The sequence below is a fragment of the Rhipicephalus sanguineus genome, chromosome 2, assembly GCF_013339695.2.
Source record: "Rhipicephalus sanguineus isolate Rsan-2018 chromosome 2, BIME_Rsan_1.4, whole genome shotgun sequence".
NCBI classification, from domain to species: domain Eukaryota; kingdom Metazoa; phylum Arthropoda; class Arachnida; order Ixodida; family Ixodidae; genus Rhipicephalus; species Rhipicephalus sanguineus.
Window position 1 is genome coordinate 51,710,948 of NC_051177.1, and position 132,621 is coordinate 51,843,568.

General features: G+C 44.9%; 4 protein-coding genes across 15 annotated transcripts in view; 3 read left to right on the top strand and 1 right to left on the bottom strand.

Annotated features, from left to right (window-relative positions):
• The first annotated feature begins 22,681 nt into the window (after positions 1-22,681).
• LOC119382943 (glutaredoxin domain-containing cysteine-rich protein CG31559) lies at positions 22,682-49,671 on the top strand. Of its 3 annotated transcripts, none has more exons than XM_037650868.2 (4): positions 22,682-23,045; positions 35,590-35,826; positions 48,554-48,619; positions 49,102-49,671. In XM_037650868.2, the coding sequence occupies exons 1-4, from the start codon at positions 22,941-22,943 to the stop codon at positions 49,291-49,293; spliced, it is 600 nt and encodes a 199-aa protein (XP_037506796.1). In that variant the 5' UTR covers positions 22,682-22,940; the 3' UTR covers positions 49,294-49,671. The 3 variants fall into 3 exon arrangements, with proteins under 3 accessions (XP_037506796.1, XP_037506797.1, XP_037506798.1); XM_037650869.2 differs by lacking the exon at positions 22,682-23,045 and adding an exon at positions 23,949-24,098; XM_037650870.2 differs by lacking the exon at positions 22,682-23,045 and adding an exon at positions 27,339-27,465.
• Positions 49,672-58,242: 8,571 nt separating this feature from the next.
• LOC119382944 (arfaptin-2) lies at positions 58,243-80,318 on the top strand. Of its 8 annotated transcripts, none has more exons than XM_037650873.2 (9): positions 58,243-58,481; positions 61,909-61,941; positions 65,250-65,480; positions 67,071-67,127; positions 68,322-68,488; positions 69,287-69,403; positions 71,311-71,712; positions 75,121-75,228; positions 76,205-80,318. In XM_037650873.2, exons 1-9 carry the CDS (start codon positions 58,463-58,465, stop codon positions 76,223-76,225), a joined length of 1,155 nt encoding a protein of 384 aa, XP_037506801.1. In that variant the 5' UTR covers positions 58,243-58,462; the 3' UTR covers positions 76,226-80,318. The 8 variants fall into 8 exon arrangements, with proteins under 8 accessions (XP_037506801.1, XP_037506802.1, XP_037506799.1 ...); XM_037650874.2 differs by having other exon boundaries at positions 58,244-58,481; positions 77,749-80,318; XM_037650871.2 differs by lacking the exon at positions 76,205-80,318 and having other exon boundaries at positions 58,244-58,481; positions 75,121-76,198.
• Positions 80,319-82,541: 2,223 nt separating this feature from the next.
• On the top strand, positions 82,542-121,035 carry LOC119382946 (inositol polyphosphate-4-phosphatase type I A). Of its 2 annotated transcripts, XM_037650881.2 has the most exons (26): positions 82,542-82,731; positions 82,960-83,113; positions 83,343-83,407; positions 85,571-85,658; positions 87,540-87,758; positions 87,984-88,031; positions 88,980-89,098; positions 90,093-90,206; positions 91,729-91,808; positions 92,074-92,182; positions 92,833-93,032; positions 93,865-93,922; positions 94,487-94,697; positions 95,714-95,828; positions 96,518-96,695; positions 97,513-97,720; positions 98,499-98,671; positions 102,281-102,529; positions 103,068-103,136; positions 104,736-104,980; positions 106,031-106,165; positions 107,913-108,031; positions 111,071-111,136; positions 114,919-115,025; positions 117,020-117,174; positions 117,690-121,035. In XM_037650881.2, the coding sequence occupies exons 2-26, from the start codon at positions 82,996-82,998 to the stop codon at positions 117,820-117,822; spliced, it is 3,381 nt and encodes a 1,126-aa protein (XP_037506809.1). In that variant the 5' UTR covers positions 82,542-82,731; positions 82,960-82,995; the 3' UTR covers positions 117,823-121,035. The 2 variants fall into 2 exon arrangements, with proteins under 2 accessions (XP_037506809.1, XP_037506810.1); XM_037650882.2 differs by lacking the exon at positions 111,071-111,136.
• A 3,980-nt stretch (positions 121,036-125,015) lies between these two features.
• LOC119382947 (beta-galactosidase-like) overlaps positions 125,016-132,621 on the bottom strand; it is a 25,290-nt gene continuing 17,684 nt past the window's right edge. Inside the window, exons 11-14 of one of the 2 annotated variants that reach the window (XM_037650883.2) lie at positions 131,872-131,979; positions 129,671-129,802; positions 126,987-127,217; positions 125,016-125,244 (exon numbers count right to left, since the gene is read on the bottom strand). In XM_037650883.2, the coding sequence (XP_037506811.1) occupies positions 125,023-125,244; positions 126,987-127,217; positions 129,671-129,802; positions 131,872-131,979 (693 nt within the window). In that variant the 3' untranslated portion in view covers positions 125,016-125,022. The remainder of the gene's footprint in view (positions 125,245-126,986; positions 127,218-129,670; positions 129,803-131,871; positions 131,980-132,621) is intronic. The other variant, XM_037650884.2, reaches the window with a different exon arrangement.

A 132,621-nucleotide genomic window follows, 5' to 3' on the forward strand; every position in this document is an offset into this window, starting at 1 on the left:
GAAAGAAAAGTGGTCGGACCTGTACGTCTTCTTATGGTCGAAGTTGCGAGCAACGCGACACCCAGTATAGGCCCGGTGCATACGTTCCATTGGGAGCAGCCTTGGGGCGACATTCTTTGTCCTCAATCGTTATGGGAAATGCGATCACTTTGGCAATTTGCACATGTTAATATACGTACCTATCTGTCTCTTTTGTCACCGTCAGCGTATGCCTTTTTATATTTGCCTCTGTTTGAGGGGAGAGAAAAAGAGCGCACGTACCCCGCTAGATATGTTCTCCTTTTTGCAAGGACAAGCGAGAAAATACCAAGGCTGCGTGAAGCGAAACGTACGTGCTCGCAATAAAAGGTTGAGCGCTGACATATGGAGATTTCTCGCTACGGCGGTGCGATCTAATTGCATGCATTGTTTTCCTTAAGTCTTTTGTGTGTACTTCTTAATTCGTTGTGTTTCGCTTAACCACTGCGATCTAGGTTCCACAGTGATAGCGAATCGATAAGGCCGAGAGATCGTCCTTAAGGCGAGCTGCATGGTACTCTGCGCTGGAACAGAAGAGAAGGTACGCAAATGAGGTAATGAATGGCGAAGGCACGAAGCTACAGTAAGGTTTACACGCAGCTAATGATACGCCGAGTTTGAAGTTGAAAGGAATTCTTTTTTTCGTCTGCTTATTTCTGTACTTCAGAGGCACAGATTTTTCCTGTTAATTCTCGCAAGTTTTCTCACTCATACTCATGGAGAAGCGATTTAGAGAGAAAACAATGGTTGAGACAGTTCGCGGGCACTACTATAAAAAAAAAAAAGAACACGGCGGGTACTCCGAAGTGCCTTTAGCCTGCTCGGCCGTTTGCCTTTCACTTGGAGGTCCCGGGCACGTGTCCCTACGACTCATCTGCCCATAAAGTCACACCTGAGCGCCCCGTACTACAAAAAGTAGCGTACGCTAACTCGCGGCAGATACGTTTCACGTGAATGAGAGCGACTCACTGCAAAGTCATCACTCGCTTGTGCACGCGTGAACGCGCACATTTTCTCCGCGGCGAATCATTGCAATTAAAAGCAAACACACGTAAATATCCGTGGACTCTTATTAGCGACACTGTCTTGATATTCGCGTCTCGTACAAGGAGCAACGGCCGTCTATAATTATATTGAACAGTAAGCACAGGACACGCAGGTAGTGAGCGGGAATGTATAAACATTTCCCGCTTTCCCACAGTACCGCGTTGTTGTATTTTTTAATTATTATTTTTCTTCGTGCAGCGCCCATTGAGGATGTTTGAAGACTGAGCGGGCGCCAGTGAGAAAACGGGGCGGACAGTGTGTAGAGATATTAGTGGTTCTGAATGAGACGCTATTGTTCATATATATGCGGTAAAAACAAGCTGCGGCCTTACCGTCTATACGCTTTCGTTTTCCGCGTTCGCCGGTTCTTCCGCACTGCGTGATTGTAAACAAAGGCGTCGCGTATACGCAAAGACAAACGCCTGCCGGGAGCATGCGCGCCGTCTCTCGGACCTCGCCTGGCTTCCCCGATTCCACGTATCTCTCGCGGGTGCATATCCCTGAGCGAAAAATAATTACACGCACACGCATCTTATTATCCACGGCCCACTGATCCTGTGCTGCTGCTCCCGGGCAGAGCGCCACTCGCGCAGCCGCCTGTGAGTGAATGAATCTGACGTTGACCGCGTGCACATATAGACGGATGCCCTGGAAATAACGCGGTTTTCGTCGGTTTTTATCATTGTGTATAAAGCTGTTGCATACGTCCTACGGTTGCTGCTGTTGTCACCTCTGCTATTCACAGCACGCCGGGGGCGTAGCCAGAATTTTTTTTCCCGGAGGTCATTTACGTGTGTTTGTGGGTGCGTTTGTATGTGTGCGTGTGTATATACACGCGAAAATCGAAAATTGAATTTATTAATTTTTTTGGGGGGGGGGGGGTTGAGGCCTCCTGTGTACGCTAATTCAGCACGCTAAGCAATAGAGGTAATGGAGAGAGAGAATAAACTTTACTGAAAGAAAACAGTAGGTGGATTGGTTGAAGATGGGATCCGCTTTTGCAAGACCTTCAGAATTTCTTGATGAAAACGTTTTCAACTTACACAGAGAAGACCACAGGTTTTGCTTTCAGCTTCCATTCTGACTGGTATTCCTCGACCCAGCAAGTTTGTTTCCGATTCCATGTGGGATTCACTGAAGTAATGCTTCGGCAAGTATACGTACATTCATATGAACATTGTGGTTTTTTTAACCAAGGAATGCAGCAAGGTGATAAAATAATGGAGAAATAATCATGCTAGCATTAATAATAATAATAATAATAATAATAATAATAATAATAATAATAATAATAATAATAATAATAATAATAATAATAATAATAATAATAATAATTTATTTATTTAACGTGCCCAGAACAACCTTAAGGTCTTTGTGCAGGCGCACGCAAAAGAAAACAAAAACAAAAATAAACAATACAATACAGACAGTTTTCAGAAATAAGAAGAGCAAAAACACGTAGACAAAGAGAAATGAACACGAAAGGGGAGGAGTAATATAAGACAACACGAGAAATATTGACGGGGAATAAAAAATTAGATTGCATATATACAACTATGCGGAAAGACTGAGAAGGGAAGACTTTGTACATTATGTCACACTATGTCAAAACAGTGCAAAGCTCGGATAAAAACAATGATTGTGGACTATGAAAAACGTCAAGATCAAGAAAATTAACATTATAGAGACTTTGTATCCTGTGAACTGTAGAGTGTTGGAAGAAGCAGGCGGGTACATGAAACGGTCTGCTCTCTCTGGTTAACTTACGCGGAATTCGAAAATTAACACAATTGAGAAGTACAGGGCAGGATATGATACCGTGGACTAGCTTGTAAAGAAATAAGAGGTCAGAACGATTTCGTCGGCAGTGAAGTGATGGCAGTGATAATAATTCAGCAGTATTTGAACGAGATCCAGAGTCTTTTTTAGCAAAGCGATGGTTATATATGCTGAGGAATAATAATAATAATAATAATAATAATAATAATAATAATAATAATAATAATAATAATAATAATAATAATAATAATAATAATAATTAATAATAATAATAAATACAGATGGCAACATGACAAAAACGAGTTCGCTGCTGGTATCCTTCACGTATATGTTGTGCGGTTATCTCTCGAAAACGACATTACTGCTCTCGCCTGCTCTCGTTCCATTAACGCGATCGCGAGTTCCAAGTCTCGCGCACCTCCAGTTTCGTGTTCTTGAAGTGTCAGACATCCAGGGTTATAAAATTTCAGTCATCGCTCGAACACAATGATAGGGAGACCAGCCTCCCACCTCCAACGCTATAGCGTACGGGCGAAAGATGCACCTCGTTATAATTAAGCTGCCCTTGGGCACGCATCGACTAATTAATGCGCGCCGAGACACTGTAGTGCACTCACAACTCCGTTTCTCGATCTCGTACAGCGGTATGCGCCTGCTATAGAGCCATAGTAATAATATAGGCGCGAAACTCGTGGGAGAACAAAGCGCGCCGCGCGTTGTTTTGCATGCAAGCCGTCTCCTACGAAGGGTGATGCACGTGGCGCAATTAACGCTTCCCAGAGCACGCCGCCGCTCGACGCAGATGTATTCGCACATCCTTATTGTCCCACCAGGGGCGCTGGTCCCACGCGTGGAGTCATCTTCGAGAGTAGGCGGTGGCGATCTCCCACGTTGCTCGCTGAGGCGTCTTCAGCGGGACGAATGGCTTGTCTCCGTGGTACAGACTATAAATGAACGACATGTATACTGAAAATAGCGCGAGGAACATGGATCGACAAGTGAGCAGGCAGTACCTCAGCGCCATAACTGATAAAACTGAAGGTTTCATTCTGGACACGGTCAAAGTATACATTATTTAATGGACTGAAATAGAACACAAGATAAGATTAACAGAAAAATTTTACATGGCCTGTAACGGCGGGTGCATATAGGTCACTTCTCCTGCTTTGGTACGGTTTGTCTTTTTTTTAATTATTATTATTCTTGTAAACTTATTGTGCTTTTTTTTTTTCATACAATGTTTGTGTACTCACGGGGAAAGCTTAGATTAAGCTTTCTAACTGCGTGTTACGACAGACGGCTAAATGTGCGAAGCCGACCAGTCGTTTGCCTTTGACCTACGGTCTTTACTCGCAAAATACCAGCACTGTTAATTGTCAACTAATGTTCGTTACTTTTGACTGATTATGGCTAACTGTTCACTAATGGTGGCGACTGATGGCTGGAGTCGTGCAGTGTCAGCTAGTTTTGACTAATTTTGGTTAACATCTGCTAGTTTTGGCCAGCGAAGTACCCAATGTAACCGGATGTAAGTAAAGATAATGCTAACGCATTTCTGTGATTGTTCTTGTTACGACACATAGCGACATGTTTTTTTTTTAAAGCAGGATATACATATACAACGCGGCTTGAGCTTGGAGTTGCGGCACCTCCTCGGCCCGTGGCAAAGAAGTGCCTGTGCGATACGCAACACGAAAGACCTCTTGGTGTTTTTGAAGGACTACACACCTGAACGAAACATTATGAGTGACTCTTTTGTGCATATATATGTGTTTGTGACTGTATACGTGTTATACGAGTCATCCCCGGATAAGTTCTGGAGATATCTATCGCCAAAGAAGACCCACGTGTCTGATATTTGTGTTGATGGTATCATGTTGACTGACAAACTCAGAATTGCAAATGCACTGAACGAGTACTTCTGCTCCGTGTTCACGAGTGATGATGGCAAGATACCACGCATATCTGTTCTAGACGCTACTCCGCCCATAAGCTCCCTCGACATAAACGAAGCGGGAGTACTGTCCTTGCTTCTTGGCATTGACGTGAAAAAATCGCCAGGCGTCGATGAAATACCTAATGCTTTCCTCCGGAGATATGCGGAATGGTGCGCCAAATATCTGTGCATTATTTTCAACAAATCACTTTCACGTGCAGAAATACCACACGACTGGAAGCATGCAAAGATTATTCCCATCCCTAAATCAGAAGACCGCTCACTGCTGTCCTCCTACCGCCCTATCTCTCTTCTTTGTACCTCATCGAAACTGATGGGCACATTATATTTAAGCACATTTCAGTCTTTATTGAAAATAATGGCCTCTGCGACACACGACAACACGGCTTCCGTCGCGGAATGTCAACCGTAACGCAACTACTGGAAACCGTACATGAAATTGCGGCAGCACTGGACAGCCAAGGTCAAATTGACATAATATTTTTGGATTTTGAAAAGGCCTTCGACCGTGTATCCCATCAAAAGTTGCTATTAAAACTAAAACCCATTCTCAAAAACGACCAGCTACTTCAATGGATAGAGGCGTATCTGACAAACAGGCGACAAACAGTCGTTGTCGACGACGCAAAGTCGGACTCATCTGATGTGCGGTCTGGAATACCACAGGGATCAGTCTTGGGTCCCCTGTTTTTTCTACTGTTCATTAATGACATAGTGCAACACATACCAGTTAAATTCGGTTGTTTGCAGACGACTGCATACTCTACAATGAAATCCACAGCGAGGCAGATCAGGCTATCCTAAATTCATCTTTATCAGTTATAGCTACTTGGTGCTTAGAATGGCAAATGAGCATTAACCTCAGAAAAACAGTATCGATGACCATAACACGCAAACAGAAGTCGTTACCTTTTGTGTACAGCATTAATGGCCATAACTTATCGTCTGTCACGCAATATAAATACCTCGGTTTAGTGATCACGTCGGACCTTAGGTGGAGTAACCATGTAGCTCACATTAAAAAAAAGGCCATGAAGAAACTTGGATACCTGAGAAGAACCTTGGCTAAATCTACGAGCAATATAAAATTGTTGGCCTACAAGACATTCATAAGACCATTACTAGAATACGCTACTCCTGTCTGGGGCCCTTACACCCAATCAAACGTAAGCGAAATCGAAAACATACAGCGGAAAGCAGTCAGATTTATCTTTAATTCTTACCGTCGTCATACATCCGTCAGTGCTCTTTTACAGGACGCGAACCTCGAAACTCTAGAGGTACGACGCTATCGAGACAGGCTCAAGATGTTATACCTGATTTATCGACAACATGTCAAAATAGATAGGGAATTGTATATTAAACCGTGTAGTAGGCGCCCAACCCGTTCATCTCATTCGTTCAAGTTAATCGAATACTCGTGCCGAACCAACATGTTCAAAAAATCGTTCTTCCCTCGTACAATCCATGAATGGAACGCATTGCCTGAAAATGTATTACAGAGCCCAACCATGTCGTCGTTTATGCACGCTCTCGCTCATCTATGACCGAGATGTTTCCTGTGGCGTCTGTCGCTTTCCAGATGGCGTGCGACATTGAAACAAAAGCCATTACACCCTTCTTATCGTTGTCGAGCAGACTACTGCGTGAACATGCGCTCTTTTGCACATTCTTCTCTTTTTTTCCCCTTGTAGTTATTTTATTTGTCCTAAACTGAAACATTTTTTCACTCTGTGGTCCATGTATTTTCTTACCAGTATTTTCAACTGTATTATCGTGTGTGTTTTACTGGAACCTGTTGTTTCTTGTTTCACATACTGAAAAGATTGTTCAACACTGTTTTTAGTTTTATTTCACAGATTTGTTTGGAATCGTTCTCACAGATTGTTCAACATTTTCTTTTGTGTACAATCCACTCCTGCCTATGGCTTGTAAAACAAGTTGGCAGTATTAAATAAATAAAAATAAAATAAAATATGTGTGTATATGTGATCGTTTTATATACCATAGTTATCAGTCACCCGGCACCTATATACAGTAGCAAGCCAGGTGATAAACCAGGCTGACATCTCCGGGGATACCATTAAAAAATGCTGCCTATCTCTTGGACAAATCGCCACCGATTTTATTCTATTTCGAGCTTAGCTATAGCGTTAGCTGCAAGGCCACGTGTGGAATAAAATTCTGCTCGGGGCGTATAGGCGTCGGTCCGGCCGGCGCTGCTGTGTCACTCGTCGTGCAAGACTCGGCAGGACGTCCGGAGTGTCGTTGCTTGCCGCGCTGCACGGTCGATCCATAAAACATGGGCCGTCACCTCCGCGCGTTCCCCTGCAAAGAACGTAGCGAGAAAAAACGCGCACATATAAACGCGTGTGTAGAAGAAACGTCGCATCGATGGACGCGACCGTTGACGCCCCGCCGATAACCCGAAATCGGTCGCGGCCAGTAACCGCGGATGTAGTACGTGACTCAATGGCGGTGCGCCTCTCCGAGCTATACGGAGCAAGCTTGTACGACACGGAACGGAACCTTTGCCGACGAGAAGGTCGTCCTTCCTTCCTGTTTGGGTGATGACCACGCCGCGAAGCATGTTGTGTCCCGAGCATTGATTCGCCCCGTTTACGCACTATATCGCCTGGTATGTGTCGGGCTGCTTCAGGAAAGACTGCGAGTATGCACCACTGCGCATAGTTTATCAATAAAAGATGGCATTTTTCGGGTGATACGTCGTATGCGTAGGTGCGGCTGACGTCCACGTTTCATATGTGGCAATCTATGAGGCGCGATTTAATTAACATTACCTGGGTAAGTGTTCATCTATATGGCGGTTATGTTCTCATCCTGAAGCCGATCAGTGCCCGAATTCTCCCGCCCATCCCTAGTTTTCACGAAACTCAATATATTTGGAGCAGGGCATCGCTGCTCCAGTGAAAATCTCTCTTTTTTCTTTGAACAGTGCGTTGTCTTGAGCTGCGCAGAAGTGTATGCGTCTCTTCACACTTCACAGTTGCATAAGAGGGTTGAGAATCTTCGCATGCCCTGTTGTAGCAGGATGCCCTGTTGTTGATCAAAGCTAATATGGAGCGCCTGGCCTGTAGCTACTCTCATAACGGGATGGTGCCTTAGGCTATTATTCAATATAGTTTAACGCGCCAACCTACACGCACATACGACTACATACACAAACAGGGGCAACCTCAAAAAGCAAGAAAACACACACGGATATACAGACAGACAGGGGCACTCACAAACAACTCACGCACGTTTCGACTTCTGTCCTAGACCGGCAGCTTGCCGAGAGTAGTGTAATTGCGGTACGTGTTCTGTTTGTCAAGGGGTCAGCGAGCCAAGAAACATGGTCAGGGATATTCTGTTCCAGTTTCCTCCTGTACGAGTTTGACCTTGCCCTGCCCTTCCAAGTCGCCGCGGCTCAGACAGGAAGCCCGTCGACAGCTGTTTGTATGTGTGTGTGTATGCGTGTGTGTGTGTAGACGCGGTGTGCGATATCTCGGTGGGTGAGCAATGGTCTGGCCCTGTCGCGGCTGCCCGCTGTACTTCCTGGGCGACAGAGCAGGTTTCCGAGCGGTATAGTATACCACATCCGGCACATTCTGTGTTGATTAGACTGCACTCGATATTTTACTGGCTGTTTGAAAACGGTTGTTGCCGCTGTCTCCGAACCAGCATCCAAGACCGACACACGGAAACCAAACACCGAAGCTGGCACATCTATATACGTGCAGATCGTTGTTGTTGTTATTATTTTACAAAATAAGCTTTTGCTGAACTTGGGAGCGGGAATTGCAGTTCTGTAGCGTTGCTTGAAGATACACGCACTCAATGACGTAAGATACCATTGACATCGTACATCTTGTTTCAGGTAAACTTCCGCTATCATTCCTCACGAGAGACTTCTTTACGATGCAGGTCACCAATCGGTTCACCGCGTTTGGTTTTTCGCTGCGTTAACTTGAGTTGTGTTGCATAAACGTGGCACACTAGTTAGGTAAGCGTTTCCAACTGACCGGTCCCGCTTTTGGTATTCGCTATGAACCGTTTGTAAAACGAGTGAGCACGCATTTTTTTAAGCTCTACAGAGTTGGTGAACCAGCACCATGAGACATTGTGACAGTGGTTGTCTTTACTATCAATCGAACTGGACACGACGTCTGACCGTACTTAGCTTTATGACGTGCCTAGTCCAAAGCACTAAATGGATACGTAATTTTAATATACGCTTTAAGAAATAGGGTTTACAATAGCGCACACAGAACGCATGTTACATCTATTGGCACATCATGGAAACTTAATGTTGGAACTGTTTCGACACAGCTTTCGCCATCTAAATACTGTTACCATATAGTTGTTTTACTATTTAAACCATAGAGTTTCCTAAAATTAACTAGAGGGGACTCTGGCGCTGCGATCGTTCAGCTACCATGGGAATGATGGGTAGTACACAAATTTGCCTAGTCTTCGTGCTTGCGGCTTCAAACGCACTTGTGGCTTTGTTTGTTGCTGTGTTTTGGCGTTCGTTTCGGATAAAAGAATAGACCGTTGTGAACTTCATGACCAGGTTTGATTTGGTGAGCCTAAAAAAGTTAAAGTGGTGAAGTGGAACTGCAGACTTTTGCTGAACTTCGTTTTGCGACAAAGCGGATGCAGGCGACACGCAGCCAAACGGAGCCGAAAGAACGAAGTTGAGACAAATTTTTGTACTACCCATCATTCCCATGCTGGCTGAAGCGTCATGCGCTGCAGCTCCCATAGACACTAGCGCCAGAGTTCCCTCTAGTAAGTATTGTAGGAAACTCTATGATTTAATCTACTCGTTGATGCAGACATTGTATGTAAATTAGGTCGCCTATCAAGCTACTTTCTTGTCGCTTATCGCTCACTACGAAACTCGCAGTATACCCTAGAACGCAGAAAATTGAACGGCGCATGTCAGTGTAACGGTTCAGAAAAGTACGAAACATTATAGAGGAATATCATGCAGTCTGCCAAGAAAGAAAAGATAAAAAAGCGTTGATTTTCTCTTTTATTACTCATCAGGGGGCCAAATTCACAAAGGTGTTCTCTCGTAAGTGATTTTTGGTCTTTGGTCAGCCAGCAGCTCCATTGATGATATATAACGAATTGAATTGTACAGCGCAAAATACGAGACGGAAGTCGAAGAAGCACACAGGGACAGGGCTGACCCTCAACTGAAGGTTCATTGTCAGTTCTGTTATCACTAATGGTATGCTCAGCTTCGGGATTGGCTATCACCTCTTACGAACAATTACAGTGCACGGCGTCTTTGTGAACCACGTAGTTGTTTCCACAAGGGGGTGGGGGACTAAAACGATGGCGTCACGGCTGCGTAAAGCGCGCTTTGTATCTCCATGTTCTCAGGGGAAGTCTCAAATGCCGAAGATGGATCGGCCATCTTTCTTTTCGACCGGAGGCATTGCGGCAGCGTGACAAACGGACACTACGCGAACGGCTGCAATTAGTGCGTCACGCTTTGCCGGGGAAATCACGCAACTGTTGAATCTCGGCGCTCGCGACTCTCGCACGGCCACCGGTTTCTTTTCTCGCTTAAAAGAAAGAAAGAAAGAAAGAAAGAAAGAAAGAAAGAAAGAAAGAAAGAAAGAAAGAAAGAAAGAAAGAAAGAAAGAAAGAAAGAAAGAAAGAAAGAAAGAAAGAAAGAAAGAAAGAAAGAAAGAAAGAAAGAAAGAAAGAAAGAAAGAAAGAAAGGAAGAGTCGCAGTTTTTCCGACGCCGGCCGGAACCAGTGCTAGCGGGTGGATATGTGAGCGACGAGATCGTGACTGCGAGCTTCTCGCAGCCTCCGCCGTACAGCAAACTAACGGCAAGAAATTCTCGCGCTGATGAGAGGAATATGCGGCGCATGCGCTCGTTCGCCCCGTTAATGCTCTCCCCGCACGCAGTCCTCGTTCTCTCTCGCGGGCAATCGGTGGGAGTGCAAGTTGTACATTATGCGCATATACGAGGCCGAGCGTGGCCGCGCATAAACACACGGCGTGGCGCGACGCTTTCCGCCGTGTTATGTAGACCGCGGCCTGTGCTGCGGGAACCAAAAATATCGGGCTAAACGTGCGTGCGCATCGTCATCCAGCGTTCCCAGTTGTTGCGTGCACAGCGGTTGGAACTTGCAGCTACGACTCGCCTAATCTGGAGAGACAGGGAAAATCCTCCCATTTAAAGGGCCCTGCCTGAGGCTGCTGATAACTAAGCCTCCAGTGAAAAATCATCTGTTCAGTCGATCTGAAGCCAGCGGCTTGTGCACAACGGCGAATGGGAGGGGGACAGAAAGGGGCGCGGTGCACGTGAAGTGACGTTTGAGAATAAATAAATAAATAAATAAATAAATAAATAAATAAATAAATAAATAAATAAATAAATAAATAAATACCTTAGTTGGTACTGGCGGTCTAGTTGGTTGTACGCATCAGTGAAATATGACCCGCACACCAATAAACGACTCATTTGAAGTTCAGCGCCTGTGTTATGTGCATTTCTGTTTGTCTGTCCATGTTTCCTTAAATTTTGTGCTGCTGTTTTCAAGAAAAATAAATAGTATTGCGACGGTAGGATTTGAACTCGGCGCCTCTAGTACCGAAGCCCGTTTCTTTAACCACTACGGTCTAATGTGTTTATTATATGCTAGTTAACGCCACTGTGGATCTTCTTTAAGAAGAGCACGCTTATTCTAATCCAGTCCAGTCAGGACGCTTGGAGCCAATACGTCTTTGGTTCGTACGTCAAGAATTGTTGCAACTGTCATATGTTATTCCGTAGATTGTTGTTCATATGCGACAATTTTTTTATTCGCTGCTACGCAGACGGCTTTTCGCGAGTGAGCGAAAAGTGACCCTATTTATTTTTGGGCGCACTCGATGGTTTGAGCGATTCCGGATGGCCTTTGCAGGCGACGGCATATGCTCCAAACATGAACGCCGTATCATTCTTGATTTTTCGCAATGTAATTGCTTCTCCTCCAGTGTAGGGAGGAAAACCCGAGGCTATACTATTTTTTCTTCTTTCATTTATTCGCATTCGACGCGATCAGTTCTGCTTTTCTGTGCATGCGCAGGAAGCAGAAACTGCGTTAGAAATGCGCTCGTTAGAGCTGGCTTTCCCGCAACAAATGTGCTTATGGGGGAAAGCCCGCTTGTGTATTTTAGTCGCCTTCGCGTCGCAATCAGGTTTAATCAATTACGACACTTGTGGTCGCATATAAAAAAAGAACTCACGGAGCACATTACATGCCGAGTGGACATGCAAAATAAAGCGGAGGTGAATGAATTTTGTCAGCCACATATCAATTCGAACCTCTCGCATATCAAAAGCAATAATATGGTTGTAAGGAAAGTGAACCAAAGACAGCCGTGAGAGAGGAGGACGTTGAGGAAGGCACCGAGTAAGAACCCTAAGCTATGACTGGCGCTTTCCGTCTCAAAGACAGTAAAATCGCGCATCTGTTTACCTGTTTATGATTGCGTAACAAATACTTCGGCTACAGAAAAAAACACGTTTGTCAAGATGCTGCCGAAAGTGTGCACATTAATTGTCATCTCACTAACCTGCTAACTCATCACGACTTGCGCGAAAATCTGTAACCGTGATACGATATAACTAAACGTGATATAACTAACCATGATATATATAACCGTGTTATGATATATAATTCATGGGGCCGGTGGTGCCATTTGATATATTTTCAAATATCTGTGGCGCAAGCGACGCCAGGCAATGGTATGATGGAATCGTTGAATTACTTTTTCGTTCAGTTACCTGCATATTTGTTCTATGTATGTAAGGTCGCTATCACTTTTCTTAATCATTGCAATAGTACGCTCTTTTTTCGTATCTACTACGCATGTACTCATACTTGAGGTAATGATAAAAAAGTCACAGTTTCTCCGCAAGGGCGAAGCAATGAATGCATGCGATAGCAAGAAAAGCGGCCCGTGATGGACGCGCTGCTAGGCTGCAGATATATCTGTCCCCCGGCAGCAACTACCGTGCGAGCAGACAGCGGAAGGGTAAGGTTCTCCCTGCGCAAATATTAGAAGAAGCGAGCGAGCTGGCCGACGACTTTTAAATGCGCCCGTTGCGCTACTCGCGCCATTCGCTGGTAATGAAGAAACGCTTATAAGCGCCTGGCGTCTCTGAGTCCTGCCAGCGGTAAAGGGTGTGTATATAAAGCTCGCCGTTAGCTTCCTGAAGGATCTGCGTTTTGTGGCGTAGTGGTTAGCGCCACGCGCTGCGAAGTGAGAGGTCGCTGGTTCGATTTCGCGCTTTGGAAGCATTTTTCTTAATTATTTTTCTTTGGGACTTATATATATATATATATATATATATATATATATATATATATATATATATATGTATATATATATACTTATACATATACGGTGCATGACGGCGGCGGGAAAAACCAGCCAAGACTCCATATAATTGCTATCGCAATAATATACGTGTCGTATTGTACAATTTCCCTCTTGCAGTCATGGAGTCACTTTAGGACACCGAACTAAATTCTTCCTTTTCTTGTTATTATTATTATTATTATTATTATTATTATTATTATTATTATTATTATTATTATTATTATTATTATTATTATTATCTTCTCTGCTAATTTAGTTACTTGCATAGCATTTCCGGAGGGGGGGGAACCACCACCTGGTACCCGTTAATTTCGCATTTTGTTTGTGCATAGTTAAATACGCACGCACGAACATGCATAAATGAGTGTCACCCCCCCCCCCCCTACCCTTTAGCCCTTTATCTAAAATAAACTTCTGGCTACGTCCGTGCTCAAAGTCAAAGCCCATAAGCTCACCTAGAATGAAAGCACATCCTCTCAAGTTTGGATACCTCTGAATAATTTTAACCGCTATCAGCAGAACGAACACGGCGAGCATGATGAACCAGCCAACGCGTCATAAGCATAAAGCTACGAAGTGTGTTTTTATGAGAGAGTGTCGCAATGTAGTAACTGGCTGAAACGTCTTGACTATGCTTCTGGGTGTCGCCCACATTTTATTGATGAGGAAGAAAAGCGAGGACAATTGAATTACGACGCAGTCTCTCGGCACGCTTGCTTTCCTATACAAGGTTAGGTGCGCGTCGGTAATGTTTCGCAATAGAGATTTTTGTTTGCAAAAGGAAAGCAAACGATTTTTCTTTTTTAGTAGTTGGTGAAAGTTCTTCCCTTGAAACTGCTGTTTATACTCAGATTAGTCATTCCACAGATGCCCGTGGAAATTTACTCCGAACATGTACCGATAACGGAGCTACGTGTTCAAGGAAATAAAGAAGAAAAGGCCACGTGAGGGATGCATAGCTACGCGAAGAACCTTCGGAGAGGCGGCGTCCTTGGTGAAGAATTATTGCGAGCCACGAAAAGGTCACGTGGACGTTCAGCGCATCCCGGTTTTGCGACCGGTTATGAGAGAATCGTTTGGCCAACTCGCTCCTCGCGATCGTTGTTGTTGCTTCTTGCGGGCTCGCTCATGGAAGCGATGTTGACGAGTGTGCGGCCACGTCAGAAGGTCTTCTCGCCGTTAACGATCACAGCGTGGTTGCGTTAGGTCTAGTTACGTAGACGTTCATCGGCGGCGCGGCGCCAAAGTGTCCTTGAAGATTAGCGTTCGATCGCTGATGATAAGACGTGTCCGTAGGAACATCCCGTTGTCACCACACTTTACCTTCTCGCTAGATGGTTTCCATCGGGGAAGAACATCAGAAGCATGTTACTAATAAAAATAGCAATGATAATAATATCTCGGCTTTTACGTGCTACAACTACGCTATGATTATGAGGGACGTCGTTGTGGAGGGCTCCGGAAATTTAGACCACCTGGGGTTCTTTAACGTGCACCTCAATCTAAGTTCACGGGCCTCTAGCATTTTGCCTTTATCGAAATGCGGTCGCCGCGGCCGGGATTCGATCCCGCGACCTTCCGGTCAACAGTCGAGCCCCATAACCACTACACCACATTGGCGGGTGCATGGGAATGATGGGCATAATACATGCATTTGCCTATGCTTCGTTCTTTCGGCTCCGTGTGACTACGTGCGGCGAGCTGCAGCCGCTTTTTCGCAAGACGAAGTTCAGCAAAAGTTCAGCTGTCCCACTTCACAACCTTGACCGTTTTAAGCTGGCCAATACAAATCAGCTCGTGATATCCACAAAGAGTCATTCTCTTATCCGAAACAAAAGCCGAAACAACAATAAACAAGCAAAGTCACAAGAGCATTCGAAGCCGCAAGCACGAAAACTAGGCAAATCCACGTATTACCCATCATTGCCATGGTGGCTGAAGGATCGCAGCGCCCCAGTTCCCTCAAACAAATATCTTAGAGAACTCTACGGCCGTGGGGACATGACCTTGTCACCGTGTAGCCGCACTTACCTTCTCCCTAGCTGATATTTAACGCGGAAACATCAGAAACATGTTCTTGCTCGATCTCCGCTCTCTTTAGCGCGGCATTCAATCGTTTCATTTTTCCCCCAAACTAGAAAAAAGAAAAAAAAAGAATCATTTCCAGTATTTTAACTGCGCATCTACTCATGCTTTCTTAGCGTCAGACAGCAAGTACATCATAAGAATAAATGTGAGGAACTGGGGACAAAGGAAAGACTACACACAACCGAGCGCTCTGTGGTGTGTAGTCTTTCCTTTGTCCCTTGTTTTTGCGCCGCCCGTTTCGCACATGCATAAGTGAGGAACTGGGTCGTTCACTTAAAACGCTTCTTAGAATACGTCATTGTTCTGTTGCGCACGATCGCTCACGCTTAGGGACAAACCTGATTGATATTCATGCGTTCATAGAATTTTAAATTTGGTGTGAAGGCACGCGTACATTCTAACTCTATTTAACAGATATCTGCAGAGCTTCGCCATGCCCACATTTTAGATGAGAAAGCATCTTATGCTCGGGGAAGTGTCCGTTCTGCGGCGTCCGCACCCATACTGCGCATGCGAAAACTCTCCCCCTCTCCTCGCACGCGAGGAGGTGGGGTGGAGGAGGTGGCGTGAGCGCTGCCTCCGCTTCGTTTCTCCTCTCCCGTTTCTCTCTCTCCGCCACAGCTGTGCGCTCGTATGTAAGCGGCCCGCGCTCGCTCCGTTGCACTCTCCTTCGCAACGGCGCTATGGATGCTCGCAAGGCTCAGCGTAAACGGCAACGCCGGCTAGCGAATCTCGAAGCTGCGCGGCTGCGAAAGCGCGCGTTCGGTGTGCTTTCGTCATTCTCTGTCTGTGCAACGGTGTGCGAAACGCCATGAACAACATCAACGTCGGCGCTAGTTGCAGCGGCAGCGCCACCGCCGCCGAGCAGAGGAAGGTTCGGGAAGCCGAACGTAAACGTCAGCGTCGGCAAGCGGTAATTCAAATGCCTCGACAACCACCGTCTCATGAGTCACATAAGAGAAACGAAAACTTGATGCGCACTCCCCGCGATGCTTTCGCATCCCACCATGGTTGCCCATAGGGAGAGGTGATGTGTAATTTCCGTTAGTTCTTTTTTTAACATTGCACTAAGGATCGTCTAAGCTATATATTACTGAGCGCTATACTTTGGTTTCCGCATTCGTGGACAAAGCTGCACATACTTAAATACGTATGAATGTTTATTGACTGACAGCTGAACCGTTCTCGAATCACCACGAAGACAATATATACTGGGCATTAAGCGCGCATATATGTGTTGAAATGTATACAACAAACACCGCATTGCTGAACAAGAGCGTCAGAAAGCACATTAGACAGTTTTATAATAGTGTGCGCAAAGATAGCATTCATTGCAGTAGCCCGCTATTTCCGTCATCTGACGGGGGCCCTCAAGATGATAGCGTACGACGCATGCGCAGTGGCGACAAACGCTAACGCAAAGCTTTGCATACACGATTCTAAAACTCTCTATTGACGCAAGTAGCGTTTCGCGGGAGCCGCTTGACAAGGCAGTTGGGGACGCTGAGATATATTGATCACTCATGATAAGTGTTTTTAGCACAAGCAAAGTGAGACAAGAAAGGATACCGGACGAGGTGCCTGTCTCGCTTGCGCTAAGGAGGTTATCATTAACACGCACGCAGGCGTCAGTTATGGGGTGTGAGGGGAGGGGCAAATGTGTGCTTCGCTTTCCCTCGAACTTGTTTACGGAGGCACGAAGGGGAGAATGGAACCCCTTCCCTCGGTACGCACACACCCGGCAGAAAGCCTCGACATCCTCAATGACCATCTGAATTGGTTCTGAGCGTGTGTAGTACACTGCTGGACGCCACCTTGACTCAGTGAACTTCGAATTTTGATCATGATTATTTACTTTGCGTGCGTCCTCCACTACGCAACTACTCCGCTTTTTTCCGCTTATCTATACGCCACTTTCCCACCGGTAACGCCGCCTGGATCGCCCCCGTCACCCCCACCCCAGGGGAACACACGAAAGCCACGCCTCTGAATACGCTTCAACTAACCCGCCGTCGCATTCTGCCTCTATTTGATCACCACACTGCTTAACTTGCACCAATGTTCCTTGACAAGACGACCTGGTAAGGTTAGTATGCGTAACAGGGAAGTTACAGAATAAATATGGGTCTTACACAAGGGAAAAAAATGGGACTTACGACGTAACCACGATGTTACGTGTCCGGCTAACCAGTAAACGCGTGACCTAGAAAACAATATTTAGCCATGAAGCATAAAGAAATAGCAGGTCGCGCATTCGCCTACAACCCAAATAGCAAGATCGCAGCGTTCTAGACGGAGTTTTCTATGCATTAGCGTATTACGTGTAGTAGTACGTTTATTTCACCGTTTAATTAGGGGCGCTCGAGATGGCACGAAGCGAGCGTGAACCGACGGTCGCGGACGAGCAGAAAGCAATTGACACGGCGACCTTTTCCTTGGGATTGCGTACTTACAGTTAATCTCGGGCAGCCGTGCAGTCGCCTCTGCCTCTGGCAACGCATGCGCGCTGCGGGGACCAGATGCAAATTGCTTGCTGCTCGGCGACACTGCGGGACGCTCGGGGCGTCCTACTGAGGCCGCTGTTAGTGGGGTCCTCCTAACAGTTTGCCTATTCAGTGACGCAACTCGGCCAGAGGTGATCTCAGCTGAAGTCGATGAGCTCTGCACTGACCCCGATGTCGGCAGTCGAACCCTCAGGCGTAGTTTCTTCTCCCAAACAAATCTCATTCCTTCCTCCGGATCACCTCTACATTTTTATGTTCGACTACAAATTATGTTACAACGCTGCAGCAGAAACCTAGACAAGTAAGAATTTCAGGGGAACATGGAGGCTTGAGAAATCGTCCCACAAGGTATTCAAGCTGTAGCCAACTTTTCCACAAAACGACGTTTCCACAAGACGACAAGACGGATAATTTCGACCATCTGGGGTTCTTTAACGTGCACTGACATCGCACATTACCTTTAACTAGTAGCCAGTCTGGCCATAAATAAGTATTGTTTGTCGCACAGTGCATGGGCCTGTAGCCATTCGCCTCCGTCGAAATACGACCGCCGAGGCCGCTATATCGAACCCGCGTATTTCGGGTCAGATACCGAGCACCGTAACCACTAAGCCAGCGCTGTGGCTGAGATTACATTGTCATTGTGATAATGATCAAACATTTTCTGTGGCTCCATGATTTCTTTTAACAGTAACCAACACCTGCACTACTTGGTAAATTGTAGAGGCTAATCACCGGAATAATCACGACGTTGTATACATAGGATGGAAAGCGGCAGGTCATACGAATGTCTGAAGGAAAAAATTGTAGCGCAGAGCAACACACGGACAGACAGAGAGGGCGGGACTGGCGCCAGTCCCGTCTTCTCTGTCTGTCCGTGCGTTGCTCTGCGCTACACTTTTTTTCTTCAGAAGTCATGAACCAACTAGCCCAACAAAACGTATGGCTAAGCCATACGAATGTGCTCATCTCCTGCAGCCGTAGCGCGAGCAGTAGCGAAAGGGACACCAATACGGCGTCCGTGACGTCACATTTGGGACTTCCTGCGTAAGCACTGTTCGAATGCAGTTCTATGTTCTTCCCCACAACTTCCTGCCGACTTGGCACGAGCAGTAGCTTGAATACAGCGCCGCACCTATTCGACGAAAACTAATGTGTTCATGACTACAGGACACACCCTCCAACACTAGAGAGAAATCTGGCGCTGGTGTCTATAGGAGCTGCAGCGCATGGTGCTTCAGCCAGCACGGAAATGATGTGTAGTACATTGATTTGCCTAAGCTTCGTTCTTTCCGCTCCGCGTGGCTCCGTGTGGCCTGCAGCCGCTTTGACGTAAGGCGAAATTCAACAAAAGTTCAGCAGCCCCGCTTCACACTCTTGATCAGGGGCGTAGCCAAAAGAGGGGGGGGGGGCATTCAACCCCCCCCCCGAAATTTTTCAGTTTTGCTTGCGTATATATACACGCACACATACAAACGCACGCACGAACATACATAAGGTATGGCTGAACCCCCCCCCCCCCCCCCGAAAAAAATTTCTGGCTACGCCCCTGCTCTTGAACCTTTTAGGCTCACCAATTCAAATCAGCTCACAAGGCTCACAACGAGGTGCTCTTTTATCCGAAACAAAATGGCAAAACATAACAATAAACAAAGCCACAAGTGCGTTCGAAGCCGCAAGCACGAATGCTATACGCAAAGCCATGAATTACCCATCATTCCCATGGTGGCCGAACGATCGCAGCGCCAGAGTATAGATTGTAGGAAACTCTATGACTGGCTCTGTACATAGCAGGACTTGACGCTCGCGGACAGCGTATGAGTATAGCATCGTGCGCGTGCATGCAAAATGCAAACTTCTTGTTACAGAACATGCACAGCGGTCTGACGCGTCTCCTTAGCCGCCGCCGGCGCATCCTGCCAACGTGAGGCAATCGCCACGGCTGGTCTGACCACTCGCTCACTCGTTTGCCGATTTCTTTTTTTTCTCGACCAAAGACGACTTGCCGCTAACGCGCTCGCCGACACGCACGTAATTATAGTAGTTCCTCCCTGAAATGTAGCGGCGCGGCTCGCTAGCCAACGGAATCCTCTTGTATCTGCCAAGCTTCCCATTATTTATATCTTTTATTTTATTACAGGCAGTTCCGTAGTAAAGAAGATGAATGCGAGACGACGCTGGTTATTGAACAGAATTGCTTTTTTTTTTTTTTGCCCGTCTTGCTTTTCTCTAGGCTAATAGCGAGCGATGCAATTTCGCGTTCCTCAGATGGGCAGTAGGTTATAGAGGAGTCCACGGAGAACCTTTATATGCCTCATTCATCAGACAAAAAATTCGGTGTGAGCATGAAATGGTTAATACCCCAAACCTAAAACTGCCGGGTTCCAAGCGCGCGCGCTGCGTGTTCACTTCGTCTTTCGCGTGACTAAAAAAAATTTAAAAAGAAAGCTGCGTTCCTCTCAAGCGTAGCACCGGCGTGAGCCGATGATGACGGCGATTTCCTTCTCATATTGCTCGAACCCACACTGGAGGATTGGCCAGGAATTGTTCACGTGAAATTTTAAAGAATATTTGGGGTATTAAACAATGGTTAAACAGAAAATAAAGTGAAAGCAAACAAGAATGATTCATGTGAAGTTTTGAAGAATATTTGGAATATTAAATAAGGATTAGACATGGTGATGATGAATAAACGTTTATTTTCGAAACGGTACACCGGGGAAAGCCCCGGTATGCCACGGTATCACGAAAATTACCATATGCTATTAAAAAAAATCACTTTTCATTTTCCCTGCCTTTGTCTTAATGTTTCCGTTTACATTTAACCGCTGGCTTCTTGGCCAATCCCCCGTAGTGGATAGGAGCTAGTTATAAGGAACAAACAAGCAAGCAAGCAAGCAAGCAAAGCAAGCCCCAGTTCTGCCCTATGTGGGAGGTTTCCTCAATGCATGAACCCTCTGGCCCTCACTGCCTCCTTGGCCCTGGCGACGAGACGTCGTTGTTGTTCCAGGCCCTCGCAGGCAAGCTTGGCCCCCCACGTATCGTTGAGGCCTTCGCTTGCATGTCTGGCGTGACAGTCTTTCGCTGATTGCGTGTCGATATGCCATGGCCACTCGAGGATCAGCTGCGCCAAGGTATCCGGCACGCAGCACTTTGGACAGTGGTATCCGCGCAGCGTTGGATATGTTCGATGCATCGGGATTCCGTGGGTGTAAGTGTTGCTTCGTAGTCTTCTTAGTGTGCTGCTTTCTTCTTTGTTGAGATAGGGTGAGGGGGTGGGTACGCCCCGCGTTCCAACCTTTGATGTTGAAGAATCGCTGAAAATGTGAGAGGAACAGTCTCTGCCCCTGGAGACGCCGGCCGGGCGTCTCGAGGGTAGGAGCGAGTAGGATTAAACAGAAAATAAAATAAAGGAGAGAGTGTAATAATTGTGTATTTGCACAATCATACCAGAAAGCTCAAGGGTTTTTCCTAAGAAAAATTAGAATATCGGTGTTCGCATGGACTAAAATAAACAGAGCTGTGTTCCTCTCAAGCGTGGCTCGAGGCGCGCGAGCTGCGCGTTCAGTTCGTCTTGGAGCCGCTCGCTTAAAAAAAAAAAACAAAAAAAAAAACGCCGTCTTTAAAAGCTCATATACGTTCGCTTTCGCCTTCAAGTGACCCGGTATTTCTTTTATTCTGAATTGAGTGCACTGTTTGCGTCCTCCCACTACCGAAACGTGGTCGACGCTTCCCAGAATCGAACCCGTGACCTCCATAATACACAGCAGCGAACCGCCAAGAACGTATACACCAAGCCGCACGAAGGCTGAATCTTCCTTCGTTGCAGTTCGTTAAAACTATGATGTAAACCTAAAGAAGATATGAAAGATTAGAAAGAGCGTCAAATAATAATAAATAAGTTGAAAGCCTTAGATGCCTCGTCAGACGCGATAACTGACCGTCGGCGTCGCGAGGCGGCGGTGTCAACATGGGCGATGCAACAAAATCACGTGATGACCTCACCATATGATGTCACCAAGGTGTCACAAATCGCCAAAATCTGTGATGTCATCGTGACGTGACGTCACATGATGACGTCATCACGTGACGTCGCTTGGTCAAAGGTGGGCCGGTCACGGAGGCAGTGCAAAATCACGTTAGATGCAGATCAGCTTCCGTAGAGTGGCGAGGGAAGATCAATACATCGACTAAGAATAAGAAGACGGCTTTCGTCTTCGAGTCTTCCTTGGCGAATGCTTGAGGGACCCTGTAAGTTTCAGACGCTGAATGGCATTAAAAAAATGCAGCGAGGAAAATTCCACGTGTTGCGCGTGTCATCGTAACTGCGCAGGATACAAACTGCGGTCACTGATTTGAACACTGGTGTCATTTCTGTTTATACTTCCATTATATTCTTAATCGTTCGCATTGCGTATATATACTAAAGCTTGCTTTGGCCTACGGAAAAAAAAAGGAGAGAGCCGGCGGCTTACGTCACAAGCATGTTCTGAGCAAATCGCTTTGCGCATATACGGTGTGTACCTGCATGTATAGCGCAAACGTCATTTCCGAAGACGACGAAGGGAACTGTCCTTTTATTGTTGTTGTTTTTTTCGCCGCGATGCGCTGTTGTTTCGCATGCACTGTATAGGGACGCATCTCGACTCGCCCGTGGCACGTCGCTTGTGCGCACGCGCCAGCTGTTGCAGCCAGCAGCATCGCAAGGAATATAATAGGTGGAAGAAACATCTGCATTCTGCAGCCGAACGAAAGAAAAGGAAGAAAAAATAAAGAAAAGAGAAATAAAGGAAAAAAATATAAAGACAGCGACTAAGAAGGGGCGCGGGGTGGAGTCTTTTGTTCTTGGAGAGCCTGCGTTTCTTTTTCCCGTGAGTTCGTCACGATATGTGCGTAATACATGGCCTGCGTTATATAGGGTAGGCCGCGTATGCATCCGTAAAGGCAACGCGGCACCTGCGACGCACATGCGAGGCTGACCTTTACGTGACGCTCTTTTTCGTGCGCTTGATTCTGTATCTCACTCCCCGAAGTCAACACAGTCGCAGTGTCTCGAAGCAAGTCGCCACACCCGCGTTGTTGCTAACTCAGTCGCGTCGTGTGTACCGTTGTGTTGTTGTTTTTTTTTTTCCGCGGTGATCGTGAAATGGCGGCCATCGAGGATTCAGTGCGGATACTATCACCGCTGACTTCGTGGCTCCACGAGTACGTCCGTATCATACGAAAACACGGCATCGCGCGCGTTTCTAAGGTGCGTAGATTTTCGTTTATATCTCTTTTTTTTTATTTCTCAAGCACAGCTTGTTTGACCTATATCGCGATGCAGCGTCAGCTAGTTCTATCTGAAGTGAGCCCGGTGATTTCTTCGCCAGGGCTTAGAGTCTATAAGTAAAAAAAAAAATGTTGAAGATTACCGCATAATTGATGGGGTCTGCGCAGAGCTTAATGTGCATTTGTCTCATATCTTGCGTTTTAATGCCGGACAATCTCTCTCGTAAGGCGGTTTATTTCTATGTCCCCCCTCTTTTACGTCACTTCGTAAGCGACGCGCCGCGTAGCGGAGATTTCAATTTTATGTAATGCTTCTCGGAGTGCTCAGAACATGTTTTCCATTCTTAATAAAAGGTTTTACGGGACTATTACGATCTTTGCAGGTATAGTTGGACTTCGAGAAAACACCGCCTATAAACCAGACCTATATTCCTTGTGCTTCAGCAGACCGTGTCGCCCACAGTCCTTTTACATGTTTTGCATTTCTGTTTTATTCGCGACGTGTCAACGGCTGAAATGAACATGACTCATTTTATTCTATTCGTAATCCATCATTTTTAAGATTGTTAAAATGAGCACGGGTATTTTAGCTCAGTGTTCTTGTTTGCGTTTCATTATATTGGCTTGCGCTTTTGAATCTGTTTAGCTTTACAGTGCTTGGAACGTAAGAATCGGTGACGAACAGCTTGACCAAATGATCAATACTGTTCGTCGCTTGTCCTAAAGAAATGCGTCGTCACGCGGATTTTAACGCTTGTCAGTCGTATCGGGGGCGATACACGTGTCTTAACCGAAGCAACTAATCGAACTTGAATGACGCTCTTGGAACAGTAAAATTCGCCGCTATCCAGCGCGGGAATGCGCTGCCACTTGCGCAACTCCCCTGTAAACATCAGTGTAATCCGTAGTCGGCTTTCAAGAGTTTCACGCGCATACTGATCGATCGATCGCTGCGTTTGGGAGGCGCGTTACAGTACCGTCACCTTTGTTCCAACGAAAATGCTTGGTGCCCTATACGATGGAAACCGCAGAGGTGAGTTCGAAATGCATTTCCAACATAGATGAAGCCTGTCAGTGACCTTGAAATGCGAATGCGATTCCGCATCCCCCCCCCCCCAAAAAAAAAAAAAAAATCCCGGTGGTATTGCCTCAAGCACGTACGCGACAGTAAGGCAGAAAGGCCTCACTTTTGTATCCGCCTTGCCGTTGGCAGCCGAAGTGAAGCTTTTCACTCGTTCATCGGTGATTGCGTTCAGTGTCGGCCGCTTAACTTCGGATTGTGTTTTGCCTGCGAAGAAGGCTGCGAGGGTTGAAAGGAAGTACTGATGTTGGGTACAAAATTTATAACTTCGTAATTTGTGCTTCAAAAAAATTTTAATTCACACGCCGTATGATTGTAAGTCGCAGGTGTGACGGCGTTCCGCCTCGTTGGTACAATAATTACGGTGCTCGGCTGCTGACCCGAAGGTCGCGGGTTCGATCCCGGCCGCGGCGGTCGATGGAAGCGAAACGCTGGAGGCCCGTATACTGTGCGATGTTAAAGAACCCCTGATTTTCGAAATTTCCGGAGCCCTCCACTACGGCGCGCCTCATAATCATATCGTGGTTTTGGCACGTAAAACCCCAGGTATTATTATTAGGTGTAACAATGCGGCGGGACTGTCAGTCGTGGCTGAGCGGAAGTCACCTTTTAAGCTTCTTTCTTCAAAGGGCGGCTACATGATGAAACTTGAGAGACGATGTCCTGAACGCTCACGCTGATCGTCACATTTAGTCTGTGGCACTGAGACAATGCTGCGTTTCAACGAGGTTGGCATTTTATCATTAATCTGCTCTTATGGTAATGCTGAGGTGTTCGTTGATGCTCTCTAAAAGGCAGCCTCCGGGAAGGGCAGCCGAAAATAAGAAGGTAGGGAAGGCGCTTGTTTATGGAAGTGTGTCTATTTCGGTGTCTGGAAACTTGTCTTCCGTTTAAACAAGCGCACACTTCGAACAAGGACAAAGAGCTGTCTTTATGCGAAGCGTGGAATGAAAAAAAAAAATGTGGGTATGTTTTAAGTGCAACCCGTAATAGATCCCTCTAAGAGCTTGTTTTACAATATTTTTGGTGTGTTTTGCGTGCGTATTGTTTGCGTTTATATTTTTCTCGGTGTTTCTTCTTTACGTGCGCAACGGAGATAAAGCTGTGCTACAGATAAGGAAAACTCGCTATCTTTGGAGTGAACGTTTGTTTACGACGTCTCTTGGTTGTGCCACGTCTACGGAAAGACGAAGCCATTTTCGCATTTGATAATGTTAGAATTAAACGCTGTGCTATGCTGCCGGCAGTACAATTCCAAGACGAGAAAATGTCGTTTCCGGACTTAAAGAGGATAATGGCGAGTTGCTACCGGAAATGCATTATTAAAGAAACAGTGCTAAGAACAATGGCAACTAAGTAACAGAGGGCAACACAAATATATTCAATGACAGCTGCAAGCAGGCGGAAAAGTTTTTCGATGTGTATGTATAACTGCAGCGTCTGTGGGCTCACGTGAGACAAATTTCGCAGCAGGCCTTCAGATGACAGCCAGCTTCCACGTCATCCACTGTCTGTTCATCCGGGGGGTTGTTCAAGCAAAACAAGGGGGTCACAGGAAGGTAGTTTCAAAGCGATAAACAGCTGGCGAACAATGAAAGAATCAGCCTTCGCCACCGTTCTATAGAAAAAGGATTTCTCTTGACGAGGACAGGTCGAGCCTTCTTGTCGAAATGTCGGGTTTCGGCTGGGCTTTTTAGTTTTTCTGCCATGCTGCTGGTTAATTCTGTTAGAAGCGAAAGCGAGAGATGAAGGGCGAACACGAGAAAACCCGCAGGGTCCCTTATGCATTCCACTAAGACGACTCGACTTCTCAGTTGATGTATGTATCCACATAGAGTTTCCTACAATACTTACTAGAGGGAACTCTGGCGCTAGTGTCTATGGGAGCTGCAACGCATGACGCTTCAGCCAGCATGGGAATGATGGGTAGTACAAAAATCTGTCTAAACTTCGTTCTTTCGGCTCCGTTTGGCTGCGCGTCGCCTGCATCCGCTTTGTCGCAAAACGAAGTTCAGCAAAAGTCTGCAGTTCCACTTCACCACTTTAACTTTTTTTAGGCTCACCAAATCAAACCTGGTCACGAAGTTCACAACGATCCATTCTCTTATCCGAAACGAATGCCAAAACACAGCAATAAACAAAGCCACAAGTAAGTTTGAAGCCGCAAGCACGAAGACTAGGCAAATTTGTGTATTACCCATCGTTCCCATGGTAGCTGAAAGATCGCAGCGCCAGAGTCCGCTCTAGTTAACTTTAGGAAACTCTATGTGTATCCACCCACGCCCCCCCCCCCCACCCCCTCCGAAAGCTTTCTGCACCTGACGTGGATTCGCACTGCCTCCAGGATCGGAGGTATTGCAAGCTTTCTGTACCTCACCTGGTTTTGCACGGCCTCCGTGATCGGCCCACCTTGGCCAAGCGACGATGTCCTGTGGTGACGTCATCATGTGGCATAACGTTATATGGCGTCATAGTGACGTCAGGATAACTTAACAAATTTTGGTCATATGTGACGTCTGATGACGTCATATGGGGACGCCATCACGTGGTGATGAGTTTGTACGTCACTCGTGTTGACGCCGACACCGCGGGACGCTGCCGACGGTCAATTTTCGCGTTTGAGGAGGTATCTAAGGCTTTCGCCTTAATATGGATGCCTGCGGGGCACGAATTTGCATTGTTCGAATATTCGATGGCGCGCGGCCGAGGTCACGCCAGTTGCCTATGTTACCTGTTAAAGGAAATCATTCGCTAGACAACGTGGAGGCAGTACCGTTGCGGTAACGTGCATTGCGTGGGCCGATGACCGTGACTTGTTGCGTATGTAACCAGCTACAAGGCGCAGCCAAGCGGTTCGCCTTGCGTCTCCGGAGCCCACTGCGGAGAGCGGTGGGAGAAGTGAAGAATGGGAACATCCAACGCGGTACGCCGCCGCTGCCGGTCGATCCCATTGGCGCAGAGCGCGCGCGCACCGCCGCTGCTCCCACGTGGCTGGGCAGCGTTCCGCGCTATTGTCTCCTCTTTCTGGGACGTCCCGCGGCTGCAGCTCTCGCGATTACACTGCAGCTTCACTGCACCACCAGTCAGTAGCTGCGGGCACGCTGACGCCGAAGGAGCCATGTTTCTATAGGAGTGTGTCTAGTGAGTTGTGCGTCGCAGTGTAACACCGAAGTGCCGAAAAGAGGCATAACAGTTGGAACAGGTGTCGACTGCTTACCATCCGATCTCTTCAGCCGCAATTTCTGACATCTTCCCATTTACCATTGCATAACGCGTCAACCTTCAGGCTTGGCGTCATTGACTCGCCATGGGAGTGAGGGTGAGTGTTCATGTATTTACTGTCTCCTTTCATGGTTGACTCTTCATGGTTGACCGGGGGTCGCACGCGCACAACCACGGTCGTCGTACAAGTCTACTGGTAACCTTCCAGCAGCTCGAGCGGCTATCATTCTGATTTAACGAAGCGCCGTTGAGATGGTTGCTCTCGATCTGTTGGTACCTATAGATACCTGGCATCGGGTCAGAGGCGTAGCCAGAAATTTTTTTCGGGGAGGGGGGGGGGGGTCAACCATGGATGGATGGATGGATGGAAAAACTTTATTTCGTCAGAAAACAGTTGGGGACGATTCCGTGTTAGATGGCCATCAACCCAAGGTTGACGGCCAAGGATGTGCGTGTGTATATATGCGCAAGCAAAACTGAAAAATGTCGGGGGGGGGGGGGTTGAACCCCCCCCCCCTGGCTACACCCCCTGCATCGGGTATCTATAGGTACCTGGTTCCAGCGCTGACGGAAAGGGACTGACAAGAAAAGTGCCTGTCTTGTCGCCTTCATTCGCTGTCTGTTTTTCGTGCTATTCACTTTCGTCAAAACGAGTATCAACTTGCCCAAATTATCTATTTTACTGCAGTCGGGCTCAGTTCTCACGCGCGCGTATGTTCTCTCTCGGTGAACAGTTACGACACGTCTTACGACACAACCAGCTACAATAGAAAGCCGTGCGACCCAGCGTTTCTTTGAGAGAAAGAAGTCTCTCGTGATCGACCTTCCAGCCTATGTTCCGTCGCACGTCTGTTGGCATACGCACGCATAGTTCGCGTCTGTCCGAAAGAGCGTGTCTTTCAGCAGAGTGTCCTCCCGTAAAGGTGCCTCTCGCTTTTCTGCAGTCCGTGACGCCTTCCTGGTGAGGAGGTCTCCTTTCAAGCGCGCTAATGACGGCGCGGTGACAGTCTTTGCCTCCGAAGAGAGAGAGGACCGACGTCGTCCGCAGTGAACGCCCTAGCGTCGGTCGCGCTTTCGCCCGCGTTATATAGCAGCTGTGTGTGTGTGCACACACACGTTCGTGCTGGCTGGAGTCGTCGGGGCGGGGAGACGCAAAGAGCCGTCGCCTTCTCGGTCGTGACTGAGCGGTTGACTCGTCGTGACTGCTGTTAGTAAACAAATGGCTGTCCCCGCGCTTCCTTCTCGGTCTCGTGTCCCGCTGCGATGAATGTGCCTCACGGGCGGCGTCGTGCTGTGAAGCTGGCGTGCACTGTGAGACGCTGGCGCGTATGCAGCGCGGTCGTGCGACTCGCCTTCGTCATAGCGCAATCGCACGCGTCGTCATTATCATGTTTGTTTGTTTGTTTGTTTGTTTGTTTGTTTGTTTGTTTGTTTGTTTGTTTGTTTGTTTGTTTGTTTGTTTGTTTGTTTGTTTGTTTATTTGTTTGTTTGTTTGTTTGTTTGTTTGTTTGTTTGTTTGTTTGTTGATATGGCGGTGCTCGCTTGGTCGAGGGTTTTTGATGCCTATAGGCGATGTCGTGTGCCTGAGCTCATCCCCTTTCGCTGCAAGTTGAATACCACAGCCCGACAAGTTACGAAATGGCATAAATACGAATCCCGCATGGAGTGTTCCCGGCCATTGGTGTTTAGCAATTTGCTGCAGTGCATAAGTTTTTTTTGCATTTCATTGTCAGTTGGCTGGCGTTTGAGGGAGACAGTACCGGTATTAGTATCCTGAAAGAGCAAACACACGCAACTTAGCTGTCGAGTTTTTATTTATACGTAGCGCGTGAAGACCGCTATCACTACCACTATGATGTTTCTTTTTCCTTCTGACATTTCGTGTTATAGAGCTTTCATCAGATAAGTTTGTCATTTAATCTCCAGATTACGCTCCGTTATATGTGTTAGCCAAGTTGATATATCTCGATAGGACGTGTAGATAAGACAGGTGTTACGACGAACAAATTATACCCGTGTACTGCACCTTGACTTATCTTTACACCATCTTTCAAAAAGAGCAGCTTCAAAGCTGTACTAATTCAAGTGTATAACGGCAAGGCATGGACCCCCCTACCGCGACATGGCAGACCTATAACCACTTCAATTAACTACTTTCTCGAACGTTTCAGCTCGCATACAGCCGTGGCTACAAACTCGCAAAGAAGTCTTCTTTCCCTCATGATCGATGTGAAATACAGATTTGGCTACAGTGAAAGCGCATGTGAAAAGAAAAAAATTATTTCCCTCACTATCTGCCTGCCTAGCTTACATTCTTAATTTTTGCATGTCTTTCCTTTCCCTCTACCGCCCAAATGACACAGCAAGCTCGGATAAGAAAAAGCAGCCAAGTCTCATATCTGTGGTCACTGCTCGCCATCTACTTCCTCATACGTCAGAGACAGACATTTTTTTTTTAATTTAGACAAAGTGTGTAGTCCGTGGTTCCCTTATCTGGTAATCGCAGAATGAAATACCCCACTTCAAAGAAGGAAGCAAGAATAAGAAAACGACCATTTGCGGTTGATTGATAAAAATAAAAGAAAGGAACATTCATCGGGCAACTAATTCCGATTTCCCCTACGCTGGTTTACCGACCCAATGCCGGTTACCAGCTAACTCTCGATCATAGACGTTTGGTTCGGGCTCACACCGGAACCGCTGACCACCCTCTTCTCCTGGTTCCCTCGATAGTCTATGTCCACTATAGCGGAAGTGCAATTGAAGGGGCCTAACCGATTCCCCCCCCCCCCCCATTTCTTTCCGTCGATTGTGCTTAACCCTCTCCGCCACTTCTCTCCCGCTTATACGTTCCTCGATCGGCATTTGTTCGTTGCGTAAGTAGTTTTCTCGGACCACCGCGGATCGCAAGAATCGACCGTTTTGCTTCCCACCGTAATACCTTCGCGTCTGGCGGCTTGAAATGTTCATTCTTTTCTGCAGTCACTCCCTCACCACCTGATCCCTCCGCAATTCTTTTCTGAAACCCGTTATACGTTTCATACTTGACGCGTACGTGTGATTGAATAGCTCGCTTTGCCGGGGCCGCACGGTTTCTACGTGAGCTCTACTGAGCCACACCTATTACGCGCTATAGCGGACGTTTTTTGCTTCTTTTCACGGGACTCCTGCGAGAGTGTGTCCGTTGATACGTAACCGCGCGCCTTGCCCGCTTATAACACTTCGGCTCGTTTATCGAATGACGGCTCCTGTCAGAGCTCCATCGCCCCTCTGACGTTTCTCCTTATCGACGGCCTGTCTGCGTCGCTCGCTATATATAAACGCATTCTCCGCGTTGCCGGAATATTCGATGCGACTGTTACGTATTGCAAGGGGCTCTCTCCTACAGCACGTTCCGTGAAACGCTTCGCTCTGATGGACTATACAGCATACACAGTGCTTGCCGGCCAAACGGTGTGTCATTGTCTCGAGCAGTTTATATACCACCAGACAGCAGTTTTTATATATCTCAAAATGCCGGGCTATTGACTACGCATCTTCTATTCTTTGTGCACGTGCGGCGCCGCGTCTTTTGAATCGGAACGTCTCACGGCAGACCTATCAGAAGTTGGCATTTCGGGTGACTGAGTGTGTTTGGTAGCGCATTCGTTTGAGGTTTTTCATATTAGTCCATTTGTGATCAGGGCGAGTCATTGCAGGGACTGTTGAGGGACAACAATGATGGGAGGTTTGACTCCTAGACTAAGTGTTTCATTTATGCGGAAAGGCATTAACTTCTACTGCGACTTTGTGCGGTTTTTGTCACGTCTCTGACCTTCACTATATCGATTTTTTTTTGTGTGTGTGTATGTGAAGAAGAGTAGCCAGCGCCACTTAAAGGCACCAACCTATCCTTAACATCATGTGTTATAGCAATGAAGAAAGGAGCTGGCGCTTGACAGCGCGTGCGGAGTATGCAGCAAGGGAAAGGAAACACCCGAAGAATGTTCAAAAACAGTGCAAGACGCTTTGGCTACTTTAAACAAAGACGGTCGTTTCTCAGGGAGAAGCAAGTTAAGAGTTTTAACCAAAGCGTGTCCTGTCCAAGGGGACGTCGCTTATCAAGAGGGGTCTCGCTTGCGTTGCGCCGAAATGAGCTTATATACGCTTCGCGCAGCCATGGTGGACCTACTTCTGCCTATAGTAAGTTTCCCGTTCAGCATAGGGTCCCTCGCGTCCACTGAAGCGTTCACTTCATCATTCCATTACGTTTTTACATTACCTCCCTGCACTCGACTGCGATAGACTTTTTCCCTGATGTTCGGTGACCTGGTATAGAGTGAAGCGACGTTTGACGAAGACTGCGGAGCTTCGCCCAAACTTATGCGTGCGCGAGTACTTGTCTCCTTGGTGGGGGTCTCTTTTTTTTTTTTGCGAAAAATGTATAAAGCGAATGGAGGTCAGTCGCGGTCTCCTCCCCGCACTGAATTCGGCCAAGCGCGCAGTCGCCCCTGCTTAAGATTAGGTGCGTCCTCTCTCGCTTTGGTGAGCCGAGCCACAGATTCGTACTCTTATGATTCAGACGGACATCTCTTGAGCGTACATACACAAAACATCATATGCAGCGAAATGTCATATGCAGGAACTGCCTTCTGTCGAGTTACTATTCTGCACATTGCTAACGTAAGCCACGCTGCCAACTCTGATTGGCACAGAAAACTGTTACGGCCTTTTGATTGGCTCGGAAGTATGCCATTGCGAAATTTGTCAGCCCGGTGGCATTTGTCAGTGTCAAAAACAGCACACATTAGGTGCGCTATGCTGGACGCTGTTGAACCCGCCATGTTGTCACATCTGATTGGCTTACAGAATGGCAGCACCTTCTTTGACTGATTGCAAACGCGACGAAATTTGGCATGACGTGTATTTCACAATGTCTAGGGCAACGCTGCCACTACGAAAAATGCTCAATCCGGCATGTCAGTGTCGCCGTCTGAGGTTGCTGCTTAACATGTTCGCCGCTTACGTACGTTCGCGCACGCGCTTACGTATTTATTTATTTTATTTAGAAAATACTGCGGTCACTGAAGACCAGGCAGGCGGGGAACATTACAATAAACAAATATGCAAACATCGAGAAAATTTCAAAGGAATAATCAACTTTGCAAGAATACAAAAATGGATAATACAACAAATATAACAAAAATATAACGTAAAAATACGTACGTACATACATACATACATACATACATACATACATACATACATACATACATACATACATACATACATACATACATACATACATACATACATACATACATACATACATACATACATACATACATACATACATACATACATACATACATACATACATACATACATACATACATACATACATAGCTTGAGGTAAAACTGTAATGACGCAAAGAAGACGGGGACGAAGCGAAGACACGAACAGACAGACACGGGCGCCAACTGTTTATTATCAGAAACCGCGCCGATTTATATACGGTGCCGAACAAGGTAATCCCATAACATAAATTGGCAGACTTGGCAGACCACTGCAAGCGCTGTGGTTGTGCGCCACACTTCAGCCAAACCACGTTTCTTAGGAGAGCAAACAGCCGCACTGAAAGGGAGACAATTGAAGCGTTTCTAATAAAGAGGGCAGGTAGCCAGTGCGTTAGTGCCCCATCACTCGATCTAAGCGAGAAAGAAGCTCTTTTTGAAAGATAGCATTTAGACATGTAGAGTTTAGAATGTGCGATTTTTTTTTTTTTTTTTTTTGCCTTTCACTAGGGTTGGCACGTGTTCATAGGTGCTGGCATGTTTTCATAGTTCGATCGCGTTAGTGCAGTTCTGGCGCATGCCTTGTCTCTGTATTTATGGCACATGATGAATTGTTAGTTCTGCGATGGCTCAATTTATGTTATGGGATTACCTTGTTCGGCAGCGTATATAAATCGGCGCGGTTTCTGATAATAAACAGTTGGAAGTTGGCGCCCGTGTCTGTCTGTTCGTGTCTTCGCTTCGTCCCCGTCTTCTTTGCGTCATTACAGTTTTACCTCAAGTTATGAACCAACTAGCTCAGCAACAAGCCCTGTTGACATACATACATACATACATACATACATACATACATACATACATACATACATACATACATACATACATACATACATACATACATACATACATACATACATACATACATACATACATACATACATACATACATACATACATACATACATACATACCTTCTAACAGCTGTCGGAACGTTTCTGATACAGGAAGTCTTATTAAACCATACAACACTTTGAGTGTTTTCAGCAATAATGTGCTTGTCGAACTATACGGTTACCTTTCGCGATTATACTGAGTATACTATGCATATGGGAGGAGGAGGAGGAGGAGGAGAAGATGGAAGTACAGGGAGGTTAGCCAGTCCACAGATCGGCTGGCTACCCTGTGCTGGGGAAAGGGGTGGGGGGAAAATAACAGATGTTAAAAACTATAGGAGTTCGTATCAGGCCTACTTCCTTTACCTGTCGCATAACCAGGTGCAGAATAGTAGCTTGCACGTACTTCACCAAATGCGCGAGACCTATCAGCCGATCGGTGCTTCGTAGAGTCTAATCTATAACATTCGTTTTCTCGGAGCCTTACCTCGGCGACTTGGGATAACGTGCAGCTTATCGGCTTACCCACATGGCCGTATAACGACCGGTCGGGTGCGCTGATGGCCGCACCGTTTCCTCCTGCAAACTGCTCTCGAAGCACCGTTCTGCTCTGTTTGAGGCGGAAAAGGCCCGTCCGGCACGCCCCCTCTCTCCTTCTTCACCCACGGGCTCGCTTGCTTTGAGGTGCAGACCCTTTCCTGCCTTCGGCATTCTTTTCTGTTTCGCGTTCCTTTGGGAATTGCGACTATTTCGCCGGCCTGCGATGCGCGTACTATAGGACGGCGCAGCTCAACTGGCTACAGACTTGTTTGTATACACACACAGTGCGCGGGGCTAGCTGTGTGTGGGACTGCCCGCAGGCAAACAAGCCTCCCATAGTCACAGTGCGGCAGTGGCGAGCGCCGCCTTGAGAACGAGTTTACGGCGTCCGATTGTTTTTGTTTTGACGCGGTAATGGTGCGCCGGCACGGAATCACGCTTCGATGATGACACGTCCGTGTATGTGTGTAGCGTGCGTGTGTTTAAGAAAGGAGTGCGGATGGAGGTGGAGGGGGAGGGAGGGGGGGTTGGCGCGTTGATGCGCGAAAGATGCGACAGCTTATAATTGACACGCAGAAGAAAGTTCCTCTGTCTCACCTCCGTGAGCAAAAATGTACCCTGCCTGGAAACAGCACATCGATTGCTAAGATGGGTCGTCCATGTTCGCACCCCTCGGTTTGCTTGAACACTTTCACTATTACAGTGCCGAAACTTGCCTAAGAAACAACAACAACAAAAGAAGAAGAAAATCGTGGGCGTGAAAGCCCGGCATGGAACGCACGTAAAACAAAATTTAGTGTAAAATTAATCGAGTGCAACAATGACACGCACGCACACAACCACATATTCACGCAACCAAAACACGTACGGCGCTGTACGTGTCTTTGGTTACCTGAATGTGTGGGTGTGTGCATGAGTGAATGTGCCATTTATGCATTCGTTTACCTTTATACAAAAATTAACTGCCAACTAGCCAACAACAAGATCTTTTGGAAAACGAATGTGATGCCTGCTTCCGGAATGCAAATGGACGGCCGTTTTTCTTTTTCTTTTCTTTTTTCAGAAAACGGCCGCCCCTTTGTAGTGAAAAAGGAAGTAATTGAATTTGGCGCAACGTTCTTATTAGAACATCCTGCCACACGGGTTTCCTCTGCACTAAGCCAAATTAATTGCTGCTCTGTAATCATTAATTAGAACTAATTTTTCCCTTGTGCGTTGATTACGGAATTGGAATGCCATCTGTTTCTTTTCTGTTTGCTTGTACGGTATTGTTACTCTTGCTTTGTACTCTTCTCCATCCTACCTGATCCCACACGGATCTGCGGTAATTGCAAATCAATAAAATAAATATAGAGGCAAGGGAATTTTCTCGTCGTAAGAATGCCACCAAATAGTTTTTTTTTCTTTTTTTGACGTTTGCCCTGCAGACTTCAGCAGTGCCTGATGTCCTTTCTGTGAGCCTGCCTGCCGTGTATCGCTGAACTGACGGCGATTGTTCTTTTTGTTCCGTGCAGCGCAACTACGTCCGCGAAGAAGAGGGCCGCGTGGTTCTGTACACGACCTCGATGGGCGTCATCCGGCAGACGTGGGAGCAGTGCCGTCGCGTGCGCAATACTCTGCAGACGCTGCTGGTGCGCTTCGAGGAGCGCGACGTGTTCATGAACCGCACGCACCAGAAGGAGCTCATGGATCGCACGGGACTGCGGCACGTCGTCGTGCCACAGCTGTTCGTCGAGGGACACCACCTTGGTGTGAGTACTTATACTACAAACACACACCACCCTTAGTAAGCGAGCTTATGACCAGGTAACTGGCCAAGTGCAAAAGTGATATATATATATTTTTTTTTCAATATGATTCAAAGGGCATTTGGAAGGTTCTGACTCTTGAGTCAGTATTGGCTCAGTCTCACAAGAAACAGCTTGCAATTGGCTATAAGAGGCTCGATATTATATTGATTGCTACCATGTAGTATACGAATAAACAAACAATGAAGCTAGAGAAGGTACAGGAGAAACTATTGTTACGCGTCATGGAACTGTAGAAATAAGACAATAGCGAAATTAAAGTGGACGAAAAGATAAAGGGGGTAACAGCGCGAACACACACCCACAATAGAGACGACACGGACCCTTAATCTACAATGAACCAACTCGCCCAAAAAGAAGTGTTAACGAAAAGATAATTTGCTGCAGGAGGTCGGATTGGGGAAGGGGGGGGGGTAGCTGAGCCTAATTCTTTTAAGCTAAGAATCCAGTTCTTTAGCAAATAAGTTACGGGCGACGGCTATCCTGCCGTCCACATTTCTGGCTGTTTGAGTACGGTACGTGTTCAAGACCATAACGCTAGACATAGTAGTGTTAGCAAGAGTCCTTCACGGCCAAGGCCACGTAGTGGGACATGCTTTTAACCAATGACATCACCTAATAAGTGAGCTTAGGAGCAGGCAACTAGCCAAGTGCAAAAGTGATTTTTTTTTCACCATGATTCGAGGGCAGTTCGAAGGTTCCGACTTTCTAGTCATGACTAATACGACCAAGCACTACGCTTTCGCGATTGCCCTCTGCGCTGCGTACTGAAGCTTTGGCTGCAATCATAAAGCCAGCGCAGGTCAAATACTGAACTCTTCATCATGAACGTAAACAACTCTATCGACTCGACTCTCGAATAAGCGACACTAGCTAGCTTCCAGAATCTTACTGCACCGTTTTAACAAGTATGGATATAGATAGAAGGAAAAAAAATAATTTTCATGTAATGTACGCACCGTCGACGGCGCGCTACGTAACTTCGCAGTCACCGTGAACTCTTAATAAAAAGGAAAGAGTATGTGTTACTCTTTTCGGTGAGTCCTGTCTTTCGCCGTGTATGACTCTCATTAAAGCGACACGTGAAGTCTCTTTTGGGTCCCACGATTCACAGATGTGAGCATAAACTCCGCAGAGAGTAAATCTTCAAAGAGTGTTCACGTGTCTAAAGAGAATCATATACCTGGGAGGGGGAGCGAGGAGGGACTGCAGCTTTCTTTCTAAGTCGCCGTATAGTCGTCCGTTTTTGTCCTTCTCGAAATGATTTGCAGAGATTGAAATCCGCTCGGCTGGAACGAAACAACGCGAACGAGGAAAAGTACACATGTTTGTATAGGCAGGCTACCTTCACTATAAATTGACGTTCGTTGTATGCCTTCGGTGCTCATTCTCAAACCGATCCTCAAATGCATTGACGAAACACGGCAGCGCACGAGGAAGCTAGCCGCGAAAAGAAGTGCGAGCATTACGGGGGCCCCGTGAGACTATTTACAGCGCTATAAATCTCGGTCCCACGCGCCTTCGTGAGCGAGCTTTCTTACGCCTTTACATTATATATACGGAGGTGGCCGCAAAAACGAGCTCGCCGTCGACGGTGCCTACATTACATGCAATCATTTCTCTTCCATTTTTTTTCTTCTACCTATATCCATACTCGTTAAAACCATGCAGTAGGATTTCTGGAAGCTAGCCAGTGTCGCTTATTCGAGAGTCGAGTCGATAGAGTTGTTTACGCCCGTGTTGAAGGGATCGGTATTTGACCTATGACCGCTTCGTGATTACAACCGATGGTTCAGTACGCAACGCAGAGAGCAAATCGCGAAAGCGTAGTTCTTGGTCTTATTAGTCATGACCACGGTGTAAGTGGTCATGACTCAGGAGTCGGAACCTTTGAACTGCCCTCTGAATCATATTAAGAAAAATCACTTTTGCACTTGGCCAGTTGCCTGATCATAAGCTCACTTATTAAGTGATGCCGTCAGTTTAAGGCATGTCCCACTACGTGGCCCTGACCGTGAACGACTCCTGCTTAGCACTCCTATATAATGGTTATGATCTTGCGCACGTGCTCGAACAACCAGGAATGTGCACGGCAGGATGGCCGGCGCCCGTAACTTAATTGCTAAAGAACGGGATTCCTAGTACGGAAGTTTTGGGTAGAACTCCATTGCAGCAAATTATCTTTTCGTCCACTTTAGTTTCCCTATTGCCGTATCTCTAAATTTTAATTAAACGTAACAATAGTTTCTCCTGTACTCTCTCTTCATTGTTTGCTTTTTCATATATGTGGTTGTGACAGCCTAATATCGAGCCTCTTATAATATATTGCAAGCCGTTTCTTGTACGACTGACCCACTATTAAGCATGACACACGGGACACATTGTCCGTTGGCAACTCACTGTCGGTGGGCACTCTGTACGGCGTGACAAGAAATCGGAAGAGCAGAGCACCGCTGTATAAGTACTGCATGCGCCGCCTGTATAAACATTTTCCAGACGTTGCAGTTTAGACATCCTACGGATAAATCTCCCACTTTATAAGCAAACATCTTATAGACGTCTACAACACGTCTTGAGGCCATAGCTACGGTTTATTGATGTTTTTTTCTGGATATGCAGTTAAAGTTCGATCTAACGAAACCCGATTTTACGAATTTCCCGATCTAACGAAGAAATTTCCCCGGCAGGTACCCATAGGGCTAAATGTTGTCATCAACTCGAATTAACGAATTTTATCATGGCACTAAACCCGATTTAACCAAGTTTTTCTGAAAAATAAATGAGTAAAAATAGTGATTTCTTTCTAACTTTGACAAGGACGAGTTTTTCTTCGGACGTGCGTTGTAACCTTATCGCGCTAAAACATCCAGCCGCCTTAGATTATAGTTTTAATTTGACGAGGCTGCACGCCGAGCCCATGCAAAGAAAAATAGGCTCAACAGTCGGTAGCGCTTTTACACACCAAATGGCGCTATAGGAGCTGCGGTTGTTTGTTGTCCCTGCAAATGCTCCCACAGAAACACGGTGGCTGCTTTCGTTATTTAATGATTGTGCGACAGATGGCACTGATCATCTCGCAACTTTCTTAATCTGCCTGCTCGCATAATTACGGCATTCGTTCTCCCCCTCCTTTGCACATCGGCTGCTTGTCATAGCTTCACGTGTTAATCATATCGTACCTCGCCTGTATCACTCGTACGTGGGAGGCTCCATATGTGGGCTGCCCTCGCGGAATTTTCACACGCGCAGACGTGTGTCAGTAGTAATAAAATACCGCGGTAGCTTTCCGGTGTCGCTACGCTACAATTTTAGGTTTCGATAGATCGAAAATTGTCTTTCTCGATAATAAGAACTTCCCGATCTAGCGAAGTAATTCGATCACGGTCATCACTTCGTTAAATCGAGTTTCAACTGTATTATTGATGCATTTTAGTATCGATAGCACCGCGCAGTCCAAATATGACAGAGCTGCGTTTGACGACGAGGAGAAAAGTGGAGAGGGCAAGGATACTAACCAGAAATGTGTCTGGACTTCGCGAAGCGGCAAAGAGGCCACCGGATCGTAATTGTTACAGCGCCGGTTCAACGCGTGCTTGCCGGCCGTAAAACAACGGCGCGTCGTGGAAAACTTCGGCGCGATGGTCCGTTTTTACTCGCGCTTAATGATTCCTATCGTTTCTCTCCCTCGAAAGCCTCGGTGACGCGACACGATACACGCGAAAGCGTTCGCTGCGATGGCCGACAAAACCTCGGCCGTTGCCTGCAGCGCGGGCAAAGATTAGAATCGCGACAGACTCCACGCGAAGAAGGCTATCGACGTGGCGCTCATTGTCGCCCGAGGCGTGTCTTGTGTCACATCTGGGATGCGCTGGTTTCATTACAGCAGTGGCCTGCGGTGACGTCAGGAGCTGGCGTTTCCTTTTTCCGTTGCGTGCGGCGCTATATCCGGAAGCGATGCCATCGTTTTCCATTATCTAGCTGGCTTCGTGACGAATTCTTGTGTGCTGGTAACAAAAAAAAAGGGGGGGGGGGGGGCAACTACCTGTTTTCCAAAATCGGGAGTATGCAGGCAGGCAGGAAAATCGATAGCCAAAGAAGTCGGCTGTTTCAACTGATCTGCACTGTGCTGCGTGAGAACGATCCATCAATGGCGCCTACATTTTATATTTAAAAAAATCTGAAATCATGTTTGTACTTGTTGTCGTGATTGCGTTTAAGTGGCCAAGCGGTGCGATTGTCCAAGTAGACAGGCAGAGGTGCAAGGAAAAGAGGTTAACAGTATGTGAGCTGTGTGATTAGGCGTTTCAACGATGCGGCAGAATTACAGTGGCGAAAATGCTTATAACAGGCTTATGAGGAAGTGAAAGGATATGTATTCTTACAATGTTATCGTCTCGATTTCTATCTATCTATCTATCTATCTATCTATCTATCTATCTATCTATCTATCTATCTATCTATCTATCTATCTATCTATCTATCTATCTATCTATCTATCTATCTATCTATCTATCTATCTATCTATCTATCTATCTATCTATCTATCTATCTATCTATCTATCTATCTATCTATCTATCTATCTATCTATCTATCTATCTATCTATCTATCTATCTATCTATCTATCTATCTATCTATCTATCTATCTATCTATCTATCTATCTATCTATCTAATTGTATGTCATCTAAGACTTCACATCACGAAGTTGTGAAGTTTCACATCATGTTGCGTCTGTGGGACCATGACAGAGGCAGCGTATCACCAGTCTTCCCGAAGCACATAGCAGGTTGTCTACTTCGACAGCCCTCTGCTTGAAGCGACCCGCTCATGACGCTGTTTGTCCACCTCGCAATTCCGGCCGTATACAGTCGACAATTACGGAGAAGTGAGACTGCGTTTAACGGCTTCGCAGCCGTGCCTGCCATCCGAGGCTGCCCTCGCCATCACTACAGAATTCGGAGCTCGGGGAACAGTTCCGTTTTTAGTTCTTTCTTTTCTAACATACGCGCGAATGGCGATTCCGGCGGCCTGCAGCACCCATGCTATCGTCGTCCAGCGTGCTGGGTTACACACAGCCAAGCGTGAAGAGCCGCCGGCGCAAGGGTCATTCACGAGGCTCTCGTATATCGCTGACCATTTAGGCGCCCCCTGTAGGGAAGGGGGGGGGGGGCAGCTCCTCCCGCCAGGGAGCCCTGTAACGCACGGTTCAACGACCCCCGGCGGCAGTTGACCGGTCAACGGTGGTGGTGGCGTTGTTTTTGCCGGCGCCGAGGCCTCCTCCGTCATCTCCGGCACTGCGTGTGCGTGCTGCAACTTTCTCGTTCGGCTCGTGCCAAGGAGAAGCAGCGATGGCATGATCGCTGATTCTTGCACGGTCAGTTTGTTGTCTCGACTGGGGTTATCTTGTCGCGGCCGGAGAAAAATGTGCGGTAGGAAAATGAAAGTGGAACGAAAGGTGAAAAATTAATCTAAACACGAAAGACCATCCTTCTTTCTTGTAGGCCTGTTTTCTCAGCTGTGTTTCAGAACAATCATCAATCGATTCTCGTTAAAGCACCGGTTCAACTAAAATGTGTAATTGATAGGATGACCAGACACTTGAGGTCGATGGGAATATAAATACTGAATAATAAACAAGTACAGTAAAAAGAATATTGCGGAGGAAAAACAGTCCGACAGCGACAAACTTATGTGTCAGAATCAAGGAAGAAAAATTAGGGGACCCTTAAGCTTCGCCTTTAAGAGTTGAACGCAATAGCGAAATCCGGCCCCTGGTGCGCACTTCAACCACTAAGTGCATACTTATTAATGTGTATTGTTACACACACGCGCACGCGCGCGAGAATGGTACCTACAGGTTTTTGATCTAAAGCAAGAGTCGCATGGCCTCCAAGATATACGCCGCGCGCTTGCCATCTCGGAGGCCATGAAGAGTCTCACAATGCCTCACCGATGGCAGCACATTATCTAGCGTTTGCTGTTTGCTTGATCAACGCCTCCTCTGGAAAGGCGGCATTGGCTTGATATGTTTTCCGCTAGATGGACATAGTAGTCCATTTCCTTTCTCGATTTTTCGCTCACGGATGATTTTTCGCTCACAACCAACGGTCCCGACACCGACGCCGGAATTTCTGCGACACGAGCTCTCTAACGCTATCGCGTTAATAGTGTTCTTTTTCTGGTTTTCCCAGATCACCTTTAATGGTGACTGCTTCGTTAAGCCAAACATAACAAAGCAAACTCATGATCATGACATGAGATAGACGTCACAAAAACTGGATGAAGTCCTTGCCTCTATCGCAATAGAAGAGAGCAGGAAGTGGCGAGAGTGATTAGAGCATTACACCGACGTGCTACAATGAAAGTATAAAATCAAATTCTGGGGTTTTACGTGCCGAAACACGATACGGATATGAGATAGGGCACGTCATATTGGGGGGTTCCAGATAAACTTTGACCACGTGGGGTTCATCAGTGTACACCTAGATCTAAGTACACAGGTGTCCTTGCATTTCGCCCTCCTCGAAATGCGGCCGCCGTGGCCGGCAATCGAACCCGCGCCCTAGAACGTGGCGGCACGATACCTTAGCCACATGGCGGGTCCGAACGTTTTAAAGGCGCCCTTAAATAACCTCTGAAAATGCAAAAAACGATCGCGTTCCCTTTTCCTGGCGTTTCCCTACTTTTCGGCACAATTCGTGACGCCAGCTGTCTGTTCCCGTGACGTCATGAGGTAATAAGCTCTCGATTGGTCCATATACGAGAAATACCGATTGTAAATTGTCCCTTACCATGCTTTGTCATGCAGTCGCACGCCCGTTCTGACTTGTCTCGCATGTCTATCGTGCGCGATCGGCTGATTTCACTTCCTTTTTTTTTTTTTGCGTTTTCTACCGCGCAAGCGGAGATAAGAGCGTGCAGCCGAAAAGCGTGAAATCCTGATAGGCTCAACGCTTAGTGCAGACATTGTCGCTGTGTTTTATGAAGACATAACTGGCGAGGAGGATGTTGCTCCTGTAGGAAGGGTAGTGAAGGGTAGAAAGAAACCAGTCTCTCGTCTTTGAACTCGGAGGGCTTGAGCGGCCCTTTGAAGCATGTTGCACAGTAAGCACGAAATACGTTCAGAAACTCTTCAGAGCATAAGCATCTCTAAAGGTTAGCCACTTGTCCTTGCCGTCCCTTTTCCATTGGCAGCAAGGTAGACTGAGCGAGTCACTCATCCTCAAGACGATCGTATACGCGTGCAATTGCATGCGCACGACAAGACATATGTGCTCACAGCGCGTCTGTTTGTGGACACCGATATTGCGATGCGTGATCCTCTTCAAGCTCGCGTGACCTTTCTGGAATCTGGCGTTCCAGAAATAGCATCACTTTAGGCTGCATTTGCGTTTTACAGCGGTCCGAGAGTGCGCGCCGATTCTTCGTTCAGATCGGGGGCACAGGGCAACCCGATCCGCGCACGATATGATTAGAGCGAAAACGGGGATGGTGTTTAGATGTGTGCGTACCGCTTTTTCCCCGTTGCGAGTACCGTACCGAAACGTAGAGCCACACACAGACACAACAATAAGACATGCCTTCGAGCATGCAGCTCTGGGCATAGGCGTGCGCAGGGGTCTCCATTGCGGAGGTGGGGGGGGGGGGCTGAGAAATGTATGGGGCAGAATTGCCCCCCCCCCCCTCCCGTTTAGATGGTTCGAGGGGGTGGGGAGCCCTCTGCCCCCTTCGCGCACGCCTATGGCTGTGGCTCTCGGCCTTCTAATTCATAAGGCACCTGCGTCACGTTTATTGTTGTAGTTTTTTTTTCCTGTTGGTATCAGGGATAAGACGTCGTCAGAGAGCGATGACACGCCGGCTAGTGGGTTGAGATGATTTCGTATTCGCGAAATTTATCCGGGACAAGTTCTCGCGCATGTGCGTGTCTCGACGTCTCGCCTATGAGAGTGCGGCTCCACCCTTCGAGATATGGAGTGTATAAGAGCCCTTCCTTTTGGCCTACGTGCCTATTAGTGCCTTCCTGGTATGAAGTGCCCGTGTATTGATGGCCTCGCATCGAAGCCGTTAAATTCGGCGCGTCCGCATTCTGCGGGACAGAAGCGTGAGCTCTGTCCCGCAGTTCATTTTTTTATTTATAACACGATGCAGTTCATTTTCGTTTATATTGAATTATGTAGTCAGACGCCGTCAAAATCTACGGCATCACTGCAAATTGGTGCGAGAATTTCAAGGTGGCGTCGCGACTTGTATTTCCTTTTCGTGCGTTTTCCCGCTTGCCAAGTGTCTTCTCGCTACAAGAGTGGTGGTTTTCGTGTTGTGGAAGAGCAATTTCTTACTGTAATCTAAGTGATATATAGTTTTTTTTCCCGCTCTTTGGTGTTCTTTTAAACGTATCGTCTGGCCTGAGAATAAGCTTGAGGACATAACAATACACGACACAGAATAAATCTTCGAATAGAGCTACGTGCGTACATTCGCCAAACTTTGGCAATATATGTAAGCGCTGCTGACGCTAAAGTCCCGAAAAAGAAAGAAAAAAAAAGTATGAGTTTTTTCTTTATATTATCCCAAGTACAATGGCACATTACGTCAGACTCGACGTCATACGCGCTCTTGTTTCAAGTGTACGTCGACTCTTCGTGATTGCGCATTCATTCGGCCAACTGGTTCGTTTACGTAGCACTTGCATTTTTACCTATACGACCGCCTGCAAGGGCGCACTGAGCTAACGTCGATGCATCAATGACGTCGCATTGTTGGTGGCCAAGTCGTACATTACGTAAAATACTTTTATTAAAATCCTTGGTGCTTCATTTACTCCTCGAACAAATGCCTACGTATTGTACAAGGAAAATTCTCACCTTTTTAAGGCTAATATATATTCTCCGCACAGTACACCGTGTTTGGGAAGTGCTTATTTCATGGAGAATAAAAATCAAATAACGGTTCAATGCACTGCATATCGTTTACATGACCTGGAATACCCAAGCCCAGCGCGCTGGATCTGCACGACGACAAACTTAATATACACAGACTGACATGGTCAATGACATCAATGGAACATTTAGTCTTATCAAACGATAAACTAATTGAAAACGACGTCAGAGTACATGAATGGAAAGTTACAGTACACATAGGTGCGTACGACTGTGTAGGACCTTACGCTTCTCCGAAAAGATCAGTTGCGCCTGCAAACGTACGTAGGAAAGGAGAATTAGGTCCATTCTCCTACCATCCACGCCTTCCGTTCCGCCAAATCCTTATAAACGTTCCATTCACGTGCTTGCGAATCAACCACAAACTTTAGTATTTTATTACTTTTTTTTTCTCTTTCTCCCTCTCTCGATTCACAGAGGCGTACGCGTGTACCCATATTTTCCGGGTACACGTGTATTTTCGTTATTCTTACGTCCAGCACAAAACCTGTAACTTCGCGGAACTGTTCAGCAATATATCATAGAAAATAGAAAGAAGAAACGGAAAGACACGCTCAGCCCCTTTCCCAGCGCTATCTCTTTTATCCATTGAGAACAAGCTGGCTGCGTGTTGGTCGAACATCACGATTATATCCTCCGCCGTATAGTCAGTGCTGCTTGCCGCGCCATTTTAATTTCTCTTTCGAGCGCCCCATTTCGCGTCGCTCACTGTCGGCTTTTATGCGTTCTATTCTTAATGTACGGCCGCGGCCGAACGAGGCATGTACGAAACGACTTCACTGCTCTCCTGTATACCTGCCTTCCGTGCTGGCGATTTTCTCCTTCTTTCTTTTCCTCGCCTTGTTTGGGCATCTTTGTGTGGCCGCGGCTCATTTTTCTTCGCGCGTGCTCTTCTTTCTTCGCCATTTAAGCACAAAAGCTCCAGCGCGCGCCCTACACCGGGAAAGGGTCTGTAGGTGTGTACAGCATACAACGTGGGGGCGGAGCGTGTACATCGGTACCGCGCGCTTCCGAAAACCAGGAAGTTCGTCCCGGTGGCCGCTGCCTGCAAGCCGGCTCGTCGGTCGCGTCGGCATTGTGTTTGTGCGCGCATACTTAGGACAAAAAACTGGAGCTCGACTTCTTTTCTAAAGCGAGCGGAGCAAGAAGAAGACGTTGTCGAGAAAAAAGAAAGGGAGAGGGAGAAATGCTCAGAGAAAAGAACGTAAAGGAGAATGCCTCGAGGGATGAATTGTCCAGATGAGAGAGAGGGAACAGAGGAAGATGATAGCTCTCCTACAGTGGACGCGATGTAAGCGAGTTCCCGAGCAGCGTAGATTGAGACGTGAACAGAGATGATCCGAACAAAGGAAAAGGCTAGCGCAGTCTCCAGTTCCGGGGGCGCAGTGCAACACGGGTTTGTGTGTATATACGGAAAGCTTCGTGCAGAACGGAAAACGGCAGTATGCAATAACGTGCTCCGTGTGTACGCCTGTCGGCAGTGTAGTGACGTTTAAACAAATGAAACGGTAAAGGAATAGCCCGGGATCTGCTATCAAGGACCGCGGTGCCTTACACTCGGTCGCCTCGTCCTCCCTTTGTGTGGCTTTAGAGATGGAGGGCGCAGCGAGCGCTGCGTGCTCACGACTTTTGTGTCGTTCCTCGCGGGCTCGTTTCCGGACGCAGTATAATAAGTTTGCGTGGTCATCGGCTTAGACCGCGCAGTCACGAACACAGACGTCAAAGGAAGAGTGCACCTAAACCATCTCTGCAACCGAGTTTAAAGAAAAAATACGCCCCCAACGGTTACCCGAGCTGGAGCATCGTCCTGTAACTCGACGAGGATTTCTTTGCTCGCGGAGTCCGTGTATGCATACCGCCTCGGCAGTAAGTCCGGTCGCTGGCCCATGATACTCGTTAACGACAACGAATAGCTACCCTTCCATTTCCTTCATCTTCCCGCGGTTCACCCGGACCTATGGGTCCTAAGTAGTTGAAGATATTAAGTTACGCTGACCTGTCATGTCCGTGATAGCGGTCGTCGTCCTTTAGTTCACTCTTTGGTAAACGGCACGGAAACCTTCAGCAGTAGCTCTTCATCCACTTTCTCAGGTTCTTATCAGGAAGCTAATGAAAAAGAGTGAACCTTTTCTAAAGAGAAGTATTGTCACTTACGTAGATGCGTTATTTCTTATATTTTGAACAGCTATTGTTTTATGCCCTAACTAACAGGAGGTCATCTTGAACGAAAGAAGGGGAACTCATAGCGAGGGTCTCGCTCTGGCAGAATGGATGCCTTCAGATAGTATGCGAGGGATTATTCGTCAGCTGCCAGCTCTTAAAAAACATCACGTGCTTCATGACGCCAGCAGGCAGAAAAAGTATTCCACACTCTCAGTCATGGCTACTAGCGGCGCTGACTAACACTCCTAGGTTTAAATACACATATATACGAAGTAAAGTGTACGAGAGGATGACCGCCATCGTAGCTCGGCGGTAGAGCATCGGACGCGTTATTCACAGGTCGCAGGTTCGGTCCCTGTCAGCGGCAACTTATCTTTTCGTCCACTTTACTTTCTTGACATTTACTTCACAATCACTACAAATAACATCCCTTATACTTTCCTTGGCTTTCTTGTCCGTTAGTTCTAATTTATGGAGGCCATCTTGTAACTTTGCGCTCTAGGACTTCCTTCGGTATCTGTCTTTATGCGCTACACATCTTGTAACCAATAAACATCATTCTGGTTCTGATATCTAAAATTTTGTGGCTACTGGAGTGTGAAAAACGACTTTCATGTCTTGCTTTCGCTTGCGGCCCTGTAATGCAAAACAATTTAAAGTCAAACTTCTCGTCCTTTATTTGGTCGCTGAGACTTCGTCCCTTCGACCTGACCTACGTATACGACAACATTCGTGATAATAAAAAACGGAACAAAGCACGGCCAAGTTTTCTGTTGTCATATCTAACTTCATTGGTATATGAAGGTATATATATAGGTATATGAAGGTATGATTGGTATATATATAAACCCCATAAAGTGGACGGGGGGATGGCCGCCGCGGTAGCTCAGTTGGTAGAGCATCGGACGCGTTATTCGAAGGTCGCAGGTTCGGTCCCTGCCCGCGGCAAGTTATCTTTTCGTCCACTTTACTTTCTTCACATTTATATACCAATTATTACAAATAACGTCCCCTATACTTTCCTTGGCATTATTGTTTGTTAGTGCTCATTAATATTTTAGTGGTATATATGCCTTGTGAGGAAGGAATCTGAATGGTCAACGCTTGTGGTTTTGTGTAAATGCTCGATAATTTGCGCCAATTTTCCCTTATATTCTGTGTCAGCTTTAGTAAGCTGTTGAGCACCGTGCAAAAATACGCATAAATTAAATGACTGTAAAACTTTGATACGCGTGTGAGACTTTTCATCTCCTGGGCACAAGTTCACCCGAATAAAGAGTTTTGTCTTGAACAAGCCGACTGCTGCGTTCGTCAACGTCACGACCACGTGACAATATCGTCATCAGTATCAGTGCATTACAAAAATTGCAAAAAAAAAAAATGCCCGTAGGCACTTAACACCTATAGATTGTAGGCGAAACCTACAAATTTCGACAAATAAATAAGTAATAAGTAAATAAAATAAGTGAGCGTGTTGGCGTCAAATTTCATGTAGCTCCAAGTAGTAAATAATTCTTCTGGGAGCAAGTGAACGTTTTTCACACCTTTTGTTTGTTTTGTTTCGCCTGCAGGGAGCGGAAACAGTAGAGCGCCTGAATGAAACCGGTCAGCTCAGGCAAATGCTTAAACCATACAAGGTAAGCTGCATAGGATTCATTCACTGATATGTCGTTGTGTGCGCACTTCCTAACAAGTAAACTGTGTGATCCGTAAATATCATAAAAGCATCTCTTTACATAGTCTGTCTATAAGCTGCCTGAATGAACGTCTAGTGAGACATCTATCAGGTTGTTAGGCAAACGTTCATTTTACGACTGACTTAATATTGACGTAATGCTGACGTAACGCTGACTTAATGCTGAGTTAACGCTGACTTAATGCTGCAGCTTCACGTTGGCTTCGTGTTGGCTTCATGTTGGCTTCATGTTGGCTTCATGCTGGCTTCATGCTGACTTCAGACTGACTTAATACTGAGTGAATATCTGATTCACTATTTCACTTATGAATAACCACTTAAGCGTGGCTCGATAGATATTCCTTCACTTGGAATTATGTTCGTTGCTTGCCGGCATGTCAGTGACGATCCTAATCGGTGCGTTCCGTCGTGGTCGTTTCGCAGAAGAGCAGCGTGGGAGGCACGTGCGCCATGTGCGGAGGCTACCAGTACCTGCCTTGTCCCGTGTGTGGCGGCAGCAAGAAGTCGGCGCAGCACAGGCACCGCTTCTCCTCCTCCGTCATCTTCCTCAGGTGCCTCAACTGCGACGAAGGTGGCCTGGTGCGCTGCCAGCTCTGCATCAACGGCGACAGTTGAGCGGGCCGCCATTGCGCCCGCACGGCGGCATCGGCGCCAGGCCGAGATGCGCAGTCCCGGATGAAATAACCACGGAGGACAGCGGCAACTTCGAGCTCCGGTTCCACCCTCGCACCATTGAGAGACTTGGCCTGTGGTGTTGTGCGTTTCGTGAGCCACGAGCTTTTGCACGCTTCACGGACGTACAGCGGAAAGGAAAAAGGACAGGACAATCCGACTAGCAACCTTGAGCGCAACTCCGATGGGGGGGTCACTGTTATTGCTGAAACGCGGTCCCGGCTGCCCAGTGCGTGTGCGACCTCTATGCGGCTGTCGTTTGTTGCTCAGCTTGCCGGATGGCTGGAGACCCTGACGAACTTTCGACACCACGTCTCACGAGAGACACCGCGCTGCCGAGTGTTCCGTCGCCAGCAGCCTGCAAGTTCGCCGCTGTGGAGGAAATGAAGGATCGGGACAAACTCGTGAAAAACTGGCGGAGTTATTTTTTGTCGTGCTTCGATGATTCTTCCCCCTCTCTCTTATATATATATTTTTTTCATTTTTTGCCGATGATGACATTCGTTAGGTCGTGACGTGTGCGGTAGTGAATGCGCGTCGTGTCATTATCGGCAGAACACTTTAGTAAGACAGCTGATGTGTCTTGAGAACTGCGCGCAAGCCCTACTGTAAAGCGTGCTCATCAGTTGGCTTTGCCGTCGAAGACCTCGATGTGACGCCTTTATTGCTCAGCCTGACGGCGACAGTCTCCGTGTGACGTACGTTACACGTGGACACCTTGACCTTGAAAAGCAGTCTATTTTAAGTCGTACTGTGCCCGAGTGCTGCGTATGGCTTAAGCTATATAGAATGGGCTTCGCATACCTCAGATTACTTAACCAAGCGTATCCCACGTGCTTTTTCCTGCGCCGTCTGCTGGTGTTATTGCAGAGTCAAAGTTCTTTTTTCCAACTAAAGAAGCGTTTCACTGGCCTTTTCATCGGTGCTTATAAGGTGCCTGTAGAAGCTGCTGTAACTGTTCAAATGGTAGCTTTTACACGTAATCACAACGGAAGGAAAGAATCGATAATGTCGACGAAAACGCTTGTTTGCGTTTCCGTTCATTGTTCAGCTGCTCCAGAGAGTCGTCTTTGTTGGGATATCTCTCTTTTTAGAAATCGTGGGCACCGCGATACCAGGGCACTGAGCATACTTCCTGGTTATTACCGTATAACCCCCAATAACAGAAAAAGAAATCTGTGTGCTGCATTATCTCGTCTGATAACAAGGAACAATAAGCAAAGATAATTTGTGCTGAACAAGCCTGATAAAGTGTGTGCGCACCGAGTGAAGCGATAACGAATGCTCTAACGAGCTGCGCACAAACTGCGTGCTGTGAGTGCTATGCTTGTTTTTTATACAGATAGCGGTAACAAGAGAGATCTCAAACACAACCTCGGACCTTCTATCGGCTTATCTCTAGGTACTCCTTTTATCTACATGCTTTATCAGTCAGAGTTACTCGTATCTGAATAGAGATTTTGACTCGCGCTGTCAACTTTTACCATTGGATCCCTTTCTTGTGTGTGCGCTAGATATGAAGTGGCATCACTAACAAAGTGTGGAGCTCTGACATCAAAAACTAAATGTTTTTTTTTTTTTTCAATCGTATTTACCCGTAACTGTCACGCTGAGTTATTCGAACGATCACAGGATTTATAGTTTTGAGGCGCGACCTTGTAAGTTCTTACGATTTACCTTTTTGAGGAAAATGGGACACCTAGGAAAGAGAAGGCTTATCCATGCTTGAAGGTTTTGCACGTTCCACGTTGCATAGTATTAACTATCGCTGTTTCGGAATGCGGCGGGATATTGTTTATAGAAGCGTGGCTTATGTTTTTTGTCTTTCTTTTTTTTTTTTACTTCGTGAAGATAGTGCGACTGTGACCTAATTATTTTGCTCAACCTAAGTGACCGTGCGGTGGCGATGTTTCAGTTGAAAGTTCATCGTGCCTGTGAAAAAAAAAAAAATTGTCGGCATCGAAGCTCGGGAGTGTTGTTATACTTCCGTGCATTGCAGCCCGGCTTGTGTGACGTGTCTGAGTGTGCATAATGTTAAGTGCGTGAGTGTGTGTGCGCCGATCTTCGGTTCTTACAAACTAATCAGAGTGTGGGACTTGCGCCTTACGGAACGGACAACTGCGCCCCCATTGTGACTGTGGCGTAAAAAGACACGAAAGCCGCCTCAACTTCAACGCTCTTGGAAAGCTTGGATTTCGTTTAGAGTCATGTTAACTGTACCTTTATGGGCTGTGTCTTTTTTTTTTTTTCGCCTCTGTAGATTACTTAATCGAGTACAACGTTCGTGGAACAGCTCGCTTTTCATTCATATTTGCCGGCATAGTGCTCGCGCCTATGTCGTTTTCGCAGTTCTGATTAAAAAATTTCTTTCTTCCTTTTTATCTGCCTTACGTCATTTACACGTCGCCCGCGTATGGCGATTTCAACCTCCTCATGCGTCATCAGTTTGTTCTCGAAGTGCCTCTCACTTACCAGCGTGCCGTGATCACCGCTACAGCCTCGTGGATTGCATGGCTTACGTTAACGATTGCGCATGCGTCGAAGTGTAACGAATATTTCGAAAGCTATCGTGTCTGTCACACACTTCAGCGTTTGACGAACGCACCCTAGCCGTGTCAGACGTCAGAAATACCCCAAGAAGTCAGTGTCTTTAATGTATTTCGACGTGAATTTTGACGGATGATTGTGCATTTCGCGTACGTTCTCGGTGACGTCTGCTGTAGCGGAAAGCACTGCAAAGGTCTTCCTTCTCGGTTTTCGTAGCCTTCGCGATCATTCCGTACGCAGTGTATGTAACTTCGCGTGTCCTTTGCTGTACTGAGTACAAGATTCATCATTAAAGGCGCTGGCTGCGACACTTCCTGTGTTCTGTTGTCAGTTGTTGAATGAGTGCTGCGCATGACAGCCACTGCGTGGCCAGCAGCGCTATCAAGGTAGTGCCAGAGTGTGGTTGCAAACACGGTTAAATGCAAGAATGACACGATCGAGTGGTATCGAGATATAGAAACAATTTCAGTCCAAACAAAGCGGTGATAGCGCTGATCGCATTGCACGTAATTATTGCGTACAATACTCACAAATTGAAACGCAAAATGGTTTTTTTTAGTATAACGAGTGATATGAGCAATTGCTCTTGATAATCGCGCCATGTCGCTGCAAATGTGGCCGCTAACGGGAATGTTAGCTCTGACGTAAGTGTTGCAGTCAAAATTACGCCCGTATGACACGAACTTTAGACGCTGGAAACGAATGTACGTGCATTACTTAGCCCGAAATTTCCGCGTTTTATTCCGCGAGTACCGTACATCAGGTGTAGTGTGCATAAAGAATTCGGCGCATCCACTTTTAGGCGATTGACTCGAATCAATATATCTGATAGCTTGCACGTGGCGTCATGGACGCAGCTTCTGAATGTACTGGTACTCCACAATGGTGGTTTTGATGACAAACAAATTGCGTCAATGTGAAAATGACGTGCAAGGAGCGTCTCTGTGCATGTTTAAAGAAAGAACCTGCATATGTGGCGTTTTGATGGCATTAATGTGGCATTGCAAACGTCGCGTCTCCAGAGGCTGGTGCTCCAACATGGTGGTTTCAGTGACGTCAATGCAAGCCATCTATACACGGTTTATGAGAGACCAAAAGAGCATTAAATTCTGGGACTTCGCGCCATAACTCCAATCTGAACATGAGACATATCATATATACATATACTGGGAAACTCCGGATCTCACTGCCTGAAAGGGCTAAAGCTATTGCTACGACGGTGCTCAGCTAAATGGGGAGAGAGAGAGAGAGAGAGATAAACTTTATTTACAATAAAAAAAATTCTTTTGGGGGGAACCCTAGTCGAGGGCCCCACTGGCCTTGGCCGCCCGTTCAACCTGGTCGATCAGCGCTTGCTGATCGGCCAGGTCTGAGCTGGACAGTCGCGCCTCCCACTGCTCCAACGTGTGTGTTGGTATCGTGCCTGTGTGTGTCAGGTGTGGGGGGTGTTTAGAGCAGCCCCAGGTAGAATCACAAATTATGATAATTTTGCGGATCAATGGCCTAAACAGTTTACGTGTGGGCGTCTGCGTCGGCCAGCTAACTAGCATTCTCACAATAAGCGAGTGGGGCATCTCCTGGAGATGTAACCACAATAATGATAGGATCAAGGCTGATTTCAGGTCGAGGCTGTTGTACGGCAGTAAAGGCACGAGCGAGCGCAGAGCGAAGGTGTTGGCTAGCCAACTAGAAATGGCATTTCTATTTGGCTCGAGACCGGGCTAGTTATTATATCATTAAACGATCTTAAAGGACGAAGGTAAAAAAAAATAGCGGAGATGACCCTCCGTACGTTTTCCTTATTGTCTGTCCTTATGTCTCTTTTTACTGTCTCTATTTTCTCCTTCGAGCTTCGGTGCTTACGTGCAACAACAAGACAAGCCTGAATGAGACACATGATGCCCATGCATAAAAAAATTACGTTTCAGGACCGAGTATGGGCCAGAGTCAGAAATTGTTTTATTTAGTCGTTAAATGAATTACAAAATTTGTGTATACAGGAGTGAATGTAGAAAAATTAGCTGGAGTAGCAAACAGCAGTACAGGAAACGAACAATAAAATACTCTGTCGCAGGCAAAAAAAAAAGGAGTTCGACCTAAGAAAAAGAACAGCAGAAAGCGTAAAAAAAGGAAAAAGCCAAAATTAGACACGATAATAAATAAAGGTAATTCAACAATCCTAAATAGTTTTCATATGATGGGACGTCCAATCATCGAATAAAACGCTAAGATGAACATCAACAGGCATATTTCTTAGAAAAACAATGTACCAGACCCTAACATAATATACCAAGCTTAATGGAGCTTAACCAAGCTTAAGTCCTAATGGAGAAGCATAATACATCATTCGGCAGAATTACCTCTGAATTACGTTTTGCCGGCATTACGTTCTACGAGTACATTAAGGTATATATAAAACGGGCACGTAAGATCCATCGGCCTGACAGAACATCACCAAGCGGCTTTGGAATTGCGTTCGTTTCACTTTGAGCTGAATATGATTAGTAACAAAGCGGAGCACGTACACCAGTGATCTAAGAAACGCGGCCATCCTTGCTTTCAGACGGAGGCACGAAGCAAGACGGTTTACACGTAAGTGTCTGAAATGGTATAAAATGATAGCGTAAAATAATTAGCTGTTGCCGCCGTGATGAAGATATATGATCGTATAGGAATGCTGACCCCGTAGCAGACATTCCTTGCTCGACGACTTCCCATAAATGGCATGTGTAACCGTGGAAAAAATGTTAATGAGAACTAACAGAAAAAATGCTAACAAAGAACATTTTTGCAACATTTCTGGAGGTGTGTATGACAGAAAAATTGCAGTAATGTTACTGAGATTCAAACACCTTACACAAAAGCCGCTGCATTATCTGCAAAAAAAAAAAAAAAATTGGCATTAAAACGCGAAATGACACTCTCAGAATAAATTTTCTGACATACACCCCTCAGACGACATTCTGCGAAATTCGGGGAATTTCCTACGTGACCAAATTTTTTTTTGTTTTCCGGAATATTCGCGCGATTCATTGTTTTCAACGCAATAAGTTAGCACGATATTTTTCGAACGCATTTGAGATGGTCGCCAAAATGAACGGGATATTTGGCGTGGAACGACCCTAGTGTGATATGAGTAATCTGAGATAATAAATCTAACAGAACGGTTCTGAACAGACTCGCGAGCTTTAGTGAGATTAGATTGGTAAGTGCCAAAGATAGGAAAAGCGCATTCCACTTTAGGTCGCACGTGCGTTTTATGGACAATTAATTTTACGTGTGCATGGCTGTGTCATGAAAAAATTACAGGTGAAGAGAACCTAGAATTTTGTTAGCTGAATTGATAAGGTAGGTTACATGATTTGACCACGACAAATCTTTGGATAGGTGAAGGCCTAAGTACTCAAAGGAGTCGATGTTTGATATTGTAGAGTTACTAATCTTATAGGCCGGGTGAGCCATGTCGCACACCTGTCTTCCATAGGGAAGAGAGAGAAGTCAGCGAGGTTATTGACAGGGCGCTACAGGACACGATCATCTGCAAAAAAGCGAATGACCGAGATTACAGTAGATGGCGGGTCATAAAGGCAGGAAAAAATTAAGGCACCTTCGTACTAGTGGTGCCAAGCCTAAAGGAAGTGCAGAGCTGGGGGGAGGGGGGGGGGGGGGCTTCTTTGTTTCTCTTTATTTTCCTCTTTATTTTTGTCTCTTTTGTCTCTGCTTATTTCTATTTCTTACTTTTGCTCTGTATATATTTCTTTCTATTTCTCACTCCTTCTGTCTTTCTTTCTCTTTCTTCCCATTCTCTATTTTCTCGCTTCTCATTTCTTTCTATCTATATATTTCTATATCTTTATTTGAGTCTCTCTGTTTCTGTTTTTCTTCCTTTTTCTTTCTCTCTATTTCTCTCTTTTCCTTTCTTTCTGTGCTGTAACTTGCCATCTCCCCTTCTCCTCACCCTCACCTATCTCCTCCCGCACGCACTTCCCTTTCCCACACCCTTGCTATGTTATACTATAATACACAAGAACGTTTCTTTTTTATACACACAAGGCTATGTTACGTTCTGTGTGCCTGGATATATCCCAATGGTGACGACGCTCGCCTTCGGATCGTGGGTACGCGGGATCGAATCCCGCCTCAGCAAGAAATTTTTTCGCCACGAATTTCTCTCTTTCTCTTTCCTTCTCTCTCCTTTTCTTTCTATCTCTCTGTTCTCGTTCTCTCACACATCAGAGTTATTGCATCCCACGCCGGACAAATCGACTCACGTGTTCTTGGAGCGAAGCAGAAGATGAAGAAGAGGACGGAGATAGCGCGTGCGGTTCATTTTCCGTCGACGCGAAACGGCATAACGAAAATATTAACAACTCCGCTGTATAGAAATAGGAGTGTCCTGGGGTACACCAGAGAAAACGGGGGAAACCGAGGATCTGTATTTGTAAGCATATATACGAGCTGTTCGCGGTTCGATGAGCAACATTATCCAGTTACGAACAAGCGGATGAATGTTTACGCGAGAGAGTTTTAGTAAAAGACAAGAATCTGGAACTTTAGCGCTAAACTTAGCGTATGCACAAACCACCGGGAGTATAAAGAAGGGGACCATGAGGCAATGCGAAGCAGCGTTTCGGCATATCGAGCCCGCGTTTCAGAGGGGGAGTGGAGAGGAGGAAAGGGGAAGAGAGGAATGGAGAGGGGAATGGGAGAGAGTATAGGAGAGGGGGTGGTGAGGAGGTGTGCGGAGAGGGTTCGCGCATGCGCAGTAAGGGTGGTCATGCCGCACACCACCAGTTTGAACTCCGTCATAAGATGCTTCGCATCTAAAAAACCGCCTGTAGCAACGTCACCCCCACCACCACCACCCAACCCAGTTTACAATGGAACGCAAAAAGCTTGGTTGGATGCTCTGCGTATACGCAAAGGCCCATTGCGTTACCCAAAGACACAAAATTAAAAACTCTCTACTGTGCGCTCGTTAGCGTCAGTGTCAAAGCATCAGCGCGTTGTTTGAGGGTCCAGTGAATACTGGTATTCACTAAACTGCCATGTACTCGCATTTGCGGACACGGTAACATTCTCTACAAAAGCAATAAAACTTTTTTGGCCTAACATCGATTCCCTCCCTACTACTGTTGCCGTGATAAAGGATATATTCGCATTCAGTGGGAAACTAACTTTATTTTTGTTCCCATTTGAAAGGGGAGAGAAACGTCGCAAGTATTTCAAGATTTATTTCAAGAGGGACTGAAGCCCGAGAAGTTGATTGTGAACTAAGTGACTGATTCCGGAAGCAGTTGCCAAGCAACGGCCTTTCAACGTTACTCGCACAGTATTGTCCAATCTTTAGTGTCCGAACACTTATAAAGAAAAACAATGTGTCTCATATTAGTAAATTACTCTTTCACAATGGCGAAATCACCTCGCTTGTCGCGAGAAGACGCTTGGTAAGCGAGAAAACGCGCAAAGAGAAAATGCGTGTGGTGACGCCGCCTCGACCTTTCTACACCAAACACCGTAACGACATAGATTTTGACGGCGTCTACTAGGTCCTGCGTAGTTTCTAATAAGAAAAAAATTAGGTATAGATTGTCCTCTGAGGGGCCATATAACATACCAAGCTTCAGGAAATTTCATTGAGCTAATGTATCCAAAACACGAAAAGTAGACGCCAAATTTAAAAAAATGAAACATGGAGCTTTTTTTTCTCTTCTCTTAATTGACCTATGACGATGAAATTTACGACACCAGATATTTTCGGAGCACAGTTTATCGACTGCTGCCCCGCGGCCGCAGGTCGCGGGATTGAATCCCAGCCCCGGCGGCCGCATTTTCGATGGAAGTGCAAATGCTTCAGGCCTGTGTGCTTAGATTTAAGTGTACGTTAAAAGAGGCCCATGTGGTCGAAATTTCCGGAGCCCTCCATATACGGCGTCTCTCATAATCATATCGTGGTTTTGGGACCTTAAACCCCAACAATTATTATTATTATTATTATTACAATTTATTAATTTAAACCGATTCACTGTTTTACCTTAGTGTCCCTTCAAAGAAGGTAGGGGAAAGGGGAGTGCAGGGGTGAGGGGAAGGCTCATGGAATGAGGGAAATGCACGTGCTAGAGGAATGAGCGCTCGATGTGCGTTCGTTTGAAATGCGCGCGAGTGTTGCTTGATAGTTTTTTCCTGTGTTTTATAGCGCGACCCCGTGGCAGCAAGCGTACAGCTGTTCACCGTCGCGTTCGCGCAGGCGTGTGTTGAAATAACGTTCTCCCGAAGCCAGGGGCGCAGCAGCAAAATGTGCAGCGCAACACGATAGGCGTTGAAGCCCGTTCGAGACAAGTCGTAGGCGGTCGTTTTCGTTTCCACGGGCAGTGTGCTTTTGCGGCGTGTAATTTGGCCAGCGTGTAATACGTTTGCGCCCGCATGAATGGCGAAGGCTGCATTCCACCAACGTGGGAGCGAGTTTTGAGACCCGGGCGGCGGCGTCGTCGTCGTCTGCTGCCTCTACCTACTCGGCGCCAGCTGTATACGCTCGATCGGCGCACCTTAGCGGAGCGGAACGGCGATGAGCTTCAACATCGAGGGTGCGAAAGTGTTTGCCACCGCCATCTCTTATTTTTCCATCAACAGCTCAGGAGAGTAGCCAGAAATTTTTTCGAAGGGAGGGTCAACATGCTTTATGTACGTTCTTGCGAGCGTTTGTATATCTGCGTGTATATATACACACATGCAAAATTTAAAAAAAAAATTCGGGGGTTGGAGGCTTCAACCATCCAAACACACAATACTGGCTACGCCTGTGCTGTAGATGTGACGACCTCATTTAATTTTGCTTTTGTCATGCATCTATTTGTTCTTTAAATCTGTCAGACGGTTTCAAGCCTCGCGAAGGCCTATTCACGCGTCCTCAGTATGTCGCTAGCGCCATGTTTGCAAGAGGATACAATTATCATCGCGTTCATATTTATAAGTCTTGCATTTCATTAGCGGGCTGTACGGCTCACCTATCGTAAAAAAAAAAAATCGCTTGTGAAATTTCAGATAATGCCAAACTTGTTGCGGATACATGTTTGCTTCCCCAGTAAGACGACTGCTCGAGATGATAAACTATCGCACTTATATGTCGTATAGTTCTGTTTTGTCATCATAAAGATACTCGCCGCGAAAATTCTAAGCTCTTGCTCATGAGCTCAAATTATTTTACGACATATCACTTTCGATAGAGCATATATGTATACATGTGCTATTCATCCTGCTGCAGAGGAAGGCGAAAGGTTATCCTGGGTTATCCTGATCTCCTTTAGGCGAACGGCAAAAAACCTGTTTGCGCAGGACCCGCAGCTGTGACTCGGTGGTTTTCACGCTGTGCTGCTGAGCCCAGCGTTGAAAAGGTGAAAAAAAAAAAAAGAGAGATAAACGAAGAAAAAAAAAACCAACAGTCACACTACCGTGTTCCTGATAAGCTGCTGTACAGTTCCGGGATTTCGAGCCCCATAATATTTGTTCAGCGAGGAATACCCGTAATTATAGAGATGCAGTGTGCAATAGTATATGTAGGTCGTTTTCTCGTCGTTTTCGTCACACATAGGAGTCACTGCAGACGTAAATACAATTGCATACGCAAACAACCTAGCCGGTGCAGCGTGCGTCGAGTTCAGAATGCCGTCACGCTCAACAATGCCAAACGCGGCAGCGTTGCTATGTACGGGCGCCCCACAATTCCTAAGAAAAAATATCTTCTTCTTCGCGAGGCGGCGAAAAGGCAAGACCTCGACGTCCCCACGTGGGAGGCCTAAGCCAAGGAACTTAAATTGCTGGTTCTTAATAAAGTTTATTCCTCCTCCTCCTCTCCTGTGTACCTTTAGGCATTCCCAGGGGCGTAGCCAGAAATTTTTTTCGAGAGGGGGGGGGGGGGAGTTCAACCATACTTTATGTATGTTCATGCGGGCGTTTGTATGTGTGCGTGCATATTTACGCAGGCTAAACTGAAAATTTTCGGGGGGGGGGGGGGTGTTGAACTCCCCTCCCCCCCCAACCCCCCTTTCTTGGCTACGCTCCTGGGCATTCCTCATCCCCTCAATGTTCGCTGTGACGTCAACATGTCGTCTACGGTCTGCTCGTCATGTGCGACACCTGTTTGACCGCTCGCGCTTGCCGCTCTTCCTCCTAGCACGGCGAGGAGGAGCGCTCAGCCAGGAGGAGGGACGAGCCGACGAAGGCAGCATAGCGATGGAAAGAGTGAAACGAGCGAGGGCCTCATTTGTATCATCAAACGCGTGCACCGTTTCGAATAATTCTCACGGCTACGTATTCGTTGTAGACTCGCCGTGCACAACTGCAACACCACAACTACATTTCGACTTCTGGGTGGTTTAGGGGCCCTTTGAGTGTCTAAGCGCAGACTAAGAGATTAACACACCTGACTTGACCTGACACACTGCGTAGTCACGTAAAAGGAAGCGGGAGTTGAGCAAGTTGGAAAGGACAAAGAAAAGCTTGGAATCAAGCAAACGGCAGCTGAAAGGACAAAAATGAGAACGTTTTCGATTTCATTGTTCTGTCCTGTTATGTGGATCAGCCGGTGTTACGAGTTTGCCCACGGCGTACCGAAGAACTAAAGTCGTTTACAACCTATAAGGACAAATACAAGCTCCGCCCCCATAACTTTGGCGCGCCTGTCATTCATATGTGCAAAGGAGTCGTGATTGGTGCATGGTTTACGTTCTAAGCGTAGGTAACTTTTCGCTGCTAATGTAATTACTGTGCTTATTATGAATTAAAGGTTCGTCGTCCCTTGCTAAAATGTTACGCTTGTCCCCTGTCTGCTTGTCGTTCGTGTTCTCTACCATGCAGTTATATCGATCGTGAATCACCAACTGGCCCAATCGTCCACTTAAAACGTTACGTTAGGTTGAGCAGTGAATTCGGAATCTTTCCTGAAATTTGCCAGGAAGTTCATCGATCGAAAGCTATAGGGACACGAATTCATATGTGCCTGTATGGGAAAGTCACCTACCTGAAGTACGTGGGGGGTGTTTTACGCCACGTAAATAAGCAATTACAATTTGATGGCGCATCTATGCATATTCTCTTTTGGTTGGGACAGCGACGGCTGTGGGCGGAGCTTACATTTATTCTCAAGTTGCAGGCTCAGAACACGAACTCATCTTGAGCTCTTTGGTTTACACTGGCTACGCTAGTTGTAGAAAAGAAAGAAAGAAAGAGGGAAAGAAAGAAAGAAAGAAAGAAAGAAAGAAAGAAAGAAAGAAAGAAAGAAAGGGGAAGAGTGCTCGATTAGAAAACTCACAGAGAAAGCGGTAAATGATAAACCAATTTCACGTTTGTTTAGATATCGCTTGTTTTTCTTTTTTCCCGTCCGCTACGGTGGATCAGTGGCTGCGGTGTTCGGCTGCTGACCCGAGGGTCACGGGTTCGATCTCAGCCGCGGTGGAGGCGAAATGGCCCGTGTACTGTGCGCTGTCAGTGTCCTTGAAGAACGCCAGATGGTCGAAATTTCGGGAGCCCTGCACTACGGCATCTCTCATAATCATATCGTGGTCTTGGGACGTATTAACTTCTGTGTTTTTTTTTCCTTTTTCTTGTCGATTAATGTGACACGATTGTTGCATCTTGATTTGTAAACTTCGTTTTGTACTTCATACTACCCACTCCTGCTTACAGCCTCATCGAAGCTAGCAGTACTGTATAAATAAATAAATAAATAAATAAATAAATAAATAAATAGAATAAACAACACAGAAAACAGGACATGATAACGCGACAACGCGGACTACTGAGTAGTTCAGTCGTTTTCTCGTGTTCTGTTTTCTGCGCTGCATGTCCAACTTTCACCAACTTCTCCGTATCTTAGTTGTCTACCCTTTCCTTCCGCCACTCACACACATTAAAGTCCCTAGATTTCTCCCTCTTCTTTCTCATTGCCACAACCACTTTTTTTTTTCTTCACCGCATAACTTAGGTCACCATTCTTTCTTCGTCTTTTTTTGACAGAGTCATGGATCCTCGCTGGGTCGTGTTACGAAGGTAAGACGCAAGAGTGAAAATTTGTGAAAAAAAGGAAAGAAAGGAGGGGTACCTTGCAGGGGCGTAGCCAGAAATTTTTTCGGGGGGGGGGGGGTCAACCATACTTTATGTATGTTCGTGCGTGCCTTTGTATGTGTGCGTGTATATATACGCAAGCAAAACTGAAAAATTTCGGGGGGGGGGGTTGAACCCCCCAACCCCCCATTGGCTACGCCCCTGGTACCTTGATAAGTGATTAATTTAAGGGCCAGCAAGTAATTCAAAATTTGAACAATAATCGAATAGCCCTGGTTATTCGAATCGTATATTATGTCTGAAACTTTAGAATCTTGAATATTTGCCTATGTTTCTCAGTATGTTTTAGTAGATGTCTGCACTTGTGTAAATGGAATAGAATACCAACAGGGTGTTATTACATCAATTTAAGGGAAATAACATTGCGGGATCTTCACTATACAGTCGCAATTAATGAAGCAGTGTGGGATAAAGTTAATTCCCATAGAAGAAAAAAAAAACATTTATAGGAACTATCCACAGAAGGATACTCTGTTGGGCGAGTTGGTAATTCATTCTGGAAACAAATAGCGCGAAAAAAATGTGGGACTAGTAGAAGAAAGCAACAGGACAAGCGCATAATAACTGACCTTTATTAAAAAACGAATGTATTACCAAGCCACACGTTCACCACGCACAAAACCCAAACCTCAGATACCCTATCTCAACTTTGTTCAAAGCAAGAGAAGGTTTGGCCGCACAGTTATCACCTCCTTTCCCAATAAAGAAAGCCTCCATAAGCTCACGTGCCGTCTGGTCACGATGGCGTGCAAGCACTTGCACCAGTCAAGACCGGCGTACAGCCATACCCACGAAACACGAAACTTCTATAAAACGTTTTATAGAGGTTTATAGAGGTTTTAAACGTTTTAAAGACGTTTCATAGAGGTTTTGTGTTTCATGGGATAGTCACGGCAGCACGTGCAGCGACATGTTTTAGACGACGGCTGCCCTTTCAAAGATAACCGGTGGTCCTGCATGCAAGCGAGCATTCAGACAGCGGCCTGTCTGTCCAATATAATATTTACCGCAAGTGAAAGGCGCACACTGAAAAGCTGTCCCTGTGTATTACCTTGCACTCATGCCATTTATGCGCAGTCCCGTCACCTTCCTTTCCACAGCAGCAGCAGCGCTTGTCCTGTTGCTTTCGTCTACTAGTCACATTTTTTCGCGCTATTTGTTTCCAGAATGAACTGTCCACGTGATCTTTCTTACCTTCTTTTCGCTATACTCGGTTCAGTTTTCAAGAAAAACGTATTTAATTGGAAAATTTCTCTAGTATAACGCCGTTGAATTGTACATATCGAAGAAGGAACACCAATGAGAAATAGTCAAGCGAACAACCGGGGCCTAGCGAGGTGTTTATTTAACTGGGGTAGGGGGTCCAACCGCACTCCACGGTAAGTCTGCGAGTGTGTGCGTTTGTACATACACAAACTGTATAAATTGGGCAAGGGAAATGAACCCCTGTCTCCTTGCAAGGCTTGTGAACATTTGAGCAACCAATTTGGTCGGTGTGCTCACCTGGTGCAAACGAGGTATTTGTGGCGTAACAAGTCGTGACGCCTCGCCGGATAAACGCGACCTCTTTTTAACATCCACAACTAGGCACTATACCACAACGGTGTTTGGCAGGCTTTCACTCAATAGAAAAAGAACTGCGGCTTATAGAAAAAATTTTTCTTAACACTCTCGTGGCGCCGCTTGACGGTAACTTTAGAAAGCGTGCGTTGTCGGAAGTGACGTTCTTGACAGCGTTTCCTCTCAAACGGGCGGCCTTGTTTTTTTTTTAGTTTTTCTCAATAATTGGGTGTTCGTTTGCTTCACCTCGAATTTATTAGAGTTGATGGGCCCGTTGATTTCGCGAGGATAGCGTCACGGAGCGCATTAAGCTGGGCTAGTAGGTAAGCAAAATTTGGTTTCAATCCTGGCACACTGCCCAGCACACGATGCTTGCTTGTTATCAAGGGAGGATCCGGTACCGTTCCATGGAGGGTTTTCAGGACGCTTGGACTGCTTGGCATTGAAAAGTGGCACGCGTACTTTGTCTGCAGCTTTTCGTACACGTTATTCTTCGTCCCGACCGTGATCGAAACTCTCAGTCGTTAGGCGTGGTACCTAGGCACGTAAAACACTTGTATTGATCACAATGTGACCATTAGCTGATGAATGGCAGCCTTGAATGTAGCGTAGGATAGCGCGACTAGCCGGTTGTAACGGTCTCGTGTGTTTCTTGATCACTTCGTGTTCACTTTGGTTGGATAGAGCTCTTCGTACCCTTTGCAGCAGGTAACTGCGGCGTATCGCTATTCTTCGGGGGAGTGCTCGCGCGGCTGAAAGTCGTGACAGCACACGTCATCCATTCCATCTGCATAATTGCAGTGCGAACAGCACCTGCCTCAATTTTGCTTTCACCATGGTGGTAGGCGGTGGGGGCGACAGTTAAATATCCGATGGTCGTAACCCTCTCTAATGACAGATTAGGCAGGTTATGTCATGGGAGTTTATATCGTAGCTGTGCTGTGTAGTAGCGATTGCTTACAAGATGCACTATCCAGACTACCGAGAGCAATTAAGAGAGCAGCTGTGTTGAGCTGACCTGTCAGACAATACGCACAGATGCTGAACCGAATTTTAAAAGCCGAATGTTTTTGCAGGTTTTTAAGTTCTTAGGCAGATTTGAACCATTTGCCCACTGCGATGTTCCATTACCTCAGAAGGCGTAATAGTATGAAACCAAAACGCAACATCTGTTAACACTGCAGTGTAGCATGTTGCTGTCGAAATATGATTGCTTGCATCTGGTAAAAATGCTGGTGGGTGGGGTTTGTAATGTGGTGGGGCAACCATGTTCACATGTGCTGTACTTGAACATGACTATTATGATTGTATGATACCCAAGACAACCAAGGGCACCAGGCCCGTCGACTGCAGTAATATCCTGTCAACATTTAACTGACCAACAATTTTAGGGGCAGCGCATCTGGATTTCGTATGGTTTATATAAGTGTACAAGTGGCTACAGTACAGGCATGTCTAATGAGCCACAAAATAGCTCACCTTATCGTAGAAATGCTTTCCGAGAATGCAGATGTATAAATCTCTGAAGGCTGCCTAGTTTGGCAAAAGCTAATGATATTGTTGCACTGGACGGTAGATCCCAGAGGAGCTGCTTTGGACTCGCCCGTCAAATAGCTTGCTATTTTTGCTTGTGAAGTTTGTCATTCAAGCTTTGTGGATGCCACCACTCGCAGTGATGACCGAAGTGTCGTCACCCAGCCACAGTGCGGACTCTGGACGCGAGTTTGAAGAGGACCTGCGCAAGGCTTTGGACGAAGCACCTCCGCTAAACGAGAGTCGAGACGTGGTTCACTCTGGAGGTGCAATGCCTCATCCCGAAGGTCACCGGCCTGCCAGTCAACAGCAGCAGCGGAGTAATGCGCCGCCAAGTTCATTCAGCTCGCCGTGGGCTGCTCAGCCACCTGGTGAGTATCACTGGCACTTTGTTTCACTGTTTCAGCAGCTGTGGAGTTTTGACAAAGGCGTGAGCCCACCACCAGTTCCTACTGTGGCATGGTCGCCGAATTTTGAGTGGGGGTTTCGGGTATGCATGCATGCTGATATTTTAATGCATAATAAATAGTTACTAGGATAAGTCTTTGGCCTTATTCCTATAGATATCAACATCTCTCATGACTCGGCTGCACAGCAGAACTGCAGCACTCCCCAGTAGTCTTGACTTTTTACAAACATTTCTTTGTGATTCTACAAATAATGCACCTCTCCTTAGTTTCATTATGTGTTGGCCTCATATTTTTCTTCCTAACAAAAACAGATCCCTTGATTCTTTCCCCTTCTTTTATACTTTTCATTCGGGCACTTTCAGCATCTAATCTTTTAACTGCTGAATGCAGTAACTATATTACAAGCCAGTTCTCGTTCTTGGAATTCACAAGTGCATTATCAGATAGTGTCGACCACTTGAGATGAGGGGCCCTGCCCCTTGGAAGAGCAGGGGAAGTCACCGCCAAAAGCACATTTGTGGCTGTGGGGCAAGTTTACTGTAGTGCTTTCGTAGCCCAGGTGTAGCTTTGAAGCATCACTATGAAGTCATTTCTTCATTCCCTCTGCTTGCTCTCTTGAGCCCTTCAACACACCCTGCATGGATGAAAGACTGCCACAGGAATAGCACAATCACATTTATTGAAGACCTGTGACCACTTGCTTCCTTCATATTTACACTCTGTTGTGTCTAAAGGGATGGAGAGTTACTACTGTGGAAGCTTTGTGAACTGGAGATGGGAATAAGTGGAGCTGTACCTGGTTTTTATTGTCATCACTAAACGAGTGCGAGATTCCAAGATAGCGCCTCAAGAGCTGCCAAAGCATGTTGTCTTGTTCATGGAAGGGAAAGAAGTGTACGTGTGTTCCATATTGTGTGCTTCTGCGTTGTTTCCAGTAGAAGTAAATGGTTGGCTGTCCTTGGTAGTCGGTAAAAGTCTCTCAATAGAAATATAATACAAGTCTCTCGGTAGACATGTTTATTGGCTGGCAGATCCTGTTTGCAAAAATGTGGTAGTTTGTAAATATTACTTCAGTTTGTCTTTCGGTTTACTGCGTCAAAAAGCAAAGCCATTTGTGTGTTCTTTCATTTTAAATGCAAATCTACAAGTGAGGAGAGAAATGACAGTTTGGGGTATTTTACACAGTTTTCTAGAGGTTTCTGCGCTAGGAGAATTCTTTGAAACTCGAAGGACATAACACGCCAATGTGCTTATACGCCGTAGTGTTCTTCGTCACCATATGCCAACACCTTTTTGTGTGACAGATATTGTGTTTTTTCATCTTGTGCTTCCAAATGTCATGAAGGAGAGAAAAAGTTTTTTTGCCGTATGCATGATTGGCCACATTGACCTTGCACGTGGTCGGTTGGTGTTAGTGCTGGAAGTGCATTTTGTTGCAGAGGTTGGCACTTGAGTGAACTGTCAGAAGTGTTGGTTGGGACAACATGGTGAAGGGAAAATGGCTTCATTTTCGTGAAATTGAGCGGAGAACGTTTTCTTGTCTCTTCCAAGTGAAAAATGAGGCTTGTGGATTCCTGCTTGGGTGTGGACTCCCTGCAGTGAGACACGGTACATGCAGCGCTTTACTGCCACTCATAATTCATTGTTCACTGCTTGTTCTATTCGTCTATATTTTACATGCAGAAGCCTGCTCATGGCTCTTCGCATTGAGAGCCACAATTGGCCTTTTCACATCATAGCATATTAAGAAAGATGATGGACACCATGTTAGGCTGTCATAGCCATCTGTAAAGAGGCACTCAAAATAGTGCAGTGAGGCATGGGATACTCCGTCACGTGTATAGGGTGGTGTGTAGAGAAGTTTAGACTATTGAAGGCAACATGTGCTCATTGAATGTTTGGAGGAATCGATGCTACTGCACAATGTTGCACGCAGACCACCTTGTGCTAGACGTGTACTTTCATGAAACAAAGATTGTCCATTGCAACTTAGTTGAACATGGGAAAAGTGAATAGTTGCTCTGCATGTTACTGTTACCTCCACAGAAAACTTCGCAAAAGATGCAAACATTGTAGCTTTAGCACTTGAACTACAATCCAACGTGTCACAATGTGACATGGGCAGATGTATATTTTCCAACTTTGCGACTATTGATAGAAAGTGAAATTGCTTGTAGTCTGTAGTCTGTGAATTATATCCTAAATAAGCCAAATAAATAGGTGTTTAAAATGATCAAATGCTGTGCAAACCGTTAAACCCCAACAATTATTATATATATATGCTGTACAAATACGTTCATCAAGCAGGCTGCCCAGACAACAAAAACATGTATCACTTCATCCTTTCTTGAATATTTTTGAAGCATGTGGTAGCTGCGGCCTAAATGTGCAGCTGTACAGGAACTGTACTAGCTAGTTGCTCTTGGCAAGGTACTCCTTGCATAGTGTGCTGTAGTGACTAAGCAGCATATGTAGCAGAACCTCTGATAGTTTCATTCCACTTTTCTGTCTTCCACACGCATTTTCTTCTACTTGTGTTAACGAACTATAAAATTTATTGAAGTGATGACTATGGAAAGAACACGCAAATCATATAGAATTTGCCAATTGCATGGGTTTGAAAATGGCATACTTTAGATAGAATAGCTCAAAGCTAGGAGTTATGAAACTTCACTTTGTTGATTACAATGTAGAGAAAGTTACGTGGAAAGACGTGTCCAAACAGACTGTCGATAAGGACGTGCAGTGCAAACTGGTCTTTGTCGTGCTTTGTTAGCAACACTTTCTTTCCGTTGGTCGCAGCAACGACAAGTGTACCACTCACGACGCCAAGTCCGGTGCAGAACGGCAGCGACCCCCGGGTGACCAAGGCGGGCCAGTCCAAAATCGACTACCTCCGCCAATGGAGTGTCTCGACTTACAAGTGCACCAGGCAGATGCTTTCAGAGAAGCTAGGGAAGGTGCGGCCAGTGTGTGTTACTTCCTTATACCTCTCTTACTGTAGTTTTGTAGCTTGCATTACTACCCACTGCCTACGGGTATTTCTCAAAGGTTTCTGTGACGCAGCATGAGATTGTGGAAATGTGCGACATTTAATGTAACATAATCTAGTCTTTACTGTAAATCCAGGGTTCCGATAATGATACTGTTTCAGGCTGTGTGTTTGGCACCTCTGGTTTAGAATAAATGCGTGGTAGCTTTTATATAGACGTATTTAACCATAGTGACAAGGTTCATAAAAGAATAAAAAGTAAATAACCATAACATGCGAGACAGTGCAGTATTGTATGGTCTGTATCTTGTGTTTTTTTTCTCTATGGCCTGTCAGTTGTTTTACTGATGTTAAATATCTCATACACACCAGGCTATGCTTTAGTGTCAACGCAAAGCCCAGAAGTGAAGTAACACGTTTGGGTAACTAGTGTGGGACCCGCCACGGTGGTCTAGTGGCTATGGTGCTCTACTGCTGACCCAGAGGTTGTGGGATGGAATCCTGGCTGCGGTGGCCGCATTTCGATGGAGCCGAAATGCTAGAAGCCTGTGTGCTTAGATCTAGGTGTACACTAAACAACCCTAGGTGATTGAAATTTTCGGAGCTCTCCAAAATGACATCCCTTGTAATGAATTTGTGGTTTTGGGACGTAAAACCCCAATTATTATTATTAACTTGCGTGCATTGTTACAGTGTTGTGGTTTGTGTTGCTGTAATGGAGCACCTCTATCGAGCTTGTTGAAGCTAAAGTTTATTCATCTCTTCCAACTTGCAGGGTACAAGGACGGTGGACACCGAGCTGGAAGCTCAGATTGAACAGTTGCGGGACACGCAGGCAAAGTACTTGCATGTGCTGCGCCTGGCACGTGCCCTCGCCTCACATTTCCATCAGGTGCGTCATCATTCACATTGCTATCAGTTGTGATTGTTCACTGTCACGGTGGGAGAGCAATGCATAGCAGTTAGTCATATAAACGGGCACCAAAGTGAAACAGTGAATTGGTTTACATTGATAAATTGTATTCTGAGAACTCTAATGTCATTAACTTCACCATCATAGGTTTATTAATAGAGGAGAAAATTAAAATCAATTTCATTTTTAAATTGTGCGCCAAAATCGCCGCATGTGATGTCACGGATTTCAAAGAATTTTTGTATTTTGTAGACATTGGCTCACTGAAACTTCCTAAAACTTGGTATGTTACGTTTATGGACCCCTCAGAGGACAATGTAGTACTTCATTTGTACTGATTCGGAACTATGTAGGACCTAGTAGACGCCGTCAAAATCTATGACGTCGTGACGTTTATGCGGTAATTTCAAGGTGGTGTCGCCACCTGCATTTTATTTTTGCTTGTTTCTCGCTTACCAAGCATCTTCTCGCAGCAAGCGTGGTGATTTTGGATTGGAATTATGAGAGTAATTTGCTAATATGAGAAAAATCACTTTGGTTGGACTGGCTTGCTGAGGAGGTTACTTATCTGTGTTATCGAGTTCTGCTGCAGAGCTTACATTTAAACCAAACCTTTCTTAATCACATCCCATTCGTTTATGCAGTCATTAGTAGTGGCTGAGGTGTGGAAAGGATGAAGGGCAGGACATTGTAAAGGGGAAGGAGAAGCACTGTGTGAATTAAGGTGAGAGCGGCGTTACCAAATTTACTTTTTGCAGCGAATTTCCTGTGGCAAATCTGAACAAATGGTCGTATCTCTTTTTCTTTCATGAAAGTTTCATAAATGAATGATGAAGTACTATATTGTATCTCCATTATTAGGGTTCACATTACATAGGAGGGCATGCTAGGATCAAATATTTGTTGATTGGCTGTTGTATGTGGTGGTGTTATGCGGTGAGGAAAGAGAATTGACTTAAAGAAATTGTGAGGCTGCGGAGGTGATGTGGACATGAAAACTTATTAGAGACTTTTAAAATCGGGGCTCAAGACACTGGTACCCCAACCTGCATTGGATAATCTGCTCTTAAGTTCGGAGCAGCAACAGAGTTTGATAGTTGGGTCAAACGCAGGTGGTGTTGCGTGAAACGCGCAGGATGCCACATGTGGGGAAATTAATAATATGAAAGATGTCAGCCACACTGCATCATGGCCCGCGCTGCGTCTTCGTCGTCTCACTGGCGACCCAAGACTCCTTGGGGACTAGCGCTAGTTTTTGATTTTTGGGTCTTGGGCCAATGCGACTGCAAAAACCCAAGACTGGCTTGGGCTCTGCACATACCCACTTTAGGCTCGCAAATTTCATGGGTCCCCAAGCCTCTTGGGTCCTCTATTCTAAAAAAAAAATTAGCGCAGCTTGCACTAAGCCACGTAAGGCTGGGTCACAGCAGAACTGGTGGGCACCTAGCTGCTCCTGGCTTGGCTAGCTTTTACCCTCTCACCTTTCTCTTTCCCACCCCTTGCTATACTCTACTACGCTTTGCTAGCGTGCCTGGATAGCCGAGTGGTTACGACGCTTGCCTTCGGATCGTGGGGACGCGGATTCGAATCTCGCCTCGCCAAGAATCTCTCTCTCTCTCTGTACTCGTTCTCTCACCTATCAGAGTTACTGCATCCCACGCTGGACAAATCGGCACACGTGTTCTGTGAGCGAAGCAGAAGAGGAAGAAGAGGGAGGCGATGAAGCAGAGGACCGAGAGAGCGCGTGCCGGGTCATGATGATAATTTTCTATCTATGACACACGGCAAACCTTGACCATTAACAACCCTGCTGTAACTCTCACTATGAACTTGCACCGATTCCAACAATAGATGGAATGATTTCTCACTCTTCCTTTTCACCCCAGGTGGTTCAGACTCAGGGCTGCCTGGCCGAAGCATTCCAGGAGCTCGCGCACCGCAGCCCGCCGCTGCAGGAAGAGTTCCGATACAATGCCGAGGCGCAGCGGTCGCTGAGCAAGAATGGCGAGACGCTGCTCGGGGCGCTCAACTTCTTTGTCTCCTCCCTGGCCACCCTCTGCCACAAGACCATCGACGACACACTCCTGACGGTGCGGCAGTACGAGAGTGCCCGCCTGGAGTACGACGCCTACCGCACGGACCTTGAGGAGCTCACCCAGGGCACGCAGGGCACGGCCATTTCCTCCAAGATGGACGAGGCCCAGCGCAACTTTGCCATCCACCGGGACAAGTACGAGAAGCTCAAGGCCGATGTCACGATCAAGATGAAGTTTCTCGAAGAGAACAAGGTGACTTACTTTTCCCAGCTCATATGTCCTCCTTTTACTTAGATGAAAAGTCCTTTGTACACGGGGTGTTGCTGGAGCCAATGTTTCGACAAGAGGACTTGTCTTCCTGCAGCCTTGAAGAAGACAACCACTTGTTGAAACGTTGGCTTCAGCGACACCCTGTGTTCCAAGGATTTTTCATCTCTTCAAGATTCCATCCTCCCCGGAACTTCTGCCTTACATGGACTTACTTTACTCAGTACGGTTGATGACCGATAATTCGGACTCCACGGGGAACGTAAATAAGTCCGAGTTATGAAACGTCCGAAAAAACGAATGCGTCAGAAAATAAATACTTTTATTGACACTTCAGTGTCCCGGTGGCCGAAAAAAGTTGTCAATGCGCTGCTACACGCAATTCCTCTTACCTGCAACCAAGACCGCCTTTATCTCCGCCAGTGTGATGTGATCGCTGTACGATGATGAAAGAACAGCGAGGGCTCGAGACGAGGCCCGTCACGGTGACGGGCCCCCTCATTCTTACGATAGTACTGCGCTGATGGCCCCGTCACTGTAGTCACTTCCTTAGCAAAACACTTTACCGCAGACACATTTGACAGAATGGCGGCGATAGCAGCAATAGCAGCGCAGCGCGTGGTACAGGAACCAGAATGTAGGATGTTCGTGATGTCGATATGATTTCCCACATTTGACCGGTGCCTCCAAGATCGGCATTTTCAATGCCAAATCTCTGAGACATAAAGTAGCGATCGAAATAAAGCCTCATAGATCACAATTTAGCTTTCGCTTTGATCTCTGAGGCCATACCTTGTATGGTATGGGTGCCGGAGGAGATAATGGCTGGCGATTTGGCATGCGCGACAGTCTCGGACAGGGTCCGGGTTATCGAATGTAGATCTGGCAGCTGTCCGAAGTATTCGTCGTCTTTGCACATTACTTCTATGGGATCATCGGCGGTGCCTCGCAACTGTCCAAATTACCGAACATGTCCGAATTATCGGTGTCTGATTTATCGGTCGGCGACTGTACTACAGGAAAGGCATGTTAATTCACACTTCACTCATTTGAAAATTTTGGTATTCAGAGCTTCATGCATCAACATGCATTTATTTTATGGCGGTATCTATCTGTCTTACTAAAAAACTGCACTAACTTTGCATTTTTATTCATCACAGGCAAGTGATACACTTGCAGCTATGTTGGATGAACTTGTAGGTAGCCGAGGCACAGCTATCGGAGTGGATGTGGCTCACCGCGCAGTTTAGAGGGGCCCTGCAACACTTCTTGAGCATGGTCAGAAAACGCTGCCGATGGGTAGTCAAGGCTCCTGAGACCACGTGAGCCAAACATTATAGCACAGCACGTTGCCTGGAATTTACAGTTCATTCTCAGTCAGCTAGAAATCGCTCGCTCTTCTCTCGACAAATGATGCCATAAACCCAAATGACTGCACCATAAACGCTAAGTCCACGGCCATTGGCTGATTCGGGCATCGAGTGCTGCATAGTTATTGCGGGATGCTGCGATGTGCCGGCGCGCACGCTTGTGATCACACTGAAAGTAAGCCGCACCTTCGAAAAAAAAAAAAGGGAAGTGCTCGAGGTCATGATGCACGCTGACGAATGGACCTAGCTTCTTGCCCCTTTTTCTCGCTCCTCTGCGTAGCTTTCAGCGCACTCCCTGGTATGAAAGCTGAGAGAAAGCGCATAATGCGTGCGGCAAATTCCTGTAACTCTGCTCGTATTTGACAGATTCTAAACATTTTTGCGGCACTCGATTCATAAAGAAATAAGCTCCTTTAGTGAAGCCATTCAACGATTAGTTAAAAGTGTTGCAGGGCCTCTTTAAAGAGATTCTACTCTAACCTTTTCTACTCTTTTTAACCTATACATAAATGACATTGTCAAGATCAGTGATAAACCTAAATTACATAATATACGCGGATGACACTAGCATTTTCTTTACAGGTAACGACATGAATGCCATTACCACACTTATAAACACCATGTTAGAAAGCTTAAATGCATGGAGTGAACGAAATTCATTGCTCATTAATGCAACAAAAACAAAAGCTGTAGTTTTTCATTCGTGGAGACAGATTTCCTTAGACAATAGATTACGTATAGGTAGCGCAGCTGTTGAAATTGTAGAAACCGTGAAAACTTTAGGAGTACTTTTTAATTGCACAATGGTCATGGGATCTTCAGGTTAATAATCTAATTACCAACCTATCAAAATGTGTGGGCATACTTGCACGAATGCGTTATTTTCTTCCAGTTTCTGTTAAGCTTACACTTTATAACAGCTTGTTTTTGTCGCATGTAAATTATGTTCTTTTGGTATGGGCAACTACGACAGCAACCAACATAAGTAAAATATACAGACTACAGAAAAAAGCTATCAGGTTTATAGCAAATGTCGACTACTATGCACACACTGGTGAACTGTTTCAGCGCTGTAATATTGTCCCAATTCATAAACTTTGCAAGTATTCCTTAGCAATAAGATATAAGCAATGTCTTTTTCATAACAATCGTGCCTTCTTGGATATCTTTGTATTAGAAACACATGCTACTCCGTACCCTACTCATCACCAACAACACTGGAACCTTCCATTCTGTAGAACAAATTTTGGGTGACAAATGTTGTGTTTTACTGTTCCTTTCGTATTAAATCGATTACTTCAGGCAAAAGTAATCCTTGAAAAATGCAGTGCATGTGACATTAGGGAAGTGCTTTTATCGTGAAAATTGAGAAAATGGTGGTTCAGGCATTAATGGAACGGTCTGTATATGTATGTATATGTATGTATATATATATATATATATATATATATATATGTATATATATATATATATATACACACAATTTTAATGCATAGCATTGTTGTCATATAGTATATAGTATATATATAGTATTTTGTATTCTGTCAAATTTTGCATTGTACTTTCGGAATTTGTGCAGTAAGAAACTGCTTATGGTATATTAGTCTCTGTACATAGCATTACTGCACGTGCATCTTTCCACTTGTATTGCGCCAAACATTTCATGGTCTATGTTCATTGCCTATATGTTCATGGCCTATGTTTCATGGTCTCTATTCACCCATGTCCTCGTTGCTTGCCATGTATTAGGGAGGCTCGGGTTCTCCTCAAGTGACAAACGTCACTTTTCTCCCGAGCCTGCCCTCATCCTTGAGATGAAAATAAAATTGAATTGAATTGAATTAATTGGTATAGGTAGCGTAAGGAAAATGAGGGCAGTGGGAAGTGATGGAGCTGCACCACTAGCTTTATGCGTGTCCGTGCCCGTTCCTTTTGTCCTCGCTTTTCGTACAATACCTGCACCAGAATCTACCGGGCATTGTGGCGCTGAGGTGACGCTCTCCGTTCCACCACAACCTTGCAGGTGAAGGTGATGCACAAGCAGCTGCTGCTGTTCCACAATGCGGTGTCGTCTTACTTCTCGGGCAACCAGGCCTCACTCGAGGCCACCCTCAAGCAGTTCAACATCAAGGTGAAGAACCCAAACTCCAACTCCCCATCATGGCTGGAGCAGTGAGGCTCGCCACGGCTTGGGCCTAGTCTCCGACATTGGCTTCCCTCGTCCCCTCCCCTCTCTCTTCTCGCTCAGTCTGTCATTTGGACGATTGCAGTGGTGATCATTCTGTCACGAGGGGTTGGGTACTGACGAGGTGACACACCATGCTTCGATGCCGGCCTTGATGGGATGTTCACAATTTTCTTTTCCCGCTGTCTCTCTCTGTTTCAAAGGCCAGCGCTGTGTTGTGTGTGTCTACACTGTCAGACAGGCACATAGCTTCGGAAGGTGCGTGACCAAGCAAGTCAGGAGAGCAGGTGCATTAGTGTACTGTGCAGCTATTGGAGCTGTTGTGCAGCTGTTTCTGTTGTGGAAATCTTGAGAGCACAGCTGCACACTTCATTTCTGATATTTTTGTTAACAGCCCTGACTGCTTCAGCATCGTTTTCTTTTTTTTCACTGTGCGATAGGGGAGTTTTGTACCACTGCATTGATGCGTGGCATTGATGTCTGGTATGATAACTGATATAACAGACGTCATGGTTTATGGAAAGGTAATGAGACACCGAAGCGTGGCAAGGGCACGAAATGGTGTTCGTCAATACCATATTTTGTACAAGTCACAAAGCAGGATATATAAGTATCCATCCCGGTAACTCATAAATTAACGGCGTGGCCTTCCTTGCCCAAATGTGCTAGAGATACGGCGTTTATTGTTTGTTTCTGTATAGCAGAGCATCATTGAGAGCCAGAGCATTATTAAGAGCTCCACGTTTGTTACAACTCGCTGTGTTCTGTATTGTAACAACCACTTGACCTCCCGATTCTTTGAAATGCGAGCTTTTCTTTTCTTTGTTTTTGCAGAATTAGTCTTGCCCAGTGCTGCTCCATTCTCTGCGAGTGATCAGTAGTGCCGTCACCATTTCTTGCATGCTTTGTTTTCATTTTGCAGCGTTGGTGGCGTGGTGTGTAGCCGTCTGGTTTGCACTGCGAAGCTGTGGTGTTTCTTCCCTGAGGTTGTGACCAAAACTGTTATGTGATGTTCAGGATTCCCAATGCCATGGCTTCTCCTCATCCGCCGTGCATTGTGGTAGCACACATTCGTCTAAGGAGAAGGTCAAATGAAAGAGGCCTACCACCACCCTTCTCTTCGGATTAGTTTTTCAGACTGTTTCTACTCGATTAAAAAAAAAAAAGTTGTGGGAAGTCAGCAAAAACTGCATAACTCTGTGTTTAAGCTTTTGAGTTTGTCATCACGTTGCACTACTTTAGGACTAGGTTAGTGACATTGTGACTTGTCATTAAATTGCACATTGCTCGTTTTTAATAGTGCACCTACTTGTTTTATAATGTTCAGCCATTATATTCCGAACCTTCGTGTGTTTGGTGTAAAAAGCCCACACAGCTTCTTATTTAACTCTCCTAAGTTGGCACATATTGCTTTCGAAATGTTTCCAAAACGTATAATGAAGATGATTAAGCTGCATGCACCTGGTTCGATACTGTGATCCGCGAGTAGATAGCTCAAGAAAACTTTTGGAAGTGTTCACGCGGAAGCCGTTGCGACACTCCGCACCACATGTCAGCTGGAGTGGGATGCCGTAAACGCCGTTCGGAGCACATAATTGCCTTCATGTCTTGAAGTTGCACAATATGATCGACTGTGAAAATAGCTGTGGCCTATACTTGCTTTGTCTTGCCAATTCCATGCACTGCTGCGTAAGATAAGAAGTCACCTCGGCCAAATAGTGAACTGGGAGAAGGGATTGCTTAGTGTCCGCTGGACAATCCTGCCACGTGTGACACAGCTGAATACTAGAATGATCACGGAAAGACTAGCAGCACGCATTGGGCAAGCCTGCCTACGCCCGAAACATTGCAGGATGCTCATTCTTTACTGGCAGGTGCAAGCCCAAGCCTCTGTTCCAGTCGATGAGACAGAATTCAGAGAATTTCATTTGCGCTAGTGAGCACAGCATTCCTCGCCAATACTTTGCCAGGTTTTCCTTTTACTTGAGGATAAAGCTACTCTGAGAGAGTCGAATGATACTTATAATTTTGTACCTGCTAGAAAAACAATACTAATTCTTTAGTGAGATGTTTCGGCATGTACCACACAGCCATCTCATCTTTAGCATTCCACTCTGCCAACATATCAGGTGAGGCAGCATTCACTGGACACTTTTTTTCCAGTGTGAAATGAAACAATGGAGGAATTAATGAGGTTAAGTTAGAAATGCTCGCCTCGTGATGGTGGCCAGCCTATATAACTACCAAGACATCGCAGTACATTGTTTGCTTCTTGTGCATGTATAGTACCATAGTTATAGTTTATTTGTAAGCAGATATACTGATAGGAATTTTACTTCTTCGTGGAAGGTCCGGTGCCTTTTCCTGGAATGCTCCTCTTACATTTATCTTCAGCATGGTCATTTCTGGCTTTTCTTGTTTATGTATTTTAAGCACAATTTTTTGTTCTTTGCTTTGTTTTTACAGACACATTAAGGAAAGGCGTGGCCATCAACATCTTTTTCAACTCAAGAGATTTAGACAGGTTGCCCAACTTTTCATAGTTACATGGAAAGGCTGATGCGATTGCATGGTGGAGCACAGTTTTGTGCCTCTTAAAATGCTGTTTGCCTTCTTCTCCACTTTTTTTTCGGTCCTGTTGCCTGTATATGCTGCTTCTTATTGCATACCTATTATTTGTTGCAGCCATTCCTCTAGTCAGAAATGATGTGCAGTTGCCATATCTTTGCCCAAGGCATAATGGATTTTGTTTTGTGAATGCATGTACATAAGGATAAAAATAGTACATAAAAGGTTGCTCTCTGCTGGTGCCTCTGTCGACATTCTAGCATACTGTGTGTTTGTAGAAAACAGAATTTTGTGTTCAAAAAAGCATTTTTTTTCGTTCCTGAACCTTCAACTGAAGTGCAGTGTGAATGGTCACGCTCTAATCGTGCGGCAAGTCATCAAGTGATGTACCTTGGGCTAGGCTGGTGCATGTGTTCTTCTGGAAGGCGATAGAGTTGTGGTCTTTTAGCTAAGGCCGCTGCTTTTTCTAAGCCTTTAACTAAATGCCATTTAGCTAAACTCAAAACTTGGCATGCCTTTTTACTCCAGTTGTCATGCTCTTTTGTGGACTATGAGATTTTTGTTATTTAAGAGGACTGCATTGTATAAGCTAGGACCCATTTTAACAGCATTGGTCTGTGTTAAGCACTTTCTTGCTTGCATCATGTGAGAAGAAGAAAAATTGTGAAGTACAGCAGCTGCTCTATATACTTCTGCTGTGTTTGAGTCAGACCTGTGCTCGGTGGTGCTTGAGAGCAGCCTCTCGTTTCTTTTTATCTGAAAATAGTGTCCTTCTCTCGCATTGACATGCCTCACTCGTGCGCTAGTCTGCATTCAGTGGAATCCTTTTCTTTCATACAATTCCAGAAGTTTGCTTATTCTAGGCTTCGACGAGCTTTAGGCAGTAATATGTTAACTTGCAAATTTTTTGTTCAGCAGCTACAGAGGTTGTTTCTCTTAGGCTTGCATTCCTCGAAGCAGCAGTATAACGTTGCAGCAACGTGTATTAATTATCGTAAACGGTAGTGAACTGGAGTCGGACCACAAGTACTAGAACAGCGTTTCTCATACTGAAGTCCTTGTATCGCGGGGATCCCGCCTGATTGACCGAAGCGCGGCAGTCGACTGCCTCTGTGACTAAAGAAATAGTCGTGTCTATGTACTACCAACCTTGCGGCTTATGACATCAGTCAAGAGCGCATGCTCATTGGTGCAGGTTTGTGTGTGTATTTGAGGTGTAAGTGCCGCTGCCTTCTAGAGTTGTACCCAACGAAGGTCTACTAGCACCATAGCATTATAGTGTTTTCCAACAGTACCATAAGAAGATTTTGAAATTGAAAGCCCTTTATATTTTCCCACAACTGGAGCCATATTCTGAGACTATCATTTTTTTTTAGATATTCACGAAATGTCTCTTTTAGTGCGCGCTGATTGTGGAAAGTCGGGCAAGTAGTCGCCTCAGTCTCTGTACATGCGAGATTCTATGCCATGTAAAGTGGCACTTTCGCTGAAGGTGATCCTCTCAGAATACGGCCCCTAGCAACAATTCTTTGTCAGGCATCATCGAACCACAAAGGGTTTTGTAATGTGCTTTTGTCACAAATATGAAACTTGGCACTATACAGTTTGGCTAGCACAGTGATGTCATGTGGCTCCATGTGCACAAGTGTGTGACTATTGAAAAAAGCAGATGTTGCGCATAGGATCTGAGCTTAAAGCTTTTCTATTGTCCTGTTTTGATCAGTGTAGCTTTACTGTTTGGTGGTGCCTTTTATGTCACTTTTCTACAAGCTTGAAATTGCCCAAGAAACCGTTGATGATCATGCACAGTAAACCGTCATTGATTGTTGCCTGCGGCTGGCATAAAGAAAGTTCGAACTTTCTCCTGACTGTTTGAAGCACTTGTATTTACTATTCCAAGAGTATAATGCGTACGCACAGTTGCGAGCAAAAACGACCGTAGCTGCCCACAATTCTCGAAAGTAACTGCATAATGCAGGCTGAAACTTCATAAATTGTTCGTATGAATTAAAGTACCAAAACAAGGTTTTTCATCTAACGGCTATTTCTGCTGTCTTCTTTTGAAACATTGTGTGTCTTGTGGCAGTGCAAGCTGCCCGTGAAAATACAGTACAGTATGCTCATGGGTTTTTTGTGGTTTGCAGCTTTTCTGATGACTTCCTAGAGCGAGGACAACTTCAAATGATTCATGAGCAAAATGTGTCTGCGATGGCCTAAAGTATGAGAACGCTTGTGCTAGACTAGCTCTCTGCTGCTTACTTATATCTGCTGCTGTTGTGGTATTCATCTGTTGATTTTGCTCCGTAGATTGCATCATGGACTTTGTTCTTGCTACACAAGCGTTAGCTGCCATTATGAAGCTGCTGGAGCGATGCGCATTATTTTTGTATTAATGGAACTCAAATAGGCCATCTAAATTATTGCTTGCTTGTGTTGAGCCGCTTGAAGTGAATAAAGAAAAGAAGAAATGAAACTGGAACATGCAACTGTGGTGCATTTTGTTACTAACTTTTACACTGCACAGGGCTGATGACATGGAGCTTCTTGTTTATTACTCATTTTTGTGTGTATGAAACTCAAGACTGCAAATTTCGCAACTTCTTGTATCAGTGGTATGACATTACCCGTTTACTGTTGTAGCGGCTGCATCTCATGATGCAGAATCTTGCGAGGCACAGTCTGTAAACGTTCAGTGATGCAAAAATGGGTGCTGTGCGATATATTGGCATCAATATTTTGGACTGGCATAGTTTTGCTGCACGTTTTGATATTTTCATGCAGCGTGTAGGCTTAGAGAGATAAGCTGATTAAGGGCACTTGGTTCCCTGTGGATTGGTTTAACTAAGAGCTATGTCTATTGACGAAATGCGTTCTAGTATAATTATGGTGCCCAACTGCTGTCCTGAAGGTCGCGGGGTCGAAGCCCGGCCGCGGCGGCCGCACTTCGATGGAGGCGAAGCGCTAGAGGCTTGTCGTAGAGTATTTTAGGGGCGAAGCTCCTTAAGGCGGCACCCGTTCGTCCCTCGTAGTCGTAGTCGTAGTGCGTAACCAGTCTTACGCTTTGACCTCCAAGGTGGTGCCGGTGGGAGATTTTTCCTGTGCGTTGTTGAACAATAAAAAATTCGCAGCGTGCGCCTTAACTAAAAGCCGAATTCTTCTGTCTCTCATTCCCCATTAGCAGCCATTGGCATGTTCCAGTAGGAAACGTTAGTAGAAGTAGAAGTGTTTGCTAAAAGCCGACTTCTTCTGTCTCTCATTCCCATTAGCAGCCATTGTTTACCTCCAAGGTAGTGCCTGGTGAGATTTCTCCTGTGCGTGATTACACAATAAAAATTTTGTTCAAAACGCCGTTGATTGATGAAATAAACCAACGAAAGACGCCAGATGTTTTGTAAAAGCAAAACGAAAGAACGCCAGATGTTTCTAAAGCAAAACGAAAAGACGCCAGCTGCTTAACGAAAGACGCCAGATGTTTTCTAAAGCAATGGTTTTCTAAACAATGAAAATTCACAGCGTACATGTAAAATTAAAGTGAGCTGCAAGTCGTCATAACTCATCGAACCTTTAGTATAAACGCGCCCGATCTCACGTCGGTGATGATGTACTGGGCAGAATTCACGGAAGATTCACGGTTTACCGATGAACCTCCGCAGCTTCGCCCACTCATCATCATTCACTCCGTGGATATGCTGTGATTTTTTTTCCTCTATGCCCGTGTACTTAGATATGGGTGCACGTAAAAGAACCTCAGGTGCTCTAAATTTCCGGAGCCCTCCTGTACGGCGTCTCTCATCATACCGTGATTTTGGGACGTATAACCCCATAAGTTATTATATTAGCAAATGCGTTCTAGCCACTAGGTAGAGATCAACAGCCTTGGTGCGATGGGAGTCTCAGCCATGTCGCGACGTAGCAACGATAAGCATGAAAGCATGATACGAGATTCTGGTTCAAAAAAAAAAAAAAAGATAATAGAACCGCGGTAGAACTTTCCCAGCTCCTTGCAATACGAAAACGTACACGCAGAACGATTGATTAGTTAAAAAATGCTGACGAAACAAGCATTTATTGCGATGCAATCGCACGACAATGAATTCGCTAAGTGAAGTGCAAGTACAGCGGCTCAAGCTCAATCGGTTCACTGAACGAGCTCCGAATCCATGGACGTTTTTCCTAGACGATCAACGATGAGGTTTGTTGTGTCGATGAACCTGTTGACGCAGTTCTGAATACAGTTTTCCGTCTTCGAGTCCATCCTGGCGCCGGGTTTTTCGACGCAGACATCCCAGCACTTTTCCGTGAGTTCGTGCACGAGGTACTGGTACCGTTGCTTTTGGGTCTCACCTTCGATGAAGCTCTTCAGTTCTTCCTCGGAATTCATGGTAACGTGAATGACACCGCAGATAATCACGGCAGCTCGCAGGCTTTTTAGACGGAAAATACGAAATAAACCGCTTCTCTTCAGCAGCAGTCAACTTTTTTTTACCGCGGCGCTAAGTACGCATGGGAAAATGCGGTTTCGATTGATGATGATAGCGCGATGCGCAGCGCGCCGCTAAAAACAAAATTGACAAGTAGTGAAGTAATACACCTTAACTGCGCTAATAGTATTGTTTTCAGTAATACTCACCACTTTAGTAACTGAATACATTCCATATATCGCTCTGTGCGAGACAGTGATGCCGCTCATGGCTCATCCGGCTTGCTCGTCGGCTGGCGTTAGTTCTCGTTTGAAGCGTATTTTCATAGCGCATTTTTGTTTGCGAAAGCGTTTCGTGCTCTTGTTAAGGAGCCCACATATACATGCGTAGGTTTCGTCGGTTTCGTTCGCCAAATGTACGCTGTAATTGCAGCGATCGTAGGAAAAGGAGCAGCGGTGCGGTAAGTTACTGTGCTCGCACTTGTCGATCTGCGAGCAATCGTCCGAGCATTGCAGTCAGCTGTTATCGCACGCGGTGGTCTGATACGTGTTTGTGTCAATTACACGGCGCGTAAGAAACATTACAACATATAAAGCACAGGCGTGCCATACATGGTGTAACCCCGATCGGCCCAAGCGGCTTCCGCATTGATCGCGTTTTAACGCAATTGACTGCGCGCCTCTGACAGGTTGCTTTGAGCCGGACCCGATGAATTTCGCTGCCAATGCGATTCAATGCCAAGGAAATCGCCGCCGTCGCATCACAGCCGTCGTACAAATTCGAAAAGGAGGGCGTGCTCTTCATCAAGGAGAGGCAGGAAGGACTCTTCCGGCGAAACGATGGTAAACTTCCTTTCTTTTTCGATGGTTATATTCGCTTCCCTCTGTTGTCTTCCTTTCGCATAGCAGCCTGTTGAAAAGAATGTTAAACTACAATGCTGTCACGGGATACAGACACGTTGGATGCAGATGATCTTACGCATGTCTAAACAAGAAGCAAGCGCTTAATTTCGTCCTGCTCGACGGAATTATCATCGCGCACTAATTACATATATCGTTTTTGATTACGCAGTGTTCACGGAACGATGGTGCCGGCTAAGAGGCAACCTTTTTTTCTACTACAAGACGAAAGATCCGGTAAGTGTGCTTATAAATAGTGGTTTCTTGTCGAGGATTAAACCAATCACGCTTATAGCGCTGAGCGATCGCTCTTGAGCAGCAATTTCCATTACATGATGTCCTGTTACTATACTTGTTTCGCCGTGATTTCCGAGCTGTTATGGTTGGGCTTAAGCTTATACAGTTGCAGTTGCTGTGACAAATTGTGGTTATGAGGTTCGCCGTTTGTACCTTTACCACCAATCAGAGCCAATTTCCAGAAAAGGTTGGCAGCAACGTCTTAAGTTATGCTGTATGATAACATATAAAACTACCCGCTCGCTATGACTGGCTAAAGTAATTTTGCCATGGATAGTATGTCAGCATTTAATGGTAAACCTTTACATTGACTCCACTGGTAACAAATAGGGACAGCAGCCTGAAGTGTATTTGGAGGCAGGTTCCAGTGTGAGCTTGATTACCTTGTTGAAGCATCCTGAAACACCTGCTGAAATAAAGTGCCCACGCTCCTTTTGCAGGAAGCCAAGGGTCACTGGTTAGGGATTGATTAAATGCTGTGGGTAGATCAGTTCTTACGAGAACATTCGCTTTATTTTACATTTTGAAGAGTAAACTTATTTCTGAAGAAGCAAAAATTCAGATGAGCTGGACAATTTTTTTTTTTTTCATATACTGTTATAGATCACCTGCAGTCGACTTCTCTTTTGTGCGGCGGAAACGCCCCACATAGTTATGGGATTTAGATTCCAAATTGACAATATCATTATGAGGCGCATCATAATGAAGGACTGCAGATTAATTTTGACCTCCTATTGTTCTTGAACTAACATCTCAATACAAAGGCACGAGTCTTCTTGCATTGCATCTTCATCGAAATGCTGCCACTATGGCTGGGAATCAATTGCGCACCATCGTGCTTAGCAGTGCAATGCTGCAGCCTCTAAACTGCCACTGAAGCTTTCACAGATAGGACTCCGAGTATCAACATTTCTGCAAAAATTGGCTGTAATTTCACGCCTTGTAAAAATGATGAGATTTCGGTGTTCCTGGAATAAGCCAAAGAGCTTAAGGCATTTGGTCACCCGCCTGAATGTGAAATCATAGTCATTTCTTAATCATTTCATTTAAGGGATGCCTGTTTCAACTAATGGTGGATAGTTACGCTTATATCGGTACCTTTAGAAAGCATTTACATTACTATAGCAGTGCAGTGAACTGGGCTGGTTGGTACTAGTTCATTGTGATACAGCGCGACAAGAACAATGAAAAGGCAAAGCCATACAAATGTGTCCTATTGTTTGTGTGCCACGTTTCACACAAAAACCATAAATTTCAACAATCCCGGTCCTGTTTCAGTGAACGACAGTCAGTGTAATGCACAGTGTTTGCAATATCATCAATGGCACACTTAATTACTACTTTTATTATAGTCAAACATTGTACTAATGCAACTCCTAATCATGGGGCATATTTTCTTAATTCAGTCTAACACCATTCTGCCTTCTCACTTTTAAAAACATTTTCACATTGAGTGCACTCTACAGCTAGACACTTATGTTTTCCTCAGAATCAAAAGTGCTAAGAGAAATAATAATGCTTGAAACATGCTCCGCGTCTCACGTGCATGTCCGGATAGACCCTTGCCGTAATAACTCTGTTACCTTCAAGAAAGGGCTACAAGAATAGCATGCCAAAATCAATGCTCTGAAAATTGCCAATGCTGACGGCACATAGTCATGTGCAGGCTTATGTTATTGCATTGATATTACCTATTATGAACAGTTCGCAGATGGTGGTCTGTTTTGTTGGCCCATTTAATGAGAAACCCGACAGTTTCTTATGTGTGCTTCTCTAATTTTTCTTGTTTGAATAGTGGAGTCCACATTTTGAAATAAACTTGCTGACCAATTCAATATATACGTAGCAGCTCTGTTTTTCCTGCTGTGAGTTACAATGAAAATACTGTAATGGTGTAGGAAATGAACGTTACACAGATTGAATGAACCAGCAGAAGACGCCAAATATCCTGTGCAGAAACATATGCAGTTCCTTTCAGGCGTACTACTGCATTCCAACCAACCATGCGTGCAATAAAATTTGTGTCTATTTTGATGGGAAAAGCCTGGCTCAGCGTGTTGTTGAGGAGGAGGGGAAAAAAATGGCAGGCTTTTTATTTTTCAGTGTTCCGAACCAGTTGGAGTGATTGTTCTCGAGCGACATTCTGTGAAGGATGGCCCCATTTCTGGAGGCCTCTATTGTTTCACAATTGGTGAGTTGTGTTTGCATGACCTGTCAGTCTGTTTTGAGGAATGAAACCTGGCTTAGATCATTTTAAAGTTTTTGTTCTGTGCTGTAGGCTAGTTGACAGAAGTATTAGAGGTGTCCAAACTATACAGGAGAGTCCCAAGTTTTTTTTTGAAAATTGCGTGACTATGAGTGGTGACTTGTTTCTTTCCACTATTGCTGGGGACAAAAAAGTTTATAAAGTGCGTCTGTATTTCTTACATTCATTTATAAGTGGCAGTTTGGCTTCTTTATCTTTTTCTCATTATAATTAATCAGCACTTGCATTTCTTTTTTTTTTTTGTACTGCCTTTGTTCGGTTGCTTAGACCATCTGATATCAGTGAGCTTGCATCTGGTACTAATCAATTGACATGAAGGATGACTGAGTGTGCATTGGAAGATACACTCTTCAACTCCACGCTGGTAAGAAACAGGATGTAAAGAAAGGAAGTGCAGAAACATGCATTGACTTCAGTTTTATTATTTAAGTGTGTCATGAAGCACCCTTTGGGCTTGTTGAAAAAACACATCCTGTGGAAAGCTGACACAGCTATGAACTGCTCAGCCAAATATTGCAGTTGTGCGTGCCACGTAAAGGCTACAAGCGGAGCGCGAAGTTGCTGTTTTCTCAGGCGCCCTCTTTTCGAACAGAGGCTGGTTCTCACTCTCGTCGGTGGGCAAGGCGTCTGCCGGTTGACATCGCGTATCTGCTTCTCTGTGTTGCAAAAGACAGCATCCTCACTGGCCAATAGCCGACATAAATCGAGAGCGGCGTTTGGATCAGATGTGCATCTTGCCACGGGGGTGCCACCACTTGCCGGCGCTGCACTCCTCAGTCTGTTAACTTTACACGGTAGCTGCACTCATGCATGCGAATCACAACGGAAGAGCGATCGCATTTCATGACGCGTGCTGACGTAACTTCTTTTCCCAGTGCCATCCCTCCCTGTGTAGCTTCCAGTGCGCTCGTCGGCACAAGAAAAAAGAGAAAGCGCTGAGAGTGGTGCGCCAAACCCCCGTAACCCCGCTCATTCTTGACGGATTCGAGAAGTTTTTGCGGCGATCGATTCGGGAGGCAGTAAACTCTGATACTGAGGTCATTAGATCATTACTTGGAAAAGTGGTTCATGACCCCTTTAACATTCCCACGGCTGAATTTGAACATGGCATCCCCAGTTCAAAAACCAACTGCTCTAACCTGTATGCCACGGGCGCATGCCTATTACGGTGAAATGTCGCATATATATAGGCTACTTCAGCTGTTTTGAATCGACCTTTATGTGAGAATACATTTGTAATGTAAAGAGTGCAGCATTGCTGTATGTAGTTTTATGCACAGGTTATAATAATATAGTTCTTTGAGCTGCAAAGATGATTAAGCCATAGGTTTCACTGTAAAGTTGGCCTTCTTACACAGCTGTTAAGATTGCTTCAGGTAACTGTGGAAATTTAAATCATTCTTCAGCCCCCATAATAGTTGTAAAGCATTAATAGTAAGGAATTCTAGTGTAACTATGTTTCTTATAATGTGACATTACTGTTACTCCTTTTCCGTTGGATATTGTAAGGTGATCCTAAAGTGGCATTGGCTATTGTTGACTCTAAGTTAACTATTGCCAACTGCTTGAGTGCGAAACACCAACTGAGCAGACCTGAAGCCCTGTCGTGTTCAGCTCTGTCTCTTTGTCTGCATGTTTCGCGTTCTTACATTTAGCTCTTATCACAGCATAAAAATAAGTAATTGAGAAAATCAAATATGGTTCGCAATTTTACCCTCATTTCCGAGGCTTCTTTTTGGGTGTATGGCTTAGGTGTGCAAAGATTTGCTATGTGTGTGGTGAATTTGATGTAAAAATACTACACAGCCTTTGAAGGGGATGAGCTGGCCATACACATGGCAGCCCAAGGTTCCTCGGAGCGCGAGGCATGGACGAGCGTGTTGCGGGACTCCAGTTATGAGCGTGTGCGGGAGGAAGTGCAAATTCTTCGTGCCCGTCTCCTGTCACGTCAGCGAGAGTCCGACCCTGGTCTGTACAGCGGGTCATCTTGCAAGCGCTCTCAGGATGAGGACGCCTCCTCTTCGAGTGAGTCAGCAGCAAGTTTGCAGATTCAGTAAATGGAAAGATTCACTAAAAAGTTGATGTAGTTAATTTGCTTTGTCTAAGAAAAGGGCTAGTGCTAAATGTCAGGTCATCCGGACTCTTTCGTTTGCTCCATGATTCTTAGCAAGATTATAGGATGAGATGCTAGTACGAAATGATTATTTCACCTTATAATGAGGCTCTGCATTGATGCTGTTCATTTTGCAGACAAGAAAGACCCACTTCAAAATGAACCATTCCTTGAACTCGGGCTTGGTGAGTGACAAGTCACTTTTTTTTTTGCTTCCTGTCACATCACTACCTTTTTTATCTTCTTTTTCTGAGAGAGACAGAGAGAGAGAGAGAGGTGCTGTTGAGAAGGAAAAGAAGAGAAGACATCAAAGCAGGCTACTGTGTTAATTCTGCTTTTATCAAAACAGGTGGATACCCAAGCACGGCACAATACAAAAAGAAAAGAACAGCAAGGCATCGAGTGCTTCAGAGTATAGCACTCAGCTGTTTTATGGTGATACCACATGGCCGCATTTTTATTTTTTGTAACATGGGCATGGTGTTGACTATGAAGGCATTAGCGTACGCCAAGTGTTTCAGCTGTGACTGTCACTGAATAATGAAGACGAGGGGATTGAGACTGAATGATAGTATTATACTTGTCACCAAGCTGTCATAGAAATGGTCGACAGCAAAGTTTGTGCATATATTGCCAGTGAAATCACTGGTTGTTTGTCTCTGTTTCTCTCTTAATTAGTAACCACATTGAGGGGCATATCAAAATTATGAAAGTTAATTCAAACACACCGTTCCAATAAATCCTGTGGCACATACAGTTCCAAGAAATCCTGTGCTTAGGCCCATTTTCCAGAATCATATTGGCATTCCAATTATAACAAATTCGAACATGTGTAAACCAGAACAGCAATAGCTGATGCCAAGTTTCGGCTTGGCTGCCCACTTTTTCAATGTGTTAGCTACCAAAAAATGCTTTTTTTTTACACTCGTATACAGTGCGTCTTATTCTTTCATAGCGCTGTTTATTGATTGTGATTTCTAAATTGCTTTATTTTTCTTCAGCAATCAGATATTGTGTAGATACAGGTTTACCACTGCCGTATTACAATGAGTCTCCTTGCACAGTTTAGAGTTCAAATGAACTTATTGAATTAAAGGAATGTTGAAAAACTTTCTTTTTCATACCACACACAGCATGTGACAACTTGCGCTGTGATGCTGATGGCCAGGCTCCCAACCCACTTGTTGTCGTTCTCACTGGAAGGCCTCGGCATGGACTGTGGAGCAAGTTTGCTCAGACCGAAGTTGTTGAAGTAAGTTTTTATAAGAAGCAGCTTTTCAAAGTGCATTTTTGCATTTTCATCCGGCATATTGTGGCATAAATCGAGCATACTAAGTGGTGAAGTGTACTAATGGATACTGTAATATATTTAAGGAAACCAATAATGTTTTTTTTAAGCTTAGGTGTTGTCTGAAGTGTTTAGCGCAAAATTATGAAGACGGGACAAGTAGGGAGAACACGTACACAGGCGCTAAAGGTGTTGTCGTCACTGGCCGAACATTTTCACCTTTTTCGGTTGGTCTAATTGCATCATGGCATAATACAATATTATAGCAATAGAGCATGATTAGAATTGCAGAATTGGTGCTCACAAGAGAAGTGCAATTTAAGATTGAATGAGTTGGCTAAAGGCAGGAGGAGCAATTCATAAATTAGGGTAATTAGGGACCTTTGTCTTGTGGTGAATGTGACGATCACTGTGACACCTTATTAGCTTGAGTTCGCAGCATAGATGAAATTGTTCTGATGATGTGACCACCTACCTTGTGGTATATGGGGAGAAAAATCTCTGCATCTCTTTACTTCAGTGCTGAACGAAAGAAGGGGAATTTTTTCAAAGGACTCGTTTGTTGGACACAACAAAATGAATCCAACAGACAGTTAGGCCAAGGAAAACATAGGGGACATTAATTGTTTTCTTCAACTCCAGTGTAGTGCAGGTAGAGCATTGGACACTTGAGTTGAAGGTTGTGGGTTTGGATCCCACCAATGGAAGGGGTGATTTTTTGTACTATTTAGTTAATTTAAATTTACGTCATAATTACTACACTACAGTTGAAGACAACAATTAATGTCCCCCATGCTTTCCTTGGTCTAAATGTTTGTTGGATTCATTTGGTTGTTTATTTCAATGCTGTGTTGTGTTGGGCAGTACACTAATGTGAATTTCGAGCAGCCACTGTTAATAAGTGTGGCCTACGATAAACTGCCCGTAAAAAGGACTCTGTGCTCGTTTCTCTGTGCAGAAGAGCAGCAACCCATGTTTCCTGACCACTGTGGGATTCCTAAAAAAGCAAGCGTGCGCTACCACCGAGGTCAAGCTCTGTGTTTACGATGTCCGGGAACGAGTTACCTCCACTGTGAGTGACATGTTTTTGCTTTCTTTTATCTCCACAGTGCCACATTGAAGTCCACTTGTCTAATGAAGGTTTTTCTGTTCATTTTTAGACTGTTTCTTTTTTTGCATGTGCACTTACAGCATGTGTGTAAAACAAATGATAGTGAGTGGGTTTTAAAAAAGTTGATTAGACTGAGGAGAGAAATTCGAACCAATTTTATAGTCTATACATGTCAGCTTGTGAGCATTGTCAATAATTTTTTTCCAGAAGCCTTGTATTTATAGCCAGCAAGACACCATTCCCAGTTCAGAATTGAATAGTTACGACCACTTCCCTGGTTAGTTACCACCACTTGGCTTTTTTTTTACCCCGAGGCAGTAAAGTGTATGGTGCATACATCTTTATCAGTAAACAATACCCCCTTTAAATGGAACATATTTCCGCGGTCCCTTAGAGCTTTTTTTTAATGAGGTTCTACTGTGTTTAAAGGGACACTAAAGGCAAATATTAAGTCGACGTTGATTGTTGAAATAACGGTCCAGAAACCTCGTAGTGCTACTTTTGTGCCAAGGAAGTGCTTATTTTGAAATAAAATCATGTTTTAGTGGTCCGCATCGCGTTAGCGCACTTCAAATAACCCGCCTGAAAGCGGTGTTTCTCACGTCACTGCTGCCGTGCCCAACGTTGCCCGCCTTTACTGCACGGCGGCGTGCGCCATTCGGGCATCCGGCAACATCACATGCATGAGGCATTTTGTCGAACTTTCTGTCAGAGCGACTTTTACTAGCGCGCAAAACACACGCGGCAGTACGTGATACCGAAACTACCATTAGACGCGACTGCGTGAGCGAAGCAGTGTGCCGGGCGAAGCGCATTTCGGCAAAAACAGAACATTTAAACCATGTGCGCCGTTCCCCATGGCAATGCCAAAGAGGTTCTTTTTTCCATGAATCAAACAGAAACGAACAAACAGCATTTTATTACGTCTCTTGATGCACGGAAGGTTCTTTTTTTATTGCTGCTAGTTTCATTACTAGTGATTAATTGCAGGCAGACTCATTCGTCATCGGGATCATTTTGAAAATGTGCCGCTCATGGCGCTCATCGTGTGATACATTTAGCTTAATTTCTAGGTAAGTTGGGCACTGCTGTTGATAATATTGCCGTTTTAGATGTTGTCATACATTGAGCTTTCACTCTGACATAAATTGTTATTTGCCTTTAGTGTCCCTTTAAATGGTAAAGGCATGTCACGTTAACTGTCGTGTTCCCCTCTACGGAGTTTCATAGCGGTTACAAAGAAAGCCTGCAATAAAGGCTTCCTGCGGTCGTCACACAGCCGTCAAAGAAATAATAGGTTTTTCAAAGCAGGTGCGAATTTACTTAATTTTTGCTCATGTGATGGCAGCACCCACAAAAATTGGCTCAAGTTTACTAAAAGAGATGTAGCCCTTGCCTGGGAAAAATTGTGTAGAATTCTTGGATGTATCATAAGCTTCCCATTTACACATTTCTTGTGTGTTTGCTATTGCTGCTTTTTCAGAAAACTTTGCTAGGCGAAGCCACATTTGCCCTTGGCACACTAGTCCAAATGCCTGGCTGCTTCCTCCGTCTTGCCCTCATGTAAGCCTATCTTCTTTAAAAAACGTTGCTGTGTTTTTCAATTGCACATGTTACTGGAAGGTGTCTGGCAGCATGGCCCTCTTTAAAACAACCTTTGTTTTTAAGCCATAATATCTTTGTTTAATTTGATCATTAAATATTCTCTGCGTCTCCATCAAGATTTTTAAGCCATGATCTCTTTGATTAGTTTGATCATTAGATATTCGCTGCACTTCCAGCATGATGACATTTGTCATAAATGCATTTTTCTTTTACCCATCTGCAGATCACCGTCCTATGAAAATGTGGGTTTTGTGACTGTGACTGCCAGGGAACTTGAACCAGAGCTTACCATGGCAAGCAAAAAGGATGCACAGGACCTTTTCTGGCCTACGGTATGATGACAGGTTTCAGTTTGTGTAATCTAGTTTGTAAAAAGTGCTGCTTTAATTGCTGAAGGAAAACTATGAGCTGGGGAAACACGATGATTTTACAGGTTGGTAAGGGGCTGCAAGGTGAGGGCCCTTTGTCATTTCTTTTGTGATGCAGTGCTAACTAGAAAGGCTCTGAACCTAAGTTGCTCAAATTTACTAAGCGGTGGGTTTTAATGTCTCGAAACTTCACAGTTAGCTTTGAGGAATGGCGTAGGGGAAGGGGGGATTTAGACTGCTAACATTTAATGTGTGGGGTTATTTTTTCCCAAACCATCCGATGCAGGTGTTTTTGCATTATATTGTAGTGTGGCTGCGTTGGCAACCGAGCATCAAAATGGTTACTTTCTACTCGGCAGCTGAGCACCATTTTCTCTGGACCACCGTGACTTGTCGGTTTGAGCTGCACACGCACTGTGACTTGTTCCTAACATACCATAAATTGCGGTGCACGCTCTGTTTTTCAATGCCAGGAATATAAAGTGCAGTGCGTACTGTTAGTTGTAACGCACCCCGACTTTCCTACTTTTTATCTAGGAAAGTTTTCCCAATGACATACATAAGCAACAACGGCGTGTATGTGAACTTCGTTTGCGACTCATTTACGTTTGCAGGCGGATCGGCGTCGCACATACTCGTTGCCAGCGTGCATGCCACGTCGTGCCTGTACACCTCTGCACGCCCAGCTCAGGATTATTTTTGACGGCCTCAGCTCCAAGACATATCGTTTCCACACGGGCTTGGGGGCTGAACTGCGAGTGCATGAAATTATGGCTGAGAGCAAGCTGTCCTTCTCTTTCCCACAGCTGCTCCTGTAAGTGTTGCCTGCCAGTAACTTTAATGAGAAGACTGGCAGCAGTTTTCTTTTTTTTTTTGCATTGATCAAGTATTGGCATGGGTGGATATTCGAGTGCTTCGAATATTCGAACTAGCTTCCACACAAATTTAAATTATTCGAAATTTCGAAGTATTCGAAATGAACGAATAGACACATATTTGACCACATGTAACCCCCCTGTAAAGGTGGTTTCACTGCAATGCAGGAGTGCTACGCCGTGAAATCAGCTATCCATGGGAAACCCACACTGTCGCGGGGCCACACATCAAGGTTTAAATGTACATATTGCCTTCACGTCGATTAACTATTTTTCAGTTTATGAAACATTATTCAGGCTTATATGTGCCAAGTATAGTAAATTTTAAAACATAATGTATTTTACCGCTAAGAACTTGCACCCTGCTGCTATTCAAATCTTGTTACTAGTATTCAAGGTTGAAGCAATTCATTTTGAAGCAAAAAAGTGACATTTGCACATGCATAGCTCCAATTCTTAAAAATATTGTGCAAGTTATTTGGGTCATGACAAATATGCTTATTTTCTTTCTGATATGTGATATGTACTATTCAAACTATTCGTTTCGAACCTCAAGTTTACTATTTGCCTATCCCTAAATTTGACACATGCCTTTTTCTCCAACTTACTGAACACCTCGATGGAGGCTTCTTATTGGATGTCCTTGTATAAGTACAGTGATGCAACAAAAGTGCGCCAGCTTGACTTCCCAGTTATGCTCACTCTATTTTACCTTGGAATCAAAATATTGTGTCATTAAACTTTCTTTCTTGCCTTCTTGCATGACACTAGAAATCTATGGATAAATGAAGAAAAACAGCTGATGGACACTGTCACTCATCTGAGAGAGGTACGTCTGCAGATAGCTTCATGAAGTAATGGCTTCATAAATTGTATTTGCTGCAATTTGTCTAAGGGTCAGTGATTAGTGATATAAAAGCATTCAATGAGCTATGAGCACATGTTTTGGGATTTCAACTATCCACTTGCAACTGGTCGGTTAAAAGACAATGTTAAACAACTGGATAGTTAAAGGTGCTTTATCCACATGTGCCGTTGTGCTCTAGTAGATGACATGTAGTTGAGTGCTGTCGGGTGTGCGTCCACTAAACCATGGTAGTGTGCCAGTCCCTTGCAAGGGTGCTCTGCTTGTAGCAGACACACACGTTGCTGTGTTCACTGTCACAAAGCTCATGACTGTAGAGGGTATAAAACTAAAGGCCGTGCAGTTTGTCTGCTACAATGAAATGGGAAAGTTTGGTCTTTATTTTCCTGGCTTTTAGTCTGTGCTTCTCCACCCCATCAATAAAAAAAAGCTTTGAAGAGCAATTTCAGCTTGACTTAACATCACTCTTCAGCATCTCTTGGTTTATGGTATTGGAACATGTTCGCTACCTCCGCTCTCATCTTGCAGCTGAGCCCCGAGTGGCAAGCCAAGCAGCTTTTAGCCATAGAGCGTCACCTTCTGCGGATCAACACTTACTCGGAAGCCCTGGAAAACCTTGCCAAGCAGCGGGGTGCCCACTTCAAACCGTCCCGATCCAAAGGGCTCGTTTCGCTGGAGTTTGCCCCTGTCAACATGCACCTGCAGAGGCTTTGGGTCCACAACACAACTAGCCACAAAAGTGAGTCCAATATTTGCGGACTGTTTTCTTAGAGTGTTCAGAAATTAAGCAGCAGTTGTCGATTCTCTGCCCTGAAGCAATTGACATGTTGACCCGAGACATTGCTCACCTCTGAAGAAGTACTGCAGACTATATGTAGAATGCCATAGCTTACTTGTTTGGGTGCTTAAGGAGCAGCTTGCAGTAGCCACTGGAGGTACTACATTAAAGCCTATCACTAGTACTTTAGTTGAAGCTTATTACTAGTACTTTATGTTCTTTGCGAAAGCTTGTGTTAATGAATACTCACCATCGAGCTCTGTGAGTATGAGAGTGATAGGTGAGAAGGAATATGTGACTGTGATTCATTGTTTTAAGATGGGAGCAAAAGGAAACACAATTGTGTACTTAAATTTAAGTGCACAGTAAAGAACAATTGTTAACAGAATTACTAATATCGTTCCTGTAGAAAAGATGATAAAGAAACGCAGCCACCCAGAAAAGGCTGGCTGCGTTTCTTTATCAAAGAAGAAGAAGAACGCATTCTATCATGGTTACGTGATGGCTTCTGGTTCAGTTTTTCTATACCTGCTAATGTCTTAGCATCTACAGCACCCTTTATGATACTCTTCCTCATTACATGCAGCGGAGTGTCGGGCCATTAAACCCCACAATTTCATTCATATTTACATGTGAATATGAAACGCAGTTCACATGTCTGGCAGCTCTCTGCTTTTCATGTGATCCCTGAATGGCGTGACTCAACGGAGCGGAGCGAAAGAACGAGGAAGCGACATACTCTCAGTCACACTACTTAAGGGTCAGCCAACTGGCACTATTTTCAGTTCTCTTCTGCTCTTCACATACAGTGAAATTTCTGAGAAATTACACCTCTAGGAAAAAGAGGTGAACAGTAACTTGGGACATTATGGTAGTAAATTCATATCAACGTACAAACTCTTATTAAAGTCAAGCGATTTGGAATGTTTGGGACTATCCTTTTTTAAAAGCAGCACTTCTATATTTGTCTTTCACAGAATGTGTTTACGATGTGGTCACAGTGGGGGCATTTACTGCTTACGCCCAAAAGTTCCTGCACGGCGGCCTCTACAAACTACTAAATCAGCTGAAGAATGCCTACCCCTTGTTGCAGTGAGTTGCGCTTTTGTGATTTTTAACAAGTCTCTGAAGATGCCTTGGCACAATAAGTTCATGTCATCATTCCTTTTTCAACCTTTCTAAATGGCTGTTGCATGAGTGTGAAGGTAGTCAGCAAGGCATACTATTTTTGGCAGCATTATATTAAGTGAAAAAGCTGCTCTCATCACTCACTAATTAGCTTTTTTTAAGCCTAAATGAGAGCATGAGTTAATTGTTCTTCATGTGAGGTGCTCAGTGTTAGCAGATGGTGGTGTGGCCTTTTAACAGTGATAATGCCATTGTCACTTTTTCATTTGCAGAATTTTTGTGTTTTGTAAATGTGGTACGTAGCAATTTTGAACACTAATTCATTGGTGCGTTATGCACACAATAAACCAACGCTTCTTGTTGAGTTTACCATCCGTGGCATAATGTTACTAGGTACACTAATGCGGGGAGAACGTGTTAAGGGAGATGGCCATTGCAAAACTCACTAAAGCAAAATAGTTTGACATGGTGATAAAAATAACTGAATCTGGTTTGACGTGATCGTGTGAATTTACTCTTAGTTTATAGGCGACTAACATCACCAATTTCTGTAAATATCATGTTTGTAGCCCTTATAGTGGCTTTGTCTTTTCGTTTGAAAAGGTTTGCCTGCTTAAATTGCAGAAAGTGCTGTGACTTTCATTGCATCTCAGGCGGGAGGGCCAACCGTCCATACTGGGTCCCGACCGGCTATCGACAGCGGCTCAGGCTGTGCTCAGCATTGAACATATCAGGGAAGACATTGAAGCCGATGTCCAGCAATTGATGCAGTTGGCTGATTTAAAGGATATTGTGGGCATGGAGGCTGCAGCCACCAAGATTAGTGACAAGGTCTGTTGTTGTATATATTGTGTGTGCAGCAAAATTTTTGACATTGCAGCAAGGTGGAGAATTTGTCCTAAACGAGGATAAATCTTTTGTCTATCAAGAAGCTGTCTTTTAAAAAAAATGCATATGAACTTTTTAGTATTGTGACATAACTGTGATGGGGAAGTAGGCTGCAGTAAGAATGGTAAATATGGAAATCTTTATTAGAAGAACTTGTGCCCACAAATAAAAGCTCAAAGCATAAGCAAGGCGCACTGTACACTGATGGCAGCGATCACGGCCGTCGGCCATCGGTAATCTGATTGTCTGTGCAGCTTGTCGGTTTTTATATGCGAGTAATTGAACTTTCCAGTGTTATTGCTGGTGCTCACTTAGCTCGTGAATAATCTTAAATACTCGCGTCCTGCACGTAATCCTAACAGAAAAATCTGAAACAATCACGTAGCTTCCCAAACATTGCAGCGCGCCCTGCGCCAAGCGATGTTAACGGTTTTTGTGGCTGAAGTCCAATCCCACATAAAAATAAGCACGCGTGGCAGTATATAACTTTTTGTGCTATGGGTGGGTGGGTGTAAATTTTTCATTTTCATGAACTTGCGTTCTTCTTGAAGTATTGAGATTTCTAAAAAAATGGCACCAGAAATGTGTCATTTCAGAAAAAGCTTAGTTGGTACCCCTTCCGGGATTTGGCCTTTGATTTTTTTGAAAGCATGTCTTCTCAGTTGGGCTTGAAAATTCTAGCTGCATTGCTCCATGTTGCCTGTTGACAACTCGCCACGGGTGAGGCTGTAACATGCTTTTCTACTGTCTTCACACCCAGGCCAAGCAGTTGACAACGCTGTGCAACCCACTGTTGGTCGACGAAGCACTGACTATTTGGGAAGGAGCTCGTCTTATCCAGCCAAACAATGACATTTCCAGTGCTGGTAAGACGTCTCCGAAGTGTTCTCTCCGGCCTCCACCAGTGGCACGTCTCAAGTCTGCATCCTTGCCACGAGAGTTTCCGGCACCGCCGGGTGCATCATCTGGTAAACAAAACAATATAAATGGCTTTCCTTCTTTTTTTAAATATCTGCACTACATTGAGGACTTTATCGGATTTCTCATCTTGTGAGACAAAATTCAATTTACGTTGTCACACTTATGTCTATGTCATCATGCAACATTTAAAATTGTAATAGATTAAACATGATACACATTGCCACATTATCAGACCCAGAGGCATGGCTTTCAAGGAGGAGTGGACGATGCACCAAAAGTCCATTGGGGGGGGGGGGGGGGGGAAGCGCTCAGGTGGACTGTATTCAAAGAGGGATGAGAGGGGGGTGGAGTCTAATTGCACCCTTCCCTCTTGCTCTTAACAGATGCCCCTGATTGGTTACGCCGTTGATTCAGATGTGCCCATGATATGTGGTTCCTTAAACATACGGATGTCACAGCTCCTTGTAGAAAAATCGTCACGTATTATCAATCATGTCAAGAACAAATTTCTCTAGCATGTTCTCAAACTGGAATGGATACCACCAAGTAATGTACCATGCGTGATGACATAAGAAAGAGCACATTGGTTGCACTGTTTAATATGCTGACCACCAACTTCATTTATTGCTATTGCCGATGCCAAGTTTTACCTCAGCTGAGCAGAGGGCACAAGAAGAGCTTCTTTCTAAGTTGGCACGTATATAGCATCAGTATTACTATCCATAGCCTCACTGTGGAAATGTTTTCACTCACAAAAGAAATTGCCCCTCTTGTTCATGTATTGAAGATGTGATCCTGTCATTTTGTGCTCATACTCTCTTGCAGGTTCCCCATCTGACGAGTCCTCTGGTGACGAGGCGCCCATTGATTCACTGTCGGTCAATGGAAATGTGTGCAGTGCTCAAGTTCGCCCCATGCCTCAGCTGCATAAATCAGACTCTATGTACTCAACTGAGGAGTCCCGTTTTTCTGGCCTTTCAGAGGAGTTTGAGCCTCTTGTGAGTGTCATTTTTTGCATAAGTGCATGCTGTGTATATACAGTCAAATCTCGTTACAACGAACACCACATTAACGAACATTTCAAATTAACGAACTTTTAAGAAATCCCGTGCCGACTGCTTATAGTTTCAATGTAAAAATATTTCACTACTACGAACTTCAGAATAACGAACATTTCAGAATAACGATCGTTATTTAATTCCCGTGTAATCTTTACAACACCTCAGTACTACGAACTTATATCCCGAAATGTGAGGATTCTTAGATTTCAGTGTATCGGTCATGGCAGTCGGAGCTGTAAGGTAGCAGACGACGCAGCGCGAAGGGCGGACGCCCTCCTGCGAAAACCTGAGATGGCACGGGAGGAGAAAGACGCGGGCGGAGAACTTTTTTTTTTTCCCTTCGTTGCGGAGGCGACAACGCATCAGGTTTCGTAAAGGCCCAACCGCATGCATAGCACGCGACTTTCGAGCGAAGGCGACTGCGACAAACGGGCTCCGTCGCGCTGCTCGATTGAAAACTATTGCGCGCACGCAGGCAAATTACGAAAAAGAATTACAGAGTAGATGAATGACAACATGCCAAATTTATTATTGTCTTGTTTGAGATAAAGATGCCATAAAAGCGTTTCGGGACTTCCTTTTTTCGCAATCTTATGTTTAACCGCGTAAGTAGTATCTGCTGTGATCCCATGGGGCGCCCGGAAGCGTACGCTGCCTACGCTACGTCGCACTTTGCAAACTGCGTTATGTTGGGGTTAGTCCACGAGGCGCATCTCGACAACGTTTCCTCTTCCGCAGCGCCTCACATCGTTGCTTCGCAGGAAGAAGGGCTACCTCACACGACGACGATGTTGACATTGCAGCAAGCTACCACCAATGCAGCAAGCTACCACCGAAACATCAAAACGAACCGTCGATCATAAATAACGATAAAATACGGCCGCTGCCTCGCTCTCCGCGTGAGATGGGGCTGTAAATAAGGTAGTCTATAACTTGCATTCCTTGAAGTACGCGCCGATTGGAAGCATCACGAGCAAATTGCAACCGAAGCGAGGGTCAGAGATGCTGCCATGTTGTTGGATATCGTCATGCTCACTTCCGGGCGACAAGCGATGTTTCCTGGCTTTCCAGAAACCTGGGATGCTATCGCGGAACGATTCTATTTCAGATTCCAATGCCTTTCGTGCTTTTCGCGCTTGGCCAGTGGTCAGAACAACGGTCCGTCCGCGTTATCAGCGCGATCAGCCAGCCGTGTGGAATCGGAAATAGCATCATTTCGCGATTGCACCCCTGCGACAAGCGACGGCGATGGATAGCCCTCCGCGACAGCAAATCCTGTCGGCCGTCGCTCAAAACTCGCGTGCTTGCAGTTGGGCCTTAAAGGATTGCAGCGATGACATGGACGACGATGTCACGGTAGCACCCGAAGATCGCGACGAGTCCGTGTCGGCCACAGATGCGTTGGACTACTTGAGGAAACTCCGCATATTCATAGAAAAAAGCGGAACAGCGACCGAAGCGGCGGATAAAAATGTGGACGGTCTAGAATCGTTCGTGACGCAGAGTTTGTGCTGCACCCGTCAAAAAAACGATCACGGACTATTTCAAATAAACGTGCCTTGTCTGACGTTCACGTGTGCATTGTTGTGAGAAACGAGTTCAAGGACGTACCGTTGCAAAGGTAGGACGTTTGCGTTACTGAAATTCTATTGTTATGGTAAATTTTTGGGCTTTCACTATAACGACCTTTCAGAATAACGAACATTTTTCCGCGGTCCCCTGAAGTTCGTTATACCGAGATTTCACTGTATACAGTAAAACCTCACTAGTATTAGTAAGTACTTTAGGCAATACAGTAGACTCTCACTAAACGGAAATCTGTTAAGTGATATTGCTGCTTAAATGGAACAACTGCCTCCTACTATGATTGGTTTTGTACCTGAATACTGCAATTCTGTTCATCTCTCACTAAACGAAACTACTGTTAAATGCAACACATTTTTTTGGTCCCTTCAAGTTTCGTTTAACGAGAATCTACTGCATTTGCTATGGCCGTGCATTTATTTTTTGTTGGCGATGGCACATGTCAGGAGATTCAAATTTGTACTTGGTAGTTACTGCATATTTCTGTTTAGCACATAGTTACGCCCCGTTCCCAGCAAGTGCATATTAACAAGGTTTTACAATACAAAAGGGCATGGATGTTGTACAATCGCGAGTATGATATAATATGAGGGGTAATCACTGAAAAAGAATGAATAGAGGGAACTTGTATTCACAGTATATAAATTTCTATATACTGTAATGCAAAGAGAGCATAAGTTAACTGCGTTCTATGTGCACATACTTTATGTCATAAATCATCATTATCTACCTAAAACATAAGTGCATAAAGTGCAGCGTTTATTTTGAGAGAGAGAGAGAAAAAAGTAATTTTTACCTTTGTTGGGTTATTCGATTAAGATGTAGTGAAGGGACTAAGGCTGCACTTGAGAAAACAACAAACTCAGCAGCAATAATCGAACAGGGACAGTCTGAAAGCTGAAATCGAGCTTACATTTTTAGGCACTGCATAAGGCATTTTTATTGTTGTTCAAGGAAAACTGCCGATCTGTAACTGCATGATAATGTATGCGCCTGTTTATGGAATACACAAACAAATTTTGAGACTTATTGAACTTAAAAGGTTTTGGGGGGTGCACTTACTTATCCATATTTTTTCTTAAAACTTTGTTAAGTCACGTAAGCTGTTAACTTGGCTCCGTTGCTTCGAGGCTTTAAACTAGGCTTGTGCGAATAGTAAATTTTAGGTTCGAAGCGAATTCGAAGCGAATAGTGATTTTGGTCGAATAATTTCGAATCGAATTCGAATAGTATATATCATGTATTATAAAGAAAAATGAGCATATTTGTCATGACCCAACCAACCTGCACAACGTTTTTTTTAAATTGTAACAAGGCATGTGCAAATGTCATTCTTTTTGGTTCAAAGGAAGTGCAAACAACTTTTAATAGTAGCAGGATTTGGCTTTCGGTAGAATGCAAATGATAACCTGTAAAATATGTTGCATTTTAAAATTTACTATGCTTGGAGCATATAAGCCGGTATAACAAGTTTTTAAGCTTAAAAAATGATGAATCGATGTGAGGGAATATGTTCATTCAACCTTAAAGTGGGGCTTCGCGGCAGTGCGAATTTTTTCTGGAAAGGTGTATTCACGGTGTAGCACCCCTCCACTGCAGTGAAACTACCTTTACAGGAGGGGTTACAAGCGGGCAGTGCGGATTTTCTTTGGAAAGGTGTATTCACGGTATAGCACCCCTCCACTGCAGTGAAACCACCTTTACAGGGGGTTATAAGCGGACTAATATACACCTATTCGTTCATTTCGAATACTTCGAAATTTTCAATAATTTAAATTCGAATCGAAGCGAATTCGAATACTGTATTATTTGTTCGAATATTCGAAGTGCTCGAATATTTGCACAAGCCTACTTTAAACGCATTAGGCTCTATGGATTGTGTCAGGAAATTGTAAGCATTCTGTTAAATGTAAAACATTATAAAATCAGGTTTCATTAATTAAGGCTTGACTGTACTTTCAGGACCTGACTCACCTAAACATCCGTGCCAGCATCATGTGTATGGTGGGGAGGGTGCAGCATCTTGCTCATGCGGATGATGATCAACACGTAGACGATTCAGAGCTGCTTGACCCCCTGACCCCGTGCAGCACACCGGGTGACATGTCGCCTTGGCAAGCCGAATTGGCTCCAAGTGTGCGGAAGCTGCGTCAGTCTATGGCATGCCTCCAGAAAGTGGCCCGGTTCACGTACGCATTGCTGTCCCTCAAGGTACTTGTCACACTTGAGCAACATGAGGCATTGTTGTGTCACTGTTGTTGCCATTGAGAGCTGTTTGCAGTGGTCTGGTGTTCTTGTTCCACGAATGTTGAACCTTGAAGCCCACTCTTTATAACAACTTGAAGACTTCGAAATCACTGATAAGCTTTGCTTAATGAAAAGGAAGGGCACCTAAAAGCATCCTGCTGGTTTCCCTCATTGCTCCAGTACTAGTATTTGCGGGTTTGTGAACCACGGCTACTTGTAAAGAAGCAAAATGTGAAAAATCATCCTTTTGATTGGTTGGCTTGTGATGAACATTTCAAGTGACCAGTTGAAGCATGTACCCTTTCAAGGGCAGGCAGTGTTCAAGCAGCCCATATGTTGAATTAAGGAGTAGTAACTTGTTTTCAAGCAAAGTAGAAAACTTTTTCCTGTGATTTCAAATATTTGCATGCAAATATCTTCTAGTGACCACATGTAGTGTGTGGGCATGGAAGTTTCATGTGTTACTAAAATTAACTTGTTTATTTCCGGGTCGACCTACCAGGAGCCACCACCATCAGCGTCGCTGAGTTACTGTGTTCGTCAGAGACGAGATATCTGCTTCTCTCACGCGGTGAGTGCTTTTGAGAGAGATATTTGAAGCGTGCAGTGTTACCATAGTAAACACCGTAAACAGCTTATATGTGTAATGTCTGCAGTGCTGTACTTGCGATTATTGAACGCAATCATGAATGCGACCTGAGGGTTGAAATGTTGGGAATCTGAGAGAAACCTGGAGGTTTCATTGTGACAGCCATGTCAGAATCTACTTGTAAAATTACTGTAATACCTGTAACAGCTGAATATTTATTAATAAATTCCGATTCTCATTCGCATTGTCCTTATCCCATAAAGAACTGTCCAAAACACACCTGTGGTGTGTTGCGTTTTTGTACATCAGTATAGAGCTGCAATGTTTTTCACCCGCTGAATGCTGCTGATGGGTGTGGGCTCATCATCATCTTCTCTTGCCTGATGAATGGATGAACTTTTTAACATCCTTTGCCTGAAAAAGTTTGGCCAGACTAGCAGCTCAACTAAGCTCATTATTCTTAACACATACACGTACTACATTTCATTTTTCACTCCTTTTTGCTTTTCATTCTTCAGTTGATTACATAGAATTATTAACAGATACCTTTTCACTGTTGTCCTCTCCCTCACATCCTTTCGTTATCCATGGGCGTATATATACTTCCTTGTACGGAATAAAGCAAAAAAGTTTAGTTGTAAGTCAGTGCTTGGTCCGTCTCTGTCCTGTTCATGCTGTTTCGCGTTTTCTATGAACATGTAGCAACCAGCCCAAATAAGCACTTTAGTACGTACTACATGTAGGTTTTGGCTTCATTGTACGCATCAGTTAACTTTAGTAGTTCTGCCCAACCGGCTGTGCGTTAGTCTACACGACGAACGAGTTCTCTTGCCTCTCAAATGTTAAGCTGCTAATGCACATTGAGGCTGTCAACTAACAGCAGCGAGGCTCTCTTATGACCATGGGCGAGGCATCTTCCTTGAGCAGTCATTCCTCGCCACCCGGTTCCTCTACATTACCTAACACTTCTAGTGTTTGGCGCTGGGTTACTCACTAACACCACGAAATTGCTCCACAAGTGAACAATTGGTAAGATTTACCTAGTTGCGCTGTTTGTAAATAGTTTCCTTGTACCCTCTCTGCTGTTGTCTCTTCTAGTCCCTTTCACTCCATTCTCGCAAACCTCCTCATTCTGTGTCGTACAGTTACAGCATGGTCAGCAGTTTTCTTTTCTGCCTTTTCCTTTAGTTAATTTTTTTAATTTTAACAAACAAGCAGTTACTACTACTACTACTACAGACATCCCTAAAATGCGCACAGCTGCTACCACTACATCACACAGCTGCTTTATTGAGGCTTAGTGATACACTTTCTTGTCTCTACTTTTCTTGAAAGGGAACAGTGTTTCTTCTGGGATAAAGTGATGAGAGTAAATACCATTAGTACCAGTCTGATTCATTTCACTGGCTCTGCATTTAGCAGCTCTCCTACTAGTATAATAAAAAGTACATAAATGTGAGATACTTTGTCCACATATTGAGTAAAGCTCAAAGTGTATATCAGCTTTGTTACAGAACAGCAATCTGCTGCACGCAAATTACAGTCTAACTTGCTGCTTTTCATTCACTGTTGCCATTTCAGCTGACGTCTCTTGTGGCCGGCCTCATGTCCAAACTATGGTGCCAACAGACAGACCCTCTGTTTGTGCACTGCCTGACCACGTTTGGTGTGCTGGCCCAGTTCACTGGTCTCCTCAGCTGTCATGGAGATGAGCTAGCCATGCTCGAAGACATGGTTGTGACCATAGATGACCTTCGACGTGTTGCCTTTTGGCTCGAACCGGCTACAAATGTCTGCAGCCCAAAGCCTCGTGTTGAGGGAAGCCGGTGTGTGCCTCCGTTTTGCACGTTTTGACCCGGTGCAGCAATGTAGTACAGGGTGATTTTTTTAGAGCAGACCCATCTCGTTAGGCTGTAGTTTTGTTACAAATTATCCTATTTTAATGCGGTTTGCGGCAAAAGATTCAGGATGGATGGAAATTTAATGGCCCATCCAGTTTTTTTTATGTGCAACGCAAAAAAATATAAATAAATAAAGAATAAAGAAAACCGCGACAATCCGCGAAATTCTATACAACAGGGATCGCATACTGTTGAAGGCAGAGCATTGTGACTTCTTATTTATTCTTTTTTTTGGCATTGCACATCAATAAATGGGACAGGCCATTAAATTTTCGTCCTTCCTGAATCTTTTGTCACAAACCGCATTAAAATGGGATAATTTGTAACAAAACTACTACAGCGCAATGAAATAGGTCAGTTTTAAAAGAATGACCTTGTACCTGGGACATTGAATGTTCCATTAGACTTGCACTTATTTTTGCAATTATTTTTTGGGCTAAAATTATGGATAAGTAACACATGACTCAGCTATCTAAGAGAGGAAGGTTATTGCGGGAGTTCAGTTAATAAAAAGGTGCTAGCTGTGCAATCTTTTAAGCTGCAACTTGAAAGTTGTAAATTATTCTTCAAGTTGTATTTGGATATTGTTATGTAAGTTGCAATTTGTACTAGGGAGCAGCTGTAGCTGCACAATGCAGTGGTATATTTGCAAGTTTCAGTTGCATGCTGTAGTTGTAATTGCAAGTTGCAGTTGCAGGGAGTAATCGTAGTTGCAACTTGCAGTTGAATGGTGCTGTCGTAGTCGTGAGTAGTGAGCTGGGGGAAGCTTTACGAACAAGTTATAATTGTGGACAGCAGTTTTAGGTGTCAGTCACTGTTACATAGAGCAGTGGTAATTGCAGGGTGTAACTGTAATGTAATTACGTGTTGTACTTTTATATGTATTTAAAGCACACAAAGTAGCACGCTTGACAATATTGCATACAAACAGTAATATTCCCCAGTGTTTTCAGCAGCAGTACTCTTGCATTCCAGTGTCTTCCTCTCGGTGCTGATCCCAACACCAGAGACAGTGATGGCCAGAGTGCCGCACAGGGGCCGCTTTCAGTTTAGCGTCGTCCCTGTATTTTTCAACGTTGGCATCAATGAACAAGCTACACTAGCTGAAAAGTAAGTAATACATATGAACAAGCGCCAATCTCTAGTAAACTACAGAGCTTGCTGCAGTCTTCTATTGTTAATCCTTGTTTCTGAGAACTTGAACCACTAAAGTTGAATGTAGTGTAAGAGTGTAAACTTGATGTGTTGTGCTTACTGAATTTACCACGGAACTATTTTTCGTTTTCTATTGGATCTGTTTACTCAAACTATAGATGAATCGTAACATGTATATCGTTGTGATACCAATACACGCACAGAACATTTTCAGAGGTGGTGTTTTTTTTAGAGCTGTGCGAATAGCAAAATTTTGGGTGCGAAGCGAATTCCAATAATAAAGGTTCAGTGCGAATCGAATCAAATAATTTTCGAATAATTTTCGAATATTTCTCAAACATTTTTCGAATACTTCGAAGTGAAATTACAGAAAAAAGTTGCAGAGAATCCCTAAGTATGTTCTTATGAGATAGCAACATGAAAGTTTCTTTTTGCTAGGTTGATGAAGCACTGGCACGAGGTGGTGTTTCATAGCTGTCTTGTCAAGAATGAGGCAATGTAGAGGCCGAATTGTATTTATGTACATGATTTGGTGCAACCAAAGTGTTGCCGACAACACTTTACACGTGATAGGCAAAGATGCCATTTCCTCAGCCTCTCCTCCTCTTTCAACTTCTGTGGAAGGCCAACTGATGTGGCAGACAAGGGTGTGCTCCCTTCAAGTCCGGAGTTCCAAATCTGCCTCGTAGACGTCGATATATAAGAACAGCTGAAATTTTGGATGCTAAAAAGCTTCGGCGTCCGATTTTTCGGACTTTCTGCCCAAATTTCAGGTCCAAAACAGCCCCCACCTCTACCACATCTTTCATCTCCATGCTGGAACCAGCGTTTTCTTGAGTTAATCCATTTGCGACCATAGCGGAGCTTGAAAGACAGCTTTGCCGCAATAAGGGGGTGTAATGAGGTGAAGCACATTGAAAATCTAGGGACCACTTTGAATCGGGCGTTGACTGCTTGGCCAAGTTCGACCGTAACGGAGCTTGAAAGGCAGCTTTGCCGCAATACCGGGGTGTGATGAGGTGAAGCGTATTGAAACTGTAGGCGTCACTTCGAATCTGACGTTGAGACGTTGACTGCGTCTTGGCCAAGTTAGACCGTAACGGAGCTTGAAAGGCAGCTTTGCCGCAATGCGGGGGTGTAACGAGGTGAAGCATAATAAAAATCTGTAGGGGTTACTTTCAATCGGACGTTGACTGTACTTGTTTTTTGTAAGTTCGAATAGTTCGAATAGTAAAATTTCAGTGCGAATCGAATCGAATAGCAAACACTATTCGAAAAATATTCGAAATTTCGAATATTCGCACAGCCCTAGTTTTTTTAATTGGGATTTAAAAATTTGCTTGTCGGTTAGTCGTAGCTTTATTAAGTGCAACAAAAATGTTTGTGCTTGTGACTGATGAAGGATACAAGCGTGTATTTCAAAGTGTAAAAGTGCCTCGCATTGTATTTCGATAGCTAACTTTCATTGTGGTGTTTCTCGGGTGAAGTTTCTCTGCGTTGAATCATGTTGCTCTGTCCTTTTATTATGTAACATCCTACTTCTCTTACTGAACAGTGCGGTGTCTTCATTTTAGCTTGGCCAGCTGTGTCCCATGTCAGTATGTCGATGTTTTTCACTTATATTTTAATAGAAGCCATTCAGCGTAGCCCCGTTGGCTTTGGCCTTTTTGCAGCTGCTTATGTATTCAAATCAATTACGCAGGGTTGGCGACCAGAGCTTTCAAGAGCGCATCAATCTGGATGGAGCAGCATCACTCAAGGAGTACCACAAGCAGTTCCAGAAATTTCCTATGCCAAAGCATGATACGCCAAGGGCTCGGAGTAAGCTCATTTGGCAGTGATACCTTGTCTTCTCGCTTGAGTATGATCGGTAATTCTAAATTTTTGAACTGCTCAGCACTTTTATATGCATAAATTTTGCTACACATCAGAGGCCTTACCGCCCGTGCGCTGTCAGTAATGTGATTTAACCTGTGTACAATGTAGTCAGGCTGCATTGAACTTGAACACTTTTGGCGTGACAAGCAGCGTAATCACTGTTTCGCTGTCCCAGAACAGGGATAAAAAATGCAGGATGCAATATTAATGTGCATTTCGCTAGTGTATGAATCGTCTAATGATTCTCTTACTATCACTTTGTTCTTAGACCTGTTTCGTTGCTGTAATGGTCTGGAAACACAGCTTGCAAATAGTTTGAAGTGAATGACAGCATGTACAAGAAGGACGAAGAGAGAACAACACTACGAGCTCTGACTAACAATGTTTTTCTTTATTGCAAAAGCCAATATATATAGAAACAAGAACAAAACACCAATGCGCGGACCACACAATCAAATCTAAACACAGGTGATGACAGCATCTTTTTATTCACGATTAAAACCTTTCTGATCACAAGCTTGTATAACAAGCTTTTAAACTTAAAATATGATTAATCAATGTGAGAGTATGTTCATTTAACCTTGAAGTGGGGCTTTCCGGCAGTACGGATTTTTTTTTTTTAGGTGTTTTCACAGCATAGCACTTCGATGCTGCAGTAAAACCGCCTTTACAGGAGGGTTACATGCGATGCCTTGCTTGCGGTGCCACTTTACATGCGGTTACATGCGATGCTTCAACATGCGTCTCAGAGAACACGAGAACAATCTTTGCCAGAAGGACGGGAGCAATTTCGCTCTTCGCTGTGCAGCCTGCGGGTGCTCACCAGACTTCCACACATGTAGGGTTTTGGGCAGGCATCGTCAAGAAAGTGTGCAGTTGATAGAGGAAGCCTTAACTATTCACAAAAAAAGGTTCTTCATGTGTCAGCATGGCTGCTATATCTCTAAGAGAAAGGAAAATCATTAGGCGTGTGTGAATATTCGAGCACTTCGAATAATCGTACGAATATTACGGTATTCGAATTCGCTTGGACACGAATTTAAATTATTCGAAATGAACGAATAGGTGTATATTAAAATAATGCATGTTGCTGGGCGAGTCGGTCGTACATCATGAAACAAGGTGCTGCGCAAAGTAAACACGGACAAGGAAGTGACAAGGAAGTCTGCGCCCGTCCTCGTTCACTTCCTTGTCCGTGTTTACTTTGCGCAGCACCTTGTTTCAGGTGTATATTAGACCGCATGTAACCTGCCTGTAAAGGTGGCTTCACTGCAGCTTAGAAGTGCTATGCCGTGAAAACTCCTGAAAAAAAATTTGCAGTGGCTTAGCTCGGCTATGCCAGGATATACGTAGCGTTAGCAAATTTTTAGCTATTATTCCTAGCTTTACAGATTGTCTAGGATTATTAGCCTTCTTCTGTTCATTCTTCGTACGCTGAACCGCTAATTGCCAGGCAACTACTTCGGGATCCGATGAGATAAGCTTCTCGGCTCTTCTGCGCCGTTGAGCAGCATTTGCGCTCTCCTTCTCTATGGCGTTACCCACCTGCAAACGCCAGTCAGAGGCGCTATCAAGCGGCCCCAGCGCAGTGTCAGACGGCGACTGCACAGCGAAGGCAAATAGCTGCGCGCGCGCCGGCGCCACTGTGTCTATGTCTACGACGTCACTCCTCTCGAATGCGGCGCAGATCAGCAGTGGCGAGCCGCGCGCAACGGTGGCGGAGCCTGCGCACGCCGCCGCCAGCGTGTCTGCCGCGCCTACGACGCCACTCCTCCCGAACGCGCAGACCAGCAGCGGCGAGCCACGCGCGGCGGTGTCGGAGAGCGCGTGAGATGCCAGCTCCAGTGACCCAGCTGTGTGACATCACTGATCCTTGCGCATGCGCAGCACAGCTCATGACCCTCCACGCGAAATCGGCTCCGGCTAGGCAAGTGTAGCTAACGCTACAAAAAAAACCTGCACTGCCGCGAAGCCTTACTTCAAGGTTAAATGAACATACTCTCACATTGATTAATCATATATTATAAGTTTAAAAGCTTGTTATACAGGCTTGTGATTAGAAAAGTTTTAATCGTGAATAAAAAGAGGCTGTCGTTGTCTTAGTTTAGATTTGATTGTGTGGTCTCGCGCATGTGGGGCATGCTGTTCTATTTTCTATATATTGTGACGTAGCAGTTGACACGCCTTTAATATGCCTTCGAGACTTGGTGAACCGATCACATCCGAGGCACAGCACAATCTCCAGATGTGTCCCCACAAGCGAAGATGATGAAGAACACCATGTGATGATGATAATGTACAGATGACGGAGAAGTGCCTGACAAATGCCCACAATATTTCCTTGGTGCAATAAAGAAGAATGTTGTTAGTCAGTGCTCATGGTGTTCTCCTTTCGTCCTTGTTGTGCGCGCTCTCGTTCACTTCAAACTATGCAACGCCAACTGGCCCGTCGTCGTTCCCTTTTGCAAATAGTATCAAACAGTCTTAATATTTGAATTTGTTAATCCAATTTTATTACTTTCTCTGCTTGCCAAATTTTGCGACAATTTCTTTTGCAGGCAACATTGTCGTATCTATCCTTATTGCTATGTGACGTTAGAAAATTTTGCTACCCATCACAACTTTGCCGTAAAACCAGTGACACCAGGTTTGACGCTTTAAGGTGAACTTTACTTTGAAACTATATAGTTCTATATGAGCAGTATTTCCAACTTTTGTGCTCTTTAAGTGAAATCTTTTTATGTGGAAGATGCATATGCCAGAGTTTCTACAACTTCAAAATTATGTGTAAGTACTCCTATATAATTTCTTTTCTGTGCTCTCTGAGGCACTGTTGTCCGATGACATCTGATGGTTTCTCACTCAATATAGATCTCCTTCGTTTTACTGATTCATGATATTATTACTTATGTGTTATGGCGAGGTCATGCTTTGATGCTGCTTGCTTTGAAACTGAATGAAAGCCTTCAAACTCGACTTCAGTGGCGGCTGTGGCTTGGGCCATCACAGAAGAACGCAGAGCCCGCAGTAAGAATTTGTGGGTGGGACGTACGTGCCTTTCTTTTGTTATGCTTGCTTTTTTCAAAAACCGGGAATCGCCACGCACACGCACTTGCACATGACATGCGAGTCGACACTGGAGACCCCAGTTTTGCATACCATGAGGCGAACTGGTTCTTTTTCAAGAAATCACACTTGGCACACATCGCTGAGGAGGTGTTCACTGCACACGGAGCACAATAAGAAAATGTTTTAATTCACACTTTGGCATTCCTGATGTGTTGTGATGTGGGAGCACATTCTAGAGCTACCATGTTTGCACGAATAAATGGTGAGGGAGACTTTTGACTGATCGGGAAATGCAAAAAAAATATTGCAGGTGAACGTTGAATAACGAGGTCTCATGTGGAGGTAAGCTTTGTTTGTTATATCCTATAATTATTGCAAATGTATGCGTAGAAAATGATAAATTCGGGGGTTTCATGGCCCAAAACTGCACATGAGTTATGCTTTGTTAGAGGACTAGGCACTCTAGTGCAGTGCATTTATTAGAGGACTCTTGGTTAATTTCTACTGCCTAGGTTTCACTAAAGTGCACATGATGCGCAAGTGTGTTTGCATTCCACCCTCGTTGGAATGCACTGTCATGCCATGGAATCGAACCTATGGCCTTGTGCTCAGCAGTGTGACACCATAGCAACTCAGCCAACACTGTGGGTGTATGCAGGGCAAGTGGCACAGACAAATCTTTCATAAAATTCGTTAAAAAATGAAGCGTAAATGCGAAAATAAAAAAGACTGCGATAGTTGCGATACAAAGATGTTCAAATGAACATCTTATGCTTTAATAAAAACACAGGCATCCTTACCTTTCTCTAGGCTTCACTTGCTCTAAGCATTGCACATCTAAGTCAACGTGAGATCTTTTTCTTTCTTTTTTTTGCTCGTAGATGGCGCAAGCACTCATAGCACATATATTTATGCACTTCAAAGAATATCTTACGCATTTCAAATGACGAATGCATTTATCACTTGGTTTTATAATTGTATTTACCACTTCGGCTACAGAAAAATGAATCGAGACATTAATATGTTAACTGTGTCGTTGTAACACCACACATGTCATTATGATGTATCAGGGACCAGCTCAATTGAGTTAGCCAGACAGTTTCCCATGCAGTGTGAGAAGAAGAGTGAAAGAAAGCTTCACCGTAGAAATTTATGACATGGTTGTTTGAGTGGATGATTGCGCAATAGAAGTTCAAGATTTTTCGTGCAAGCATGGTAGTCGAATACGTACAAGAGTTACAGTTACTTCCAAGTGCAGCTTCTGCCACTTGCTGATGCATCGAGTTGCACATAAAGAGACACTTGAGCATGTTCTTCGAACAGTCATTTCGCAGTGGGTTTGCAAGGTGTGATTAAGGTATGACCCCAACTGCGTCACACAGTGCACACATATGTGGGTTTTTGAGGAACATTGTTGGAATAACCGAGTTACGTCAAGTTGCTTGTTTCTGTGTTGCTAACTTGTGGTTTGCTTTGTCCCACGGAGAAAGAAATACAGTAGACTCTCAGTAAACGGAAATATCCCAAACTGAATTGCTGTCTAAATGGAACAACTGCTTCTAACATGATTGGTTTCACACTTGATTTCTGCACCCCTGTTCATCTTTCAGTAAACAGAACTCCTGTTCAGTGGAACATTGTTTTTCTGGTCCTGTCAGGTTCCCCTTAATGATAGTCCACTGTATTTGATGTGAGGAATCTGCCAGGTGGCGACGGCACGTGCAGGTGGTACAGTAGCGTCACGGCTGGGTGAAAAGGAAACGCAAGTTTTGTTACTACGGACAGATGGCATGTGCAACGTGTTGCTATTGTCTACACGCTCCTCACTGGACATGATGCACAATAGTTCCAGTATTTTTTCATACGTATATTGTAAGTTTGTGCAGGTTTCATTTGATAATGTCAAGAAACAGAAGTTACACACGTTCTAGCACCAGTTAATGAATGTTACCTTAATTACACTCTACCTGCTAGACCTACTTGCTTGTAGCTTTTGTAATGAGCTACCAGCTGAGATTGCAGAGTTAATTATCTCTGCTGACGGCATGATTAACTGTCAAGCCATGGGAGAGCACATTACATGCACTTTGCTGTCTTCGCGAGCCAACTTACGCAACAGAGTTCATGTTGGCACCGTGCCTTGTGGCATTGAGCGGGCCTGTTTAAGCACGTGAATATTCTTTCTCGATAATTTGGTGTTAGGGTGACTATTTTTTGCACAAACCTTGAAAAGAACATTTGCTTCATTTTTGCTCAGAATTTGTGAAAGAAAAGGTTTTACATATATTAATATGTGTGCTGATAATAGCAGACATTAATTGTGGCTGTAGTTCTAAGGTTTCTATAATAATAAACTGCTGTATATACTGCCTAGCTTAGTTGCCAGCCATTAAAATTGCAGATGAACGCAAAATACAGTCCAGTCCACTTATAAGAGTTGTACTGTATTCACACAATACTGTAGCCTGGACAAGGTAAGCTGCAATTTCAAAAGGATGTAGGTTTTGCCTGGTTTTCTTTTTCTGTCCAGCACCATATTCTGCAGGGTGGATCTAAGCACTAACCTTGAAGCAGCCACCAACAGGAATGAAAATGATAAAACAGAGCTAATTTTAAAATTCAGGCAGCCAATGTAATTTGTAAGCAGTAATAAAAATCAGTACTTTGTATCGCAGCAGGCAAAGCTTATTAGTACCATACTCCGTTTCATACATGATGTACAATGCTACGGAAGCTAGCTAGACTTCTTGCAATAGATGCATTCGCATCAAAAAATAGTTAAATGGTTTTACCACCTGTAATGTCTTTTTTCTTTTCGTTTTTAGACTGAGTCATAAATGAAGACGTTTTGTGCCTTAGAAATAAACAGGTCTCGTTATACATTTTTCAATACGTTGTTCTGGATCACTTAACATCTCTTTGTTTTTGTATTTTGGTGTTTCACTTGCAGCCCATGGCGACGCCTCACGCACGGGCTCGTGCTTGTCTCGCACAAGCGTCTACAACAACGAAGACTAAGTGCTGGACACGCGGATTTACACATTTTGCTGACTGAACTTGTTGCATAGCTTTCACAGCATTGCACCTTATGTTTGAAACGGAGTATACTGTGTGTATTCAGGTGGTTACATTAACTGAAGTCAAGTTTTTTTCTTGAGACTGTGCGGCCTGGCCTCGGACCCACTTAAAACTGCTCTTAGTTTTCAGAAAAGCCTGTACCGTCATCATGTGGCAAGCAGCATTTAACGCTTTTATTTCAACGCCAGATTTTCCAAAGAAAACAACTTCTTCAAGGAAAGAATTTGATTGCTGCTTCTCAGGCCACTTCAATAATCACATCATTTTTCATGGAATGAATTCAAAGTTCGACAATAGTGTAGTGACTGATGATTATACTAAATGATACATTGTCATGTGTCATGTCTTTATAAGTGAATTGGGCTATATATTTCACATTCCCTGGTAAAACCTGCATCTTGTAGGGCACTGTTTTATACGCTATATACCACAAATCTTTCCCCATCAATCCTTCTAAACAGACCTTGCCTGCTTGAGCTCATTTTTGCCTGTACCATCTGCCATAAAACGTTCCTACTTGTAGTATTATGGGACATATTGCTTGCACAATTTATTTGGACACCTCAAGAGTGGAGAGGATGATTTTGCATGCCTTCGTTCGCGTCACCTGTGTCAATTCTCAAACTGTGTTCGTGCATTGCAGCCACTCTCAATCAATAGTACTTTTCATTCACAATCTGCAGGCATACAGCCCCGGGAGGTGCCTCTGATGGACGTGATAGAGCAACTTCAAACCCACGTTCGCGCTCGTAAGAGCAAAGATGTTGAGATTCTTCATCTTGCAATGGAGGTAGGATGCATGGATTGATACATATATAAGGCGCTCTTATAGCTTTGCTGCTGGGTCGCGCCTGTGTAGATGTCAGGATGGGTTTTGTGCAATATCATGCTTAGACACAACACTTACTAGATTGATTGACAACAGGCGATAGGTGTAAAATGTGCAGCAATGCCAAATGAAAAAGCCTCAGAGCAGATGTTGCCACCACTCCTTTAAAGGGACACCAAAGAGCAAAACGATATTTCTCATATTAGTAAAGTACTCTTTCACGATACCAAAAACACCACGCTGGCGCCGAGAAGACGCTTAGTAAGCGAGAAAATGCGTAAAAACAAAATGTGAGTGGTGACGCCACCTTGAAGTTTCCGCACCATTCGCCGTGACGTCATATGTTTTGACGGCGCCTACTAGGAACTACATAGTTCCTAATCAGTAAAAATGAAGTAAGTAGACTCTCGTTAAACGGAACCTGAGGGGACCAAGAAAATGTGTTCCATTTACTAAGAGATGAACAGGGGTGCAGAATCCAAGTATGAAACCAATCGTGTTAGATGCAGTTGTTCCGTTTAAGCAGCAGTTCCGTTTAACAGATTTCCGTTTACTGAGAGTCTACTGTACATTGTCCTCTGAGGGGCCATAGACTTAACATATCAAGTTTGGGGTAATTTTGATGAGCGAATGGCGCCAAAATACAATAAATACACTTTGAAATGCCTAACGTCAAGCTGGGAGATTTCGGCGCGAAATTTAAACATGAAATTTTGAACTTGATTTTCTCCTCTATTAATAAACCTATGATGGCAAAATTAATGACATTAGAGTTCTGAGAGCACAATTTATCGATCTAAACCGATTCATTGTTTCTCTTTAGTGTCCCTTTAAGTGTCATTTGGTGGGAGCTGCTTGGTACCATAATATTCTTTTTTTACGTTTGGCTTGTGCTGCTCCATCAGCTACTATTAAATACTTTTCTACTTTAGTGTCCTCCTGATGCTTGCAAGCTTGTGCATAGTTTGGACTGTATATTGCCATTGAAATAGGTGTGGTATAGTCAGCTGTCAGAGCTTATGATATTTGTGTTTTTCATGCCTGATGTGTGTTTTTGCTTTCTTAAGGCACTGTGATCGTAATTTAATACAGAGCTTTGTAAGTCACAGAAGCTACTGCAAAATGTAACTCTGAATTTGAGGCTATGCACCGAGGCTTTGTGGGAATTCAGTTTCTGTTTTAACAGTACAGCTGAAGTTTTTTGTTCCACCATTTCACATGACCAGAAAAGTAAGCTGCTGTGCCTAGTATGTGCAGTGCAATAACTTGGCCGGCACGCACTCTCGTCTTCTTAGGATTGACTACAAATAAAGACAGTTTGCTCTTGGCGACATACACTCGAGAAATGAGGATAGTTATAGTACATTGCGTATCGCCTAGTAATTTGGTGAGTATTAAGGCCTGTGGCCAGCACATCCATTGAGGTTGACGCGATGGATGTGCAATGTAGGCGTTTCTTCAATGTGTGTGTGCCAAGAAAACAAAAGACAAGCACAGAATGGATAAACAGAACAGAAAGCAGAGAAAGAAACAGGGAGAGAAAGAAATAGACAGAGTGAGAAAGAGACAGACGGGAAGAGAGACAGAGAGGATGTTGATAATTAGAATGATGGTAATTAAGACCACATTAATTAAATGAATGTTCATTAATAGTGTACTAATTAAGGCTGTTTTAATTAGGTTTTGCTGATTAATGTCATGTTAATTAAGACCTTGCTAAGTAAGACCACGCTGATAATTTTGGTAAGTCACCAGCTGCACTGCTAGTCCAGCCTTGCAGCACTAGTGCAAGCTGCCCACATTTCTGGTGAAGCCTGTGAGCGGCAACATAATGCGGCTAGCTGTATTAATTAACTATGCAAACTACTGCTGTAGCTTGGGCATTTCAGAAAAAGAGTACATGTATACACAGAGTAATTGGGATCTTTTTCACACTGCGCACTTAAATCATACAGGCATGTCGTCGTATGCGAGGCCTGCGCTTCACGAGCTGCAAGAGCGCCAAGGACCGAACTGGCATGTGCGTGACGTTGGAACAGGGGCAGATTCTGCTGCAGGACTTTGGCCTTGATTCTAAGGAAGTGCCCAGGGCAGTGGCTTGCATGCGAAGGTGAGTATGTGCCTTTGCGCATTGGATTCATGAATGTCTTGTTGGGATTTCATGCAAGAAATTAGGCTTCAAAGTACGCTTTCACTTGTAAACAAATCTAGGCGACATGCCATCGGTGGCATGACATGAATCGCAAATAGCTGGCAAGCGGCTGTATTATCTTGGAGCAATGCAAAAGAGTGTCCACACTATGTTTTCAAGCGTTCCACATGCAGCATAGCCAGGAGATCACCTGATGGTTGCTTATTTAGTGTTGTAGGCAAGTGGCACAGAGATCTGTTGCCCTCCCTTTAACTTTGTCTGATGTCATTGCTGTTCGCAGTGAACAGGAACATGAAATTACAGAAGCTGTCATGAGAATTACCTATGGCAGCATGCTTTTTCTTTGTCTAGCCAAGTGGATGCAACAGACACCGGAAAGGGCTGCACGTGACGTTGTAACTAAGCAACAGTATTCTGACAGTAATCTAGAAGCATCGCTCCTGCCCACCTGAAAATCTGAACTTTCCGTGCAGTGAGGGCACGAGACGGCACAACACCTTCAAGAATGTTGGTGTGCGCAAGTACGCCTTCAACAGCCTGCAGATGATGGCACTGCCCAGACAATACCGCCCACCGCCAGGCACCTTTGGCAACGTCCAGTCCTAGTGGTCCTTCTCCTGTTCAATCACACTGCATCCTGCCAGCTTGCCAGCTCTGGATTTTCGTGGCATGCTACTAATGCATGCGTAGGAACACCCAAGTTCCCCTCATCTCTTCAGTTTTATCGTTACGGATTATACACGAGTTATATGTCGTCCATTACCATTTTAGCACTGTTGCACAATGTCAGCACAGCATGCACGGTGAAGGTATGAGATGGCATGACACATGCCCACTCTTTGTCGGGCACTGTACCTACTGAAATGTTCAATATGCAGTCCAAAGAACATGTTTGCCATGCATCCAGGATGTTACGCAGAATTTATAAATGTCCCTTACTTACCCCATGGTATTGACGTGGAAAGCGTAAGGATTTGCTAAGGCTGGATTTGGAAGCATTTCAATAGAAAGCCTGTAGATTCAAGAGAGGAAGTGTCGGTGTTGCAAATTGTGCTGGCACCTTAGTCGTTTGAAATTTTATAGTTAACTAGAATGAGCGCGTCCCATTTTAAAAGACCTGTAGCAACGGTCATGGTGCAATACCTGTGTTTTGTTAGAGTTGCATAGTTGCATGCATATTTCCTCATACCCTGTGACCCATGACTTTTCTACTTCACTTTTTGTAGTGTGGTGGAGTTATTGTTTTATGAGAGATGGTTAGGCATGTATCAAAGGTACACTGAGAGGCAAGTATGAAGTCAACCTGGAGTGATGAATTGGTCCTCTGATATGTCGAAAAAACGGTATTCTCAGGCTATCATTTTTAGTGAATACAGTCACTTTTTGTGACTTGGCAGAAATTGAGTGTTCTAAGATTGATTTAGTGTTTACCTTTGGTGTCCCTTTGAAAAAAATGATTTTATAAGTCTCGAAGAAAAAAAAGCACTTTCCTCAGGATCCAATAAAGTTCGTTGTCTGTCTGTCTGTCTTAAAGGAATTGTGTTATTTCAGAAATGTGTGAAAAGTGATGATGTGTGCAAGCACAGAGGTACCACTGACCTGAAGTGGTTGATGTATTCCTGTCTTGGGTGGTGAGACAAGGTTCCTTAAATCTGTAGTTTGGTATTTAGGATGAGCATTTCTCTCATGCAGTGGTGGATCTGTCTGTCAAACATTTGTTACGAAAAGATGTGTGCCTGCAGGAGGTTTCTAACCCTGCACTTTTACAATCTTCAACTATGGCATTTGTAAGGTTTTGGAGGCTGGGACACTTTAGGCTTCAGGTTAACTTGTGGCTGAAGTAAGAGATGTTTGTGAAATAAGACAAAGCTTTTTTTATGCTCTTAATCTGCTGCAGGTAAAATGCCACAATCTTTTTATAATGTTTGGATTTCTCTAAGCATGTGTTGGCAGCTTTATTGCTGTTTCTTGTAGGCGTATTGTTTTGGGTATCAAGAAAAACACTTTCCTTTTAGGAATGTGCATGGGACACTTGTAAAAGTGCCCATGCATGGCATATCCTCACTTTTTCTTTTCTTTAAGAACCAAAGCTCAATCTAATATATGCCCTCCAATGTGTTATGCTTTATACTTGAAAGTTATAGGAAATGGTGCCAATAATGTTGTGTGGGCTTTTATATGAAGATATTGCGAGTGAACCATAGTTGCCATAAAGATGCGTAGCTGTAATGGCACTGTAAATCGTGACGTTTTTGTACATAGATAGTTGTATATCTCTAATGAAAACAAGCATTTGCTTTGTTGTCTTGACACACTACTTTTCTTTAGCATTCTAATGTACTAGTCCCTCCCAATGTGAGCACTGTGATTGTATGTGTGTGGTTTCATATTTTTGTTACACATTTTATGAATTTTATATACGTATATACATAAAGGGGGCGTTTTCCTTCAATCCAATTTGCCTTTTTTTGCTACGGCAATGGACTCCATTTAAGCAGCAATCAAGGGCTTCGAAAATATGCTTTTAATTTAGCCGCTTTTCAGGTTCACACAAATTCTATTCTTTCAATCTGTGGGCAACTAAGCCAGCCAAATTCGTTAATGTGTTCTGCTTATCAGATAATTAATGCTAATGGAGTTTCACTCAAACCACCTGTTGTGTTCTGCAAGCCTGTATTTGCCTGAAACTTTGTGCTATGTGTAAAGGTCAAGTTGCTGCCATAAGTAACTGTATACTTTGTCCCAGTAGTTTCCTTTGGCTTTGGGTGCCTGCCAATGTGGATGCCTGCCAGATTCCATTTATTTTCACTATCTGCTTTTTTTTGTCACCTTTGCACTGTCGTATTACAGCACCCTGCTAACAGACGTGCGAATTACAAGGCAATGATTATAGTATACCTAAATATGCTGTATTTTTTTTTAAATGAAAAGGCTGTACCACCAACAGGAATATACGCACCATGCAAGCATGGCCCATTGGTGGGCAAGGTACTATGTATTGCCATGTTTCTTGACGACATCAGAATTTCAGCACTTGAGTTTCTACACTTAAAAATATTTGGTTTATGGCTTGTAATGATAATTCATTAACTTTTTAGGTACATTGCAAAAGATAATTACAATGTGTGTTGTTTAATTCAAGCATACATTTTTAACAGGGATTTATTTTTTTCAAATATTACTTAACCTTACATCAGGTGTTAGGGAGCAAAAAGCTTTAATATACATTCAAATGATGTCTATGCGCTATAGAAAAAGAAATGTTTTTCGAGCAGCTTTGGAGCGGCACAATAAGTGCTTTGGTGATAGTATACTATGCTCCATAGATAGGCGTGCACAGGGGATGGGGGAGGCGGCCGCCCCCCCCTTATTCACCTAAGAGGAGGGGGGGGGGGCAAAGTCAGCCCCACACATTGACATAATAGGGAGGGGGGCCGCTGCGACGAACCTTGGCCCCCCCCCTGAAGGGGAACCCTGCGCACGCCTATGCTATGCTCCCATACATTGGAACACATCTTTACGTCCTTATTACAAGTGGCGTCTATGGCGGTGCTGAAGGGGACTGCTGGGATAAAGTAATCTGTGGCTTCTTGTTTAGCAGCTCTGTTGTTCTCTTTTGCCCCGACCACCTCACTTGAAAAAGGTGCACATTATTTTGCAAGTGCTCACCTCTGCTGTGTCTCTCGTGCACGGCTTTCAACTCTTGCCATAATACTAGCCAGTCTTTGTAAGTGTTGTTGGGGATGCTTGTTCTGGTTACATCTTGTCATTTTGTTTTTATACCTGCGACAATGCACATTGTTGTGCTAGAACACATGTGTACGAACACCGTGCTGGAGTAAACGATTCTTTATTCATCGCTTCGTGTATCTCTCTTTATTCATGTCACCATCACCATTGTCACTAGCCTGCTTATACTGCAGGGTGAAAGTACATCTCTTAACAATATCTAAGTTACTCCTACATTGCACTCGGTTCCTTAATGTTCTCCATTTAGAAAAGTGCCTTCCAGGTCCCCATTATTATTAAATTTGATTAAAGTTGTATCAAACTCAAAAATCTAAAAATTAAAGATTTCCTTTGGTCAGAAATGTATCCACAACCGATTCTAATAAAGTTGGATGAAGCTTTCAAGTAACGAAACGTACCAGATTACCAAAGGCTGTAGGCTTACCTTTCTGGTCAAAAATGCGCTCACAATAAATTTGATAAAAAGTGGAGGAAACTTTCCAAAATACAAGATATTCAAAGGCTGTGACCTGAGCATGAACGTCACGTATGACCACCGCCGTACAGTGTCGATGAAGGGCACAGTTCTACCCGGCCTTTCGTAAGTATCGCTATTTTAATATTATCGGATGGCCCATGTCGCTGGGTGGCCAGTAACCTACTCCGTGCCGCTCCGTGGCTCAAACTATTTTGCAAGCATCACTAGTGCCAGACATCGTCACGGTCGACAGCAACGTGCAGCTCTACCAGTGACGTCACACGTGGCGTTCTAGTCATGCCACGTGACCCCCGAGCTATTGCAAGTGGACTGCCGCGAATCATTCGGCACAGAAAATTGCATGAACAGCCACAAGGGTCGGCCGTTATCTCAGTCGGATATCACGTCCGTTCTAACGCGTCTGGAACTATGCACATAGCAATACCGATCATGGAAGTGATGAGTCACAACTGCATGGACATTTTAACGGTGACAAGGATACTCGTATTTTCCAAAGCAAGCGGTCCGATCTTTGCATGAGTCGAAGTCAGCACAAGCAATTTGTTGAGGAGGGGTGTACTCTTAATCCTTCCAAGAAAGCACTATAATCGCGCGATCTCGGAAATGTGTTCGCAAAAGGGGGGCGAAGATGGATTGTAATTACGGCACGAGTGGTGTAATCAGCACCGACTTAGTCAAGGTCCCTGCAGCCACAGACCTGGCTCACGGTGCAGTCCACTAGACTGAACATGTCACGTATACAGTCTTTGTAACTAAGGTTGAAATAAGCCCATTTCAACGCAGGGCCTTGCAACGATGGACATTACGGGAGTATAAGAGCCTTACGATGCGTCGCAGTATGACCCGTAGCGTTTACCGTACGACCGCTATTTTTTTTTTTTTCAGATTTAACGGTATATAGGTTCCCCTGATGTGTTTGCTTCGCCGCAATATACGTTGAAAAGCAGTCGAATAAGTTGAGGCCCTTATCACCCATGATAAGGCTCAACTTTTGTCTGACGTCAGACGTTGCACCTATGGGCCTTCTGTGCGAATAAAGAGCCTTCCGAGCTAAACACTCCCCTGATGGGTTTGCTTCACCGCAATATCTGTCGAAAAGCTGTCGAAAAAGTTGAGGCCCTTATCGCCCATGATAAGGCCCAACTTTTGTCTGACGTCACACATTGCAACCATGGGCCTTCTGTGCGAATAAAAAGCCTTGCGAGCTAAACGTTCCCCTGATGGGTTTGCTTCACCGCAACATATGTCCAAAAGCGGTCGAAAAAGTTCCGGCCCTTATCATCCGTGTTAAGGGTCTACTTTTGTCTGACGTCGCACCTTGCAGCGATGGACTTACCACGCGTATTTTTCGTTGCACAGGCGCCAGAAACGGCCCAAAACATTTCTCCGCGGCCTGTGTTGGGGATTGGGCCTGTGTTGGGGATTGGGATTGGATTGGGTATGGCCGTTGCTGGTAATACGACTCTCTCCGATTTTTAGCCAGAGCGCCGTTCTGGCGGCGCTCCTTGCAGCATGTCATACAGAACACAGAGTATGGTGTGACGTCAGACAAATGTTGGGGCTCATCATGGTTGATTAAGACCTCAGCTTTCAAATGCGCAAGTATTTCTATGCCAACTCAACGAGAAACGTCTCCGTCCGTCCACATATGAGACGAAGACTGCCATGAAGAAATAAATAAATAAAAAACAAAGCTTTCTTGGCGGCATTGCGCTTCGAACTTTTGGCGTCACGCTCCTAAGGCAAGCGTTTTACCAACTGGGCTAAAAACCAACGCTTACGGGTAGTGGATTTATCTGTCGCATATGAATACGTTGTAGCGGCGATAAAAAAAAGAAAAAAAAAGAAAATAAATACGAGGAGAACACGTTCTGCGAAGGCTTCACCGAATTTAATTGTTTCATTGAGATAAACAGGGAACAATGGAGGCGTACATTTATATCGCGTCTGCATCTACTCATTAACGCTTCAAGATGCAAGCACGAATTGGTTTAGTTTCGTGTGGGTGACCACGTTTTCATTATGCTATCGCTGTCATCAAGTCTGTGATCGTTAACGCAGGTAATTTACATAAAAAGAAACGTTGTTAATCAGATAGCGCGCCATACTAGAGAGAATTAAACTTTATTATCTGACCAGGCGCGTTCTCTTCGCCCAGAGGTGGGTGACTTCCTTATTCCAGGTAGCCATGGCTTGCAGCTGATGCCAGAGCCCTGTCCACCAGTCGGAGCTGGTCCTCAGGGTTTAGTGACGTCAGCAACGCCTCCCACTGGTCTTCCGGATTTTCTAAGATTTTTTCTTATTTTTTACAACAGCGACACGGTTTTTGCAAACCTTGTGCCGGTTCTAGCAAAACTTTGGTTTGGGCGAGCTGGTTCACCGTCGGACTTGTTTGGGGCAGCGCTAAAGAACACACGGACAAAGACACATGCCCGTGGCGTCTACTATGTGTCTTTGTCCGTGTGTTCTTTAGCGCTGCCCCAAACAAGTCCGACTTGTGCCGGTGTCTGTTCGCTAAAACAGGTAGCACTACGGGGGAGGGGGGGGGAAGGGAAGAAGTTCACGTGTTTGACAGCGGAGAGTAGATGTGAATAAATAAATAAAACAAGTTCCCTTGGCGAGGTGGGGTTCGAACCCACCCCTCGCGATCCGAAGGCAAGTTTCATAACCACTATCCTATACTCCCACGCTTGCATTGGATGAATTTATGAGAAGCATATGAATGCGAGAGGGGAGCGGCCAAGAACACTTAGGCCACTCGCCCTTCCCCTGTCGCAGCGAATCAAGCGCGCGTCTTCGGGGGCCACTGCGCGCATCTGCGTTGTCATGTTCGTTGAAACACACCCGCGCACCACGGGCCGCACTATGCGGGTAAGTGCCGCACACGTGACTGGTGGAAAGAATTTCATGACGACAGGGAGGTCGCGTTATTAATGTCATGATCTGCTGTTAGTCATACCACGGCAGCTAGTCATACATTCACGTCCTCCGATTCCTATTTTGGTATATACCAAGCCATAGCGAGACGACCATTAGAACGCCAAGACGTAGGCAGATAGATAGATAGATAGATAGATAGATAGATAGATAGATAGATAGATAGATAGATAGATAGATAGATAGATAGATAGATAGATAGATAGATAGATAGATAGATAGATAGATTAAAACGGTCAAAGTGCCTTTGGTTTTCGTATTTAATAGAGAAAACTACCAACGTGCAGTGAAACATGTACCACCGGCAGCCGTTCTTTTATCGGAAAGAGCGCGGCACCACGTGGCTCAATGAACGCTGGTCTCCCGGTCCGGTGGGTCCGTTAGGCGTGGCATGAAAACAAGTAAGTAAACTTTGTGCCATTCTATGAATAATGGTAGTGTCACAACGGTAGTGTCGCGACATATTCAAAAGTTTTGCGGAGTACGCATGCGCCCACCGACTTGACAAGCGCAAGCGTATCGCGCTGCAACACGTTGTCGAACTACAACGATTCCCCAAATTTCGGCCGCAATATATATTTTTTACGACTGCGAACCTTTTTGAGAAATCAGCTGCGATCGTTTCTGTATAGTTCCCTTTATTAGACAGACCAGTGCAATGGCCCATCGAAGTGTGGCTCGGGCACAAAGTGCACATTGCACGGCTTGGGTTTGTCGGAATTGCACAGGACAGCTTCCTGTTCCAGCAGCAGGAGTAGGTTGCCGCCCTCCCTGAATAGCACCGACGGCACGTACAGAGCTTTCTGCGGGCCCGCCGATGTCCAGTAGCGGCCCAGATTAAACCCGTTCAGGAAGGCAGTACCCTGGTAGAGAAGGCATGAGAACAGCTTGAAACAATACTGCAGGAACAGCCTGGCTGTGCCCTGGGTTATTCCTTGTGTAGTGGGAACAAATAATACGCCAAAATAGATCGTTTTTACATTGTACTCAGGCTTGTATGTTGTACCCATGGTTATCACCCTCCGAAATAAAATGCACACATCACTATATACATGCATAAAAAATTAGGAGCCCTTCCCCCATCAAGAAAATGGGGCTCCACTCGTGTATTTCGGACGTCATCACTATGAGGTCACGTGATGACGTCATCGCACGACATGACATGGCTGATCCCATAGGCAGTGCAACACAGTGAGGTGCAGAAAGTTTTAAGGGGGGGGGGGGGGGCAAGGATAAATACAATCGACTATAGCAGAAGAAGAAAAAGACGAAGATTGGTTTCGCTTTCGATTAGTCTTAGACTAATGAATACGGAACCGTGTGACTTTTGCGATAACTATCATACGGACACTCCCGGCTCCTTTTTGCCGTCGCCGTGAGGTTCTTTATAAAGTCTAAATCAATAACACGGCTTCGCGCGTCGTATGTTGTATGTTCGAGTGAAAGCAGGCCTTGCCAAAGATAATCGATCACCCGGGGAGCAAACGAGCAAGCCGTCTCAGTCGCGCGAAAGGCGCATGGAGGGGTCCCGGAGGGAGGGAGGTGGCCGGCGTGGCTCCTACAGAAACTGCGTACTTTGACCGGCCGGGCATGATCGCCCGCGGTCGTGCGCGCCGTAACCTTGACAGGGGTCAGCACACGGCTCATACCTTTGTACGTGTTGCCTTCACATCGCAATGTTTGCGTTGAAGCCATAGACAGCACGAAGGTCGCTTCGCTCGCTGCAGGGGCCGCGTTTCATTATGCCAGCGTCTCGTTGAGTTACGCCAGATTGCCTGTTAAAGGAGCTAACTGCTAGCCTTAATTAAAGTTTTAATTTGTTTTTACCACATTTGTGGGATGCCGTGTCGATGGAAAGACGCATCCCAACATAAAACATAACGACTGTTTATTAACGTAGCAGTAGCAGCGGGGCGAGCATAGCGACGCTGCGTTTAGTCGGGTGGCGAAGGAATGATAACTTCCGAGCTTAGCAGCTCGGGTTTATAACAGCCGTCGGTGACGTAAGCCTCCGGTGACGCTGCGGTGGCGCTGTCCCTTATCGGAGGCGTGGTGCAGCATACGGCCATGTCACGCCGGGCTGGCTAATGACGAGGCGGTGCCTGCGCCGGTTTGTGCGCAGTGTGTCGCCACACATTCAATGCTTCGCCCTGGCGATGAAACTGACATTTTTACAGCAACGCTGTTAAGCTTTTCGTTATGCCGATTCGCGTCACCACATGAGCCACAGAAAGCGGGAAATCCAAGCCGAATTCCCAATGACGCCAGTGAAGCCAACCTCTGAAGCTACTAATTAAGAATAACCAAGTCGATCCCACTTAAGTCCCATTAGTGCTCATTAAGACTAGCCCTAATTACGTAGTGTGTGATCGAAACAAGCCCACCCGAGGTACATCAGTTCCATGTTGCCTATAATTATGCTAATTAGGCTTAATTAGGCCTATTTGAGATTGAGCCATGCCAGGACTAGCTAGGAGACCACGAGCTCCGCTGCCATGGCTGTGACAGCCTTGCGCCTCTAGTACAAACTGGCCACATTTTTTACCCCCTCTTTTCTTCAAAGGCAAGAATGCGAGAGTCGTTGGGACGTTGAATAAACGCGCACCTTTTTAAACATTTCGATGAGCAGGAAGGTGTCGCTGACGCCCTTCCCTTGCGGCAGCGTGACATTGGCCGCGTACACCACCAATCCTTTGTTCGTGAATGGCTCCCGTGGGTCTGCGAGCTGCTCGAGCGCCTTGTAGTCCCGAAGCCAGGCGCCTTGGGTGAGGTTGATGGGCCGCATTGTCCAATTGCTCAGGAGAGTGTATTCGAGAGTTACATTTTGTACAATGCCCTGTCGATAAAAAAAATTCGGGACAGCACGTCACTTCGTGGCTGCTGCCGGGTTTAGCGTCACAACGGGCATTCGCCAACTATCCCTTGATGATTTACTCAGTAATCGAATCACGAATACAGGCCGAAGTAATTTATTTATTAGGTTGCACTCTGAGCTGACGCATATCTCGGGGCGCGCTCGTCGTAAACAGGCTGTCTTTATATACGCTTCGGTGGTCTAGTGGTTATGGCGCTTGAATGCTGACCCGAAGGTGGCGGGATCTATGTAAGCCCTGCTGCGGCTGCCGCATTTTGATGGAGGCAAAATGCTATATGCCCATTTGCTTAGATTTAGATGCACGTTAAAGAACCCTAGGTGGCCGAAATTTACGGAGCCCTCCGCTACGGCGCCTCTCAATCATATCGTGGTTTTGGGACGTAAAACTACAACAATTATTATTATTCCTATAGGCAGACACCAGTCGCAGACATAATACTGTCACATTATATGGGCTCATTAGCGGCTCCGTTCTCGACAAAATTAAACAGCAAGAACAAATTCAACCTAAGTACACCCACTGCAACAAATATACACCGTCATGCGCACCGTTCATTTAATGCAGCGAATAGCTTTCTCGAGGCTCACGGCCATCATCGTCGACGGCGCCTGCTTGTTCTTTTTTGTATAACGCGAAACTCGCAGCGGCACCGACACCACTCCGGTGTATATGTAGCCCCATCTTAACTACCTCCCTCTGCAGGTGTGCTGAGAGTGACTACTCTTTCTCTACGCGATAAAGGGCACAGTTCCTTTAAAGCGAAACTATGCATGTCCCCATTTCCTAGCTTGTGCTTTGAGGTGCCTTCCCGCGTAAATTATGCTTGTATATGTGTGCCGATCCCGGAGGCATCGTGAAACGGGCGTCACGGGCGGACTCTCCGTGCCTAGAGCCAATCTTGCCTGACAGCCATGTAATCGCTAAAATACAAGGCGATTCGCAGGGTATGATCATCAGTACAACCGCAACATGCAACCAGAAATCGTGCTACACACTGTACGACAAATAACCAGTTTTTAAAGCGAAGCGTTTAAGCGCATTGCTTACCGTGGATGCTAGTGCAGCCGCCTTTCTCCGAGTGGATAAAGAAAACGAATCTGCTTATGTACTGTTTTACGGTTGCCTCCAAGTGCCCTCTCGGGCTGTTAACGCTGCCGTTTCCTATCTATAACTAAATGAATGACACTGGTGCACTCTTGCGGATCAAAACGACTGTATGGATGAATTTGGCGTTTTGTCCCCTTGTTAATTTGACATACCGACATACAAAACTAAGGTACAGTTCACGCAAAAGCCCAAGAAGGCGGCTCCCACGAATAAAAAGAAATTAAGGTACGGAGATATGTGTCAAAACAACGATATGATCATGAGGCACGCTGTAATGGGCCACCTAGGTTTCACTGACATGTACCAAAATCTATGCACATGTGGGTTCTTGCAATACGCGTTCCATAGGAATGCGGCCGCCGTGTTTTGAGGGGAATCGAACCCGCGTCCTCGAGCTTAGCAGCGCTACGCATTAGTCGCTAAGCAAAAATAAAGTCGTCTAAATGTATACGCCTACGTTTTTTTCTTCCGATTTTCCGATAGGGCACGTAATTGCCCTGTTGAGAATCGCGTTAACTATTTGTATCCGTTGTATTGCCCCTCCTGCATGGGCCAAAAATGCTGGCCCGCCGTATCGCGAAATAAAACGAAATGAAATTCTACGAAAGTTTCGTTTCACACACATTTCAAAATGTTCTTTGGATTTTGATCAATTACGTTCGTTAGATTTTGATTAATCACGTACAACGGTTTTAATCAACTAATCAAGTATACGTACGGGGGGGGGGGGATGGAAAGAAACGCGAACACCGCGGCGCGCTGTTTTCATCGCGATCTGACCTTGGTGGCAATAAAACGATGCTAGAGAGGTCCTTGATTGCATCATCTATAGTGGCTTTTTATTAACACTCAGGCTACAACAGTTAAAAAAAAAAAAACGAAACAGCAGAGAACGTATAGATGTTGCACTGTTCGTGTTTCTTTCCACCGCCCCTGTATTACATCGTTATCTATCAGTAATGTGCCTACGGTAACAACTGGTGTAGACTTCGTAAGAGCAAAGAAATATTTCTCTCTCACGGTATATACACTAGTAAATGGCCGACTGAGACGATGATATATGCGTGATCAGGCCCGTAGCCAGGAACTTTTTCGGGGGGTGGGGGGGGGGGGGCACTCGCTGAAAACCTTGACTATTTGAGAAAAACACCCATTTTCATTATTTATTTTTGATAAAAACACGCACCTCAACAAAATTTCGGCGGGGGGGGGGGGTGCGGCCAAGCCCCTAGCCCCCCCTCCGGCTACGGGCCTGGCGTGGATGCGTGCGGCTGTTTCAGTGCTACACACATCCGCAACAACTGACCTTGGGGTCAACGATAGCTCCCATGTTTATGCGTCCCTGGTTCTCCACGAGGATTGACAGGGTCTGCCCGGACTTTATCTCGATGATGGCTTCGAACAATTGGTCACTACGGGAAACGATGGCCTTGAATACCTGAAAAAATAGGAGATAGTAGAAGAAGACGCCGAGCACTGGCGCTAAAGGGTTACAAAAGTGAAACAATGAATCGGTTTAGATCAATAAATTGTACTCTGAGAGCTCTCATGTTTACTTCACCACCACAGGGTTATTAACAGTGGAGAAAATGAAGGTCACAGTTTCATTTTTAAATTTTACGCAAAAATCGCCGCACATGAGGACACGTATTTCGAAGCGCATTTTTCGTATTTTGGCGACATTGACACCACGAAACTTCCGGGAACTTGGTATACGTTAAGTCTACGGCCCCCTCATGGGACAATGTACCTAATTTTTACTGATTAGAAACTACGTAAGACTCAGTAGACGCCGTCAAAATTTATGATGCCACGACATTTGGTCCGGGAATTTCATGGATGGCGTCTCCACCCGCATTTTCTTTTTTGCGCGTTTTCTTGCTTACCTATAGCGTCTTCTCGCGGCAAGCGTGGCGACCTTGGAATTGCGAAAGAGTAATTCACTAGTATAAAAAAAAAATCGTTTTTCTCTTTAGTGTCTCTTTAATTAATGGGGCCCGGCAACACCTTTCCAAGTTATCCCAGAACTCAAATTTTTGAATCTGTTAAGTGTAAGCGCAGTTATCGCGCAAAACGAGCTCTTTCTCTCGTTCCGTCGTCGCGAGTATTCTGGAATCTACGCAGTTACTTTCTAAGAAAAAAAAATAAGAGTATGTGTTACTCTTGTCGGCGAGTCCTGTCTTGCCACGTATACGACTCTCTTTAAAGAGACACGTTAACACTCTTTTGGGTACCCACGACTCTCGGAAGAGAGCATACGTTAACTCCCTTACGAGTCACGACTCTCCGAAGGGAGTATAATGACCTCCAAAGAGAGTTGACGTCTCTCTTTAAAGAGAGTCATATACGTAGCAAGTCAGGACTCCCCCCCCCCCCCCAAAAAAAAAAGTCAAACGACTCTTTCTTTTTTCTTAGAGTGTATTGTGGAGGAGAGGAATGGCAAGGGGGTGATAAAGAGAAAAGGAGATAGTGTAAAGGAGAGGCCACTTTCACGAGATATCAGTACCAACACCATTGAGGGCCAGGTCGGTGCGCCTCTACCCCCATTATAAAAAACCGCTGGGTGCCTGGCGGTTCTGGGAATCGAACCCGAGCGCCTCCCGCATCGGATGCGGACGTTCTAACCTCTCGACCATCGCTTTGGTTCAAAGCGGATCGTAGGTCCGACCGCTCGGCGGAGAAGTTGAGGAAAACGTTTTCCCTGGTGTTTTACCCGCTTTTACAATGTACTAACTGGCCGAGTTCAAATGCCTTTTTACTACAGAAAAAACACGGTTCGAAAAGAAGGTAACCTTCAGCCTCTTCGCTACCTGCCAAAGCAAATTACACGGCGGCAAACAGCTCAGTGTTATTGAAAGCTCGCACCTTTGTCGCCCAGAGTGTTCTTTAGCCATACTCCAAGAGTGAGCAGCAGAAGTCAACATTAGCGGCTGGTGGGCACATTGCTCAGCGCGAAGCTGCTTAGGCCTAACTGCTTAAAGTTTTGCAATTAATAGTTTTTTTTTTTTGCTGGCAAGGTAATGTGAACAAAAGTTATGTTATTGGTCTTTGGAAATCATTTAAAAGATATTTGAAGCACTCAACGCCAGAATTCGCATTTACCGGCGGTGGTTTCGCCATATTTGCGACTAAGGCCCACGTTTGTGGACACCCATTAGTACCCTTTGGAAAATGAAATTCTTGTCGTAATTTTTTTTTTCACTTGCGGAGCCGCGTGAAATAAGACTTTGCAAACTGCATCTATTTTTCTCGCCTACGTCTTTGTTCGGTAGTGCATGCAAAGGTTAATCGCCCGTAGCTCCCTTGATACAAAGCGCTTCGCTTAAATCGTGGCACGAATGATTCACTCTATAGCTGTAGCCTAACCATTTACGTAATTAAAAAAAAAAACAATTCAGTGATCTTTTAAAACTATATAGAGGGAGCTTCAAGCAACCTTAGCAAGCCCAGATCAGTTTTCTTATACAATGTAGCGGCTTCGCTAGATTCACGTGGTAATTAACTCACGTCATCGACGTAGACATAGCCTCGATCCCGTATGCCGTGCACCTTCAGAAGCGAGGATGCCCTCAGTTTGGAAGGGGCAGTGGTCTCGTAGAGCATCAAGCCGTAGGCCTGTCGAAACGAAAGCAAAAAGAAAAAAATGTATTGACTAATCATTTTGTCATAGTAATTGAGTGAAATCCGAATGTGAAACGCACACAGCGCCAGATTGTAATTTACTTGTTGCCTAATATCACCCACAAACGCGCACGAGCGAGTTGTAGTTTCTGGATAAAACCAGCAAAAATTATTGTTGCATTTTCTATGGCTGCTTATGCCCGTGCAGCTACGTAGCCCATCCACTAGAACGGGAAGGACCTGGATATGGCAGCTGATAGAAAAGGTGTCCCTTGGGAGGAGAAACACCTGGAATCGCGTTGCATACATTTTATTCTATTTTTTTTTCTTTATTTTTCCACGCTACAGCCCAATTGCAGGGCTATCCCAAGAGTGGGTACACATACAACAGAAGCCAGTAAGCGTGTGCGATGCAATCAGCGTAATCCAAATGGCTGGTAGGAATGAAGATAATCATATAAACAAAATTACAAAAACGATAACAACAAGATAGCCTACAGAATAATGATAAATGATTGCAGTTTACAGTCTGTTAGTGCACTCAGGAACACATCTCTGGGTTGCTAAGAATTTTCCGAGAAAGCTCAATAGCTATACAAGTATAATTAAAAAGATTGTCTCTTCGAGAAAGCCTTA

Coding starts and splice junctions, on each gene's coding strand:
- LOC119382943 (XM_037650868.2), top strand. CDS start 22,941: ATGGCGGCCATCGAGGATTCAGTGCGGATACTATCACCGCTGACTTCG. Junction 23,046..35,589: donor GCATCGCGCGCGTTTCTAAG/GTGCGTAGATTT, acceptor TGTTCCGTGCAG/CGCAACTACGTCCGCGAAGA. Junction 35,827..48,553: donor TCGAGGGACACCACCTTGGT/GTGAGTACTTAT, acceptor TTTCGCCTGCAG/GGAGCGGAAACAGTAGAGCG.
- LOC119382944 (XM_037650871.2), top strand. Junction 67,128..68,321: donor ACTCCCTGCAGTGAGACACG/GTACATGCAGCG, acceptor CGTTGGTCGCAG/CAACGACAAGTGTACCACTC. Junction 69,404..71,310: donor TCGCCTCACATTTCCATCAG/GTGCGTCATCAT, acceptor TTTTCACCCCAG/GTGGTTCAGACTCAGGGCTG.
- LOC119382946 (XM_037650881.2), top strand. CDS start 82,996: ATGCGATTCAATGCCAAGGAAATCGCCGCCGTCGCATCACAGCCGTCG. Junction 93,923..94,486: donor CTGTCACTCATCTGAGAGAG/GTACGTCTGCAG, acceptor CTCATCTTGCAG/CTGAGCCCCGAGTGGCAAGC. Junction 95,829..96,517: donor AATGCCTACCCCTTGTTGCA/GTGAGTTGCGCT, acceptor ATTGCATCTCAG/GCGGGAGGGCCAACCGTCCA.